The 124640-nt window shown below is 44.0% G+C and overlaps 3 protein-coding genes and 1 non-coding gene across 10 annotated transcripts in view; 1 reads left to right on the forward strand and 3 right to left on the reverse strand.

Annotated features, from left to right (window-relative positions):
* Positions 1-11322, forward strand: part of CD40LG (CD40 ligand) — a 16092-nt gene extending 4770 nt beyond the window's left edge. For both annotated transcript variants that reach the window (XM_067549698.1, XM_067549697.1), the window contains exons 3-5: positions 1551-1596; positions 3595-3660; positions 9040-11322. In XM_067549698.1, the coding sequence (XP_067405799.1) occupies positions 1551-1596; positions 3595-3660; positions 9040-9416 (489 nt within the window). In that variant the 3' untranslated portion in view covers positions 9417-11322. The remainder of the gene's footprint in view (positions 1-1550; positions 1597-3594; positions 3661-9039) is intronic.
* A 16135-nt stretch (positions 11323-27457) lies between these two features.
* Positions 27458-100945, reverse strand: ARHGEF6 (Rac/Cdc42 guanine nucleotide exchange factor 6). 4 transcript variants are annotated; one of them, XM_067548069.1, is made up of 22 exons: positions 91299-100945; positions 90054-90137; positions 71452-71536; positions 64894-65021; positions 64273-64474; positions 60651-60721; positions 59286-59380; positions 57348-57443; positions 56223-56345; positions 55365-55503; positions 52607-52666; positions 49888-50034; positions 48459-48545; positions 45992-46070; positions 44810-44943; positions 43586-43711; positions 39881-39901; positions 38883-38976; positions 37482-37571; positions 35968-36067; positions 34888-34942; positions 27458-34099 (listed from the first exon to the last, which is right to left on the reverse strand). In XM_067548069.1, the coding sequence occupies exons 1-22, from the start codon at positions 91461-91463 to the stop codon at positions 33959-33961; spliced, it is 2322 nt and encodes a 773-aa protein (XP_067404170.1). In that variant the 5' UTR covers positions 91464-100945; the 3' UTR covers positions 27458-33958. The 4 variants fall into 4 exon arrangements, with proteins under 4 accessions (XP_067404170.1, XP_067404169.1, XP_067404167.1 ...); XM_067548068.1 differs by having other exon boundaries at positions 43586-43723; XM_067548066.1 differs by lacking the exons at positions 90054-90137; positions 91299-100945 and having other exon boundaries at positions 43586-43741; positions 71452-71528.
* Positions 100946-102591: 1646 nt separating this feature from the next.
* On the reverse strand, positions 102592-116068 carry RBMX (RNA binding motif protein X-linked). 3 transcript variants are annotated; one of them, XM_067548072.1, is made up of 9 exons: positions 116039-116068; positions 114532-114657; positions 114239-114345; positions 107102-107273; positions 105801-105920; positions 104132-104246; positions 103892-104017; positions 103714-103802; positions 102592-103204 (listed from the first exon to the last, which is right to left on the reverse strand). In XM_067548072.1, exons 2-9 carry the CDS (start codon positions 114638-114640, stop codon positions 102897-102899), a joined length of 1146 nt encoding a protein of 381 aa, XP_067404173.1. In that variant the 5' UTR covers positions 114641-114657; positions 116039-116068; the 3' UTR covers positions 102592-102896. The 3 variants fall into 3 exon arrangements, with proteins under 3 accessions (XP_067404173.1, XP_067404171.1, XP_067404172.1); XM_067548070.1 differs by having other exon boundaries at positions 103714-103817; XM_067548071.1 differs by lacking the exon at positions 116039-116068 and adding an exon at positions 115377-115559 and having other exon boundaries at positions 103714-103817.
* LOC137154260 (small nucleolar RNA SNORD61) lies at positions 114417-114490 on the reverse strand. The gene has a single exon (XR_010920180.1). It is a non-coding gene; the product is annotated as a small nucleolar RNA SNORD61 (small nucleolar RNA).
* Positions 116069-124640: the final 8572 nt, after the last annotated feature.

Raw genomic sequence — 124640 nt, forward strand, 5'->3', positions numbered from 1 at the left:
TGAATTGGTGTCAGACTAAGGGAAGGTGCCCTCAATCTGTCTATCCCTTGGCATAATTAATTAGCAGTGTTTATTCTGTTCAGTAGATAGAGTAAATTGGCATTGCCTAACTGTGTAAAGTGGATTCTGGTAGCATACACAGTAGGGGCCTAAACTAAAGCCCAATAAAGTCAAATGGCAGTCCTTATGAAGGTTTTGAATCAGCTCTTGTTGATAAAGCAAATCATGCCTGAAACTGACCGGCCTCATCAGTTCCTAATACCCTACCATGTGTTAAGAACTGGAGGAGACCAGCCTTACACTTTTTTAATTGCCCTGCAAAAGCATTCTTCTAAGTGTTTTCAAATACACTTTTTCTGTCACAGCATTTTAATGATATAAAATCTAAAATCAAAGACCCTTTAAACTGTGAGGTACAAATGGAAAGTCAAAACTCTGCTGCACATGACCTCAGCAGAGCTGTTTATGTGGTGATACGTATCCCAGAACTGAGAACCAACAGAGCTCAGGGCCAAATTGTAACCTCACTGACACCTTTTGAATCCAGTGCTGGAGAATAGGTTTTAAATATTTGCTGTACCAAAGCAATGAAAAATATTGCTTACCATAAAAATGAATTCCAATGGGCAGTACTGCAGGGAAGAAAAGATCTCACAATATGGGTGATGAAAATGGGAACTTATTGGCACTTTTTTCTGCTTTCTCAAATATTTACTTTCTCTTTCTACATCAGAAACACTGATAAGGTAGTTGAGGCGCTAAAGAGAACAGAGGATTACACACAGTGAAGAGGAGCTGTCAATTTCTTTTATTTAAACCTTGCCAAACAGTAATAATTGATGTCATTTGTAGTGTATCTGTGTTGGAGCCAGGGGCATTGTATTATACCCCCATGTGCTATGCTTTGTTTATGTACTAGCATTGATTCTGCTAATGCAAGGTCAGGGTGGTTTGCCAGAAGAACAAAACTTGGGGAATCTATTCTCCAATCTTTTTTGACTTGTGGAATTTTTACCATATAATGAGGCTGGTAGGTAGGGGATGTCTTAGTGTTCTAAACATCTGATTTGAAATGCCAGCAGTCCTTCTGTCTCTTAAATCAGGCAACAGGAATAACAGGCAGTTTAATATGGGTTAACCTTTAGGGTCAATCTGTTTTTCTCTGTATGGGGATTTAAAATCTTAAGGTATAGGTTGGCTGCCCATTATTGTGCAGTGTGCTGTACACCCATTGGTACACCCTCTATCTCCCCAAGTTGGCTACATGTCAGTGAAGTAATGTGTTACCTTTTGTAGTCCCCTGCAATGCTTTGGGATGACAAATTTAATGTAAATCTAAAATATTCTGGGTCAAATTCTCCTCTCAGTTATGTTGGTGCAATGCTCTTTACTATGAATATCATTATATGGTCACAGATAACTCCAAGAGTACTATGATGATACCTTTGGTTATCACACATACATTGTCGGATGAGATGTGCTGTGTTTGGAACACTAATTAAATGTGTTTTTAAATCCATGAATAACCTTTTTTAATGTTCTGGTTTTAGGATGTAAATGTCAACACGGATGGTGCAAGGCCTGAAAAGCAAAAAGGTATATTTCTTGACATTCTGGAAAAACTTTTACTAAATAAAATAAAATGGAAACTAATTCTGTCAAGAGACAATTTTCTTTGCATCACTGAAAACACCATAGATAACATAGGAAATATGGTGATGTTGACTTGCCCTGTGTTTGGAGCCTGATCTTGCTCCCAGTGAAGTCAATGGCAACTGTCCCATGCAGCAGGTTTTGTTCCTTATGATGTGTCAGAAGGTCTAAAGTCAATGCCTTAATATCTGTGGCAATCCTTTAGCTTAACTGTGTCATTTTGGAACAAGATTAGAGGCTTACTTTGCTCAGCATCTGGGTCTTTCAGTGCTTTTATATCATGATAGCATGAGGCAGTAGAACATCTGTACAAATGTGAGAAGGACACGATGTCAGGAGAATGAAAGTGCTTGTCAGGAAAGCTACCAAAAAGTGCTCAATTGCTAAATCTACTGGCATATAAGCCAGTAACGAAGCACTGTTCTGCCAGTGCCCTAATGTTGTAAATCCTTTAATGTGCACAGGCAGAAAATATTTTACCTGCTGTTTACTATGTATTGTATGCTCCATCATTGCTCTAAGGCCAAGTGTTTGTACCAATTAACGAGAACCTGCTGCTAATTAAAGCCAGTGAGTTAAAGCCAACTCTCTTGAAGTCAATGGGACTCCACACTTGCAACTAAAGGGAGGATTAAAACACAACATATTCAGAAGGAATGTGAAAGTGGCATGCATGTAAATATTTATTGGTGGTGTGCATTTTACAGTCCTGCCTGAAGGATTTCTGTTGGTGCATCTGTCAGATCTTGGCTGGGCTCCTGTAAAGGAATGTCTTCACTGCAGAGTTAGCCCAGGCAATTAGCACCTGGGTCTGAGCATCCATCCAAGTTAGCCTAGCTTATGTGTGAGCAGCCGCACTGCAAAGCCAAGCCTGTATTACTGTAACCTCACCGGTGCTACTCTCAGCCACGCGTGTCACTCAGACTTCTGGGGGCACATCCCATAGTTCATGGGGCTGCAGTAAATTGAGCCACTCTATAATTATTTCCCAGTAAATGGTGGGAGAATTTGTCTGTCTTTCTGGACACACGGGTAGAATTATGGGAAGGCCTTGGAGGATTATCGGCATTCAGTGATTTAGCCTGCGTCCCCTCAGCAAAGTGGGCACATTACCAGCCTGAGTGAAATTGGACACAGACTCTAAGCACCATCCCCCAGCCATGTTAGCTAACCTGGGATGAAAGCCCCACCAAACTTGGGAGAGAGGGTTTCTGTGTGTGGATGGGAGGGGAATTAGAGGCAACATCCGAATCAGAGTCTGGGCTAATTCGGCAGTGAAGACATATCCTAATACAATCTGCTTGAGGTGGACTGACAAAGGCTTATTGAAGTGGTTAGTCACTGCAGACACAGCATTCCACTGCCTGGGCGGAGCTGGTTTCTGTGAGCACATCACACCTTTGCACTGTGCAGCCCACCAGTGACCTAGTGGCAATTCAACATGCCAGCCAGCCAGCCCTCCAGGGCCTGGGACTTGGTTATTTAACACATCATCTGTCGCCTCATTGGAGCCTTACCTTTGAGGTTTGCTTGAGATGTCTCTCCTGTCAGTGCCTGGAACACACCCTTCCAAGGTCAGCAGCAGGCCACCCTCAGCTGAAAGTCCCCAACTTGTTCCAATTTGCATTCGTGCACAGGGGAACGTGTATATGTTTTCTTCGGTCAGACTTTTGACTGAACATGAATTTAGGCCCTGGTCCTGCAGGTCTCAGCAGGGGCACTAGGGTCTGCTTCCATGGGGCTCATGCAGGATTGGGACCTTTGAGTCTTTTGGACAGGCAGGTTTTCAGTGAGCGATGGGGCTTTTTAAATCGGTTCTGGCTCTTGGGTACTTTAATATTATTACACAGCACTAGGTGCATCCAGTGCAGTCACTGTACTGCCTAAGATAATGAATAAGGATAAATACATGAATAAATCACTATTCTTGTTTGATTGTAGATGACAGGCAGCAACCAATTTCAGCTCACCTGATGGGGTTCAAGAACAGCACCAAGTCAGTATCAGGTAAGGAACCCAGCTTTGCCAGACCCTACTCACAATTAGGGGGTGGGGAAGGAGAGGAGAGTGGGATTTATAAGTGGTGAAATAATCATAATAATTGTTATGATAATCGGGAGGGCGTCTCTAGTGGAGTTCCTGAGGGGTCAGTCCAGAGTCCGGTACTATTCAGTATTTTCATTAATGACTTGGATAATGGAGTGGAGGGAAAGCTTATAAAATTGCCGATGACAGCAAGCCTGGCAGTGTTGCAAGCCTTTGGAGGTCAGGATTAGAATTCAAAATAATCTTGACAAATTGGAAAACTGGTCTGAAACCAACAAGATGAAACTCAATAAAGACAAGTACAAAGTACTACACTACAAAGTACTGGAAGGCCAAATCAAGTGCACAACTACACAACAGGGAATAACTGGCTTGTCGTACCCAAATCCTGAAGTTATAGTGGGTCACAAATTGAATATGAGTCGATGCAGTTGCAAAAAAGGCTAATATTCTGGGTACATTAACAGGAGTGTTATGTGTAAAATGTGGGAAGTAATTGTCCCGCTCTTTTCATCCGGAATACTGTGTCCAATTTTGGATGCCATGCATGAGGAAAGATATGGATTAAGTGCAGAGAGTCCAGAGGAAAGCAACAAAAATGATAAAAGGTTTAGCTAACCTAACCTATGAGGAAAGGTTAAAAAACTGGGCATGTTTAGTCTTGAGAAAAGAAGACTGAGTGGAGACCTGATAACCGTTTTCAAATATGTTAAGGGGTGTTATAAAGAGGACTGTGATCGATTGTTTTCCATGTACACTGATGGTAGGTTAATAAGCAATGGACTTAATTTGCAGCAAGGGAGATTTAGGTTAGATATTAGGAGAAACTTTCTAACTATAAGGCCAGTTAAGTTCTGGCATAGGCTTCCAAGTGATGTTGTGAAATCCCTGTCATTGGAGGTTTTTAAGAACAGGTTGGACAAACACCTGTCAGGGATGGTCTAGGTTTACATGGTATGCCTCAGTGCAGAGTGCTGGACTAGAAGACTTCTTGAGGTTCCCTTCCAGCCCTCCATTTCTATGATTCTATGAAAATATTTAGTTCTTCTATAGTGCTTTTTTTCATAGAGCTCAAAGCACTTTATAAGGACTTTATAAACACTTTATAAAGGAGAAGAGTAGCATTATGCCCATTTTTCATATGGGGAAACTGAGGCACAGAGCTGTGCCGTGACTTGCCCAAGGTCACTTAGCAGGCCAATGGCAGAGCCAGGAATAGCATTCAGATGTCCTGAGACCCTGTCCTCTGCTCTAACTACTGGGCCACACATTTTCCTGTGTGGGATTTTATGCTTCAGGGAATCAAACTCAATGGTAACTATGTAGAGTATTATTCTTGAGTATGATGATATTGTATGTAGACTAATTCCTGCTTGCCTTACTCATGCGCGTCCGCCCACTGTACTCCAATGTGACAATGCACTTGAGTAAGGTGGGCTGGATTCGGCCCTATGTGAAATGTAATTGAAAGACTACGGTGAGTTAGAAGGCAATAATTCCAGCATAGGAGTTTGGTGACACCATGAACTAAAACCTCACAATGAACATTTTTTCTTTTGCTTCATTTCTGGTGGCTTTCTGTTTTTTTAATATCATGTTTCCTAGAAATAAATAATGGATGGTCTTGAAAGCATTTTTTTGATGAAAAGGAAATAATGTCATTGTTTTCAAATGAGACCAGCCTCCTGCTGAAACCTAGCTTAAAATACATTTGATCTGGTAGGCATGTCACTCACGGGACTCCCGTGGCAGTGAAGGCATGGTCAACACTTTGAAGGACTGCAGAATTGAGTGCCTTTAGCAGAAGGTGTGTGTAGTGTATCTGTGCGTAGTCTTTGTGTGCGTGCTTTTCCTATGTCTGGTGGTCATTTTTACAAGAAAAGCTGCTAAGTGAAGAGTAGCAGCAGACCAGGGGATTGTCATTCTCAGCTGTGAGTGGAGAGGGTTAGGACTGGTTTAAGTGAAGAATAATGTTTATCATATGAAGAATCCGAAATAGTCCATGTTAAACTGTCAGAGCAAAATAATAAGGCCTCATCCTGTAAACTCTTAGTCATGAGTGTAGTCCTTACTCACGCAAAGCGTCTCACTCTTCTCAAGGCTGTATGTACACTTTGCCTTAAAATTTCCCATCACAGGTATAGCAACAGTGAGAGCACTCATTAGATAGAGCGCTGATGGTCATTGGCTTTAAAGGGTCTGTCTACGCTGCAATTTAAAGTCCACAGCTGGCCAGTGCCAGCTGACTCAAGCTAAGGGATTCGGGCTAAGGGGCTGTTTAATTGCAGTGCAGAGGTTCGGGCTCAGGCTCGGGCCCTGGGAGATAGGAGGGTCCCAGAATTTGTGCTGCAGCCCCAGCCTGAACATCTATTTTGCAATGAAACAGCCCCTTAGCCCGAGCCCCACGAGCCCGAGATAAGTTTTTTAGTGTAGCCCTGGCCAACGAGACAGCCTACAAGATCAAAAGTGTATGAGTAAGAGTTTACAAGACTCATAATCTGCTAAAAATCTCTAAACCTAAGCACATTTCGATTTACTCTGGAGTAGCTACCAGTAAACAGCAATTGCTCTTTCCATCTCTGACGCTACAACTCATGCAGACTTTATTCCATCTTATAGCTCAACCCATAGCCTTGAGGAAAACTTAGTATCAGATAAAAATCACAGAAGCAAGAAGTTACTACATTAAAAACTCCCAGTAATCCTATTGCAATTATAATGCAAATTAACAAACACCCAGAAATGACCTGATCTGGCTGGAACTCCGTGCTTAGACATTGGGGAAAAAGAAAACAAGACAGTGAAATGCACATGTGTAGACCTCATGCATTCCTTCACTAACAGCACTTCCTATTAAATGACAAGATACCCATTCTGGTCTCATTGCAGTGAATGGTATTTTGGTTTCTGCAGGGTTGGGTTCTTTGTGAGGTAATTAGAAACACTGATACTGGATATTTTCTCATATTAATAGCCGAGGCTGGAATTCAGTCTTTTCTCTTTAGTGGATTATAGTAGGTCTCTCAACGCATAGCTTGCTCTGGAGCAGTCATGGGGTCTAATCCTTCAATGGGATTATTTGTGTGCCCTAGGTCAAGATCAGCCTGTGGGTGTTTAAATTCTGCTCTGTACTGTAGTGCCATCAGGTCTAGCAAACATCTAGAAACCGTAGTTATTTATTTTGTACTTCCTCGCCTGATTCTCACTCTCCTCTCCAAGATTTATTTTTAATGCAAGGTTGAAAATGAATAGTTCTCAATAGACTTCAACAGGCCTTGATTCTGCGTTAGAGAAGTCAATGGGAACTTTGTAATTGACTTCAGTGGGCACAGAATCAGGCCCTCAGAGAAAAAAGCCCTTTATGGGTATGTCTACTCAGCAACTAGACACCCGTGCCAGCTGGCTCAGACTTGTGGGGCTCAAGCTGTGGGGCTGTTTCATTCTGTGTAGACTTCCAGGCTTGAGCTGGATCCTGAGATCTAGGAACTTCCCACCACTCAGGGATCCAGAACCAGGGCACCAGCATGAACCCAGACAGCAGTGAAACAGCCCCACAGCCCAAGCCCTGCGAGCCTGTTGGCTGGCATGGGCCAGCCACAGGTGTCTAGTTGCTGTGTAGACATACTCAAAGGGTTCAGGCTGGAGCTCAGGTTCTGAAGCCTAGGGAGAAGGGTGGGCAAGCTGCAACATCTACAGAGCTGTTTTAAGTGCCATAGTGCAAGCCCTCGTCTGTACACTGGGGCCGTGAGACTCACTGCTGCAGTCTGTGTATGTGTACTGTAATTGCTTGCCTTATTTCATGTTCACGGTCTTTTTAGTTGTTTGAGATCAAAACAAAGTATCTCAAACTGGTTTAATTCCTTTGCTGTGCCTCATAAAATGGGCCAAATGTATTTGTGAGAATGTCTTTAAAAGCAGAAATCATTTAGACATGTGCCAAGTAGATACAGGTGGGTAACAAGCTGATCCCAGTTACGCTACTATAAATGAGTGGTGTTACTCTTTAAGACACATACACATAGACATACATCTGTGCACGCACACACTAACATACACACATACTCTCTCCCTCTAAAACACATACACACATACATGCTCATAAGAAAAATATCACTGCAGGGATCGCTAAAAGAAATCCCTTGAATCTATGACTGTACAAGTCAACTAAGAAAAGTCCCCTCCCTCTTTTACTCAGCTCGGGCATTTTATATACACCGAAAGTGTCCTTGACATCTCCACTCACCCCCACTAGCTGTGGCAGCTGGCACACACACAACAGCCCAGTCTGGCGCGCAGCACAGATAGTGCTGCTGATGCTGTTGGAGATTTGTGTTTTGCCACAAGCACGTTTATGGTTTGCAAGTTTCCAGGCTCTGAGGCCACCCATTAATGTCGAATGAAACCAGCAGCAAGTTTATTTTTATACTTTCTCACCTGAGTCTCACCCTCTTCAGTAGCTGGAAGAGGGCAAAGGAAGGAGGAATCTAAGAACAGATCAGAAACTAACGTCAGCAACAGGGTATTAAACACACAACATAAAAACCATCATTCATTTCAGAGGGACTCTTCCTGGTTAGGAGCTAGCTCCTATCAAAGGCAATGCCTGAGCACCTGAAGGCTGCATTGATTTCAATGGAGTTATGCCAATTTACACCAGCTGAAAATCTCATTGTGTTTATTATTTGTAGCAAAACGTATTATAACCATGACTATTTCTCTGCTGCATTAAGAAGGCAAAATGCTAAGCCACACACCAAGTCGATTAAAGAGGACAGTTTAGGTTAAGAACCAAAAACCCCAACTTCCTTCCTGTGTATAAATAACACAGCAGGGCCAATCGGTGGCCATGCTAGTGCTGGCATCCCATCACAGTGCAGAGAGGAGGGAGACACTATCCACCTAGAGCTCCCAGTCCAGCTCTAATAATTCCCATTAAGGTCTGTCAACTTGTACATGATGTCAATTGGCACAACTACTTGCCATGAAGAACAAAAAACCCCTTTCTCCCAGAGCAGGAGGGAGCACAGAAAGAGAGAGCCTGTGCTGTGGGCAGCGCTTACAGAAGAGGAGTGTCTGGGCAGGGGTAGGATGGCAGTCATTTCTTCCTTGCACCCTAGATGGAGACTAGAAAGCTGTGCTGGGGAGCAGGTATCTTGCTACATGCCATAGATACACTTAATGAGAGACAGTCCTTACCACAATGAGCTGACAGTGTACACAGACAAGGGAGACTCAAGGTGGGACCCATCCCATTCACATGAAACTTTCAAATGGTATTTTGTTTCTCCTAATGTGATTTCTGACTCATTCAACTCAATAGTGATGTTTTTCCCTCCACAGTTTTACAGTGGCAGAAAACAGGGTATGCCCCTACGAGCAAGCTGATATCCTACGAAGGAGGGAAACTGAAGGTGGAAAAAGAAGGGCTGTACTACATCTACTCCCAGGTCAGCTTCTGCACCAAACCAGTTCCTGGGGCGCCATTTACGGTGTTTGTTTATTTGAACCTACCATCGGAATCTGATCGGCTCTTGTTAAAGGGACAGGATACACACAGCTCAAGCTCATCCCGTGTTTACTGTGCCCTCCAATCCACTCACCTGGGAGGCGTGTTTGAACTCCGGCAAGGTGATGTGGTGTTTGTTAATGTGACAGATTCAACTCAAGTGAACTATGATCATGGAAACACATACTTTGGTATGTTTAAACTCTATTGAGGAGTGACCTGCCGTGAAGAACGGAGCTGCAGAAGGCCCAACCCCAACTTTGTTGAACAAAGTGACTTCTCCTGGTTTCCAATATTTATGTTCCTCTGAATCTTTAGTTTTCTTGTACCTAGTTCTGTATATTTTTGTTATTTATTAACAAGGGCGGAATGAGTCCTTAGAACAGAAATGGAACTTTGTTCACACCTTTTCATTGTGGAATGTCTGCACACATCTGTATCATATGTACGTAAGCCTTCCAGGCCATGTGTGCTATTACTTGTCTGACAGGATGGATACGCTTAGTTAGTGGAACATAATGAGTGTTTCTTTCCAAACAACATTACATATCTCTCAGGGGGCTCCAGTCAGTCAGATAGATGATATGTACCTCTTTTTCAATCTGCTTATAAAATAACAATGGAAATACTTAAAAGGTTTAGAAATATCTTTTCTAGGAAAAAAGCAATCAGCAAATTGCTGTTCTTAAGTGGTAACTGCCAATGATACATGTTTGCCATTTAAATTGTATATTTCACCTGAAGTATCCCTTCTTGTCATCTCTGAATATGGACAATACACAATCTTCAGAGCCTTATACCTTTTATAATCATGTGATATTTGCTGAGGCTTCTTCATACTGGGTGAAATTCACTCTGGAGCAGAGGGGCCTGCACAAGGCCCATGTGCCACTTACGTCCTCAGAACAGGGCTTCAGTGAGACATACATGGTCCTTTGCCCGGGGTGAATTTCATCCACAGGCCTAGCTTGTCCTGTATAGATCTGTGCATGGAGGGGACACTCTGCTCATGGAACAACCCACACACATGTGGAAGGGGCCTCAGCCACCCCCCCCTCCCATCACTTATCCCTCTCTCCAGCCCCTCTGGACAACCCTCCTCCATGGGCCCTTGTTCCACACTAAGGGAAGGAATGGGAAGGCAGAGGGCTGGACGAGGCAGGATCCTTTGTCCAGTCCTATGATACACCTCCAAGCTGTATTATCTATTGCATAGAGCCTCCCCTGGGCATCTTGGGGCTACCACAACCAGGGAAGATCCTGGGAGAGTGGCTCCATTGGAGTCACTGGTGCCAAAGCTGGTGCAGAAGAACTGGACCTCTGTGGGAGAGGGTGAGCTGGGCCATAATAAATTAAGACATTTACATAGCATCTTCCACCCAAAGATCCCAATTGCCAAGAGATTTTTCAGGGGGCCTGAGCTTGGAACTCTTACTCACTCCAGCAGTGCTCACTCATGGAAGTAACCCCGTTGAAGTCAATAGGATTGCTTATGTAAGGGTTGCACTCTACAGGACTGGGACATAGGAGTTTTTGCCTGAATGAAGCTTGCCAAGAGTGGCCCATATAGCATACCATGGTCACTTGCCCCATCGTCAATATGCAGCCACTTCTGGGATGGAAAGCAGTAGACTTTAAAAACAAAACACACTGATACCAGTGATTGGGAATTTGAGGCCTGATATTGCACCTACTCATGTCAATGGGAGGCGTGCTCGGAATCTGCCAGTCTAATTTTACATGTAGTATTGTTGGCATAACTTTATTAGAGAATGAAGTCAGTGAAATGTTCTTGTTCGCTGCATTGTGTACAAATTATTTATTTAATTAATGCTGTATTATATTCATGGACACAGGAAAGGAACCACTCACAGCTGCATTGAAAAATAGAAAGCATGAAAGGAATAAACAGGATTGTTATATTTGTGCAGTAATGTTGGTTCCCCGGTATTGAATGTTGAGTTCTGAAGTGCTAAACAGGAAATGCTGTGTTGCTTACACATCACAGTGCTGAGCTAGTTTGCAGTCTCGCTACAACAATTGGTGTAGAATTCTGCACACTGTAGTGTTACAAATAACATACCCTTTATAAATTAATAAAATTTCATTTTTATACAGTTTTTGACATGGTTGCATTTTTAAAAAAATATAATGTCAGAGTTTGCCACTCTGATTTGGGATCTAGTATAGAGTTCTATACCGTTGCCCATCACTGTAGTATCTGAGCGTTTATACTACAGGATACTACATAGGTTTTCCTAACTGAAGTCACGACACTCAATATTATATTTACCCTTGCACTCTGACAGGGATTTTGACTTTTCCTCTGTCGCCATACACAATATGCCAGTGCTTGTTTTACCCATGTATGTCCTGTGTATCTGTCTGAGGTTCCCACTCCCTCCCTCTCTCTTTTTTTTTTTTTTTGCATAACTTCCTCCTCCTGCAAAAATTACTCTTCATCAAACTGAAGTGGAAAAGTGAAATTGTCTCAGCCAATCACAGTGCAGTTACATACATAGCTACAGTTCCCTCCCCCCGTTTTAAGTAATTCTCTTCACATCGATTGATTCAGGGAGCCTTATTTGCATACTGATTCTGTTTGTACAGCAACTACTTAATATGCAAATATATGTACCCTTGTTGGCTGCCAGCCAACATTAGTCAGTCGGAGTGCAAGGATCTGTATAACCATTGTATAGTTATTTCTCACAGATTGTCCTGTGAATGCAACTCTGTGCACTCCCATTTCTGCAGTGCAGCAGTGCTGAGTCCTGTGATGGGGGTCGGGGCTGCATCATGTAATATATAGCGGTGTCTCTTGCATTCAACAACCAATATTAAAATAAGTAATGACATGATCCCAACTGGAGGATATTTAGCACAATGGAAACTTATGGACTTTTGAAAATCATTTTACATTGTCATAGAAATCAAACCCACTTATAGGATCTGGTGGGACTGGACAGCAGACACCTCAGGGCAGAAAATCAGCTACAGCTGGGAAGAAGAGAACTTATCAAGGCTTCTGTTCCTGAAGCAGGGGCTTTCACCAGGTCTCTGTAGCAGTCAGCATTGTTGACCATGAGATATTGCCATCTCATCTGGAGAGAGGTGGCAGGAGTCCGGGGGAATGCACAATGATCAAGGCACTCCAGGGCCTGTGCCCAGGACATCTAAAAGATGTCTAAAGATCCAGGATGAAGATAGTGGTCAACAATTCTGCTCAGGCATGACAGAAGTCTCTGAAATAAGGGTAAGGCTCTTCTTTGTGGGACACAGAGCTTTGCTGGGGGCTGGTTGGAGACTGTGGATCAAACCCTCCTCCCCCCATGTTCTGTGTTCAAGCATAAAAAGAGAGAGCATCATTCAGGCTTTAATCCTTCCTCTACATATAGTGCATTCTCTCCACAAGCACTTACTGAAAGTAGAATTTTCTACATTCCTAGACATAACCCTATAAATCATCATACTCATCATACCATAACACCCCCATTGGGAAGCTAGTTATTGTAACACAGAGGAACTAAGAAACATTACAACTATCTTTTGCTCCAAGTGCAAGGTGCATTTTTTGACCCTGCCTCCTCTAACATAAACACACAGTAATGTGTATTAAAAAAACCCAACCAAACAAAAACGCGACCAAACCAAAATAGTTCACTGCACACACAATCCTCCCCTGGTGAGAGGATGAGAGAAAAAAAAACTGACACGACAGATGTTAGTTACTTTGCTTAATGCACTACGAAGGTGCTCAGATACCATGGTGATGAGCGTGGTGGAAGAAGCTATATAGAGTAGAATACAATAGACACAAGAATTGAACCAGCAGAATTCCCCTTTTTTTTTTGGTGGTGGCACACACGCATCCAAACTTATGTCTATCTACCATCAAAATCTCCTTCTGGTTTTTCAGTGTAGTTATTCCCCTTTCCAGAGAGGCGCAAATCCCTAATGGTGAAGCTCTATTGACGCAGTGGGAACATGGACACACAGACACCAATACTATATTGCCAATTTCCAGAAATAAAAAATCATGAGTTGGACATTCCCTCCCCCCCCCAAATCATGAGGTTTTGTTTTTGTCATTTTTTTGTTTTAAAGACTATACTGTGCTTTTTTGATCTGCCTTTTGATGTTTGCTCTCCCCCTGCCCATCCCCACAGTATGTGTGGGTGACAATGGGTGTTGTCCTCTCTCCCAAATGGATTGGGTAAGGTGATTCAGGCTCCTGCGGCAGAAGTTCTCAACCCCACATCTGCCTGTTTCCTGCCCAGCCATTAATTTTGCCCCCAACCAGCCCTCACCCCATCTGTTCAGCCCCCCACCCCTCATCAGTTCACTCCCCCTCAGCCCCCAATCTCTCAGTTCAGCCCCCCAGTCCTCCTACCCCCATCAGTTCAGCCGCTCAGTGCCCAGCACCTCAGTTCAGTCCTCCTGCCTTCCCCCCCGGTAATTCCCCTCAGTCCTCCTCAGTTCAGCCCCACCCTCAGTTCAGCCATCTTAGGCCTCCCCTTAGTTCAGCCATTTTAGGTCCCCCTCAGTTCATTAGTTCTGTCCCCCCCGCTACAAATTCAGCCTCCCAGCCTCACCTCTGCTCCTCCTGGGGCTCTTCACACCCCTCCCCCAGGCCTGGGGGGGGCTGCAGTGGGGTCCCCTTCCACTTCCAGGCTGTGGGGAGCAGCTCCGGGGCCCCTGTGCCCCTTCCCAGGTGATGCTGCAGGAGGCGGGGGGGAGCGGCAAAGGAACCATCCTGTCCCCATTGCCCACAAGAGGGGGCGGGGCCACCTTGAGTGGCTGGGCTCTTGGCTTCCCTCTCCCCCTCCCGGGAGAGGCTGAGGAAAAAGAGAGAGAGAGAGAGAGAGCGCGCCGGTGAGCTCCGCCTGCAGCTGCTCTGATTGGTCATTCTGCCCCAGGAGGCGGGCAAGCATCCAATCAGAGGGCTCAGATTCGCCAGCGGGCCCGAGGGGCTCCCGCCCAGGCACGAGGCGGGCGCCCGTTGAGGCCCGGGCCGGCGGCCCTCCCGCTGCCATCCCACACTGCACCCCGCCCTTCCGCACCCCAGCCAGGGAGGGTTGGAGGAGGACGGGGTGTGGAAGGAGCGGGAGTACACTGGGATACCTCCCCGCAGTGTACCAGGGCTGCAGGGATGGAGCTGTCCTCGTAGGAGTGGAACTGGAGACGGGGGGTCTGGCAGCAGGAGGGATTTAGTGCAAAGTGACCCCAGGGCGTGAGGGAGCTCTGGAGGGTAATCTGGGCCAGGCTGCTGCCTATCACAGGCCTCTCAGCATTTAACGCGGGCCCCTGTGTACGCTCAGCAAAGATCTGTCCTATAAGTTGGCCTACGTGCCACATCCCTTACTGCTAATGAGACACAGCCTCAGCGATTTGCGTGCAGGATCTCCGGAGTGCAGCAGTTGTCAGCCCTCAACCAGGCCTCTGCCCGCAGCCTGATGTCTCTGGGGGACCCTGGATGGTGCAGCAGACAGGAATCCAGCCCGGACCTGGAGGCGGTGGATGCAGTTCAAGCTGTGCCTGGATGCAGCGGAAGGTAGAAAGCAGAGAAGTAAAGATATCGTTTTATCTCACTGGGGAGCAGGGCAGAAAAGTATGTGCCAGTCGGGAGCTCACCATGCTTCAGCCTCTGAGGTTGAAGTACATGACAAAACGAGTCCTGGGTAATCCCAAGTGCCACATCCCTGGGACTGTTATACTCTTCTGAAGTCGCTGGGACATGCCATTCCCTGGCCTGAAGCTTTGTTCCTATGCAATATGCTGCCACATTTCACGCCCCCACCCCATCTTATAAATAGGCCTTGAACAAGGAGCAGAGTTTTGACAGGCTGCATGTCACAAAATGCATATTGGGTCACCCCAAGTGACACGTCTCTGCAACCGTTATTTCATTATGAAGAAATGCAGATATGCCACTTTCAGGGGTGACCCCTTTGTTTCTAATCTGACAAATATATTATCCCAATTTTTATTTTGCATTTTCTTTGTCGTTCCTAAAAATCAACAAAAAACAATATTCAGCCAATTTGTTGTAAATCCAGCTGTAATGTTTTCACAGAAATGATATGATAGTTACAAATGAAGAGGTCTGTAGGAACTTTGGTGTGTTAGATGAATTAAAAACAGGAAAAATGGCTATATTTATCAAAAATGTGTGTAATTGTGTTACAGATATAGAAACATTTGTTATGATTAGCGGTTTGTCCTCTCTGCAGCTCTTCTCCATGTAACTTGAACATAGCATTAATATTTAAAATAATGTTTCAAATATTATTTGCATAAAGAGTAGAGTTTATTAAAGCAAAGGTGTTTTTATTATAGGTACTAAGTTGTTGGGATAACATACAAGACTCTGAATCATTTTGTATGTTTCCACAAACTTGGTCAAACTATGGTGGAATTTTGGAATTAAAAAGGAAAGGAAATGGAGACATTCTAGCCACTGAATTCGCCATATTCCATCAAAATGTACCAAGCCACAATTCTGCTGTACAATTGTCACAGCAACATTAAACACATTAGCTGATTCAATTAATTGTGGTATATAGAAGTAGGGCAGAATTCCTGTAAATAGTCTGTGAGCACTCCAATTGTGTCCACAGTTTTCCATGTTCTAGAAGCCATCAGAAACCACTCAGAGCAACAGTATGTATTAAGCTAGCCTTGTATGTTTGCATATAATTAATAAACATGATTATTTGGGAGCCAGCTGTGCCCAAGGAGTGCCTTCTTGTTTCATCAGTAGCCTTTATGCACCTTTTGAAAGAAGATGCTTATTTCAGCCTTGTTTTGGTTTTCCGATTTCTGAACAGTCCTGATCAGTGATGATATTCAGGTGGAGAACAAAGACTATTTCCATATTGAATAGCCTACAGTTCTCAGGAGGTTGAACAGAAGGCTCTTGAATAAAATTTGCTACTGGAGTAGCTCTTACAGCTCCATTTATCACAAGAATTACGAACAACTGTACAATGTCAATTTTGGCAAAATTACTGGGAGAAGCGCAGGTATTCAAGTACTGGATGAACTATTGCGCAATAAGTTGTTTTCAGTGTCCTAAACACATGAACCCCAATTGATGCCAGCAATACATCATAGAAGATTCTTTGCTCTTCTTTGCTTTTTCTGCTATCTTTCTGACTTGTGGTCCAGACTTTAATTGTGTGTCCAAAGGTCACTCCAATGTATACTAGGTTCCTCTCAAGGGCAATACCTTCTCCAACCAGTGTGTGATTTGGCCACCCTAAGTAAAATTATAGAAAAGACCATCCAATAGTATCAGCCACAAGGCAAACAAATTAATGTGCACACTGAGGGTTGTCAGATAAATCCTTCAAGAAAGTTGGTGGTGTTTTTTCATCCAGTGGCCTAATTGAGAGAGTACAAGAAAGAGCATTAGTTCATGATATATCAGTTCAAATGTATACAAATTATACATATATTATATTAAATTAAAGCTATTCTCACTTCACTGCAAGAAATGAACAGAGCAGAAAGAGAGGAAGTTGTGATGTTTGTTAACTCGCAGGTGATGATCCTTGGTTACTTTAAAAGAAACTAGAGTGCTATTTTCAAGGCAGTTCATAGGATTGGAAGTTCAGAGAGCAAGGCAATAAATTGACTTTTCAATGGATTCTATCAACATTGGTATATTTGGGAGTGAGGAAGCTGATGAGCTGGTCAAAACTGGAAGATTGGAAGCTTAGATTTGAATGACAACGGTTGAAGAGGAAAGGAGGCTGTGGAATCCCCATCACTGGAGGTTTTTAAAAAACAGGTTGGACAGACACCTGTCAGGGATGGTCTAAGTATACTTGGTCCTGCCTCAGCGCAAGGGGCTGGAGTTGATTATCTCTTGAGGTCCCTTCCAGTTCTACATATCTATGATTCTCTGACCTCTAAATCCTTTTCAGAGTCATTGTTTTCCAGGACATAGTCCCCCATTCAGTAGATAGAATCTGCATTCCTTGATCCTAGATATATTAAAATGCATTTTCTTTAACTCCAGATCACTCTATAGGACTGCTCTGTCCTCATCATTGTTTACTGCTCTTCCAATCTTCGTGTCATCCACAAATTCTATCAGCAGCTACTTCCTGATCATCGGTGAAATGCTGAATAGTGTTGGACCTAGTACTGATCACTGCAGGACCCCCACTAGAAAGCTCTGCCCCACATAAACTTGTGTATGCCCCCCACTGAGTATCAGCATCTCATCCCGCTCCCCCTCCTATATCTCCACCAGCCATTCTTAGGGAGCTTCTCTCACACCCTCAGACTGCACCGTGGCTGTAAACTCTGTCCATATTTATCAATCTGTTAAGAAGTTTGGAAACCGAAACCACCTGAGAGAGCCAGAACACTCAGAGAGAAGCAATAGGATCCATGAGAGTGAGCAGAAGGAGGAGACACTCAGAGGAATTTTTGCATGGTCCCACTTAGCTACGAGAAACTTTAAGGAGCAGAGAAGTTGTTAGTCATGGGGAAAAAAGACAATATTGATGCATGGCCTTGCAAAACATGGGGGAAAACCCCACAAGACTGATAACATCAATGAATGGGGAGAACATCAGCTGAGTGGTTTAAATCTGCCAGATATGACTGTTGTAGGTGGCATTAAGATCTTGGGGACAAGGACTGTTTAATTGTTATGTGTTTGTATAGCAACCAACACAATGTGGCTGCAATCCATGGCTGGGACCCCCAGGCAGTACAGTAATACAAATAATAAAATCACTGTAATATAAGGCCCTGGGAATTTTGAAGCCGGTGGGGAAGCAGAATGATTTCAGTGGGTGACTGGAGGAAGCAATAGTCAACCTGCTTAAAAATACCCCAAAACAAACCCTGCAGCACAGCTGTAAATGCATCATCTTCATCTTCATCTCCTATCATATATTTATTTGTGTAGGATCTGATCTAAAGGTCAGTGAAGCTAATGGGGATTTTTCCACTGACTTCTGTGGCCTCTTTATCAGGTCCTTTATGCCCCAAAGAATGGTAGGTGTTTTCCAGACATGAAATAAGACCAAATCCTGTCCCAGAGAACTTACAAGCCAACCAGACAATGTGATGACAAGAGAGAAAGGATACAAATGAACGACAGGTTAGACATGCGCTTAAGCCCTTTGCTGAATGGGAGCTCCCAGACTTTCCATTCAGCCCCCGGGTAAGGGGTGCTGCTCCCAGATGCCCGTTTCTGTTGTGCTGTGTCTGTAACTTAATGTTATAGTGACAAGAAGATTAAAGTTTGTCAAACAGCTGAGGGTTTGAAGTGTAAAGGCCTGGTTGTCCTCTTGCTTGCACTCTTCTGACACCAGTTCAAGACCACTGATATCAGCAGTCACTGCAGATTTACTTCAGTGTAAGTGATAGGAGAATCAGGCCTGCAATCTGGAACTTGTTTTTAACGTTAAAGAAACATAAGTCAGTACTGCTGCTGCGAGTTTGGATCTTTAAATTACAAAAAAGGCTCCATCTGTGAATTGCTTTCTGGCCAGTTAGTGACTAGTTACTGAAAGATTTTGATGGATTTCATTTGGCTTTTGTTTCTGTTATGTTTATTAGCTCACCAAAAGTAGCCTGTCAAACTCAAATCTGAGGTAATGTGAAGATGGTTAGGAGTGCATTTTTTAACCACCAGTCATGCAATTCAGATGCAATTCAGCCTTTTCTTGAGTGATCTTGTTCTTTGCTCATCCCCCTGCATTTGGTGCGCGTTTGCTGCACCCGTGGAAAATCGGAAGGCCGTCCAACCTTTGCTTTCCTCTCACCGTGGGACCTTTCTGTGATTTGTTGCACTGTGGATTTTACACTCTTAATTTTTTTTTAATGGGGGAGGGGCAGAATCAGCAAAATAGGGAAATTGGGATGACAGTCTCACACTGAGAGTAACGAATGTACAGAAAGCGAAGACAGTGGATAGCATTCTCCCTCAAGGAAGGGTGAGCGCCGTGCAGGTAGAAGACAGTCATGGATCCACAGCTTTGGACAGCATGCAGGGAGCCATGGGAAAGGAGCAAAACAGTAGCACTGGTTGGAAAATGTATTTTCCATTGATTTTTTTCATTTTTATTTTATTTTGTTGAAAAACTTGGTCTTTGGTTGGTGAAAATCAAAAATTTGTTTTGTTTTTGGCAAAACCCCCTAAATCTTTGATTAAAATAGGAGTTTTCTTGTGAAAATGACCACTTAATCGGAAAGCCGGTTTGGTTGAAAAAGAGTTTTGATGAAATTTTTTCCAGCCAGCTCCACTAACCAGGCAAATGCCCCTGAAGTTAATGCAGCCTATGACAGCAGCAACTGCAGGACGACAAGCTACATGGATTGCAAGAGATGCTTTGCTCCTCATACTCTCTGTGGCTTCTGCCACATTTGGGACAGCCACATGAATGTGGCTCCTGGGCCACTTTGCTCAGACTATGGCAGCTTTGTGCATAGGGAAGCGGGGCCCTAGCTGGGTCTCTACTCTCTTTGCACTGGATCTTTCTATCTCTTCTCATACACTCCTCCTCCAGGCCTTTCGATGGTGCCAGCCTTCTGCCTTGGCCTATGGACTCTTCTTCAGTGCCTAGCTCTTTCTCCTGGCTCTTTGTACCCTAGGGAACTGTGGCCGCTTGTATACGCATTATGCAACATCCATTCTCAGGAAAACACTGCAGCAACAGCACTAGGTATCCATCTGCCCCCTCCAGTAGCACATGTTCTGCTCAAATCTAGCCTCCTAATCCCCTTGCTAGTATTTCTGCAAGGTTATGTTTGCAGTGGGTTTGAGGGCACAGTTTCTTGATATTCATACTGTTTCCTGCCTGGGTTTGGTGCTTAACTCTTCCTTTTTCTTTTGAAGGGACAATCTGGCCCTGGGGAGAAGGAAATTCCAAGAAATTATCACTAACTCAGAGGCGATCAAGCCTAATTCCTATCCAATTCCTGTTCCCAGAAAGCCCTGCAACTAGACACAGGGGTCCTGAGTCTCCAAGGTTGTGCACCTTGTGCAGTCATTGACATGAGTGCAAAGTGGGTGTAAAACTTTACCAAATCAGAATCCAGGAAACATAGGACTGGAAGGTACCTTGATAGATTATTTAGTCCAGTCCCCTACACTGAGGCCAGGACTAAGTAAGTATTATCTAGACCATCCCTGACAGGTGTTTGTCTAACCTGTTCTTAAAAACCTCCAATGACAGAGATTCCAGGACCTCCCTGGGCAATTTGTTCCAGTGCTTAACTAACCCTGACAGGAAGTTTTTCCTAAGGTCTAATCTAAATCTCCCTTGCTGGAATTGAAGCCATTATTTCTTGTCCTGTCTTCTGTGGTTAAAGAGAACAATTGAACTTTTCTTATTTGAAGACTATTCTGTCCCCCCTCAGTCTTCTCTTCTCCAGACTAAACAAATGCCGTTTTTTCAATCTTTCCTCCTATGTCATACTTTCTAGACCTTTAAGCATTTTTGCTGCTCTCTTCTGGAGTTTCTCCATGTCTTCCCCAAAGTGTGGTGCCCAGAACTGGACCCAGTACTCCAGCTGAGGCCTTAACAGTGCTGAGTAGAGTAGAAAAAATGGGTAGTTTTACACACATTTTGCTCTGGTGCCAATGGCTGCACAATGTTCAAGGCAACAATGAACCAGGCCCAGTGAGTATGACCTGAGAGAGGGGAGGGGAATTCCCATCCTGCTGCAGTTTGGTTTTTTTGTGGTTATACCACCTCTTCCCCCGACATAGGAAGCAAGAGGATGTTAACATTTCACTCAGACTTGACAACCACATTAAGCCATTGTGATGTAATCAAATGGGAGATGGTCTCAAAAGACCAGGCATTTAGAAGGGTTAGATTCTCCTAGTAACATCATGAGAGTTGTGCACGTGCAGCTGAGGGGACAATTGGGCTCCAGGCATCTGGACTCATGATCCAAACTGCTTGGGGAAGAGTGGGAAGAGAAACAGACACTCATACTCTGTGATGATCTGGGACAAAATATTCAGCTCTGAATCAGGTAGTGCAGGGACTTGAACCTGGATGGAGGGAGAGGTGGACTCCCCCCCCCAGAAAGCTCAGGTTTCCAACTGAAAACAACCTTTTGACCCAGGTCCATTGTCACAAAGCCATTCAAAAGGGCTCATTTCTTCCCACGCAGAATGAAAACAACGGTCAATCTCAAAAGGTGCCAGGAAACACCAGTGTCACCCTGCACTCAACTCTGTTCACGCTGCGCAGTTCTGAACACAGTCCGGCCTAAGCACCGGCACCAAGTACCCCTTCTGATGCCTCAAACATTTGCCTCCCCCCACCTAAGCTGATGTGTTTCCCCTCTCCTTAAAAAAACTGGTTACTTACCTTCTGTAACTGTTGTTCTTTGAGACGCGTTACTCATGTCCATTCCAAGCAGGTGTGCGCCGCCGTGTGCACAGTCGTCGGATGGTTTTCCCCCCGGCAGTACCCGTGAGGTCGGTGCAGACACCCCCTGGCGTGGCGCTTCCATGGCGCTGTATATAGGGGCCTGCCGCCTCTCCAGTTCCTTCTTGCTGATTGACTCCGACAAGAGCGGCAGGCAGGTGGGTCTTGGAATGGACATGAGCAACACATCTCAAAGAACAACAGTTATGGAAGGTAAGTAACCGTTTTTTCTTCTTCGAGCGCTTACTCATGTTGATTCCAAGCAGGTGATTCCCAAGCAGACCAACGGAGGAGGGGTCGGAACTTACGAGGTTGCCGACCGGAGCACTTCTCTACCAAATGCTGCGTCATCCCTAGCATGCTGGGTAATGGCATAATGCAAAGTAAATGTGTGTATAGAAGACCAGGTTGCAGCCTGATAGATTTCCTATGTGGGAATATGAGCCAGAAATGCTGCTGATGAGGCCTGAGCCCTCATGGGATGCGCTGTTAGAGTTGGGGCTGGCACCCTGGCTAGCTCGTAACACGCCCTTATACAAGAGGTAATCCAGGACAAAATCCTCTGAAAGGATACTGGGAGTCCTCTCATCCTATCTGCTACAGTGATGAAGACCTGATTCGATTTACAAAAAAGTTTAGTTCGTTCTATATAGAATGCCAATGCCCATCTGACATCCAGGGAGTGGAGACTACATTCCCTGCTGCTTGCATGTGGCTTTGGAAAGAACACTGGCAAAAAAAACTCCAGACTAGCGTGAAATTGGGAGACCGCCATGGGCAGGAAAACTGGGTGTGGGCACAGCTGCACCTTATCCTTATGAAATACTGTACACGGGGGCTCTGAGGTCAATACCTTGAGTTCAGACACCCTCCTTGCCGAGGTAATATCGACAAGGATGGCTACCTTCCACAAGAGGTACAACAGAGAACACGAAGCTAAGGGCTCAAATGGGGGGCCCATCAATTTATTGAGCACCAGGTTAAGATCCCATGCGGGATTGGGTGACGTACTGGAGGGTAAAAGTCTCTCTAAGCCCTGGAGGAAACGGGACGTCATAGGGTTGGCAAATAGCGAACGGTCCCCTACTCCCAGATGGAAAATGGAGATAGCCACCAAGTATACCTTCACCGATGCAACCACCAAACCTAACTGCTTCAAGTTCAGTAGATAGTCCAGTATAAGTGGCAGCGGAGCCTGCATTGCAGGAATACCTTTTTGTACTGACCACAACGAGATCCTTTTCCATTTAGCTAAGTATGCCGCTCTGGTAGATGGCTTTTTACTACCAAGGACAACCTCCTGCACTTGCTCTGAACATGATGCCTCCCTCGGGTTCAACCATGCAGCTTCCACGCCATGAGCTGAAGTGACTCTAAACTGGAATGACACAGCTGACTGGTTCTGTGTGATCAGGTCCGGAAACAACGGCAGGGCGATCAGGGTGTATATGTACCAGTGTTGTCTGGGCCATGCTGGGGCTATCATGATAACCAAGGCCCTGTCTCTCCTGATTTTTAGGAGGACCTTGTGAACAAGAGGGAATGGTGGGAACGCATAGAACCGGTGGTGAATCCAGGGAAGGAGGAACGTATCTGCCATGGAACCCGGGCTGTGCCCCTGGTAGGAGCAAAACTGGTGACACTTCCTGTTGGACTGCATCACAAAGAGGTCTACTTGGGAAAACTCCCACCTCTGGAAAATGTGTCTGATGATATCCATGTGGAGAGACAGCTCATGGATGTTGAAGGAGCGGCTGAAATGGTCTGCTTATTCTGGGATCCGGGCAGGTAGGACGCTTCCAGGTGTATGGAGCGGGTGATGCGGAAGTCCCAGAGTTTGATGGCTTCCTGGTACAGGGGAGAGGAATGTGCTCCCCCGTCTGTTCATACAGAACATTGCCCTGATGTTGTCTGTCAACACTGACACCTCCTTCCCTGCCAGGTGAGATTGGAACACCTGGCAGGCCAACCTGACTGCTCGCAGTTCCGTCACATTTTTGTGGAGCAACAGCTCCTCTGGGGATCAAAGGCCCTGAGTCCTCAGTTCACCGAGGTGCGCTCCCCACCCCAAAGCCAAAAGTGTCCATAACCAGCACCAACAACGGCTGCGGCCTGGCAAATGGAACCCCTTCGCACACATGGCAGGGGTCGAGCCATCACTGAAGGGACTCTACAACCTGTGGTGGGAGAGAGACCACTCTGTCCAGAGTGTCCCTGTGGTGGTGGTAGACTGATGCCAGCCACAACTGGAGAGGTCTGAGTCTCAGCCTCGCATACTGGACCACTTACGTGCAGGAGGCCATATGGCCTAGATGCGTTAGGCAACTTCGAGCTGTCGTGGTAGGTAAGTCACTGAAAGACCCTGGCAGCAGAGCTCTGGCTTGTACTGAGTCCAGAACTGCCCCTATGAATTCTATTCTTTGCATGGGTTCTAGTGTTGATTTGCTTACATTCAGCTGCAGACCCAAATTGAGGAAAGTTGCCCATATTAGGACGACTTGGGCATCTACCTGCTCTCTGGAGTGGCCTTTGACTAGCCAATCATCCAGATATGGGTATACTTGGACACCATACTTCCTCAGGAACGCAGCGACCATGGCCATGCATTTTGTAAAAACTCTTGGGGCTGCCGATAGGCTGAACAGGAGGACAGCAAATTGGTAGTGATTGCGTCCTACCATGAACCTGAGAAACCTCCTGTGAGAGGGTATTATTGAGATATGGAAGTAAGCATCTTTTAGGTCAAGGGCAGCATACCAGTCCCCGGATCCAAAGAGGGAATGATCAAGGCTAAGGAGACCATGCAGAATATCAGCTTTCTTATGAACTTGCTGAGATTCCGCAGATCGAGGATAGGCTGGACCCCCCTTTCACCTTCAGGATTAGGAAATATCTGGAGTAGAACCTCTTTCATCTTAGCTCCTGAGGGACCTCTTCTACCGCTCCAGTGCGAAGCAGTTCTTGCACTTTTCCTGTAAGAAGCTGCTCGTGAGAGAGGTCCCTGAAGAAGGATGGGGAAGGAGAGTGGGATGGAGGGGCAGAACAAAACTGGAGGGAGTATCCCACCTCTACCGTGTGCAACACTCATCTGTACTTGTTATTCGGGCCCAAGCACCGTAAAAATGGGATAATCAGTTGCGGAAAGGAGGGACAGGATCCGGTAACTGTCCTGGAGTATTGCCCTTGAGCACACTCTCAAAAGTTTTATTTTGGCCCTAGCAGCTGTTTTCCTGGGCCTTTGCCAGGGTTGGTCGGTTGGGGCATTCTGTGCCTGTTATTCTTGTCCCTTCTCCTGGAGAAGTCCTGCTGAGGATACGGTGGATAAAACGTCTGGACGGACTGGGCTTGAAGTGCTTCCTCTGTGTGGAAGGCATATGCAGCCCCAAGAATTTAAAGGTCACCCTAGAGTCCTTGAGGCTGTGGAACTTCGAATCTGCTCTGAGAATAGCCCCCCTCCTTCAAAGCAGAGGTCTTCGATGGTGGACTGGACCTCAGGTGGGAGGCCTGACACATGCAGCCAGGAACTTCTTCTCATGACCAGTCCCAAAGCCATAGTTCTGCTGCATCTAATGCAGTCTGTAGTGATGTCCTGGCTACCGCTTTTCCCTCCTCCACCAGGGCTCCAAACTCAGCTTGGACTCGGCCAGAAGATGGTCTTTAAACTTCGCCATCGTGTCCCACGAGTTGAAGTTGTATCTACCGAGAATCGCCTGTTGGTTGGCGATTCTCAGCTGCAGGCCCCTAGTGGAGTAGACCATCCTCCCAAACAGGTCCAGTCTCTTAGGCTCCTTTGCTTTAGGTGTTGGGCCCTGCTGCCCCTGCCTTTCCTTTTCGTTCGCCGCAGACACAACAAGCGAACCAAGCTTAGGGTGAGTGAAAAGGTACTCCTACCCTTTAGATAGAGTAAAATATTTTCTCTCTATCCCTTTTGCTGTAGGTGGGATAGAGGCTGGGGTTTGCCAGAGTGTCTTTGTTGTGGACTGGACCATCTTAATCAGTGGCAGGGCTACCCTTGAGGGACCTTCTGGAGCCAAAATGTCCACCATCGGGTCTACGGACTCATGGACCTCCTCTGCCTGTAGACCCAAGTTTAGGGCCACTCTTCTCAATAGCTCCTGATGGGCCTTATTGTCCATAGGAAGAGTGGTGGTTGATGTCCCCACCACTGCTTCGTCAGGGGAGGAAGAAGACGAGGCCCTGGGTCCCACCTGAGCCTCAGGGATGTCCTGGCCCGGAACCTCTCTACAGGCGTTGGAGCCTGCCTCGGTGCTGGGATCTTCCTCTTCAGCACCATATGCCACACCAACTTCCCCCGACAGCATTGTTTCCCTGTGTCCACTGGTCCCGGGGCTGTGTGGCACGGTTCTGTGCTCCGGGGTGCCAGCTGCCTGGCTCTCCAAGGTGATTGAATAGGGACCCCTAGGCTGGGACCCTGGGGCTTGGTGGTATGCCCACGGGGTCCAGAAGCTTGTGTAACTCCCATCAACTGCCGCTGAATTTCCCGGTAAATGTGTACAAAGCTTATGAGTGGTAGACCCCCAATTACATGGATTGGTGATGCTGAAAAGTAACAGTAGATAAGAAAATTGCTTTAGACAAAGCTTGAAAGCATGTCATACTTTTGATGTATTTGTAACCATTTTCTGTTTCTATTCTCTCTCCGTGGTATCCTTAAATCTCTGTTCTTTATTAATAATAATGTCCATGCAGGATGTTGTTATGCTGCCAGAAGACCGGGTTGAGAACTGTAAACTGGCACATGAAGGAGCATGTCCTCATCCATGAGGGGCACAAATGAAGCGGAGACTCAACTCCTCTGCTTGTTGGGATTTCCCCCGGCATGGAGGAGTCCCCAGTGAGATAGAACTAGGTTAGCAGGCACTTCCACCCCATCCCCACAGCCCCAGCGCAGGGGGCATGACAGGTGGGAGGTGGGCCCATTGCCAGCGACATAGAACAGCCTGCTCAAACCTAGCCTGTGCCTGGGGTCAGGCAGAGACCTGGGGAGCTGCCAGCGCTCTGCCAGCCCACCCCCCTTCCCTGCGCTGCAGAGCTGGAGCAGAGAATCCAGCCTGCAATCACCATAGAACTCACCTCCTTCTTGTAGAGCAGACCCACCGGGGGCAGTATTTTGAATGCCTCCAAATTTCACCCAGGCGGGTTTTTTGGTAAAATCCACTCATGCCAGAGCCTGCAAACAGTCAGTTTAGGACCCAGAGTCTGCAAACTTCAGCCTTACATTGACTTCTGTATTGCCTTAGCAACTCTGTGGTATGGCCCAGATTGTCACAGGGGGGCTGCTGCAGTCCCCTGGCTCCAAGCATGCGCTGCCACGTCCAGGCCCAGTCCAGGTTTATTCTTTTATATGGAAGGCTAACAAACAGACGGACAGAACGCAATATTAAGACAATCCCTGGCCCCCAGGTTTCAGGGCCTCCCAGAGGTCTATGGCTTTCCAGATCCTGGAAGCATTCTTGCCGTCTCCAGTTTCGCTCCCCTTGGAGCCACAGCTACAGAGTTGCCCCCTTGCTCCAAGGACCCTGCACAGGAGTTAGCTTCGCTCTAGCATAGCCTTACTGACCAGGACTCAGCCTATCTCAGTCCTTCCTCCCCAGCTGCCTACCAGCAGCCCTTCCTAAGCCCAGATGAAGCCCAGCCCTCTTTAATTAGCTGGATTAGGCTCACCCGCTCCAGTGCAGAGGCGCTGGGCTCAGCCTGTCGACAGAGGCCGGCGATCCTGTAACACAGACACTGAAAGGCTAACCGACCAGGTGTTGCACTTTGCTGATTCCAGTCCCGGGAAAGATGGGAACTGGACAAAAAGAAATCAGTAGAAACAAATTTTTATCCTTCTTTATTTGTTGAAAATGTCAATTAAAAATAGTTCAAAATAAAAACACTAGAAAAATTGAACTCACATAAGTAGTAACAGTAAATAAACGTAACATGATCAAAGTTATAGTGGAAGGCAGCTGACACAGAGCATCCATCTTAAAACAGACTAACCGGAACCTATTTACAAATTGCTGTAAACAAAGTAACTATGGCAACACTGCTATCAGTTTGACATGGCTTCCTTTCCTTTATTTATTTATTTTTGGCTTGTTACGCTCAGTACATGCGTCTGTTCCAAAAACACACCAGCACATCCTCCAGCACATTAAAAGTCTTATAAACATGCATATGTACACAGCATGGATTCAAATCAACTCTAACTAGATGGATATAGTTATATCTTTTGCACAGGACTTTTGAGTACAGTTCATGAGCCAAATGTTGCTTGGGTGTTTGCATAAGTGCATGCCAGCAAAACAGCGGACACAGCTGGGCTGCTGCTGGAGCGTGGGGTAGATTACTGCCTCTCCAATCCCGGCTCCTCCAAAATCAGTGGAGAAGTTACTCTGAGAGGGGCAGCACGTGGATATTACTAGGGAAGTGGAAGAACCAGCTTCATGACACACGGCCACTGGCCACAGACCAAAATTTCACACTTCTGCCCTTCATAAGTGAATGCATGTTAAAGCTCAGTACCCATGCAATGGGGCTTGGACGGATTGCCAGGGCCAGTGGTCAGCTGTAGAACAGCCCAGCTTCACGTGCACTTGCTGCTGATGTGCAAGGAGTCAGAGAGCTTGTAGGTTCAGAGGCCAACTACCACCAAGAAGTGAGGACAGGGATGGTGAATGCTGGCCAGAGCAAACAAGGCCCAAGTTAAAAACCAAAAACAACAACAACAACAAAACCCCAACCAAACCAAGCTCACAATTAAATACAAACCCATTTTAAAATGCTCTGCAGTTTTTAGAGTCCAGCTTTTCAGCCTAATTGCTTCTCATCCCCAAATGCAATTTGTCCCACTCTGGTTGAACTTTAATTGCAATATGAAGGTTATAATTATTCCCTGTAATATTTCCTTCATGAAGAACTTAAACAGTAATGAGCTATGATATGTGTCTGCATCTCTTTGGGCCACCCTGCCCCCTGCTATTCATTCTTAATGGTTAGAATAGTCCAGACTTTCTGTTACAGTTAATGATGTACTGCTAACAAGGAAATAAAAGTAACTGTAATAAAAAAAGGGTAACCCAGAGCCAGATGGAAATGCAGTATGCAGTCAGTCTATATATACACACACTGTATGTGTTCTTTGATTTAGCTGGTATCTCTGCCAGCGATTTGTAAAAACTGTATAAATTCTTATACAGGAGGGAGCTTGACCATTCCAGCTCGTCAAAGCATAAATATAAATATTTTTCCTATTGCAACAGAATGATTTTTCCTATTATAAAGTCCCTTTGGGGTTGACCGGGTAATTAGTGGTCATTGTCTGTTTTCATAACCAAGGTGAAGGAAAAAACGGTTACTAATCTCCCATAACTGTTGTTCTTTGAGATTTGTTGCTCATGACCATTCCGATGTTGGTGTGTGCTTACCCTGAGAACCGCTGCCGGAAAGTTTTTTCCTCAGTGTTATAGGTCGGGTCAGTTCTGGTGCCCCTGGAGTTGCGCCCTCATAGCATTGGTATATAGGGCCCTGCCGCCCCCTCAATTCCTTCTTGCTGGCTAACTCCGACAGAGGGGCAAGCGGGGGGGGAGGGAAGGGGAGGCGGGGTTGGAACGGACATGAGCAACACATCTCAAAGAACAACAATTATGGAAGGTTAGTAACCGTTTCTCTTCTTTGAGTGCTTGCTCATGTCCATTCCACTGTAGGTGAATCACAAGCAGTTTCCCATGTGGATTGTTCAGAGTTCGTTGGCATGCTGACTGTAATACCGCTTGGCCGAAACCCACATCGTCCCTAGCTTGTTGGGTGATGGCATCGCGAAAGCGATTGACCATGTTGCCGCTCTACAGATGTCCTGAATTGGAACTTGCGCCACGAATGCCACCGATGATACTTGAGCTCTCGTAGAATGGGCTGTCAGCGGAGGAGCTGGGACCTTCGCTAGGTCATAGCACGTGTGCGGATACAGACAGTGATCCATGACGAAACTCTGTGGGCTGAGACTGGATGGCCTTTCATTCTGTCTGCAACGGCTATGAAAAGCAGAGTGGACTTCTGAAAGGGATTAGCCCTTTCTATGGAAAAGGCTAGTGCATGCCTAATATCATGCGAGAGGAACCTTTGGCAGGAAGGCCGGGTGTGGCCACAGCTGAACCTTGTCCTTGAAGAAGACGGTGTATGGTGGTTCTGAAGTAAGAGCTCGGATCTCTGACATCCTTCTGGCAGAAGTAATGGCGATGAGGATGGCCACCCTCCAGGACAGGTAGAACAGAGAGCACGTAACCAGCAGTTCAAACGGGAGTCCTGTTAGCTTTGCCAGCATCAAGGTGAGGTCCCAGGGAGGGAGAGGCTAGCGTACCTGGGGTACAGCTGCTCCAAGCCCTTGGACCTCAGACTGAGTTTGAGAAGACCGACTGGCTGTTCATCCAGGGATGGAAGGCTATCAGGACAAGATGCCTCCTGTCCCTTCCGACCTTCAGCTGGACCCTGTGTATAAGACAGGAAGGAATGCATAGAAGAGTTGGAACGTCCAGGGAAGGAGAAAGGTGTCTACGAGCGAGAGGTGGCCTAGGAAGGAGCAGAACTGAAGACACTTCCTGTTGTGCTTTATCGCAAACAGGTCTACCTTGGGAGTTCCCCACCTCTGGAAAATGGTGCTGACAATGTCTGAGCGAATGGACCACTCGTGATGGTTGCAAAAGGTCCACTAACTCGTTTTCTGATCCTGGGGATAGGAATCTTCGAGGTGGATCAAGTGGACTATGCAGAATTCCCACAGGCCAAGAGCTTCCTGGCATCGGAGAGAGTAGTGTGCTCTGCCCTGCCTGTTTATGTAAAACATTGCCGTTGTATTATCTGTAAGGACTGACACACAGTTGCCCTCCAAGTGGGGCTGGAACGCCTGGCAGGATAGCTGCACTACCTCACACTGATGTGTAACGAGAGGTCCTCCAGGGACCAGAGGCCCTGAGTTCTGAGGGTCCCCAAGTGAGCCCCCATCCCATCACTGATGCATCTGTAACAGGAAACATTGACGGCTGGGGCCTCGAAAAATGGGATTCCTGAACATCCTCTCCGCAGGTTCAGCCACCAAGGACGGGTGGCAATCACCGATAGGGGGAGCGAGACCACCGTGTCCAGATGGTGTCAGCCTGGAGAGTATACTGATACCAGCCAAGTCTGGAAAGGTCTGAGCCATAATCTCACGTGTTGCACCATATAGGTCCATGAGGACATATGCCCCAGGAGCTTTAAACAGTTTCTTGCTGTAATGATGGGGTGATTTTTCAGGCTCTCTCTGAGTGCCTCTAGAGCTCTGAACTGATTTTCCGGGAGAAAGGCTCTGGCCTGGCTCAAGCTGAGGACCGGCCTGATGAATTCTAGTCTTTGAACTGGGGGAAGTGTAGATATCTGCATATTTAGCAATAGCCCCAAGTCGTGGAAAGTTGACTGTATTAATCCCACATTTGCTTCCACCTGGACCTTTGATCAGCCAGTCATTGAGGTAAGGGTGGATCTGAACCCCTTGTCTCCTCAGAAAGGCTGTGACAACTGCCATGCACTTCGCGAAAACTCCAGGGTCCACTGAGAGGCTGAATGGCATCACAGTAAATTAGTAGTGCATGTGGTTCACAACGAATCATAGGAACCTTCTGCGTCCCCGAAAGAGTGCTATATGAAAATATGTGTCCTTCAAGTCAAGGGCAACGTACCAGTCCCCTGGATCCAGAGAAGGGATAATGGAGGCCAAGGAGAACTTCAGTTTCTTGATGAATCTGTTGAGGTTTCACAGGTCCAGGGTCAGTCTGAGATCACTGTTGGCCTTCAGGAGTAGAAACTAATAGGAGTAGAACCCCCGGCCCCTTCCCTCCAGTGGAACCTCTTCCACTGCTCCTGCCCTTAGCAGCAACTGCACTTCCTGGGCTAGAAGCTGTTGTCAGAAGGGTCACTGAAGAGGGACAGGGAGTGAGGGTGGGAAGGAGGGAAACAAGTGAATTGAAGGGCGTATCCCACTTCTGCCATGCTTAGCACTCAGCAAGCTGAGGTAATGCAGGCCCATGCCCAATAGAAGTGGGATAACCGGTTCACAAAACCAGGGGAAATCGGATCCACACATCATCTTGGTACATCGTCCCTGAGCATCAGAAGGCCTGCTTAGACCCCACTGATTGTCTCGGGGAGAGGACGGGGGCAGGCATGGGGCTGACGAGTACTGGGACAGAGGCCTCCTCTTATAGCCTCTACTCCTCCCCCTGCGGTAGCCTTGTCTCTGCTGGGGTGGGTAGAAGCGGATTGGGGCTTCCTGGTGGGAACCGGTGTATGCAACCCCAGAGATTTCAGGGTGGCTCTACAGACTTTCAGACTGTGTAGCTTAGAGTCTGTTTGCTTTGAGAAAAGCGACTTGCCTTCAAAGGGAAGGTCCTGCACTGTCTGCTGCATCTCATAGGGCAACTTCTTCGCAATAGGTTGGAGTGTCGCCGTAGGGGTCTGCCATAAGGCCTTGACGGGGTCTAAAATGGCATCGTTCAAAGGCAGAGCCACTTGCGATGGCCATGAAGCTGCTAAAATGTCCACCAGGGCATGAGAGGATTCAAAGATCTCCTCCTGGATACCCAGGTTCTGGGCTACCCTCCTGAGGAGCTCCTGGTGCACCCTATAGTCCTCTTGGCAAGGCGCTATACTTGTTCCTTGCCCTCTGCACCAGATGTTGTCTTCCTCAGCAACAGGGGTGAATGTCCGTGCTGGGAGTCCCGGCCGTAGACGCAGAGTCCTTCCTCAGCACCGGAGAAGCGGAACAGTGCTGCACCTCCCTTATAGATGCTGGGGCACTTCTTACTGAAGCCAAAGTGCTCGGGGCTGGATCAGTGTGACGTGGCTCCGAAGGAGGGGATGAAGTGCTGCCTCCATAAGGAGGAGCTTGAGTTGGTGTCCCTGCCCTTCTTAGTCCTGGGTCTGAAGCCTTTGTAAATCCTGCAGCGCTCCTGCGTGTGGGCCTCCCCCCGATGCTTGAGGCAGCTGGTATGTGGGTCACTAACCAGCATCGGCTTATGGCATGACGCACATGGTTTGAACCCCGGGGACCGAGGCATATCCCAGCGCTGAGGAAGGGCTAACCCTGCTAAGCTAGGTCCCCTACTAATGAAAACAAACTCTAAACAAAGAACTGTTTATAGATCATCAACACAGCTCACTGAGAGAAGTACTTGAGGGAAAACGCAAGGTGAGCAGCAGTTCCAGCGACCATCATGGGCGGTAACAAGAAACTGAGGGGGTAGCGGGGCCTCATATACCAGTGCTAGGAAGGAAGGCACGACTCCAGAGCCCACCTAACAGATACCACTGAGGGGAAAACTTTCCAGCAGTGGTTCTTGGGGCGAGCGCACACATACATTAGAATGGACATGAGCAAGCACTCAAAGAACTGCAAACGTTTTAAGTGGGGAAAATGATGCTAGCCAACAAGCCAAATGTGCTTCCATCAAAAGTGGAGCACGTATGGCAAGATAAAAGCACTGGGAAAATATAAAATGTATACACTACATGGACATTTAGAAAGTGAAAATGTAACAGGACATAAGAATGAGAGGTCATGCATTAGAAACAGGCCTGTGGGCAAAAGAGAAATTAACTGTTGTGTTAACCATTAGCTGCTAAGAGGCAGTTTCATCCAATGTGACTTCCTGATGTGCTAATGACAGAAGAAGATCCTACTGCTCCAAGAAGTTAAATTAAAAATGTCTTACAATGCTAATTGCACATTTTCATCTGTATAAAGGCCACGTGGGAACGACAGTATTGCAGGGCACTCGCTTGCTACAGACAACTAAGGGGAAAAATATTTGGAGGGGAATAACTTCCATTCTTGATGATCAGAAAACAAGTGCCAGTTGCTTTTTGGTTTTTACCCGACTCCAGATCAATAACATTTCCACTCAATAAATTAGGTACCGGGCACTTTAAAAAGAATAAAAATGAAAGCATAGAAAGTGCTTACATTGCCTCGATAGGAAACCCCTGCCAACCCCTCTTCTGAGTGGCAGTCATTTGCGGAGTTCTTATTTGCTCCCAGTAGCAGGTACAATGAGGTATTAGTTGCTGCAGATGAATTGTGAATCATAGGCCCCTTGCTGACCATTTTAGCTGTTGACTATTTCCTTGTTTGTGGTATGTGTTATATCCTTATGGAATGGAAACAAACTATTTTTCACTACCACTTTTTTTTGTAACAAAACCAATTAAAATAAAAGAAGGAGCATGAAGAGGCGAAGCATCCAGTTCTGCTTCCCAAGAATGCCTGAGGTCACACACAACTGCCAGCAGCTTTGTCCAGAATTCAAGCCATCAGCGAGGACTTGCGCCCAGTCTCATCCCTGGTACATTCATCGGTTTGCTTCAATAGCCTCCTGACCAACTTCTCTAAATCTTTTCTTGACTTCAGCTCTTCTTCCAAACACTGTTTCATCCTTTTACTCTCCTGTGGGGTGAAGGGAAAAACCACTCTATTTATTCTTACAAAATTTCAAAAGGCTTATAGGCCTCCGAACAGCAAAGCTTTTAAAGATGTGGTTAATATTAAGTGCATGCCTAGATGCTTTCTTGAATAGTAACAGACGTAAGCATGTGCTTAAGTATTTTGCTGGACCTTTAATCATCATAAGAAAGTGGTGGAGGAGAAAGCTCCCCCCTCCAGAAACCAAACAAGCCCCAAATGGGGCCATCTGAGTTTTGTGCTCATTTCCAAAGATTCACAGACCTGGTCACTTGTGATTTGGTATAAACTAAGGGCCAGATCCTGCTAGCAGAGCCACTCAGTCAGAGCTGTGCTGCTATACAGCTCCACATTGAAGTTACTGGGACTTCACATGGGTATAAGCACTCCCCTGAGGGAATCCCATTCCAGGATCAGGACCTCAGGGCCCTCTGGTAGTGGAGTGATGTCTGCAAGATGCAGAACTGGAGAGCAGGGGAGGGGAAGGAGGGATGTTTCCCTTCCCCACTCCAACAGGGAATAATTTTTACATCTATTTATCATGTTCCTATAAAAGGACCTCCGAGGTCCAGATCAAAGGACAGGACAGTTAAAAAGCCAATATATGTCTGCTCTGTATTCTCCACATACTGACACCAAATATAGAGCCCCATGAGTCCTGCAGCCACGTGGAGTCCTGTCAAACAGCTGCAGGATCAGACCCACAGTTTGTAAAACCTCTTGCTGACTTTAGTTCAACTTACTGACAGCACATGCAGAAATGCTTTAATTACCTGCTTTAATTCTTTGACCTCGTCTTTCAGTGCATAAACCGTGTCCACCAGACTTCTAGAAAATAAGCAGAAAATTGAGATAAAGAGCTGAAGTGCAGTAAATCAATAACAGAATGAGATTTTATTACACATGAAGACACTAAGTGTTAACTGGGAGATGTGCTGGATGTTTGTATTTTATCTTAGGCTGCTTATTCCAGCATGGCTATTAACATTTCTTGAGTTAAGTATGCGCCAGCACTTCAGTGCTGAGGGCCCGTCCATACAGCCTTGTTCTGGAGTCTCAGCAGAGGAGCATTTAAAGGACTCAGCCATCAAAATTTAGATCTCTTCTCAAAATTTAGAAAATATTGTTTTCTACTGTCCTTAAATGGCAACAAAGTTCAGTGGCTTTGGCGCTGTGTTTGTAATTAAAGGTGGCAGATGGTTTAGAAATTGAAAATGTCCAGGTCTTTTTCATAAAGTGGACTTGTTATCTGGAGGTTATATTGTCAAAATTCAATGTGAAAAGGATGCACGGCCTGGGTTTATAGACAGTTATCGGAACACGTGTTTATCTAGGCCTCAACAGCAAAATATACAAGGCATTTATATCGACTAGCGTGCATGGAATACACGTAGATGGGCACGAGAACGAATCTGCAAAAACTTGGCAGGAGCAGTAACGGTTTTACAAATAAAGAACCTGTCAAAAGGATTTGCCTGAGCTGTCAGAGTGAAAAATCCAGGTCCAGCCCCTGAGCTGGTGTAAACTGGCACAGCCTCCAATGGGGTGATGCTGATTTACTCCAGCTGGGGATCTGGCCTCCAAATTTTAAACAGAAAATTTGCTAAATACAATTGGAATCTGTCTTGTATTCCTTGCACACCTGGAACTCCCAGCGAACGTAAAGGGCCATAGTCTGTAAGTACGCATTGGGTAATTTCTGACCTCCTATGTCCTTCCAATGACACCCACACAGAGAAGACAAAACCTTGGTTTTTAAGATGTTACCCCAAATCCCCTGGAATTTAGCATAACGTTTGAAGCATAAACACACAAATAGGGAAGCCTCTAAGCAGCTGACTAGCCTCACGCACTTTTCCTCCGTGACAGTCTGACCATTGCTTCTTGTTTCCTCTATGATGATTTTCTCTTCCTCGGGAAGTAGGACCTGGGGTATGGAGTCTTTACGGGAGCCTATAGACAAGAGTTGCCAAACAAAAAGAAAAACTGAAACCTTCCCCAACAGCTGGCAGCATTTAGAAATAACATGCCTACTTGTGAACTCGCTCACCCTGGTCTATATTAGGAACACCTCCACTGAAGTCAGTGGGAAACCACTGGAGGCAGAATTGGGTCCCCCATTTAGAGTAAGTCCTTGAGTTGCCTGTTAGCATTCATTGTTTAATATTCACATGACACTAAGACCCGGAAGCTCTGGTCAGGATGGGTTCCCTGTTGTGTATGCATGGCCCCTGCCCTGGAAGGCTTCTTCAAATGCCATGATCAACATTCCTTCCTCAAACTAACTTGCTGTTTGAGCCTTGATAATGCACTCGTTTCTGCGCAAATGTTGTGAATACAGGAGTAAAACTTCCAACAGCATGTGCAAAGCCAGACATGCCACGCCCATTAATAATGGGAGCAGAAGTGACTTCGCTAGATCCCCATTCTCTCTGACACCAATCTATACACAGTGCCTGCATTGCAGTACACGAAATACTCACAGGGAGTCAGCACCCTTAAAAACTTGTGCTTTCTGAGTGATCCCCAGGATACTTGTGGCCGTTCTCAATCTAAGAAGGCACATGATGGACAATGGCCAAATTCAGCAAAGCACTTACTCACATGCTTAAACATAAGCACGTGCTTAAATCCTATTGACTTCAATGGGACTTTAGGAAGTGCTTATGTGCTTAGCTAAAGAAGGATGGACTTAAGTATGTGCTTAAGTGCTTTGCTGAACTGGGGCTAAAGCAGTAAATGGCAAATTGTTGGAGGCACTCATTGGATCTAAAACTATTTGATTACTTATAAATGAGAGTATTTGTTTAGGGCTAGGAACCATTCGAAGATACATGTTTCATGGTCCCCATTTAAAAATGTCTCCTCATCTGATAGTTCACTGGCTGAATTTGATCTCTCACCAGCACTGATAAATAGCTGTCGTTCCAGAGTTTCAGGAGATGTTAGATACTCAGATTCTCATGAAGCAGCTTGTTCTTAAACACGCAGCTGATCAAGAGATAATATTCAAGCTTCCTTTCAGAAGCTACCTATCAACCTGAGATTAGCATCAGTTTCTCTTACTCACAGCCACAGGCTCAAACTAGGTTTGTGTTTAATTCCTAACAAGTGCTGGGGAAGTAGCTGTGTACTACAACCCAGACCGTCTGCCATCTTACCTCCTACTTGCTCATCCCCTGTGACAGAAGAAAAACAATGGCAAATAAACCACTAGATTTATGAAATGTTCTTATCTTGATGATTCAACACCGCAGTTTCTTTGCACAAGCTTGACTGCTGTACGCTGCAACATGCTGTTTTTTTCCTAAGAGGTGATCATCATTTCAGATACATCGTGAATTATGTAATATGTTTATGCATCTACCTGAACTGAGAGTTTGCTGAAAACCTGCACCAGTGCAATAGGCCTCAATAACTTTCAGAATCTGGGCATCTTCTTCTAATGCAGCAGTACCTGCAAAACATTGCAAATATTGGCTAAAAGTGATACATTTTGGCTTCTTTTTTCTCTCTCAAAACCCGTGCAACAAACTCATTTACGAGATGAGATAGCAGTACTTGTATGACGAATGCAATTGTTTCTAGGAGTGGGGCAGAGGTGATACTCTCAATTCAAAGGAAAGTAGAGCTTTGTATTTCACCATGAAGGCCAATTAAGTGGAGTGGTTGGTGCCTACCTTTGGCTGAGGTCTGACTACAGGAAGGATGGGGATACTGGATAGCAAGTGCTGTGAAGAGTCAGGTTGTAAGTAGCTACCTATGGTACGAGGGACTTGCAAGAGGAATAAGTGCACTTGTTAAGAAGCTGCAGGCTTAAAACCCCACTGCCAGTATCCCAGAAAGAGGTATGGTGCGGAGGTTTCGGAATAGGACTAAGAATCAGGAAATCCTGATTTCTAATCCTGGCTTAGTCACTGTGTCAATCTGTGACCTTGGGTAAATCACTTATCTATTTTAGGGTTTTGTACTGCAACTCTTCACCACAGTATCTGATCCCCTTCCATATAAAAATCAAAAGTTGTATCCAAAGTGGACTTCATGGAGTCTCCAGCAGGTCTCCCTTAGTGGGGTAAAAAACTTTTTTGGGGGGGGAAAGAAGGCGGTTGGATTTTATCACCTTCTTTTTGGTAAGCAGGGGTTTAGCAGTACCAGGAGATGCCTGAGTCAGGAGTGTTGTTCTTACATTGGAAACGCTTTTTTGAAGAGGTAGGTTTTGCAGTGTTCCCTAAAGATGGGCAGGCTGGATGTGCCCAGATGCTGGACTGGCCTGATCTCCTCTGGGAGTTAGTTTCATAGCCAGATCCCCTTGGCAGAGAATGTTTTGTCCCCAGCTCTCACAGGCTTCCTCTTGGACTTTGGGATCAGCATGGTCCCAGAGGAGCACAGCTGTTGCGACGATTCATAGATTAAAATTCAATTTAACCCATTAACTGATTTGAAGTTTCTCTTCTCTGTCCATGTCTGTATGGTGAGGATATTCATTTACCCACCTACCTCCTCGTAATTTTGTGATGCTTATCGAGTGATATAAATGCTAAGCATTCCCATCACGCTGTCACAAAACTAAGATAGATGGCAGCTGTGCATGGCATATTGGGAAACCTAAAAGTATGATGAAGGCTTAAAAAAGTCTCAGAAACATAAAGTACCTTTAGTTATTAATGTGCAACATATAATGCATTGAACAAGTGGCTCTGTCTTCATTTAAAACCTCATGTAAATGACTTTGCAAACTGAACTCCCCTACAGAAAAGAAAACACTTACTTTTTCTAATAACAAACTCCTCATCAGATGCTTTTCTCTCAGTTTTCCTTTTAGGAAGAAACTTCTTCATTGTCTTTGGACTCTTGCTAGAATCCTATGGAGAAAAAGACTTTCTTTCTAAATAACAGCCGAAGGTAGCTAAAATAGCAGAGCAATTCAGACTGAATGTTGTTCATTGCATTATGCACCAAACTCCTTTGCGCGCAATTATAAAGTTAAGGAAACATCACAGCACTTAGGGCTATCCCTTAACTAGGTCTGGGTGCACAGCTCCCAATAAAAGCAATGGGAATTGTGCATGTGGTTCAGGGCACAACTAGGGAATAAAACACAATCAGCTGAAATATTATCTTTTGCTAAGTGACTCACATAAAATTCACAAGAAATATCAGTATGATCAACTTTTTGTGGTCAGTTATAAAATTCTCTATAGATTTGTATACACGTTAATTCCTAGACAACATTTTTATTCAGAATATAGAATATACCATAAATGATATATTGTTTGTTTATATACACACACACTATATATCTGTGTGTGTGTGTGTGTGTGTATAATTATAAACAGCTTCCCACACACACATGTATAAAATATACACATATACGCACAGAATTAGTGTCTGATAAGATTGTAAAGGTAAGAAACAGAAGTATTTATTTATTTTATTGAGCCACAATCATTCTATTATTATTATTTATTAAAATTATTTATTTTAAAAGCATTGGTATGTGACAGGTTATGTGCAATATAAATATTAAGAGTAAAAGATCTAGTAACTAAACAAATAATAGAGGTGTGATGTTTTTCATGCCATGCAGCATTAGTGTCATAGTCCTAAATATTTTTGGTGAGCTTGTTCAAAAGTGAATCATACTGAAATTACTAAAAGCAGACACAATTAGGAAAAAGCAAACAGAAGAGGAAAGATCTGCTTAATTAAGGTCACAGCACACGCATTTTATGTCACAATAAGGCAAAGAGATGTATCTACCCTTACCTTTAAGATATAAGACATCCTCTAAAATGAATATGTAAAGAAAGAGAAGATGAGTGAGTGGTTGATGATTTTACTGACCAAGTCCATTTAATCATTAACTCTAAAACAACATTTACATGTTAGTGTTGCAATTAATGTGCTACAAAGATTGTCACATCCTCAATATCAGCATGCAAAGAACCAAAAAGAGCATGGGTTCATGCAAAATTATGAATGTTGAAAAATAAATTAAATATGAAATACATGGCAAGCAGGCATTAATATACTCCTAATACAGCAAAAAAGGGATCATGCTTCATTGAGCAGTAGTAGGATGTCGGTAAATATTGCCTATTTGTAATAGTACATCTTAGCAATGCAATAAATCATGACAATTCCAACCTCAGTATGCAAGCTAAGGCGTTGATTCTGCAGCTGCTCTGCATGGACAACTCCCACCAAGACTTGTGGAGCACCTGTAAGGGCAGGCTCAGGGGTGTTGCTGCATGCTCAGATTTGTTTCAAGAACAGTAACCATTTCCTTCAATGGAATGGGGGTGAGGGAACATTTGGTGTCAGGGTGGCAAAGCCTGCTGGCATCCTGGGAACTGGGTCTTCTAAAATAGAGTGGGACCCTTTTCTAGTGGAATTATTTTTTGTCCTGATCAACACCCCCCTAAATAGGAGACTACTACAGGGCGAGGCACTGAAACACACCAGGATTTTCCTCTTGCTTCACTAGAAATAGAGTTTTCCCCTATAATCATCGTCAGCATGGCCCAAATCCTACCCTCTCTTCAGCAGGCACACAGGGCTCCCAACACGGAGGAACCACTGTGGATCTGCTGCAGAAAAGAACAGAAAAATGCCAGGAGTTTTTGCAGGAGGTATCCACACGTGCTGCATCCAATACAGTCCAGCCCCACGGGCGCCTGTGGTAGCCACTTGCTCTGAGGGCAGTGATTCCTCCCCCAAATGCACGCATGTGGTCCCTCTGACCCAACAGATGTTGCTTTTTGCACAGAAATGTGCTGCTGTAGAAAACACCTTACAAGTCATGCAAGGCCGGTCATTTTTCAAGCTAGGAAATGTATGTCAGTCTTCACATCCCATTACCCCGAATCTGTACATGAAAATTTACCAGTGAGCACCTGTTCTGTAATTTCAAATTATGACTAGAAACAGAACAGGAAAAATGACCCAGTTTGAATGGAAATGGCAACACGGATGCGTAAGCAGGGTTCTGGGGTTTCCTGAGTGCAGCTAGCTACGAGAAAGATTACACAAATCTGTGAAATTCCGACCTACGAACAAGAAGACAATTGAAATCTCAGTGGAGGTCTAAAAATCTCCAATCTTTCCATTAAACTCCACCCCACACAGACAATCATGACTTTCTTTCAAATGAAGCTCTAAACTCTCTTTACAGAAATGGATTTTTAAAATCACTTTACTATATCTCATAACAGAAAGCTGACCTGGTCTGATTTCTCACCCTACTCTCATATTTGATTTATTCAGTTCAATATTGTGGAAGTGTAAAATAATTAGCTCAAATGGCAGTTCTGCTTATTTTAGTTACTGAGCAGACAAGGCTTGAGAAAGGAGGGAAAAGACAAATGCAGGTTTGGATTGTTTAGATAACTGAGTTTATGTAATATTTGCATTGGGCCATCTAATGGTTGTGTCCATGAGGTTCAGCCTAAAGTTTACAAGGTCTCCTTCAAAGCCATTACTGTCTGCCAAGTCATTGCAAGAGGTGTGAATTCAGATTCATGTGCATTCTGTTGGAGCTCTTTGAGCCACTTAGTGTGTGAACAGAAACGTTATGCTTTTCAAAACAGAGCTGAATTCTGGCTCCTGGGGCGTGAGCATAGTTCCAGTTAGTCTGAATTTACACAGGTGTCACCCCAAGATCAAAGAGTTGCTTTATGTGTTTAAAATTTACTTTTTCCCTTTCTGCTCAGAGTGGTCCAGTCAATTAGCGTGCGTTCCAGACTAGAGTCATGTCGGGTCTGGTCCTACTGGGAATTGGGGTTTTGATTTACAATGTGCAAACAGCTCCGGAAAGGGTGGCTGTTTACTTTTTAAGTTACAAAACGGTGTGGGGGAGGGTCTACACGCAGACCCTAATGGACCAGGTCCACGTCACAAGACCCCTCTTCACAACTGGTGCTAATGGGCTCGCCGCCAGCAGTCTCAGTAGAGTGGGCCTGGGGTGAATGGCTCTTGTTCCTAGATTGGGCCTGTTGATAGGGCCGTGTGAGACACGTCAACGACACATGTTGTGCCTGATCTGTAGTCGTTAAATAAGTGGCTTTTAATTGTCAACCTGGCACCCTTCCATGAACACTAGCTTCGCTTCCACATTTGAAATTACGGTGTGTGTGGGTGAGGGCCGGGGGCTGCCACCAGAATGTTGCCCCTTACCACAGGCATTGCTGACATCCCCTTTGTATGTGGGATCACGACAGCCGGGCCCCCCTGCTCAGCAGGGAGTTCTCCACTGGACTTCAGACTTCACGCACCAGGGTTTGACTCCAAGTCACAAGGTCATTCTCTCAACACACAACTTCTTCTTCTTCTAGAGGAATCTTAACCTGTTTTCTAGGCATTGTCTCACTTGAGCTCTGTGTTGTAATTACCCAGTAATAACCTGATTCAAAGGGCTGCGCTGCCAATAATGACACTGGTACATTTTTGGCCTATTTAAAAAACATCCATTCATTACAGCAAAGCCGTGGTTCCTCTGCTGATGAAAATGTAGTGAGTGGGCCACAATTTGCCACGTGAGTATGAATCTGCTTAGTCAGCATTAGGGACTCCAAACATGCAAAGGATTAAGGTGTTTTAAAAACCAATTTCGTTTTCAAAATAAAATTTCTGAATTTTATTAATTAAAAAAATAATCTCAACTGCCCTAGTGATGTCTAAACTCTCCTCCTGCTGCCCGCAGACCCCCTGCCTACCAGGTTTTAGCTTTGAGTGAATACTGCAGCCTGAGACTGAATGGTTTGTAACAGAAGGGTGGCTGACACAAGCCGGAGACAGTAATGTTCCCACCTTTATCGTAACCAGGATGATTGGTGATTCAGCTGCTTAGTCATCTACTGCTAACTAGAACATTGCCCAAGTACAAACTTTTTTGAATTACTCAGTTTATTTTTAAGGGAGGGAAGGATGGTCTTGTGGTTAAAACAGGGGACTGCGAATCAGATCTGGATTCTATTATGAGCTCCAACACAGGCTTGCCATGTGTCACCTAAGCCCTGGAAACTGAGTTTCCCCCAGGGGATAACACTGACAGGGGATTCGTGATCTGGCACCAAAAACACAGGGTGGAGAAATATAATCAGAATTAAAGGTGGTTTTCCTTCCTGTAACTTTCTGTGTGAAACCCAATTCTGAAGTCCTCATGTACACAAAACTCTCAAATGGAAATTTTGCCTAAATAAAGACTGTGTGACTGAACTCAGCGGAAGCAGAGAAAATATTAAGTCTCCAATCCTGCAAATACATAAAGCAAGAAACTAGTTCCATGGACTTGGTGGGACTTACATACTTAAAGTTAAGCACGTGCAAAAGTGTGTTTGCAGGATCAGGGATTTATTTTGTGCGGTCCTTTAATTTAACACCTATCTTCCTACCATTGTGCAAAACAACTCTGCGCACAAACATGAAAGCTTTCTATGAAAGCCACAATACACTGCATGTGTCCAAGCTCACCTCTTTGTAACCTAGAGCTGCTGATGGTCTAAGTGGAGGAGCGGGTCGGAGGCAACTTAAGGTCCAGGGTTTAAGGATCTTGGGCGGTTCCAGTGGTCCGCGAAGCTGTCCAGTAGAACTAAAAGTCTGAGAAAATACCTGATGAGATGGTGAAAGCTGTTTGCCATCACATACAATATGTGAGAGAGAAAAAGGACCTTTCTCCATCTGAGCTATTGTAAGGGTATGGGTTAGCCACAAAGATAGCAGGGACATTAGAAAAATGACATGAATAGCTAGCTATAGTGTTAGGTGTGAACTCTACTGTCACAGGCATGATGAGGGCCTGGAACCCTGACCTCGATGTGAAAAATCCTATAGCTGAAATCAACAAGATGAAATTCAATAAAGGTAAGTGCAAAGTACTTCACTTCGGAAGGAAAAATTAAATGCACAGCTACAAAATGGGATATAACCGTCTAGGTGGTAGTACTGCCGAAAAGGATCTGGGGGGTATAGTGGGTCACAAACTGAATATGAGTGGTCAATGTGATGCAGCTGCAAAAAAAGGTAATATGATCCTGGGGTGTATTAACAGGAGTGTTGTATGTAAGACACAGGAGGTAATTGTCTTACTCTGCTCAGCACTAGCGAGACCCTGCTGGAGTACTGTGTCCATTCTAGGCACCACAATTTAGGAAGGTTGTGGACAAACTGGAAAGAGCTCAGAGGAGAGCAACAAAAATGATGAAAGGTTTAGAAAACCATTTAGTCTTGAGAAAAAAAAAGACTGAGGGGGGACCTGATAACAGACTGCCAATATGTTAAGGGCTGTTATAAAGAGGAAGGTGATCAACTGTTCTCCATCTCCACTGAAGATAGGACAAGAAGTGATGGGCTTAATCTGCAGCAAGGGAGATTTAGGTTAGATACTAGGAAAAACTTTCCAACTGTAAGGCTAGTTCAGTCCGGAATAGGCTTCCAAGGGAGGTCATGGAGTCCCCATCCCTGGAAGCTTTAAAAACAAGTTGGACAAACACCTGCCAGGGATGATCTAGGTTTATTTAGTCCTGCCACAGCTCAGGGGGCTGGATTTGATGACTTCTTGAGGACCCTTCCAGCCCAGCATTTCTATGATTCTGTGAAATTGGCCATCTGCTTTGTCACACTAGGTAAGAAGAAAGCCTAGTCAATACGGAGATCCAACAGAATTCAGAAAGGACTGGAATGGTACAACAAACTTACCGAATGAGCGCTCCAGGACTGTGTTTTTGATATTGTGCTGCACGTCCCTTTGGTCAGCCTTTGCAAATGGTCGAGCCATTCGTGCAAATCCTGGCTGCTGTTACAGGACACTGTGATTCGTTCTATCATGTTCCCTGCATTACAGGATTAAATTACATTCTTTATAAAATGCCACCGGTCCATCAAAGAGAGAAACTCAGCCCAACCCAGTCTGATAACAAGCACCTCCTGAGTTTGCTGTGCGATATGGCTGCAAAAAAAGCACTGCATTCCAGAGGAGGAAGTTAACACCCTTCTATGTGGTCCTGTTCCAAAGCCCAGGTAAGTCAAGGGGAGCTTTTCTTCTAGCTTCAGTGGGCATTAGGGATCATGCACTCTGTGACTCTGGGATGACTGCATCTGGAATGGTGTGTTCAATTCTGGGCACCTCTCTGATGGAAAGTTACTGACAAACTGGAGGGAATTCAGAGACGACCAGCAGAAATGACCACTGTACTGGCGGGATAAACTTGTGAGGAATTATTAAAAGATAAGTGTAGCTTAACTAAGCAGTAATGAGGGCCATGATAACAGTCTATAAATATTTACAGGGTTCAAATACCAACGATGGAGCCAAAGTACTGAGCACGATACAAGGTTGGTCTAACTAGGAGTCATGGGATGAAATTCTGAAAGGGAAAATTTAGACTGAATATTAGGAAAAGCATCCTAGCAGTGAGATAGTAGAATGATAGTAGTGGGCTGTAGAATGATCTGTCAAGGGACCCCAAGGCATTTACAACTAGACTGGACGAGAAACTAGGAAATATAGTCAGGGAACAATGCTGCATTGGCCAGGGTCGGACTGGATGAGCCAAATCTTTTTCCAGTTCTAGTTCCTATGATTCTGACTCAATGCGCAGAAGTAGGGGCTTGTGAATAGATTGGTAGTCGAGTATGGAAATGGTTCCCAGTATTTTCAGAGGACTGTATCAATTTAAGCAGACCTTGGCTGTACCCCACACTCCCCTCTTTCCTCAGCATACAAGCCACCGGTAGCCCACAAGAACAAGGAGAACAGTCTATCATATCATAGCGGCAATCGTATAAAGCATTTCTACTTATGCATGGAGCAGCAGTTGGGAACTACTTATACATTTAATGCACCTTCCACTGGACAGGAAATGCAAAAGGTGTACTGACCTGTGATTTCAAAAGCATGCTCGTTACTTTCAGTTTCTTCTAATTTTGTCAGCATCATTCCTGTTAACGGCAGTTTTCCCTACAAAAAGAGTTGAGAATGATTCAGACTCTCCATCTATCCCCAACTGATTGTCTATCATTTTCGGCAAATCTGCCTTTCTCCGGAATCATCACCAGAAATCACCGAAGACCTCAGAAAACCAGAAAAGATTCCCCGTCAGTCTGTGGATGTAGATTTCCCTGTCCTTAGCAGGCCAAACAGCAAGATTAAGTCCATTAAAGCAGTGTTTCTCAACCTTTTAAGTAGCAAGTTTCCCCCTAACTTCTGAAAATTTTAATAAGTGCCCAACACTCAATTTTATATTTACAGACTAATGTGAGCCATGTGCTGGAAGAAGGGCTGAGTATATAAGGCCGTGATATGACAGACGTCAGATCTAGTGTGGGTAGTGTTACCACCTTTACACCAGGGGTGCACAGCTCAAGTAGGTACCTGGGCTAGAGGTGATGTTACCCAAAGCTAGGAGGCTTTGAGCGGGATACCACTCAAATATAATACAAATATATATAAAGCGCTGCACCAAATTTTTTGCCATGGATTTGAGAGGAGGAAGGGGTGAGAGAGAGACAGGGAAGGAGGGCGAGAGAGAGAGAGACAGGAAAAAAGGGTAACTGGTGAAATCTGGGGCTGTCATAGTTGTCTAAGTGAGCAGTGAAACTGACAAGTTTTCTGGGCACTGGGCTTTGAGCCAGGGAGGGGGGCTGCTACCTGGGCAAGTTGCAGGCAGCTGCTGCCTGGCTGCCAGCCCAGGAGGTGGGCAATTGCCACCAATCCGAGCTGGGGCAGAGGAGGCTTCCGCGCCAGCTGGGACCCAGGGATGTGGGCAGGCGGCTGCTGCCCATCTTCAAGCCGGGGATCTGGAGGCTGCCCACCCGGGGCATGGGTGGCTGCCACCCAGCTGTGAGCCCAGCTCGCGAGACTCAGGAGGCTGCCACCAGGCTCCCACCTGGGAGCTGGGACCCGGCGGGAAGCAGGAGGCTGCTGCCCACTTCCCGCAGAAACTAGCGGCTGCCACCTGCCTCCCACCTCGGAGCTGAGACCTGGCAGGAAGCAGACGGCTGCCACCCGCCTCCCCCAAGAGCCGGCGGCAGCCACTCACTTCCCAGCTGGGAGCTGGGACCGGGTGGGAAGCAGACTGCTGCCACCTGGCTTTCCCAGAAGTCGGCAGCTGCTGCCCACCTCCCCTTCACTCAGTTTTTCCCCGGTAGCCCCTGCCTGTGTCTCGCATACCCCATACCACATGTTGAGAAACTATGCATTAAAGCAGCGGTTCTCAACCGGTGGTACACGTAGAAGAAGGCCATACCGCGCCCCGAATCCGCCGCCGAAAGTTGTCCCCCACGCCCCCCCACTGCCGTGAAACCCCGCCGCCGCCGCAAGTCCCCCACCCCGAAAAGGGGAAAACGGCGGCAGAGTTTCGGCGGAGAGCATTGTTCCCCCCATGTAACCTTGCCACCGCCGCTGCAAGTCCCCCCCTCCCCCACCACCACAAGTCCCCCCTCTTTTTTCCCGAGTGGTACTCGGGTCAGGTACAGTCAGGTCAAGTGGTACTTGACCTGACTGTACCTGACCCGAGTGGTACTCGGGAAAAAAAGGTTGAGAACCACTGCATTAAAGGAACACCTGTGCTAACTTAATTACACTAAATTATAGTACCTAGCTCTTACATAGTGCTTTACAAAGGAGGTCATTATCATTAACTTCCGTAAGCCTTTCTTAGGAAAAGCCGCCACGTTGCAGTAAGCTGTCAGTCTAAAACCAAAGCCAAAGAATACCCATTGTGAATCCTTACTATCATCATGATTACTCTCTTGTCAATGAGTGCTTGAGTGTGAGAAATCAGCATGAGAAGGTTCCTTTCTTGGGAATTATTTCATGTCTCCAGGAAGTTGTGGGGAATAAAGCCAAAACAGAATGACTTCCACCACTCAGTAGCGTAGTCAGCCCCAAGAAAGGCGATGCCTGGAGCATCAAATTATGTAAAATGGAAATGATCAGCCTATGGCAAAACACGGGTTATAATGAAAGTTTTTAACCAGGCATTATGGAGTGGGAGGGGAAGGTGGGAAGGGTACAGGCCACTGACACCCAGTTTGAAATTTCTATTTGGGCGCAGAATTCTAAAGCCATGTCAGCATTTATTGTACAGACACCATAGTAATTGCTCAGAACTATCTGAGTACAAGAAAGTGAGATTTTTTAATTCAAGGGCACTCGCGTGTGGAAACTGTTTAACGACTCCCCATGTAAGCATGTATGATAAGATAGAGTTCTACGTTTCCTGGCTGTGGGGTATTAACACCACAACAGAGAGGTTTCAGAAAGCAGAGGAATTTAATCTGATTACAGACATTTCATTTCCTTCTTTACGCCCAAATACTTGCAACTTAAAACCAAAAATGCTACCTGATAGATGAACCCAGTCATCCGAGGACTTGCAGACAACATTAGCAGAACATTGGAAAACAACATGAAATACCTCTCTTCTTTCTCCTAAAGTGAAAAATACATCCATTTTACAATGCATCACATACGTTTTCCTCAGAGGCATTTGTATAACGGGTCCAATCCAGTTTCAACTGAAATCAGTGGCAATGTTCCCAATGACCACAAGGGGACCAGAACTGAGCCCATTAATTTAAAATGTACGTATTTTCTTTATATAACATCCCTTCAGAACCTACATTCATATATGCATCCTTCCAAGCATTAATTTGGCTGGCAGTGAGAAGTACCAGTGCTCTAACAGGTACATACTCCGTCAAAACCAATAAGAGCTACTGCAGTAAGAAATGATTCATGTATAATACATACCACACACACATATGTATGTACTAAAATATATAATACGTATATGAATACATAGAGAGAGAGAGAGCATTAGAGATTATCAATTCTCACTTGTTTATTTAAAACTTAAGGGCGAAAACCTGCCATGATTCTACCTGTGGAACTTCTGGTAATGGCACCAGTTGTGCATCTGGACAGATGACAGAACATGGCCCAAAGATATTAATACACATGAGTAAACTGTCTTTTTCAAATAATCAAAACATTTTTTGCAATGGTTTGTAATAATAAGATCATATCTATTGTAGCACCTTGCATCCCAAATTATATAGAAGAGCTACAAACAAACCCTCACTTTGCAGACGTTGCAATGAGTAAGTAGTCCCATCAGAGTTAATGGGTCTACTCACATAAGAAACACTCAACTAGGTGGTATTTACAGGATCAGGCCTACTGCCTAACTCCTCTCGAATTCACGTCAAGAACAGCCAGGGCAGAATTTGGTCCTGTATTTACAGAGATCACTTTGGGAGCTACCTCCAAAACGCAGCCAGCTCTGGAAAGGAACTTGCCACTTGTTTAACAGTGCATAGCAATACCACATAATTCTGTAGAAGAAACTGAAGGACGTAAATAGAGCTGGGAGAAAGAAAATTTCTGTAGCTGGAGTTTTATGGGATATTTTTTCTCAGGTTAACTTAAGAAAAAAAATTCCTTACTGCTTGCTTAACAACACTAAAACGTCTTTTTGTTTAACAGATAGATGCCAGTCAGATAGGGCATGGTCCTACACGATGCTGAGCACTCAGGATCTGATCCAGGGATGCATTTAAGCACAGGCTTAACTTTAAGTAGATGAGTAGCCCCACTGACTCCTGTGCTTCAAGTTAAGCAGATGCTTCAGTGCTTTGTTGGACTGGGGCCAGAGCACTTAGCATCTTTCACAAACACGACCAGGACAAAGAGAATTTTTGAATTTGAGCATTCTTTTACCATTTTAGCACTGAGAGCGAGAGAAGGACTTTTGCCATGTGAAACACCTTACCTCACTTGCCCCACATTGTACCATGACCTGTGACATATAGATTACACTGCCCATGGCTTTTATATCCTCTCCTTCCCAGCCTGGAATGGACTCTGAAAGGATCTGCAATTCAAGTTGTTTCCTCTTCCTCAGCTCCTGGCACTGGGACTATAAAGCCGATATCACAGACAGAAAAAAAAAAAAGTTTTGTTAAAATGAGAACAGGAAAACTTCAGAATCAAACCTGCTCTGTCCCACCAAGGAGAGATTTTCTGGCAACACTCTGATCAGTCTGATGGCTAACAACAAATGCAGTAATTAATGTAACCACCTCCCAGGAAGAATGTCTCTCTAGAGGCCAGATTTTTAAAGGTATTTAGGATTTTCAAAGGTACCTAGGCATCTAAAATGCATTGATTTCAATGGGTGTTAGGTGCGTAGGTGCTTTTGAAAATCCCACTAGGTGGCTAAATACCTTTAAAAATCTGGCCCTAACATACGACATCATACATTATTTATTACTTATTTAGGATCATGTTAATAATCTCTGAACCTAGCTAAACATTCTGGCTTATTGAAAAGAAAATGAAAGAGCTGCTCATAAAAATTTACATTTAAAAAAACCCTAACTGAATGTCATTATAAATGTATGCTTCTTAATTGTACCTAGGTTCAGGAGTACGGATTATACATACATGATCTTGCTCTCTAAGGGCAAAGGGCCTGGTCCGAAGCACCCTGCAGTCAATGGAAAAACTCTTGTTGACTTCAATAGGCTTTGGATCAGGCCCCCACTCCTGAAGTCTTTCTAGAGTACGTACTCAGGCGAAATTCCCATTGAAGTCCATAGAGGTGCTGATTGAGAAGGACAGCAGGATATTGCCCTAAAGCACCTACATCTCTCAGTGGGGTCGTGCAAGCATTTCATTATGGAACCTGATACAGGATGAAGCTCTTCTGACTTGGGAGGTAAAATCCTGCAGGGCCAAGCCTGGGCTCAATTTTTACTCAGACCTCATGCTGGCCAAGCTCTCATTTCTTATTCCATTTCCAATTCAGGATTTGATCCAGTTTTGCACGAACCCTTCAAGGCCTGCGACCCTTTCGCTGTGACTGAAGGAGGAGGCCCCCTTGGCTGTGCCCTTCAGACACTCCTCTTTAGAACCAGAGTTTAGTGGTTTCCTTTTGGTTTGCAAAACTTGGTGCCAAAAGTCATGCGGTGCAAATCACACGGTCTTCTGTGTCCCTGAGTGGCTGCACCTGAAGTTCAGGGGATGCAAACCCACATAAAACCTACATAAGTTTTCTGCAATCCCTATAAACTGAAACAACTGCATATCACGCTGCTGCTACTACAGGAATATGAACAGCATTTTCATTAGCTTTGTGCAGACAACACACTGTGCTTGCAAGCATACCCTTGACTGATCCCTGACTCCAGGGGAGTTATGCACGCACATCTGAAGGCAGAATTTAGCTCTTTGACATCTAACTTCAATTCCATGATGAATAACCTCAGACATACAGTAATTACACTACACTGATAAATCACAGCCCAATCCTGAGATGTGCTGAGCATCGGCAAATCCCATTGAAGCCCATGAGATTTGCAGATGCTCAGCACCTTGCAGAATTAAATGCTTGTCTTAACTTACGCATTGCAGGCAGTTTAACAATAGGACCTAATACATTAATAGCTCAAATACAAATCTGCTTAAATTACTAGCATCTCTAAAGATTAAAGCCATCTTGAAGTTAATATAACTGAATTACTCCATTATCTACTAGAATGATTGCAAATTGTTGAGCTTCTAAGTAACGTACACGACACCCTTTTCCTGTTTTCTATGAAATTTCTCCTCCCTCCTTTCACTGCACTGTTAAGTATTGAAAACTTGCATCTCCTCTACTAAGGAAGGAAGGAAGGAAGCTGGACCACACACAACGGGAGTGGTTATAGTGGAAGGTATTCAGCAACTGAAGAGAGGCAGAACATAACTTTCTTGATAACTGAGCGTTAAACTTTCCCCAGTAAAACAGTCAACCGCGTGGAAGGTTTTCTTTCTCCTTTCATTTGCAAAAAGGTTCTAAAGTGATTTGGAATACGGAATTGAAATCTATTCACTCTTGTATTGCTACTGATTGCTTTACTGTTGTTTGTACAATATAAAAGAACCAAAGAGACGGCAGGCTTATAACTTCTCTGCTTATTGCCATTTTCACTTGGTGTTATAAATATTTATAATATACAAGCACCTGATTCCCAAGTCCAGGGAGACAAGTGGAAAGAATCCCAATGAAATCAATGGGCTTTGGATCAGGCCCAGAATGCATCTCTTTATTAGAACTGGCAGTTGAGTCATACACTTTTGTTAATCCTTCACAGTGCATTTTAATGAGTAAGGAATTGTGCAATTACTTAGAGCAAAAATGACAAAGGTGTAAAGGTGAAAGAAATTAAAGGAAACTCCCCACCCACACGTGGCTTCCTCATGTGGCAGTCACTTAAAATGAGTTACTTTATCTAGTTAGCTTACTTGGCTACAGAGATCATAATACCACGGTTGGAATATGCTACCAGATGGGCAAAGTCAGGTAAAATTTCAGATAAGGTGTCTCCATAACCTATGTTTTCCATTCTAGAATATCTTTTCACAAGGAGACAAATGTCAGGCTTGAGTCACTCTGTGTGAAACACAGCACAGAGAAGGAGCCCTCTATTTTGAGAAGTGCCACCTACCACAAGGGACTTGAAAGATGTGACTGCTTTCAAAACCTCTTCATGATCCGGATGTGCCTCCTAGTGAAAGAAGAAATCTTTGAGTTAGTTATGAATAGCAACAGCATTTGGAAATGCAGATTTCCGCCATTACTGCCATGGTTTAAAAGACACAGAAATTCTATATGGCCATATGGAGCTGGGTTGCAACAATTCAGCACAGGGAGGAGATAGCACAGCCCAGCGGGACTGAGCATCTGAGTAGGGTGCAAGACCTCCCCACCTCCAAGGTCTATTCTTTGCTCTTCTAGGGTCTTCATCATCCTAATGTGATTTAAAGCAACTAAGTGCTGCAAACCTGTTGAACCAGGGATAAGTGATCTTGCCTCGGACAGATACCATTTCATTTCAATCCAACTTTGATTTTTAAGAAAACTCTAGCCCGTTGCCAGATTGCATAGGGCAAAGTTCTGCTCTCTTGTGCACAAATCAGATCTTGGCTCTCGTATGAAAGATGTCCCCATTCGCGCCCTCCCCCCACTCCAACGTATGGAATTCCCATTAACATCCATGAGAGCGCTGCACTTGCATGGAGGGCAGAAGGCTAGAGGCGACAGCTCTTGGGCAGGACATTGCCCTCAGCTTCCGCCTCCCTCACTGTCTGTATGCATGTGGCCATTCTAATATTGAACCAGCACACGCAACCCCAGCCGCTTCATAACCAAAATCCAGAGCCAAGTCACTGGAGACAGTAGCTGGGCCAGTCATGGGCAGCTGGGCCACGGACGGTGCTTAATTTGTAATGAAAGAGGTGCCGGGGCTCAAGCAATTTTTTTCCTTTCATAGCTGATGTGGCAAGCTCAGAGATGCCGGAGCTCAGCTCCGGCTAGCCCAGCACAAATTAAGCACTGGCCGAGGATAAGGGAGAAGGAATTCCCCATCTACAGGCTGTGGAGTTGCTCCAACAGCTGGAATAGGCTGCACAGGATCTTATGCCCCTGCCGCCCAACCGCGGCACATGGAAACCCACTCACCACGCTGGCAATCTAAAGCCAACAAAAAGAGGTGACCCATGTCTGATCAACCACCCAGCTCTCCTCTCACCTTGGTTCGGGTGTTGGCCACAACAGCTGTGGGGATGCAGCCAGAGAAGCATGGGCAGTGGTGCGTGAGAGAGGCAGGGAGTTTCTCTTTTCCCCATTCTCTCTCTAGCCTGGGCACCCTAGGAACCTTAGCTGTTGCTGACAGGCCCAGCTGGGATGGTGCTGGAAGGAGCATAGCTGCAAAGTGCAGACAAGCCCAAGCCCTGCTCAGATCAGTTACAGAAAATACGGCTGAGCTTTCCCGGGAGCAGACACAGCTGACCTAGTGCAGAAACAGGGTCAGCAACTGGAGGGGCTGTCTGTATTAGGGCTTCCAACGTTACTAACACAGGGGCTCAGCGGAACCCGTGTTACCAATGGCAGGACATTTTTAGGACATTTCCCTGGTGTGAACAATTCTCGAGTTGCCCTTTCAGGGCGGAACTGTTTTGGATAAAAGTCTGGATAAGATAAAATGTGCCCTCTGGGACTGAATCCTAGTCCTGTGCCTTACCCAGGAGACCTGATCTCCCCTCTGCTGCTGCCAGCATTGGATAGATTGTGCTTATTTCCAAATAAGCCAGCAACATAGTCGCTGTTAGGTCCCAGCCATGGGGGCTTGTGGGGAACTTGTAGCAGCTTCACAAAAATAGAAATAAATATCTTCATTAGCAGGTCAGGTTGTGCCTCTGCAATTTTCCCAGGGGAGCTTCCCCTTGCCCGTACTGGCCCCATTTCCATCCTTCCTCTGCCCCACCTGGGTGGTATCACTTTCCTCCTCATTGCCCTGACCCCCCTGTGCGCTCCCACAGCCTGCAGGGCTCTCTGTTCATGCATACACCTGTGCTGGGAGAAGCAGCAGAGCAGCCTTCGGTTGCTACACTGGGAGCAGCGGCCTCTGGTGGCCACAGGCAAGACGTGCAACCAAAAGATCTCTTTTGGTCCAGCTCTCCCAGGACACAAGATGGGGACCCAGGGCAGAGGCCAGAATCTGTCTGGCTCAAAAGGAGACTTGCTGGCCAGTCTGCTGCCCTTGCCTCTTCCCCTCCTATCCAGGCACTTTCATAGCCCTCACTGCCACTGTGTCCAAGAGCACCCTGCTCTCCCATTTCTACCATTTGCTGCCGCAGAGTCCAGCAGCAGGCCGGGCTCGGGGTCACGGTGCTCCACAGGAAAGGTGCTGGGGCATGGGGGAACTGAGACCGTGTCCCGGCGAGGGCTGTGAGGACAGGGAGCTGACGTGCTAAGTCTCTACATGGGCTGCAGCACAGTGGCTCTGACCCAGTTTGGCCCTGTCCTCACTGCTCAGCTGACCCATGTTTGAACCACGATTAAGCATTAGGGTTAGACTCCAGGATAAAGCCCGAGAGTAAGAGTGGCCCAGTGGTTCGGGTGCTAGTCTCGGACGTGGAAGACCCAGGTTTAGTTCCTTGCTCTGCCACCAATTTCCTGTGTGACCTTGGGCCAGCCTCTAATTCCCCTGTGCCTCAGTTCCCCACAGGAATGGCTCAGTCCTACCTGCCAAGGGTGTGTGAGGAGAAATACAGTAAAGATTGTGGAGTGCTCAGATGTTACCGTAGTTGGGCCACCCTCAGTATCTAGACAGCAGGGCTCCGGCACAAGCAATTCTGAGTGCTGTTTTTCCAGCAGCAGAAAACCCCACCCATGGTCTACAGGGCAGATGCTGTTTCATGTACCTCCATGTGCCGCTCCAGCTCCTGGAGAAGGGTAACGTACTTATCCAGTCTCATGAAGGGTTTGCTGAGGCTTGTTGTTAAGATCAAAATACCTGGGTTGGCCGCGCCCTGGTTCTCCATAAACTTCTCCAGTTCATCGCTATAAAGAGAGACAACAAGGAAAGTCCACCAGCCTCTGCGGACCACGGTTTACTAACTCCTTGGCCGCCCCAGTAACTGTGGCCCAGTTTGGAGCCACGCTTTGTCGCAAAGGAAATCCAGCTTCTTCTACATTTGCCAGCTGCTGCAAATAGAGGCACAGGCTGTGCCAGAGAGGCACAGGCTGGGGTGCTGGCAGATCAAGGCCACTGCTCCCCAAGGGGAGCTCCAGGGGGGGGCATCATGCCGCTGGAGACCCCTGGTGCTCAGCAGGCGCATGCATGCTGTACACCCACCATGGGCAGGTGCTGCCAGCTCCCCACACCACTGCACTAACCCGGGGTACTCCGCACGGGTAGGAAACCAAGTTCCTCTAGTGTGACTCGAGCGCCCGGAGCTAGGAGGGAAGAGTACCTGCACTCCCTCCTACCGCAGCTGGCCCTTGCAGGGGTGCCATGGGAGAGGCTCCTGACCCACATCCCCCCACATACCTGCGCCAGGGCCCAGACACAACCAGGCCCAATGCACAGGTCTGGATAATTCATCTGTAATGGCAAGTAAGGACTGTTGTTATAAGTTGCTGTAGCGTAGCCGTGCCAACTACCGCCAGGGCTCTGCCTAACCCCGCTAGGCCTCTCTCCTGTGGTGTGAGGCCCTGGCTGGACTTTGGTCCTGTTAAAAACTGGGCGATTGGCTCTTTTGACACGAGCGGCTCCTGACCTGTGCTGGGTTAGCACGTTAACAGCGGACGGGTGGTTAGCGCAATACGTCAGGTACAGAGACTGGAACTGTGGCATCAGGTTCATAAAACAGGCTCCCGCTCTCTGCTGGTTCTCGGGAAGCCTGCAAAGACAAGCAGTGACAGCTTCAGAGCAGGTCACTGAAACATGAGTTAACGAGCAGACGTGACAGAGCACCAGCGGAATGGTATTTCGGAACCGGCTGGGGTAGGAATTCAGCTCTGTAGAGTATCTAGCTCACCCTAAGAGAGAACGCACTCAGGCCGTCAGTGACAGCTCGAGCTGCGAATTCTAGCCAGAGCGACCTCGGCTGTTCAAACACTCCAGAGCTGAGGACACACCTGGAAGTGCCTCTCAGGCCTCTGCTGTGGCTGCTTCATGAAGTGTGAGTGTCCTCGCAGACATCTCTTGCCGGCTGCTTTGCAATGTGTACCACGCAGCCTGGGACAAAGCAGCCTGCGTCTTGCAGGGCTCCTTCACTCAGAAGCTCTGTGCAGTGCTTGAATAGGAGATGAGAGAGAAAGGATGCCCAGAGCCTGAAATTATTCTACTATTTTGCCCAGCTTCTCTCTCTCTCCCATCACCCACGCCCCCACCCTTGTTACTCAGCTTTCTTCTTCTCTTTGCAGCCACCCCCAGTAAGAAGGGATGAGACAGAATTACCCATTTCTCCCAGTTCTAGCCCAGGCTCTGCCCTGGTCACATTGACAGCTGGGGATGGGGCATGCACTTGGGACGGAAGGAAAAGATTTAGGTTGACACTGTTCATAAAGGCTTATGAGAGTTAGATACCCAACTCCCCCTGCCTTCCAATGGGACTGGGCATCTGTCTCTTAAAAGAACCCTTGGAAAATCCGGCTTAACTTTCTGTTTCTAAGCAGGGCAGGGCAGAAGACACCTCAGTGGTACACACGTCACTATTTCTATTACCTTCTCTTATCCTCTAAGCACTGATGACAGCCTTCTGTAGCACCTCTTATTTTCTTCTTTATTAAAACAAATGTACAGACAGTAGCTAGGAGCAAGGTTAATAAATAGGCCTTTGTACTATTTTTAACCACAAGTTAATAACTTATCACCCTCAACTGCAATGGCAGATGCTTACTTTGCACATTCTTCCAAGGCTTGATTCAGTGTTTGCTGAAATGAATATATTTCCTCAACATTTCCCAGTAAGGATGCAATATCCACCACACTTAACCTGAAAGAATTAAAATACTGAATGGTACTTGATAGGTACTTTGCCAAAACAAAACTCGTATTAAAAAAACACCTCAAAACATCTGCAAATAACCTTTTCAAAATAGGGGAGATTTAAAGTATTTGTTCCAACGGAAACATGAATTAATGTAATGAAATACAAAACCAAAATTCATGATACACAAATAATACCTTAGAGACGATGTTTGCTATCCAGGACTAACTGAATTTTATTTTAATCACTTAATCTTCTCACATTGTTTAATTTTCCTGATTCACATAGACAGGATTTCTTCAGGGGACAGAGAAGAAGGATGTGGACACAGAGCTACAGGCAAAATTGTATTCATAGGCAGGCCAATCCTGACTCATGTTGCAGGTCCCCTTGCAAGATCGGTGCCTTAGATTGTAACCTCTTTCAGGGACTGACTGTGTACAGCGCCTAGCACACCTGTGACTCAATCTCAGCTGAGGCCTTTAGGAGCTACTGCATACAAATTATAATGGCACTCTCAGCGCCCTTCACTTCCTGCTAGTCTTCCGGTCCTCATCTCAGCACCCTCGGTCATTTCAGTCTTACTCCCCTTTGTGCCAGTTACAGCAACACGAGAAAGGCTCATCGCCTAGGGTTGTGCTCCTGGATCCCATGATAAGATCTCTGCTAGGAAGGCCACCATGCATCCTGTGGGGCAGAAAGGCTGGGGTCTTCAGATTTTTCCACTGCTGAATTTATCTCACACAAATATTTCTAAAGCTTTGAGGGACTCTGGACACTATGTGACTTAAAAAACAGAAACCTTGTTCCCCCTAGAAAATACGAAGGGCTTGAGATTCTGCCCTCAGATCTCTCCAAACTGGGAAAAGGCTACGTGTTTGACCATGCAACACCAGAATCCAGAGATACAGCTACTCCACGTTTACAACTGAACAATGTCTGAAGAGAAAGAGGCTGGCTCCATTAGATGGAATTATCCAACTAGGCATGTTGTGTCTACTTATGCTACTACCTAAGACTGATGACTATAAAGCCAGTGCAGTAAGCATAAGAAAAAGGCTACTGAAACTGGAATAATTTATACACATTGAGCCTACTGATGTGTAGGCAACACAGAGAGATCTATATGCCATTGTCTGGACAAATAAAAGACAAATGTTTGATAAAATCCTAAATTTGTGATTGGGTGTGTATGGAATCCGAAATTCACCATCAGCTTTTCTCATGATACTAATAGAAAACATTTTGAACTATGTCTTGTTTCTGCACCTAGACCCTTATAACGACCCTCCATTGTCCATACATCGCTTTGGCCATCAATGACTGCAGGATGATGTGTAGAGAACAAGAAAACACTTCAAGCAGATCATTGTACAGAGGGTGCGTCAACGCTTACTAGTTAGCAAGTTCAGAATAAACAAGAGCCAGGCTAACCACAGTTAATGCAACTCCTAGATCATAGCCTGGTCTAAATAATGTCCACTGAAGAAATGACTAGGAGGTCCCATTTGAAGATGAGAAGCCAAAATAAGGCACTTTGCAAGGGAATGCACATGAAAGAACAATTCTATGCATGAGTCTGTAGATGGATTAAAATAGAGACCATGTCTATCAAAAGTGCATATTTAATAATCCATCACACAACCAGATGTCTACACAAAAATACAGGAAAAGGAAGGGTCAAAAGTCTTCACAAGCTTTGTTTTTCTGACCACAGAGACATTTTGAGGTTTTGCACGAGTACTTTTTAAAGAGCAGAAATGGTCCCTAAACATTCAGAAGTAAAAAGGTAATGAACTTTGGAAGACTTTGAAGTACTCTGTTATCACAGACTGACTTGGGTCTTACTTGTCATAGGACTGGAGGGGTCTCAAGTAAGTTCCAAGAAGCGACTGTAGTTCCTTAGCATAGTCACGTTCTGTTTCCAGAATATTTTGCAGTACCTAGAGTGAGAGAATAAAGAGCAGATCTTAGCACTAATGACAAGGTGCATGACTATTACATCAGCTTCCAACAACAGAGCAACATGGAAGCATATTTTAAGTCCACCTCTGACTTATTATTGCCTGAAGAGCGTGCGAGACAGAAACTTCAAAACAGACATGAGGTTTCAAATTATGGATTTGATCTTACAAGGTGCAGGGTGTCCCAGGAAAGCAGGAAAATAAGTCTTAGAAGCTGGCCCTTCTCAGCTTCTCTTTTGTGCTGCTGGAATACGCACACAAATGCATGTGCAGATTAGATATTTGCTCCCACAAAAGGGAATTTCCATGCATAAGTCACTATCTGGGTATGCCAGTACAGATTGGGGAAGCATGCAGGCACAGTAACTACACGCAAATCATATGCAACTGGACTAGTGCTAGACTAAAACAGTTTAACTGCAAGAGTAGACAGGACCAAGTCTGGTTCAACACTGTTTCAGCCCAGAGCTCAATCTGGCTCAGTCATCACGTTACGAAAGAGCGGTGAATTTGGTTCACTCCTGCCTACCTTGACAGTTAATCTCTTTTCAGCATTGGTGCAGCTGGACCCACTGCAGTCAGCCTGTCTCAGACAACTGTAGCTTTCTTACTGGAGATCAAGCTTTTAGAGACAGATGAGATTGTTCCTAGTCCAAGTTTTCAGCACCCTGGGCATGTACTGCTCCAGCTACAGTTTGTACAAAATATATTTTGCCATCCTGACAAATGCATTTAACCTCTGCCATCCAGTCTGTATGTCCAAATGCAGACATTTTAACCCTCTCTTATGCCATAGGGCAATATTTATTTTAGCTCTCAGTTTAATTTGCCTTGCTCCATCACAAACCTGATGACCTTCTCACTTATATTAAGGTACATAATTTACACCAGAATAATGAAACGGAACAAAAGCATATGATTGTTTTTTTTAAATACCAATCTCGCAACTTATTACAACTTCCATCTTTGCTCTTCTATCTTGGATCTCTACTTTGAGTCTCTCACACACATACTGTAGCATCTTATATTTGTGGTTTATCTTCTTAACAGCCAAGTAGACATCTTGAACCAGTGCAGTCTCAACGGTTAAATGTAAACACAGACTGCCAGATTCTCAACTGGTATAAGTTAAATTAGCTCCAATGACTTCAGTGAAGCTATGACAATTTATACCAGCTGAGGATCTGCTCCAGAGGATTACTATAATACTGTGCTTATTAAAACATATGATCAGTCCTTTAAAACTTACCACAGTATAATAATTCTTTGTAAGTTGAGGGCTGTCATGTCCTTTTAATGCTTTGGGAGAGAGTGGTTTATCTGAACAAAAAAACAAACAAACCAAAACACTGTAAATTATAAAGCAGAACTGACATCATTCTATCAGAAAAAGCCAGGTCTGTATCTCGTCCACCAGACTGCAAAAAGTCCCATATCCACAGAAAAAAACAGAAGCCCAATTGAAGGATTTTTTAAATAAAGCCTGAAGCAATGTGAATGTATGCATGAAACTGACAGCTGTGTAAGTCTGGACAGACCTGCAACACAGCCATTCGATAACATTTACAAGTTCTTCTGAAATAACTTTCAACCATGCAACAGCTGGGACTGTTTGCAGCAGGGGTTTTGCTTTGGCAATCTGCAGACTTCAGATTTCATACACTCCCAACGCTGGGGACTTCTGGGTTCCAGGGCTTTGCTGTGGGCCCATCTCTAATGCACGATTTATTTTAAACATGCCTTAATAAGAAGTTGCAAGTTGAGGTCCAACCCTGCAAAGGCAAAATCCTCACTGAAATGAAGGGGAGTTTTGAGTGAATAAAAACCAGCCCAAAGCTGAAACCTACAGCACCTTTCTCTTACATCCATCTGCTAAGCTGACTCTCAGAAGCCCCTTTTATCCAACTGGTCTGTTGCCTCCCCCTGCACCTCCCCAGTCACGTTGCATTGCTCTTTCCCCTAGACATAGCTAACCACGTCAACAACACCCAGTGACAAGTCGCTGTGGGTTCACAAGGGAGAGAACAATACCTCTGCCTTAAGCTGCTCTTAATTTTAAAGGCCTAAGAAATCATACGATGACTGTGAAATCCCTGGTAATTGCCGGGAGGCGTTTCCATTTCAGGCTTTGTTTCCTCTGTCTAGAAGAAGGGGTTTGATGGATGCCCTGCTCCTCCTGCTGTACAGGTAATCAGCCCATCCACAGGCTGCGGACAGACTGAATCCTGCATTTCTTCAACATCCTGAGCTCCCCTTGATGTTGGTGGGAGGGAGCTCTGATTTGCCAGGCAGAACAGACAGTGGTGTTTTGTCCTGTGTGTGCTCTTTCTGCAACCTCCAAAGCACAGTCACGGCCACACAAGATAATAGGGGAAAAGCTGAAGTTGATAAATTTAGCACACTTGAGACTGCAGCTTGTTGTATTTTCTATGTATTGCCCTTGCAGCATTTCCTGCCTCCTCCACACAGGGCCCCTGTGCATCAGTTAAATGACGCGTGTATATTATATATACATATCTTCTGTTATATATTCTATTGTTGTATATTATGTTGTATATTATGGCCCAAAAGATACACTGAGGACACAGTGTGAGTGCAAACAGCATCATGCCACTGCAACGCTGAAGAAAGGCAAAGCGACTCTATTCTGCAGATGCAATCCAGCTGCAACGGGAATTGAATCCATGAGAGTTAACGTCCATGTTCTAACATCAGCTGCTGTGTTATTTAGAGACTAATTATAAACCTGCAACCAATTTACCTACGGCCTCTATTAACTTGGCCCGGGGGGCTTTGGCTCAGGCCCTTTCTGCTTCAGGCTCTGAGGGTCTGGGGCGCAGGGCTGCATATATGCACTGGATCTTCCCTTAGGATACCAGAATCCATGTCTCGGCATAAGTGCCAGGTACAAAAGTCAGGCCATCTCAGAGCCCTCCTCCTCTGTGCAGACTGCAAAGCCATCAGGTAGCCTGCCACCAAGAGCAGCCCCTGCATGACACTGGAGTGTCTGAGCAGGGACAGCCCTGCAGGACGCTTGCAAAGTGGTGGGCACAGGGCCTGCCCACGCTGGGCCACTGTCAAACCCGTGCAGAGGGCCAGCACAAGGTCCAGATAGCCCTAAAATAGGGGGAAACCCCTGGAGGCAGCCCGTGTTTACCTCCTCTGACATTCTGGCCGTGAAGGGCCTGGTTTGGCCCCACGGAGGCTAACTGGAAGACTCTGGTTGACTTCATGAGAGTTGGAGCAGGCAGGTGTCTAAATGTGGCTGTGAGGGTCTAACTTTAAGCTTTGAAAACCTTTCCCTGCTATTTAAAAATGGGCTGAAACCTTAGATTCCAAGGCTGAGGACCTGCGGGGAGGAGACAGCTCCCTGAGACCACACCTCTGTCCGCCTGGAGGCGCTTGACAAAACACAGCCAATCCTTTCTGCATGCCCAGCTCGGGAAGGGCTCCTGGCATGGCCACACAAACCGGGGCGGAGGGATGGCTGATGGCAGGAGGCCAGGTGAGGCTGCGGGTTCAGCAGCTATGTGGATAGTCTAGTCCATCTCCAGCCCCAGACATAGGGGGGTGAGGGCTACAGCCCCAGAGCTTACTCCAGCCCTTGAGCCAGCACAGAGGCTGCTTATTAGTGCTACTCCTGCGCTGCACCCTCCTCCTTTGCCCAATAAATCCCTAGCACCCAGCGGAGCTACTTGAGCTGGGTGCTAGAGGGAGGATTGGAGGCTGGCAGCTTTACAGACCAAAAGCCTGTCATGCTCCTGTTGGGCTCACTGGGAGATCAGACATTAGCTCCGGCGAGGCCTCTTCCTGATCCTTTCTGAAACTTGCACGTGACTGACATTTGTGGGGTTCCCCCGCCACCACCCACCTCTTTCCCGGATAGACTCATTCTTTGGTTTCGCCAGCAGGGCGCTGTGGATCCATCTACACTGCCAAGGAAAACCTGCAGCAGCGCGTCTCGGAGCCTGGCTCAACTGACGTGGGCTCGTGAGGCTCCTGCTGCAGAGCTAAAAATAGCAGCGTAGCCGTTCCTGCTCAGCAGGAACCTCACGCTGTGAGACCCGGCAAGGAGGATGGATCTCAGAGCCCAGGCGGGAATGTCTACACTGCTATTTTTAGCCCCGTAGCGCAAGCCCAACTCAGCTGACCCCAGGCTCTGAGACTCGCTGCCGCGGGTTTGTTTGTTTTGGGTTTTTTTTTGGCAGTATAGCTGTTCCCTACGGCTCTGCTGTAAAGCCTTGGTACAGCTGTTATGTTTTCCTTATACAAAGGGGAACAGTGGAAGGTCTCATCTTATGGCCAGGTTTACCCTGCAGCTTGGAACTTGGCATGTATCTACGTGTATCACTACTCGCATCAGTAGTGAAACGGACACACAGATACACTGAGGCAGCGTGGGCTAGTGGACCAGGCACTGGAATGGGAATAAGGAGCCTTATTTCCAGCTGTGTCACTGACAAAGTAATGGCTGCATCAAAAGGAAAATACGCATCAGACACAAATAAGGGTCTTCTACAGAAAGTGAGCTCTGTGCTTAGACGCTGGAGAGAAGAGCTGGCCCTCACTTAAAACTGAAGGCAAATGCCATGGAGTCAACACAGCATCATGCTCCCCCCTCTTCTAAGGCCATGGCAGCTGCTCTGCTCCAGCTCTGTGCTCTTGGGGCTCTGCAGTTTCAGAAGGGAGTGCTGGATTGTGAGGGACGGAAGCTGCAGAGCGAGTCTCCTTCCATCCCTGTTCCTGCCCCTATTTCTGGTACAGCACTGAGCTCGCTGACAGTGCTTAACAAATAACTGCAATTCCTGAAAGGCGTCGGGGACAAACTGCCTGATTGCTGTGATGCAGCGAACCGCTGAAGATCTGCTTACCAGTGGATTTGATTTCTCGGACGTAGTTACTGGGGAACCAGCCTGTTTTCCCATTCAGTGTACCTTCCCACCAGCCTCCTTCTTCAACTCTGGTGACGTAAATAATGTCTCCTTTGTTCACGGAGAGCTCATCTTCATTGGTCTGCTTAAAATTGAACTTGGCCTTTACCACCAACTGATAACTACCATTTTCAGTCATCTCCTAAGGGAGCAAACGTTGAAGAGTATTAGAAACCAATTCAAGAGATAAGCAGGATGATACCAAGGTCATGAGGATACCATTGTTTGCATTTTTATAACAGCAATACTATCCTACCCTTAAATATAGCCTTCCATCAGAGGATCTTAAAGTCTCTTACAAGCAATAATTAACCTTCACAATAGCATGAGAGGCAGGAAATTATTAGTATGCTCATTTTATAGACAAGTATGTTGAAGCTCAGAGAAGTCATTTGATTTCCTCAAGATCATACAGCAAACCAGTTGTAGGACTGGGAATAGAACTTAAACTCTGGTTCCCTGTCCTCTGCTCTAGTCACTAGAATGTGCTCCGCTCCCTCTTTCTCTGATAGATTAATGGTTGTAGCCATTATGTTCTGTTAGCTTTTAAATCAAAAGTACCACAGGTTTTGACTGCCTCCTTAACACTCTTGATGGTTTAGATGCTGTTCCGTGTGAATTAGTCTGGGAGCCGCCAGCAGCCAAGCTATGAGATGACAAGCGTGAACATGACCTTTCTGATGGCTGATCTGTTGAAGGAAAAACATAAACTGAAATGTAATCTCTGTTTTACAAAGTTATCTCTATTTCCTCACAATTAAGAGAACAAAAAAAAAAAATGCACAGAACTAGAAAGTCCCCAAACATTTAGGGACTCAGAGCAGAGCGCTGAATACTGCAGTGCTTATTTTGATTACATCTAATGGACCATTAATGGCATTAATCATGTAAATAAATAGTTTAAAATGTGCTAAATTTTAGCATGCTAGGAGAGCATGAGCTGTCACCCTCTAATGGCTAGCAGAAACCAACAGAAAGAATAAATCCCTACAGACAGCTAATGGAGATTCTCCTCTGTTCCAACAGTCAGAGCCTGGGGATTTGGAATTATGTTTTTGGTCTCTATTCGTAATGCCCCCTGCATGAGACGTGAGCTATAAGTATGTGGTTGGTACTTATGGTTAGATTTCATGACCAATAGCTTTACTTGTTTCTATACTAGCCACTTAAAATATTTGTCAGGTGGTAAAACCCTGTTGGTCACTACAGGTCTGCGCTACATTTGAACCAGTGGCGTAAGTACAAAAGACTGCGTATAGCACTATCAGTCCCATGAACTATCTAGTCCCCTGCACAAGAGAATTTTCACTTGTATGCTTTGGAGAAGAACAACTGTGCTTTAAGAAATTATCACACTCATTAGCCCACTGCTACTGTAACATGTTTCCATGTTATTGGGGAAATAATCAAATCATGTGAGTTTCATATGCTATCGTTTGCAAATGAAGCCAAGGCAGATGTTGTAATTTCAAGAAGCTGAAAAGTAGAAGGGATTTATAGGTTCTCTTATTCCTTTTAAATCTACATGTGTTGCTCTACTGCAGTAGGGGAAGATAAACTCCCAATATCAAGCACATTCAGGAAGGGTGGTTGCCAAATACATTGGTGAAATTAGAAACTAATTTCAGTCCTGCCCTGCAAAGCACGGGTTGTCCTTCATTCTCATTCTCATTGTGATTCCACAAGGAACTTCGGCTGGAGATAAAGGAGCTCATCACCTTGTAGGACTGGAAGAAGGCAGGCTCAGCCAGGCTTTCCCCTCTCCCCAGAGATTTTCTGTAATAAAATCTTACTATTCTTTCTAGACCCGATCCAATAACCACTGAAAACAGTGGGACTTTTCAATGGGCACTGGCGCAAGCCCGTAGTTATTTAGACCAGTGTTACTCAACCTTTTAAGTAGCAAGTACCCCCTAATTTCTGAAAATTTTAATAAGTGCCCAACACTCAATTTTCCATGGGATTTTTTATTTACAGACTAATGTGAGCCATATGCTGGAAGAAGGGCTGAGTATATAAGGCTGTGATATGACAGATGTCAGATCTAGTGGGGGTAGGGTTACCACCTTTACACCACGGGTAAGTAAGTACACCACAGCTCAAGTATATACCTGGGCTAGAGGTGATGTTGGCCAAAGCTAGGAGGCTTTAAGCGGGATGCCAATGCTGGGGAATGTAAAGTGCCGTGCCAAATTTTTTGCCATGGATTTGAGAGGAGGAAGGAGTGAGAGAGAGACAGGAAAAGAGGGTAACTGGTGAAATCTGGGGCTGTCATAGTTGTCTAAGTGAGCAGTGAAACTGACAAGTTTTCTGGGCACTGGGCTTTGAGCCAAGGAGGGGGGCTGCCACCTGGGCAAGTTGTAGGCAGCTGCTGCCTGGCTTCCAGCCCAGGAGATGGGTGACTGTCACCCAATCCGAGCTGGGGCAGAGGAGACTTTCATGCAGGCTGGGACACAGAGATGTGGGCAGGCGGCTGCTGCCCGTCTTCAAGCCGGGGCGCTGGAGGCTGCCCCTCGGCTCAGAGCCAGGGCGCAGGTGGCTGTCACCCAGCTTTGAGCCCAGCTCGTCAGACACAGGAGGCTGCCACCGGGCTCCTACCTGGGAGCTGGGACCCGGCGGGAAGCGGGGGGCTGCTGTCCGCCTCCCAGCTCAGAGCTGGGACCTGGCAGGAAGCGGGCAGCTGCCGCGCACCTTCCCCAAAAGCCAGCGGCTGCCGCCTGCCTCCCAGCTGGGAGCTGTGACAAGATGGGACGGACGCGCCTGCCTTCCCAAGAAGCCAGAGGCTGCCACACGTCTCCCAGCTGGGAGCTGGGACCGGGTGGGAAGTGGACTGCTGCCACCTGGCTTTCCCAAAAGTCAGCAGCTGCCGCCCACCTGCCTTTCACTCTTTTTCCCTGAGTACCCCCTGCCTGTGTCTCGCGTACCCCCAGGGGTATGCATACCACAGGTTGAGAAACCATGATTTAGACCAAGGTCTCTGGGGCAGGGACAATCATTTTGTTCCGTGTTTGTACAGCACCTAGCACAATAGGGTCCTGGTCCGTGACTAGGGCTCCTAGACACAATCACAATACAAATAATAAAATAAATATGAATGTTTGTGGCAACGATAAGCACAATGATTTATGGTCTACATTATCTGTGGCAATGGCCATGACTCATTCTACCATTCCTTATTGACTGAATTATTTTTCTCACCCACACATATTAGGATGATTGCCCGATGCACACAACGTGAAATTTAATTCTCAGTTCCTGGAAGAGTGGTGTTGATAGCAATATCTAACAGGATGAAATACCCATTTAGCAAAGACAAGGGTTTTCCCTAAAACGCACTGACATTAGATCCGAGATGTTTCAGCTGTTTTCAGTGTTCTGAGAGGGGGCAAAGTGGCAGGACTGGCATTAGGCCAATTTTAGATGTTTTTCCCCAGGATTTGTTTTGAAAAGACAGAGTACATAAACCACAAGCCTCTATTTCCCAACCTATCCAAGCCAGGAACAACAGAATCAAGGAAATTACTTGGTTACTGTAGATTTTAAAGTTTTACCTCCTTGTATTCCTAGTTCTGTACTTATGTAAATATCTAGGGACAAATGAAAAACTGACACTGACAGCTTGGCAGTAACACCCATCACTTATGTTGCAGTATATTGATGTCCTATTTTATGCCTGCTCCAAAATGGAATGCTGCTGAGTGTAGCTTGCCATATGTTCTAGCTGAGTCTTCCGTTCAGAGTTCTATGATATTATTTTAGGCAGCCTGATAGATCACATTATTATAGCCTGGTTTTTTCCCCCTAAAATGAAGGCCTAACATTTGATACGCAATGCAGAGAGCTCCTGCATTCGGCCTTATACACTATTATGGAAAATCAGAGTTACCTTGCATGACTGCATTCATGAAGTCACCACACATGTGGGCTTCACAAATATACACTGGTCTGGGTGTGTAAACTCATTGAGGCCCTTTGCATGGGGAAGGTGAGTGGGTGGGGAATTATGTAGGCAGAGCAGCCACTAAGGGGAACTTCTGTTATCCACAGGACAGCCAGGCAAGCTTCCCTGTACTGTCCCATTAACATGACTCAGCCCCAAGCTGGAGGGACTGCAGGGTGGGGAGGCGTTTCCTCCCAGTGCTTCACCCAGTCCTGGCTTTTCTGGCAATATCGCACGCCTGGGAGCCAATCTGTGCCATCTGTGGCGGTGGTTTCTGGGACAAGGGCTTCTGTTTCTGGGGAACTGGGCCAAGCTACCAAATGATTTAACATTTTAGAAATATAGCTTTTTATCTCTCTCCTTTTCCCAAAGGTTTTTTCCCTCTGAGCGATTAATTATATCACAGATATCAAGCTATGCTAACGTTAAATAGAAAAAAAAATGTGTTCAAACTGATGATTATCCATGAAACTTTTGGTAAAGTAACAACTGCGATTATTACACAGTAGAGTGATGCTCCAACTTTTATCATGGTAATATGAACTAAGTCTTCTGTGACCATGTTCGTGCAGGGTCATGGAGCAACAAGCTTTGGAAGTGGGTGAAGCTGAGCTTTGGCACTGCAGCTGCCCAGAGGTGTAGGGAAAGTGAGACAGCTTAGCCCCAGCAATCAGTGCTCATGAAAGCAAAAGCACTAAAATTCACACGACAGAACAGATTTTCACTGTTATGCTCCTACCTCTTTCCCAACAGTTGGTGCCCTCCACCCCAGAGGTGGGTGCATTTCAGATGTCTATATGTAAATATTTATAAGACAGATAATATCCTTTGGAATGAAAGATGCTATATCAATGTAAAACTATTGTTGTTATTTAGCACCTAAACATTATAAGGATTGGTGTTCTATAAATATCTGAGACATATACAGCAGACAGACAGAGATTATAATGGTCTTCAACAATCTCCCAAATGTATTAGGCAGAAACCTTCTTTCCTAAAATATCTAGTTTTTTAGAAATTAGTCCTCTTGTAATTTAATTTTTTCATAATAATAAATAATAATAATAGCTAATGCAACAATCCAGCATATAGCATATAGGCACTCGCTCCATAATTACATCACTAGTTATAAAGTTTGCTGACACTACAGAATTATTTCAATTACATTGTTTGGTAACATTTCTGCTACCATATCAGACTTTCTTCCTTTCCAATTCTGAGCTGTAGGACATATGCTGAGGCCATATGGGAACTATTTTGCTTGATGTATATTGTGTATATCCAAAGACACGAAAGAATTAATGGATACAAGAGATGCTCTCGACTAGCTGAAAACAAGATCTTTGTTTCTTAAATGTTTATCTGTTCCTGCAGTTCTTTCCTTAACTGAAATAAATCTTCACTTCTGATTTCATAATAATTTCACAGATATTTCAAACGTCTGTGAAAGGACAAAGTCAATATCACAGAGGATTCTGAGTTCAGGTGGGGAAAAGCACTAGAGCAGATGAAAACTGAACACAAAAGATCCTGTTTTCATGCAAATTTGCCTTGCACACCTTCCAAATGAATTGCATTTTGTACTAGCATCTCATTGGTCCACAAGGATCTTCTGACTTGAGTCCATGAGCTCTTCTCATTTAATGGGCCTACTAAGGGCCTTTTAAGAAGATGCGCTGAGGATGAATTGTTCGTTCCTGAGCTTTTCAGAGAGCTGACTAACCAGCAGAAGCAGTGCAACAGCTGGAGACCTGCAGGAAGATACTCTAAGAACTTGTATTTTCCTGTCCATGAGGAGCAGCATTCAGGAAAGGGAGTTCTTTTAAAGGAGCACTGGCAGGTCAACTAAAGTCCAAATTTTAGGTTTTGTATAAATGTGGTTTTATAAAACCTCAGCTCAGCAAAAATGTTTCTATAATGTTTTAATTCCAAAGAGAAGATTTTTTCCTTGTGTGTTAACATTCCTTTGTAGCATTGCACTAGTGCAAGAGGAGCCGACAGCACCACTAAGTAGGAAAGAGAGGTATATTGTCCCTGCCCGCCTTGAGAGAAATGCAAAAGATGAACGAAGGGCCTTAAGGTGAAAATTAAATTGGATTTTAAAATTCTTTCTGCGTGAATAATCTAGTGTGCAATTTGCAACATAATAAGGAAACATGAGAGGCTTTAAAGTATGTAATTTTTAACCAACCAGAACCCTCTTGGCCCTGATCCTGTCCTGGGAGCTGTATGGGCACAGAAGTCTGCCTGTGCAGATCCAGTTGCAGGACTGGAGCCATAACTACCTTCCCGCCTCCGACCTCTTTTCAGATCTCTGAAATGCAGATCCTTCTCCAAACCCACCCATTAAGGCATCCTTCTCCTCTCACCCCCACACTCTCCAGAATACACTGTGTCAGGGATGAAATTCTTTCCTATGGTCAGTACAGGATGCAGGGAATTCTGCCTAAGAAGATAAAGTAAGACTGGTTCCACACTCCTGGTATTTAGCTGTTTGCTTTCGAACCATCTCATTTTATATCTGATTTGACAGAAAATAAGAATGAAGAACATTTTCGAGAACAGCTAAGTACTAAGAAGGGACGAACCAGATTTGCTTTGCCTCAGTGACCTGTTCCTGCACTGCCCAGAGCGAATAGTACTGTCAGTGGCACAATGCACATCGTGGGCATCTGATTCCTGACCAGAGACACACACTTCAGAGACCTAAAGAAGGGAAAGCAAAGGTCATGGATACATTTGACTGAGCATCTGGCAATTCTGTGTGTTTAGACATTCAGTAAATGCCCAGTACGGATGGTCTATTTCTTTTGTTCAAACTTTAAAATGTACCATTTAAAATTCAATGTTTGCATTTTTCGGGCTTAGAGTCTCATTTATATTAAGGCCCCTTTGCGTTGACCCACTTGAAGATTCATTTATACAGTCAGAACCGTGTAAAGGACCACAGTGTAAACAAGATTCTAGCCCCTCAAATGCATATCTCAGCTGGCACATTTCAGTCCCACGTCACTAGAAATGCACATAGCTGATCCCATTGTATTACATCAACTACATGCTTCCAGGTGGGCAGTCCTATTTGCCAAATCTTGGAAAATAATTAAAAATCATGAGTTACCAAAAATAGCAGACCACACCTAGAGGTAGTATTTAAAAAAAGATGATAAACATTTCCGTACCTTCAGTAGCTTTGTTGACAGCTGCTAAGGTACTCAGCACCTTGGAGAAATTTCCTCCTGCATACAGATCATGTGCATCAAAGAGCTGTAAAAGAGAAACTTCGTCAGTTTAATATGAAACATTTTATAATCCCAGTCTTACTGGCCCACTTTGGTAAGCAAACAACGATTATTAAATAGTCAAACAAATCCTATGAGTCTCTGCAGCATTTCAAATATATGAAACTGTTTTGGAGTTGATTTGTTCAGCTTCCTTTTAGCTTAGTGAATCCCTGGGGTAAACCTGGCAACAGATGCTGAAAAAAGGTGCATGCACCCATTCAGAGCAGAATGTTATGGACATGAAAGGAGGAACTGCGTGATGTTTGCAAATCCTGCTCCCCTTGCAAATCACTGAGGGGAGGCATGAATTCACTGCCATTTGAGATATCTAAGCTAATGTGCTTGAGAGCGCACATCCTTTAAAAGCAAAGGGGCCAAACACAGGATGTTCTGCACTGACAACATGGCATGCACTACACATTTACAGTTATCCCAGGCAGCAGGCACTCACTATCCAGTGTATAAGAAATTCCATTTGAAAGGATTCATTGCTCCAGTTAGCAGGTGGTAAAAATATATATCAATAGGAAGGGTTTTATTTTCATGCCAGTGATCTATTAGGTTCAGTAGAACTCCTGGACCTGGCCTTGTAGAAACTGTGATCGCCATGGAGATAAAATTCTGCGTTGTAGATGGCATTCACTGTTACGCATCAATCCAGTATAATAGATTAGATGCTTTTGGGGGGTTTTCAAAGCACTAGCCACTCTCTGATACGGGAGAAATTCACCTTAGTGCAGAGGGTCTGTGAAAATCCTTCCAAACCACTTGAGTGGGGTTGAAGTGGTACAGGAAGCTTTGTGTGGGGACAACATCTGCTCATTCAGAAGTATACTTTGTACTGTAACGTTACAGTTCTGCAAAGCCAACGAGCATGGAAGACCTTAGCACTTTCCGGTCAGACACTTTCCTCTGACAGATTCGCCCACTGCACTAAAAAGTACTTAGTGAAAGACAAGCACAAGATCATTCATTACCTTAAAGGTATCACAGCAACAGGCGTTACTCTTTGACGGGGCCCTTTTTCATTTCCTACATTTCCTCAAGTATATTTACCAAATTCCTTATAAATCCTGAACTAAAAAGTGCCTTTGCCCACCCCTGAACCCTAGGCTTCTATATTCTCTCTCTCTATGCATATATGCCACACACATCGCAGAACATCTGAGCAGTAGACATTAAACAGCAGGTAAGGAAGACAATAACTAGCAGTTCTTGGTTTTACAAATCTATATAACCACTTGATCCTTGCAGCCAGGTGTTCTAGGAGAACATTATCTACAAAAAGAGGTTTTAAAACTATCCCTGATACTAAGGCAGAGAGCTATGGCATAAACTCTAATAAGCAGAAGCCTCCCTATTTAGAGTTGTATGAAAGAGTGTATTAAACTTAGTAGCTCCCTTTTCAAACTACACTACTCAAAACTACCCTGACTTATCCCTTTGATTACATCTATAACTCTGTAAGACTGAAGGAAGTTTCCATGTACGTTGGGGATACTCTAAGCAGATCTTCTATGACAGCGGTTCTCAACCTTTATAGACTACTGTACCCCTTTCAGGAGTCTGATTTGCCTTCTGTTCCCCCAAGGTTTATCTCATTTAAAAACTACTTGCTTACAAAATCAGCCATAAAAATACAAAAGTGTCACAGCACACTGTTACTGAGAAATTGCTTCCTTTCTCATTTTTGCCATATGATTATAAAATATATCAACTGGAATATAAATACTGTACTTGCATTTCAGTGTATAGTACATAGAGCAGTATAAACAAGTCGTATGACGTTTTAGTTTGTACTGACTTTGCTAGTGCTTGTTATGTAGCCTGTTACAAATATCTAGATGAGTTGATGTACCCCCTGGAAGACCTCTGCGTACCCCTGGTTGAAAACCACTGTTCTAATGCATGTGCTGAATCTATTCTTGGATTTGTTTCTGTAAGACTCCCACAGGAGTGGGCCATACACTATCCACTGGTGTCTGAAGTAGTTTTTCTGCCTTCCAAGAGTAGTACTGTAGTTACTACTTGAACAAAGGTTTCAGCTTTAAATAGCAACGTTAGTTCCTCTCTCAGACGGGAGGTGGTTAAAAAGAGCCCAGGAGTACAGTGACCCTACTGGCAGTGACTAATGTGTGCAAAGTCACATTAGCGTGGCTTCATTCTGCCAAGCAGAAGATGAAAGTAAACACGAGGATTGCCTTCGATCTGAGCTTATGTTTTCTCTGTTGCGTCATTTTCTCCATCATGTCCTTTTCCTTCCACTTCAGCAGTCAAAGAAAACAAGCCCACACTTGCATGAGTGGCATCCTTTTTTCTTTTTTTAAAGGGATGAATGAGAAAAATATTTCAAGAAAGCAGTGATCTCTCCATACCCAGAGTGAATGTGTGCGCTCATCTTCATTAGACATTTGTACCTCGGGTCAACTGGCCCTCAGTTAACTTGAGACACAACAGTCTAATGTAGACATATCCTCTGTGTGTGTGCACATGTGCAAAAGGGTTGGTGATGGAAGGAAAGCAGGAAACTTTTAGGGTTTACATACATGGAGGAAATTGACCAGAATAGTTCCCTGAAATAACAATGTGCACTAGGTAGTTATTCCAGAATAACTATTGCACTTTAAATTCACTCCTTACCTTATTCCAAAATAACTTTCCCGTGTACACAAACCCTTAATTGTAAAGTATAAACTCTACTCCCTCTGTTTCTCCTGTCCCTAATTTTGTTCTCTGAATTAAAGATGAGCTTCAAATCCAAAAGGAGAAGTGTGTATGTGGCACTTTCCACCGCTTCTTAATGACAGTAAAAGACAAGAGGACAGTAATCAGCGTAGCTCCACTGAAGGCAACGGACCTGTGCCAATTTACCCAAACTGGGTCATGGTGTTTTTCCTACATTACAAATAACTGATCCTGGCTTCCTCCAATGAAAATATACGGCTATACTGGTGACATTGCATTAAGATAAAATGAACTGCAGCTCTCCCAATCCTCACCTGAAAGGGGGAGAGCGGAAGTGGATAAAGGTGGGAGCTTGGAGGAAGGAGATTAGAAGGGCATCAATCCTTTCCTGGGAGCCTACTAAGGATCAGAGTGCTAAAGGAAGACAAAGCAATTGCGGAACAGCTAAATGAATTCTTCACTTCTGTCTTCACTGCAGAGGATGTGAGGGAGTTTCCCCTACTGAGCCATTCCCCTTTGGTGATAAATCTGAGGAACTGTCCCAGATTTGGGCCTAAGTAGAGGAGGCTGTGGAACAAACTGATAAATTAAGCAGTAATAAGTCACCAGGACCAGAAGGTATTCACCCAAGAGTTCTGAAGGACCTCAAACATGAAATTGCAGAACTACTAACTGTGGTATGTAACCTATCACTTGAATCAGCCTCTCTACCAGATGATTGGTGGATAGCTAATGAAATGCTGATATTTTAAAGAAGGCTTCAGAGGCGATCCTGGCAATTACAGGCCAATAAGCCTAACTTCAGTACCAGGCAAACTGATTGAAACTAGTAAAGAACATAATTATCAGATATATAGATGAACACAATATGTTGGGAGAAGAGACAACATGGCTTTTGTAAAGGGAAATCATGCCTCACCAATCCATTAGAATTCTTTGAGGAGGTCAACAAACATGTGGACAGTGGTGATTCAGTGCATATAGTGCACTTGAACTTTGAGAAAGTCATCAAAGGCTCTTAAGCAAAGTAAGCAGTCATGGGATAAGAGGGAAGGTCATCTCATGTATCAGTAACTGGTTAAAAGACAAGAAACAAAGGGTAGGAATAAATGGTCAGTTTTCAGAATGGACAGAGGCAAATAACGGGTCCCTCAAGGATCTGTACTGAGACCAATGTTGTTCGGCATATTCATAAATGATCTGGGAAAAGAGATAAACAGTGAGGTGGCAAAGCTTGCAGATGATACAAAGTTACTCAAGATAGTTAAGTCCAAAGCAGACCATGAAGAGTTACAAAGGGATCTCTCAAAACTGGGTAACTGGGTAAGAAACTGGCAGGTGAAATTCAATGTTTATAAATGCAAAGTAATGCACATTGGAAAACATAATTCCAGTTATACAATCAAAATGATGGCTGTAAATTAAATTACATTGTAAATTACATGTAAATTAAATTGGATCTAAATTAGCTATTACCACTCAAGAAAGAGATCTTGGAGTCATTGTGGAGAGTTCTCTGAAAACATCCACTCAATGTGCAGCAGCAGTCAAAAAACCTAACAGAATGTTAGGAATCATTAGGAAAGGGATAGGTAATAAGATAGTAAATATAATGCCAATATATAAAGCTATGGTACGCCAACACCTTGAATACTGCATGCAGTTCTAGTCGTCCCATCTCAAAAAAAGGTATATTAGAATTGGCAAGGGTACAGAGAAGGGCAACAAAAATGATTAAAGATATGGAACAGCTTCCATATGAGGAGAGATTAAAAAGACTGGGACTGTTGAGCTCAGAAAAAAGATGACTAAGGGGGGATATGATAGAGTCTACAAAATCATGAATGTTGTAGAGAAAGTGAATAAGGAAGTGTTACTTACCCCTTCACATAACATAAGAACCAGGAGTCACCCAATGAAATTAAGAGGCAGCAGATTTAGAACAAATGTAAGGAAGTACAGTTTCACATGTGGAACTCGATGCCACGAGATGTTGTGAAGGCCAATATATAAGTGGGTTCAAAAAAGAATTAAATAAGTTCATGGAGATAGGTCCATCAATGGCAATTAGCCAAGCTGGGCAGGGATACAACCCCCTGCTCTGGATGTCCAAGCTTCAGACTGCCAGAAAGCTGGGAATGGACAACAGGGGATGGATCACTTGATAAATTGCCTTGTTCTCTTCATTCCCTCTGAAGCACCTGGCACTGGCCGTTGTCGGAAGACAGAATACTGGGCTAGATGGACCATTGGTTTGACCCACTATGGACGTTCTTATGTTCTTAAGGTCTGCAGAAGGGAGAGATGTTCCACCCATATTATATGAGCTGTGGGTGCTCAGCACTTCTGAAAATCAGGCCCTAATATATTTAGCAAGTCACTAGCAGAGCTCAGAACAAACCCAAGGGATGCGTGTGAAAGTTCTGGAACATCAGGTTTTATTGCAAACCCAGCATGTGAATGAGGGTCACCCAGAGTTAAGAACCTTTTAACAAACCTGAGGTGAATTATGGTTTTGGATGAAAGAAGGCAGATTTGCACAGCTCTGACATGAAACCAGCAAAAGGCAGGCCATCCGCACAAACTCAAAACACGAAGTGAAACTGACAGCAAGGATATAGACCCACCTCACCAAAAGTGAACGAAGGCCTGTGCACTGAGCCAGCTGTAGTCCCAACCAGCCACCTGCTGCTCTAACTGCTAGGCAATCAGTCTTTTTGGCAATTAGGAGCCCAATCCTGATCCCATTGAAGTCAATGAGAGTTTTGTCATGGATTTCAATTAGAGCAGCGACAGGCCCAAACTCTCCTATCTCTGGGAAAACTAGCAAAACTGAGATATGCCGGAACAATAGGGAATGATTTATCAGCGCTGTCCAGTTCTCATTTGCCGCTAGTGACGAGGATTTCCTCCAGGAAGATTCTGCACTGCACAAAATAGCATGTCCTACAGTCTCGGCAGCAGGGCCTTGGTCACACCTCCACCTTTCCTAACACCCTGGATGCTGGCCCGTCCTTGCTGTATGCTGTACCGCTTTGCTGCATGGCACCTTCTCGACATAAAGAGCAAACCAGTTTTCCAGCTCCACCGCCATCAATGCCCGTTGTGCCCACCCAGAGAAATTTGGGACCCGAGCACATCTTGTTTGCTGGGGCTCTACTCCCTCCCATTTCACCCATCACAGAAGGGGTCTGGGGAAGGGGAGGATCCAGCTCTTAGGGCCCCGGGTACAATTGTTTCTGCTTCCCACCCTCGGTAGCCCTGGTTGCACCCTCTCCCCAAACACCCACAGCACCGAAAATTAAAACATTTCCAGACCAGCTGCAGTCAGGGCGGGCCCGAGCTCTGCCCGCAGGAAGTGGACCGGCGGAAGAGGGGCGCAGAGATCCAGAACAGGCCACAGGCTCCCGGAGTTGTGAGTTACTTTGCACCTGGCCCCGCTTTCTAGCGCCCGGCGCCGAGCAGGGGACCGGAGCCGGCTGCAGCTGAATGCCCAGCCGGCGTCTGAGCAGCAACGTGCGGCCGGCGGTGCTCGGGGCTGCAGGGAGGGGGCACGCCCAGCCCCCCAGCACTGAGCAGCGCGGGCCCGCCCCCCAGACGCCAGTTGCAGGCGGAGGAAGAGGGGGCAGCGGGCGCTCGGCGCTGGGCACTAGGGGAAGGGGGGGGACCGTGCAGGCAGCGCAGCGCACGGAGGGGCTGGGCAGGGGCAGCGGGCGCTCGGCGCAGGATAGGGGGCACCGCACCGGCGACTCACGGCAGGAGCGGGCGCAGCCGGCCCTCAGTCTCCGCGCGGCGCAGGGCGGCCCGGCGGCCACCCCCGGGCCATGGCAGCGGCCCCCAGCCCGGTCTGTGCGCGGCGCAGGCGGCGCTGCCGGGTGCGGAAGGCGGTGGCGGCGGCGGCTAGCTCTGACCCGGAGCCGGATCGCGGGCGGCGCTAGGAAGGGGAAGTGACAGGGACCGGACCGGAGCGCCTCCCCCCAGCGCGCACGCTGCGCCCCAGCCCAGAGCCCCCTTGTCCTCAGTTTCCCCTTCTGCCAAAGCGAAAAGAGCGGCCTGGCGGCTGCAGCCGCAGCTCCCCCATCCCGTTCCCCCTCTCCTTCCACCACCGCCTCCAGCAGGTCGCCACCCCCCGACGAACGGGAGCACGCAGGGAGGCCGCGCAGGCTGCTTTTCTGAGGGCGGAGCAGCCCGTGGCATGGAGACCAGGGGTTGTCTGCACCTACCTTGTTTTATTGACACTTTAGCCAACAGCCCCGGAACCCAGGCGGTCCCCAAAATCAGCCAGGAAATCCCTTTTGGGAATCTCCACCCAGAGCCCGCGCCTGGTTCCCAGGGGGCACAGCTCAGCCCCAAGCGTTGATCCTAGGCAGAGCAGAAAACCAGCTCGTCTGCTGCTTGCCACCGCTCCCGCAGATAGCAAAGCAGGGAGCTAAGAGGGCAACGTTTCTCTACAGCCAGCCCCCAGTATTCCTGGGGTAGGAGAAGGGACTTGTCAGACTAGTGTAGCAGCACTGTTCGGTGGCTCCCACCATCACAATACCTTGAGAAGAAAATGAGCAGTAATGACCAAGGGAACTGCCAGAACTACTGAGAAGTGACAGAAACCAATATGGATCTGGATAATCAGGTGGGATAAAGGCAGAAGAAAGCCAATATGAAGCCCAGTATCAAGAGAACAAAGGCAAACAAACAATGGACTGTTAAAATGAAACCTCAGCTTTTCTAAACTTTTTATAAACAGACACAAATGGCTATGCAGGGCCCTGTGGAAGAGTCACACTTTAATCAAGGAAGTGACATTTTAAAAAGTAAAATGTCCTTGGCCACAGACAGCAAACACAAAGCCTCATGGCTCTTGGTCACCATATGTTCAGTTACAACACTGCTTCAATGAAGTGTGAGATTCCCAGTACACTTTAGCGAAGCATTTGGCTGCCTTTGGAAAAGGAAACAGATGATGTAAGTATTGGGCTGAGATCTAATATAGAAACCAAAATGTTGGCCCCAATCCTGCTACACACTTCTGTGCATGTTTTACTTTAAACCTGTAAGGAGCCTCACTGCAGTCTATGAGATTAACTCATATGCTTAAAGTGAAACACATACAAAAGTGTTTGCAGGATCAGGGCCTTAGAGGTTGCAGCAGCCTATGTTTCCAAATGCAATGAAAAAAAGTGGTTTAAATTCTGCTCAGAACTGCAACATCAGAGTTCCATGCTCTACAAACTAGTTAAATGATTTAATCCAGATATCTGCTTAATTTTGCAGGTACTGGCTTGGTTTAGAAATCCAACCATTTGCAGGAGCTATTTTATCACACCAATAAGCATATTACCTTGCTAAATAAAATTCCCCTTCCTCTTAAAATAAACAAACATCCACAGGCAAATTCAGCCCTCACATATGTGTGCATGCTAGGAGTTACACAAACATATGAAGGTAAAATTTAATCATCTACTGGAAAGGAAGGATGGTCCAGTGGTTAGGGTGTGAACCTGGGATTCAGGAGATTCCAATTCAATTCCTTGTTCCATGACAGATGTCCTTCATGACTTTGGGCAAGTCACTCAGTCTCTCTGAGCCTCAGTTCCCATCCGTACAATGAGGATAAAAACACAGCCCTCCCACACAGGGGTGGTGAGGACAAATACCATATTTTCTGAGTTCTTCACAAGCTTTAGTGTAATAGGAGATCCAAAAAATAGATATTGCTGTTTATTCTTCAGCTGAATAAACTTATCCTCGATTTGCTTGTGATGTCACTATTACCACTATTGCTGTGGAAACTGATGTGAAGTGACCAACAAAATGTTATGACATGAGGCAGAAAGAAAGTGCAGAAGATGATGACCTTGAAAGGAACAGGACTTCAGGAGATGGGATTGCTTAAGGGAATGAGGATGGGAAAAGGGATGAGAGTTGCTTTTTATCACGTGGTCTAGCTTGGACTTTTAAAAGTGTCCTTAAGCATGTGGTGAGTGTGCAGGAGCTTTCTCCTTGCTTTGAATCCAATGGCATTATAAAAAATGCAAATATTGTCATAAGACTGGCGTACTGGGTCAGACCAATGGTCCATCTAGCCCAGTGTCCTGCCTTCCAACAGTGGCCAATGCCAGGTGCTTCAGAGGGAATGAACAGAACAGGTAATCATCAAGTGATCCATCCCGTCGCTCATTCCCAGCTTCTGGCAAACAGAGGCTAGGGACACTTCAGAGCATGGTTTTGTATCCCTGCCCATCCTGGTTAATAGTCACTGATGGACCTATCCTCCATGAACTTATCTAGTTCTTTTTTGTTTTTTCCTTTCTACTGCAACTCAAATTGCACCCAGTTTTATCACAAATCTTTTGGTCCAACTGTAAGTTGTTTTTACACAGCCCTCATATATGAATCATGGTGGGTAAAGATAAAGTCAGTTATAACTGTAAGTCATGACCATCAAATTACCTGTGATCTGTGGAGGACAGTTGGTGGTCTAAGTCCGGTTCATGAAGGTCAGATGTTACTCCACAAGAGACCACCAGTGTAATTCATACCCAGCAGTCCCAAGAGAGAAAATAAGGAATGTGTCAATACATTTTTCCCTCCTTAGAAATGGTCTCTGCAGAACAAGCCTGGAATATGTTGAGGTGGGAGTTTACTGTGGGTTATGTAATACCAGATGACATACAAAACTTTCTTTCTTTCTAATTATCTTCCGTATTCCTGTCTTTCAGTCCAGTGGCTCAGGTTTTCCCAAAAAGTCTTACCTGACTCTTTTTCTCTCTTCTTCCTTCTCTCCATCTCTTCTCTGTATTTTCTATCCCAAGCTTGCTGTTTCCCTCATGCCTACTCAGTCTGAGCTTTCCTTGAGCAGAGTAACCTCTCCCTATACCTCACTCAGTTCGCCATCCAGATTTTACCTCTCAAGCAACGTCCTCTTGCTTGACCGAAACTTTTCTCTTGTGCTTCATCTCCATTCTCCAACTGTCACCCTGATACTTCACAGGCCATGGTTTCCCTGCCCTTCATCAGTGCTGGAGCTGGGCTGTACATCTTCATGGTTCAGACTTGCTCTTGCGCTCATAAACAGCTGCTGCAGGGTGTTTCCAAAGCTAGCTGTTTCTTTTCAAAGTGAATGTAATGCTTGTGAAAGGTGCTGGCCAGACAGCCCTGAGCGTGGAATCCTCTCTAGCTTTATGCATAGCAGAAATGAAACACAGGCACTGGTAGTGCAGACCACTCTGCCACTGTGTCTCAATCAAATCTGGAAGGAGCTCCTCTGTTAATGACCTCACTTTTACTGGTCATTCCATCCTTCGCTCCCTGCTGAATACAGCTGGCTGAAATTCTTTCAATTTAGATATAATTTTGAAATTGAAAAAAAGGGGGAAATGATGAATTTTTTTTTCTAAATTCCCATTTTTTGACTGACTATGGCGCTGGTTTCCATTTTTCAAATTTTGAAGTAAGAGAAGGTTACGCACCCTGTGCAGTAACTGAAATCCTTCGAGATGTGTCCCTGTGGGTGCTCCACTCTAGGTGTTTGATCTAGATGCGAGGATGTGCCAGGATCAGAGATTTTTGCAAGCAGTGCCCGCTTGGGTCACGCATGCGTGACTTGTCTCACGGCGCTGTTGGCACCTAGAGTCATGCGTGACCCGAACCCCCTCAGTTTCTTCTCCACCATGGAATTGTAATGATAAGCTCTGAAGTAGAGGGGGTGAGTAACTTTCTCTTCTTCATCGAGTGGTGTCCCTGTGGGTGCTGCACTCTAGGTGCCTATGGAGCAGTGCTGCTCAATTGCAGAGGGGTTACTTCAGAGTCGGCGTGTTCAATAGGTGACAGAATTGTTGTCTCCAAGGCAGCATCAGATCTAGCAGCTTGATCGATAGCATAATGTTTAGTAAAAGTGTGTAGAGAGGTCCAGGTGGCTGCTTTACATATATCTTGTATTGGAACATTTTTCAGGAAAGCCGTGGTTGTGGCCATTCCTCTGGTGGAATGAGTCCTAACTTTGTGGAGGTGTTAAGTTATGTAATTTATAACACAGTTGAATATAGCCCTTTATCCATTTAGACAGCCTTTGGCTGGATATGGGAGCTCCCTTGGATTCTTCAGTTATAGACACAAATAGTCTTGATGTCTTTCTAAAAGGTTTAGTCCTGTCTAAATAGAATGCTAATGCACACCTCACATCTCGTGTGTGAAGTAAGGCGCTCTGTGCATTGGTATGAGTTTTCGGGTGAAAGATAGGTAAATGGATTGGTTGATTAATGTGGAACGGCAAGCTGATTTTTGGTATGAACTTAGGGCGCAACGTGACTTTGTCCCTATGGAAATTTGGGCCACCACTCGTCTGGTGGATGTTATGACCACTAAGAAAGCCACTTTCATAGACAAACGGGTCAGAGAGCAAGTTGCCAGTGGTTCGAATGGTTGTCTGGTGATAGTACTAAGAGAGAGCAGAACTAAGTTCAGGTCCCATGGTATTGTGGGCGGTCGGATATCTGGGTATACGTTCTGCATACCGATGATAAACTGAGTACCGATTGGGTGTGTACATATTGTTTTGTCACCCATTTTCAGGTGGAAGGCAGCAATTGCCACAAGATGGACCTTAACAGAGCTGAGCGAAAGGCCTGTCTGCTTTAATTGGAGGATGTAGTCCAGAATGATAGGAATTGGTGTGGATACGGGTGGTATGTGTGTGACTTTGCACCATTCGGTAAATCTGTTCCACTTCTGCAGTTAAGTTTTATATGTTGTGGGTTTCCTGCTGTTTAAAAGTATGTCTTTAACTTGTTCTGAGCAGTCTAACTCTTCACTTTGGAACTGTGCAGGAACCAAGATGTGAGGTGAAGTTTGTCTATGTGTGGGTGAAGAGTTCAGCCGTTGTCCTGATGTAATAGATCTTTGCATAGTGAGAGCAGCTATGGTACCATATTTGTCTTGGCCATGCGGGTGCTATGAGAATTACTGTTGCTCTGTCTAGTTGTTATTTGTGTATGACCCTGAGAATCATAGGGATAGGGGGAAAAGCATATAACAGATGTCCGCTCCAATCGAGGAGAAAAGCATCCCCTGTAGACTTGATCCCCAGCCCTGCTCTGGAGCACAAGAGAGGGCATCTTCGATTCCTTCGAGTTGCGAATAGGTTGATGATTGGATGACCCCATCGCTGGAAGATGTATTGTACTACGTGGTTGTTCAATTCCCATTTGTATTTTAGTGTAGAGTGCCTGCTGAGAGCATCCGTGGTTGTATACTGACACCCCATTAGGTATAAGGCTGAGATACTGACCCCATGTTGGATGCACCATTTCCATAATTTCATCACCTCTCTGCACAACAATTGAGAGCGGTCTCCTCCTTGCCTGTTTATGTAGAACATACATGCTATGTTGTCTGTCATGATTTTATTGTTCTGTTCTTTATGATGGGGAGAAAATGTATCCATGCCCTGCGTACCGAGCGAAGTTCTAGCAGGTTTATATGCAGGCGTGCTTCCGACGGTGACCGTCTGCCCATGGCGGTATGATGTAATAGGTGCACTCCCATCCCATTAGGGATGCATCTGTAGTGATGAAAGCGGAAGAAGGGTCCTGAGAAAAAAAGATTCCAGTGGTCATGTTTTCTGGCTGTACCCACCATAGCAGTGATTGTTTGCGTTGGGCATTGTCAGTACTTTGAAGAGGCTGTGTCTGTGTGGTTTGCATACTGTTGCGAGCCATGCTTGTAAGGCAGCGCATATGTAAGCGTGCATGCTGTACCGCTGACGTGGTGGTTGCCATATGTCCTAGGAGCTGCAGACATGTGTGAACTGTCAGTGTAGGACTGCCTTTTATGGATGACCGATTCATGATGGTGCTGAATCTTTTTTCCGGGAGCGATGCTCATGCAAATATTGAATCCAAGTGGGCACCTATGAACTCTAATTGTTGTACCAGAATCATTGTGGATTTTTGCTGATTTATCATTTGACCTCGTTTCTGGAATAGGGTTATTGTTTGTTGTGTAGCTTGTACTGATCTCTGATCTTGATTGTTTGCTCTTATCAAGCAGTCGTCCAGATATGGGAATGTTATTATTCCGTGTCTGTGGAGGTACCGTGGCCAACATTTTTTAAAAGACTCTTAAGGTGCTATGGAGAGACTGAAAGGTAGTACTTTGATACCTGAGGAATCATCTATGTGCTGGGATGTGTGGTGACGTGAAAATAGGCGTCTTGTAGGTCGAGGGCTGAAAACCAGTCCCCCACCCCCCTCCAGTGCTGGTATTACAGTTGACAGTGTGACCATCTTGAATCTTTGAGCTCTTACAAATTTGTTTAGTCTCTTGAGATCTAGTATGGGTCTCCATTCCCTGCTCTTCTTCTGAGTTAAAAAATACCGGGAGTAAAAACCCTTCCCTCTGTATTGTTATGGCACGAATTCTAGTGTGCCTAGGAGTACTAGATGGTCTACTTCCTGTTGCAGTATGTGCACGTGAGTTGGGTCTCTGAAGAGGGACGGGAAAGGGGTTGTGTAGAAGGGGTGGAAATAAAGGGGATGGATATCCTGTTTGAATGATCTCTAGCACCCATTTGCATAACTGATGTTATGGACTCCCAGATGTTTAGGAAGGGGCGAAGATGATGTCCAGATATGTTCACAATTGTTGGTAGCACTGGGTGCGGAAGGGCATTCAGACCCTCGACCAATATTTCAAAATTGCTGCTTCATCGAAGATGATGGCTGAGATGTTGATCAGTTGGATTGATTCTGTCTCCTTCTCTGAGGTCTTTGTCTGTTTCTATCTTGCTGTCTTTGCTGTTATGGTTATTGGGGATATTTGCATTGATATGGTTGATATCTGTATTGTCTCCTTCTCATTGTAAGAGTGTATAACCCCAGAGTTTGCAGCATTGCTCATGAATCTTTCATTGTATGCATGACCTTGTCAGTCTTTTCACCGCATAATTTGGACTTGTCGAATGGAAGGTCTTTAATAGTAGACTGGAGGTCCTTTGGTAGAGCTGCTGAGTGAAGCCAGGAGGCCCATCTCATTACAATCACGGTGGCAGTGGTCCTGGCGGCTGTATCTGCTGCATCGAGGGCAGCCTGCAATGCTGTCCTGAATATGAGCTGTCCTTTATTGACAAGGGACTAGAATTGTTCCCGCCTGTCCTCTGAAATGACTTCAATAAAGTCTGCTAACCTGGAATATGTGTTGTGGTCATAATTAGACAGGAGTGCTGCGTAATTTGCAACTTGCAGTTGTAATGTGGCTGAAGAGTATACTTCATGGCTGAACAAGTCCACCCTTTTCCAATCCTTGTCCTGTGGAGTGGACTTGGGGTGACTTTGTTTGCCCCTTTGTTGGGCTGCCTCTACGACGAGGAAGTTCAGAGGGGGATTGTGGGCATAGGGACAAAGGATGTCAGCGCTGGGCCACATTCCTGGGGGGCTGGGAGTTGGGCCCAGGCTTTGGACACAAATTCTCCTCCGCAGGACCCCTGACTTGGGCTAAAAAGGCCATATACTACACAAGCAATAATCATGTGCAAACCACAGCACTTTCCTAGCCTTGAAGTTAGGGAGTGGGGGGAAGCAAACCACAGCAACTTTCTAGCCTTGATGTTAAAGATGGAGGGAGCATATCAGGGCAACTTTCTAGCAGTGACTGGAGCAGGGCAGACCTACCCGATAGGTACCATGATAAGAGGGGCATAATATGAGTGGGCTATGTTCTCCCGACCATTCTTCCCTTCACCACCTAGACAAAGAATGTGGTAAAAGGGTGTTCTCTCTTCTTTCCCAGACAGCATGTCTGTTAGGGAAGGCTTGGGAGCTCTCCCCCAGTTCTTCCCTTGTTGCTAGTTTGTTAAGGGACTTATGGTCATTTCTGCTGTTAAGATAAATGTATATGCTATGCAAGTTTCGTGGGAAATAACAAACAGGGGCAGGTATAATTATATGCCTCCCCTAGCAATTAATATTCATTTTATAACCATTTATATCACCAAATAGGGATTTTATGGGGCGTTGTAGAAAGGTGTGTGTTTACATATTATTTTAGATAAAAAGTTGTAAAGTAGTGAACTCAGGGCTCACTTTGTTGGACGCGTGTGACAAAGGGGAACTAGTGGACTAGAATCTGTAACCGAATAAACGCTCCTTATCACTCCACCCGGCTCAATCTCTCTCTCTCTTCAACTGACCCTGCAACAGGGATGAGCAAATAGAAACTCAGCACCGTTAGAGGGAACATAATATTTTGTGTCTGCTCTTTTGCAAGTCAGAGTGATGGTAGCTGGGGTTTGCCAGGTGTTATTGGCAGGCTCCATGAGCGCTTCATCCATTGGTAAGGCTATTTCGGATGGGTTGTCGTATGTAAAATTTTTAAAAGTTTGTGGTGGGTTTGAGAGACTTCTTCCAATGGAATCTCCTGTCTTGCGCCACTCTTTTGAACAGTTCTTGGAACTACCTGAAGTCATCTGCGCTCATGGGTGGCGGTGGTATTATGACTTCATCTGGAGATGACGAGTTATGTGGAGTTGTTGACTCTTCCTGTTCTGACACATCTTCCAGTTCTTCAGTGACTTCAGGGGGAGGTTTTCTAGGTAGATGCGTTGAGCATGATGGTGATGCGGTCATATCCCTGTAAGAGCTGGTTGGTCTGCTATATACTCTTACATATGACGACCATGCATCCCAGTTATGCCATGACATCGGGAATGGCATTGGCGGCCCAAGCCATGGGAGTATATACCATGGCTGCTGTCTACTGCTATGCCCCCTTCTAATTGGGGGGGGGGGGGGAAGCCTACGTGGTTAAGAGTGTTGAGGGGAAAAAAACCTTCCTCTTCATCCTCATCTCCACTGGGTGGTGGTGACATCAAAGGAGAAATATCTGTGCCAAATAGAGGCGAGTGAGGGGTGGATTCCGAATCCTCCGACTCAAGGTGGCGGGTTTTTGCTTTGTGTTTCCCACTCGGTTTTGTGTTCTGTGCTGTACTGTTGTCTGGTACTGATCGGGGCATCGGTGCTGGAAGTTCAGTCAGCTCTGATGTGGTTGATGCCGGCGCATGGCTGGGCGCTGCACTTTCTGCTGATGCCGTGGCAGTTGTTGGTGCCGTAGTTAGGACCGGTACCGTCTTTGAATGCGGCGCCGATTTTAAGGTTGGTGCCATGGTTGCTTATGCCGACACGTCTTTCGGCGGCACTGAGGAGGTCGGTATGTTTTTAGACCTCAACTCTGCACTGTTGCGCTGCTTATCTTTTGGAACCACTGCAGCTGCGGTACCAGGCGGTTTAGATATCACCGCTGGTTTTGCTGGTGCATTTTTCTTTTTCAGTGGGCTGTTTGATGGAGTTGAAGCCCTTTTCCAGGAATCTCTCCCTCTTGGTAATGGAGAGGATTCATGTCCCGGGCTGGAGGCAGGTCTTAGGGACTTCTCTGTGAGGATTATTTTGAGCCTGAGCTCTCTGTCTTTCCTGGCTCGTGCCAGTGGCTCATTCTTACAGTGGGGCATTTTTGAGAAATATGTCCCTCACCAAGGCAGTGGATACATTGGGAGTGTCCATCCAAGACAGGCATGGCATCCCTGCATGACGAGCATTGTTTGAAACCTGGTGAACCAGCATGATAACTACTAGCCTAAGCTAAAACTAACAAGGAAAAAAAATTATTTTTTTTTATAGGGGAAGGAGTAATACATGAAAAAACAGACTAAACTACTAAAGAAAAACCAACGCTAATCTCTTTTATCTAAGTATTAACGGGCTGTGAAGAGAGCAGTTGCGGGCTCCATCTCAGACCGTGGATGGTTGAGAAGGGCATGTGCACAAGCAACTCTATGTGCCAACAGTGTCGCGAGATGAGTCGCGCATGAGTGACCCGAGCCGCACATGCATGACCAGAGTTGGCACTGCTTGCGGAAATCTCTGATCCAGAAGTGAGGACGTGCCAAACACTTTGAGTGGAGCACCCACAGGGACACCATTCGATGAAGAAGTGCCGATTCTCCTATTGAGTAAAATTCAGTAGGCATACTTGAGTGAGTACGGCTTTGCAAGATCCAGCTCCTTTGTGCTGAAGTTATGGAAAAGTGAAGTTCCTGTTTTCAGAGACGTTGTTACAGTATGACTGTTTCTAATATTTCTGATAATAACTATGCAAAAACCAAGAAGTTATCATTTAAATAATGGCTTTTTCAGTGTGCTTCAATGAATACACAGAATAGCCACTAGTCCAATGGTCAGGGCTGGGATGTATGCAACACTCGTTTAAGTCCTTACTCTGCCTGATCTGGAGTAGGGACGAACTTAGGTCTTCCATACTGCAAGTGAGTGCCTTTAGATATTCTCATGTGGGTCTCTCATTCTCCTTCATTTTGACCAGAAATTCCATCATTGATCCGAGAAGTCTCCCAAATGAAAGTTTTGTCTAAACTGACATGTTTCCGCCAATCAGCATTCTCTGACAGACAAACGTTTTGTTGAAAATTCCCAACCAGCTTTACTTATTTCCCTTACAAATAGTATTTTCTCCTCAGACTCATCAACAGCACTCTAAGGAAGTTAATGACAAATTTTCAGATATGGCGACATCTTACTGTGGAAGCTTAACAGTGTGAAATAAGAGGCTTTTTTTTTAAAAAAAAACCAACTCAAGGGATGCCACCTACCCAGTCTGTAAGTGCACAAGAGTTGCTGAACTCCTATTTTTACGCTGCAGCATAGTCATTTAGGCCCTGATCCCACAACCTGTTGTGTGTGGGCACAGCCTTCCACTCACAATGGGGCTAAGTCCGGGCACAGGGATCAGCCTGCATTCATCAGGACCATATAAAAGGCCCATTCTGCAACCCCTACTCATGTTAAGCAGATGCTACTTATGTGAGTAATTCCTGTGACTGCAACTTTTTTTGTGTGAGTAAAGGCTAATCTGTTTTGCAGAATCAGTCCCAACGTTTGTAAAGCATTTTAAGACCCTGTTGTAATAACTCGGGTCTATCAGGCCTACCCCAATTGTGAGGTTAGATATTTGAAAGTAGGTGAACGTTTATAAAAGGTTCCAACCTTTTCTTCCCAACCAAGAACTATCTGACAGAATAAGACTAACAGATATCCTCTATGTGAAAAAGGGACTGATTAAGTCTGCTCTGTTAACCACTCGATTTGAATTCCAAAATGTCTTATTCTGATTCTTTTTCTCCTGTGTACCCTGATCAATACATGATGGCATGAATTTTCTAGTATGTTTGCCACAAGTAGGACTAAGTAGGCCAAGGTGTCTGTACTGAAAACCCCAACCATATTTAACTGTTTAGTGTGGTACGGAGACAGGGTCATGTTAATACCTTTGACTCTCTGGACCCATTTATTCTATCACAATTAACACAACAACTATTTGTTATGCAAGATCTTGGATAAACATAAAGTATTCTTAATATTTTACTGCAACATAAAGCTAATTAAAGCAAGTCTGAAGATTGCATGACCTTTTCCTTAGTATTGAAAAATCTTCAGCAGGATCACACTGCTCAACTTTCTCTAGAAAGAATGTCATTTTTAGTATATGTTCCTATTTCAACAGATAGCTTCATCTCAAAGGCTTGAAAGGTAGTCTGTTCAACTCTGAGACACTATTCCATTCGCAAAATCTCTCTGAATCCATGTGCTGAATATTAAGGAATCCAGACCCATGTATTTTACTGAAACAAGATATTATCGATAATGATCAATTTAATCTCCTGGTACCTGATTTCATTTAGGAACATTCACAAAATCAAACAGATTAGCAGAATAATAATTTTTTAAAATGTAATGGATGTAAGTGGAATAACTTACCTCCACTTTAAGTGCGGCACAGCCTTTTAAGAATTCCTGAATGTTACTGATGCAATCTGCTTCATTTTTGGGCTCCGGACAATACTAAAGAAACAAAACCCAGCCATGATTATTGTATTACCATGAGGAGAGTCTCTGTTCAACAGCCTTGCATGGATATTTGACACATGCATCTTATACTGAATTAAGGAAGCTTTTTGGGGAAAGGTATGGGGGTGGCAGGCAAGCTGTCAAACCAGGAAGAGCCACTGGAGGAAGTGATGCATAAATCTAAATGGTCGGCATATTGTTTTGAATGTCAGCATATGACACTGCCATAAGTGATAGTGAGAAGCTTGACTTTTATCAGCACGCTGCCCCAAACCACCACCACCACATACATAAATGGAGAGCTATATGCAACTAGCTCAAATTATTTTTTTTAAAAGGTTCCTGTTCTGAAGGATGGGAGGAACCTGTTTTTTCCATCATTTTACTAACTGCCTGTTCTCTGTGTTGCCATTTCCTATCTCTCATCAGGCTCCTTCCGCTTTTTTGTTTGCAGTTATTTACTGCTGATTTGAACTGACTGCCTACATACCCAGTAAAACTGTAACACGATGTACTGATTTCGTTTAGCAGCTTCAAGACATTACAAAGGTATTGGCCAGACCAAATACAAACTGGCACTGACAAAAGGTACATTTATTGCTATTTGAGTACCTTCTCTATCTTATTTCTTAATTAACAAAATATTAGTATTTTCCTTTATGGGACTGTCTTTAAAATTCAAGAATTATATTTACAAGTCATAGATACATTATCTAAAAACATAAGAGATTTGATCTCTAATTGAGTAAATATTTCTACTTTAAATACAACAGCGTTCATAAAAGTTATGCCAGGACTTATGCCATGCATGTATAATTCAGCCAATGCCAATTGTAAATGTAAGCAACACACATTTTTTTTGTTTCTTGTTGCTGAAAAAGTTTCTCTAAGAGATTATAAAATTTTTAAAAGCTACAAGCCAAATTTATATTTTACTTAGATCCAGCTAGCAATACAGTATCTTTGACACAAGACAAAATACTAGAGTCTTTCTGAAACACAGATGGCATTTCTTTCCTTTCTTCCCCCGCCATTAGAAACAGTGCCTGCTGGTAAAATATCATGCTCTGGTTTCTCAGAGTATGAGAGATACGCAGCACAGTGTGGCAAGATGCTCCTGCCATAGTGACTACCAAAATACACTTAAGAAGTTACCTTTTCCACATATCCCGGAAGAAGCCGATTAATCAATTTGCAAAGTACTACCCCATCTTTCAGAGACGTTTTCAGGAACTGCTCTGGATCACATATCATCTTTTTGGGGGAATTTAAAACTCCTAATGAAATAAGCCATGTCACGATTCGCTCCTCTGGATTCATCGTTAAGAGTTCTGCCTTCACTGCAGAAGCTTTGTGCAGCTACTAGCTCTAACCCACATCCGTGATTGCATCTTCCTGCCTCTTCTAGAGATTGCAGAGCTAAAGTTTGAAATAACTTTTAATTCTGCATTGAAACCCACTGAACTTGGGAGTTTTAAAAACCAGAAGCTAAGCTCATTCTAAATGAAGAAATAAGTTTCTGGCTGTATAAATGGTTTCAGGTCCTTTATTAGTGTGCTTAAATACGGTGAAAGTAAGTAGACATTTTGTGTTGAACTGTTGCTTGTAAATAAAAATGGATATTCTCTCTCTGTTTAGATATTTATACCATGCCCATCGGTATCTTATCTGAGTACTTTATCCTAATATAGGGGAGCAATCCGGCAAGATCCTAAGCATTGTAATTACCCATGTGCATGGTCCCACTGAAGTTAATAGCAATACATGGTGAGTACGGTTATGCATATGTTTGCAAGTGTGTGCAGAATCAGGACTGCAGTCAACAGTTAAGAATTTGAAAATTTAATTTAAAAAAATCATGAACACATTTTGAATTAATTTTATATCATTTTTTGTGTGAAAGTTTTTACAAATCATACATAAAGTGTTTATAGAACACATTGAACATTTCCATTTTCAAAATCTGAAATATTTTTAAAGTGAGCTTTCAGGTAGTTTAGCTACATGGTGAGATTTCTTCCCCCACACAAACACTTTGTTAAAATATCACTATTGAGAAGCTCTTATTTCAAGTACAGAAAAATTGTAAATGAACATTTTTAATTAAAAAATATTGATAAGAACATGAAAAGTTTCATAAAACAACATAGAAGAAAGCACATTTTCCACTGGAAACAAAAGTTTAAAAATTTTTCAACAGGTTCTACTTCGGACATACTATACTAACACACAGATATAGGAATTACTCCTTTGGAAAGTTAAAAAAAAAATCTGGCTGCAGCATGTATAAAGAACACATGAGACATAGATCTGGGACAAAAGAAAGCCCATTATTAAAGGCATTGAAGTAATTTAAAACAGCAGCTGTCCTTTCTTCTGTTCTCTTGATAGCTTGCACCAGAAGAGCCAGAAACTACACCCTAGCGAGTAACAAACTCATGCTTCCCAATGGCAGAGGGAATCTGGTTTAAAGACAAATCATGATAGGTCTTACTCAGGGTTACAAAGGGTCATCTGGATACTTGTAGCTACCTCCTTCAAAACATTAACTTCACAGCTCAACTGGGGAGAAACACGCAGCAGGAGTAACTCTATTTGAAAAGTTTTAATTACCCTAATCGGCAATTTGAGACCTACTGCTACAGGTACCATTTTCAGGGAAAGTGTGACCTTATTAGAACCACTAAGGTCCACATGCAATGTGCATGCAGTTACCCAAGCAATTGCAGGTACACAACTGCATGATCATTTTTACATGTGGACCTTGCACCTCCTTTCGGGTTTGGCTCGGACGATGTGGGGGGTGCATTATGAGACGGGAACACTAACAGTTAAGTGGATCCACACTGGCTCTGAAATGATGGCATAAAGAGCTAAGGGTGGATCATTTACTGGAAAATCCAGTAGCACTAAGAGCTCTACTATTGGACTTTTGCTCTTCCCCTTCCTTGTCATTTTTTCCCTACGTTACTTGGGTACTGTCCAAAACTAGATAGCACCACTCTCTAGTGGAAAAAAGGTTCATCTCTCACAATGGCAGGCAGAACTGTGCACGACTGATCACACCTTCAGCAGGGGACTGAGGCTGGCACCACCAGGGCTGTGCAGCAGTTGAGGGAAAGGTGGCTATGAAAGCCTCTCTTTGCTTCTTGCTATCCATTGGGAAAGAAGTTGCAACACTTCCACATCTGATTGGGCTGAGCACCTCTGTGAGGGAAGGGATAAAATGAATACTTTACTGAAATCTTAAATTGGAGAGGATGGGGCTGACTGGACGCCAGATTCTGCACAGGAAGCCAGAAATCTGACAAGGAGTGCTCTTTTTGCCATGGGGAAGGGTCTGCATGGACAGAAGTGAACCACTCATATCTAGAAGAGGATAGGAAACCAGCCACCAGCAGCCTCTCCTAGTAGCAAGGGTAGAATAGAACCTTGTGGCAGACATCACCTCTGCTGCAACTTGGATTTCTGTTACACTATGACAACATTGACTAACCGAAGCAAAACAGCAAAGCCCAGTAATCATCACTGGCTGTTGAACATTCAAAACGCACTCTTCCGGGTACCCAAGTGGCCAGGTTCCCACATTCCCTGTAGACATTTTCATAATATGAGAGTGGACAGATATTTCAGTTGCTACACATTTCCACCATACACTGGAAACTCATTGGGAGATTAGACTCCCCATCTTTTCAAGTCTGATCTGCTGGAATAAAACCCCATTCTAGTGCCTGTTACAGTCTTGTCAGTTCTAAATGTTATTCCATCTCCTGTTGTGATTTTATTTTTCAAAGCTCTTTTGATGACAACAGCCCCAGAACCAGTAGGCAGCAGCCCAGATTTTCAAAGGTGATTACCGTTTTTGGATGCCCAAAATAAGAATGAGGCGTAACTTTCAGGAGCTGGCTCCTCAGCACTTCTACAAATCAAGGCCACCTTAGGTGTTTCAAATTGGTCATGCTGTGATCAAGTCACTTCTGAAAATTTTGGCTTGTATTCCTGCACAGCTTACTGGTTTTCAAGTTAAAGGCACACCACTTTCCTGAGTCCAACTCCATTTTGGTTTTGGAACAAAAATTGGTTATCTAAACGCAGTTCTTCGTATTTGGTTGCTTATGAAAAATTGCCCACAATACCAATCTACCCCATTAACCCTCAGACTTTCAACAGGACCTTAGACAGTTGGCATATGTAATCCACATCAGAAGATGGTAGCTAAATCAAGGGGAGCTCTCCCACCCATAGTGCTGGGTCCACAAGGGGTTAGGTCAGTATAACTAAACATAGTTATATGGATATAGGTCTATAGTGTAGACCTGACCAAAGACATCAGAAGAACCTTCAGTTGTGACAGTTTGCCAGACATGGAGGCTTTTGACACCTAAAAGGTGTGGCAGTTTGGGATTAGCACATTTATGTTTTTCCTAAAGAGATGAGCAATGAATATGCATTGATTTTTATAATCAAGAGGTTGGAATTCACACTGACATGGACTTGAGCAGGTCACAGCTCTCAGCTGTTTCAAGCTGCCTGCAGGTTATAGCAGGCATCAATGCAACAGTTTACAAGTAGGTCACTTTTTCACGGTTAATTTTTCCAGCACTTACAGCTAGACAATTTTAAAAAGGCAAACCAGCTAGGAGTCTGACATTAACAGTCTATGACTCCCCCTGTGGGCTATTTTTAAAATGGCTTGAATTTAGTTACTAGTGAATAGCCCTAGTTAGCTAGCAAACCATAAGACAACACAGCAGTAAGGCACATAAAAATATATTTTAATTCTAATAATGGTCTAAGACTGGTGGAGGAAGGGATAGATGGAAACAAGCTTGGGCTATTGCTTTTAAAAAGATGGCAGTTTGGAGGTTTGGTATATTAAAAGCAGATGCAGTAGCAGCAGTCATGGAGCAGATGAACAAGCTCACGGCTGAACTGCAAAAACATAGTAAACTTTAATCACATGGCTATTACCTTATAAACACCTATTGCAAGGCCTTTAACACAAAATATAAAACTCAGGATTGTGTAAGTCTCATGGACAACTAACATCTAGATTTGAAACAGTACAAAATTATTTGCATCAATTTTTCATCTTTGGTATTGAGAAGACATCTTTTCTTCCTCCCAAGACTTATCTATATTTGGAGTTTAAGTAACCTGGTAATATCTCCTTGTCTACCAAGGCATCATTCTTCAATGAAAGTAACACCTGCCATGGTTTAGATAATCTGTCAATGCCTAGGAAAGATTTCAGTTTGACAACACATTTAAGACAAAGGGAAACATACCTTCTGTTTCTCCAAAGTTAATATTCCCAAACTAGATTTAACATTTGAGGAAAGGTAGTATATCCCCAGGCATCTAGACATTTAAAATATATACCTTAAATACATTTTTTTTCTAGAGGGAGAGGCAGGGCAATGCCATAGGTTTCTTTGTGGACCCCAAGAGTTTAATACCCAATTTGCATCCACAATTACCAGGATTGCCTAAATAACCACCATGAAGCAGAGACTGCTTATTTGCATGCAACTGTATTTTGTTTTGATTTGTTTTAATTAAAAAAACCCAAACCCCAGACTGAATGTTTATAAGCAGTTTTAAAGATAACCCATGAAGAGGACAAAAAGTGATACTTTTTCTTTCATTATACAGAAAGACAGCCTGAGAGACTAAGGCAAAGCTTTACAAACCTGCTCTCCTTAAACTCATGATACAGATTCTTTAGCAGAACCCTGTATACTGAAAGTACAGCTACTGAATATAAACAGGAATCCATTGGGCTGACTTTGGAGGTCAGATGACAAGGTGAACTGAGATGGGTAAAGTTCAGCTACGTGTATTAAGACCGTTTCCCAATTTCCACACTTTTAAGGCCAGCAGCAAGGCCATCCCAAGGGGGGTGTGGGCCCCTCTGGCCACCCCCAGCAGGAAGCTGGGACCCTGGTTGCAGCTGCCCAACTTCTGCCTGGTTTTTGCTCCGAGCCGGGAGGCAGGCAGCTGCAGCCTGCCACCCAGGGGTCTGGCGTGGGGCCCCCCCACAGCATAGAAGCCAGGGCAGTTGCCCCAATTTGCTCTACCCTAGGGATGGCTCTGGCCAGCAGTTCCCCTTATACCAGTGCGTATGTGTGCCACTGCTGAGGGTGCTAGAGCTGTGGCCCTACAGATACCACTGAGGGAAAAAAATCTCTGGCAATGGAATGGACATGAGCAAGCACGGTCAGAAGAGGCAGGTATAGAACTAACCTGAGGTATTAATTGGAAGGTAGTTATGGAATGTTCTAAAACAGGCATTTCAAGAGTTAACTCCAAACTTGTTTAACAATTGTGAAATGCCAAGACTAGCAACAGAATTTAGAAAAGTTACTAGTAATGTATATGGTACAAAGGTTCATTGTATTTATTTAACTGTAGTCGCTTCCCGTAAGAGATCAGCATCATTCCAAGCAAAAACTGGACTTTATTCAATATTAAAGGAATTGTACACCTTTAATTTACACATCAATTTAAAGGTCTATAACCCTAATACAGCATGTTGAGTCGGACCTAAAATTCTGCAGCTGCACTCTTACTAGAAATTGTGTAGACTCAAGCTAAGGCCACTTTCTTTGATATTAAAATCAATTTCATGCCACAGCCTAGTGTGCACCAGGGAATGTACATGGAGTTTATAGGTACAGGATAAACACTAGGTGGGAATTTTGCTTAAGCAATCCTGCCAGTGACCAGTTTTAGAGTTAGCCCCCTGGCCCCATTGTTATGAGTAACCTATAGCTTTTCTGTAGGATGTAGTTAAAAATGCAGTTTTGAGCTCAAAATGAGTGTAGTACTTTGCAGACTGAATGTTAGTATCTTAATTTCAAGCAATGCTTTGTCTGGACAGCTAGGTCATGGATAGGCGCAAATGTTCTCAATGACTATATTTGTAAATTGAAGCTGAGTTGCTTCACTTAACACCAGTTTGCATCTATCACGCGTTCAGTCAATTTAAAGCTTATAATCTATGAATACGCATTTTCTCCAATGAGAAAGGTAAGGTATTGCATATAGAATTACTGACGCTTAAAGTCTAGATTTCACTTTTACCATACATTGGCCAAAAAAGCAACATGCATAGTACATAAAGAGCATAAATGCAGTACAGACAATCTAGAGATGTATTTAAGGGAAGACAAGATTGTATACAAACTAATTTTATCTTAGAAGGATCACATCAGGAAATAATTATTTATGAAAGATGCTAGCTAGTAAGAGGGTACCAGTGATCCCAAGGATGGACTTGAACATCCCTACACCTCATTTTAGGTTAATTAATTACTTTTCTGACCCAAAAGGGAAAATCTATTTCTGTTCCCTTGCAATTTCCAAAAAAAATTCACTAGAGAGGACAAATGCAGTTCTGTTAAGCTGTGGACACAGCTCCCTCCAGAACTGCCACCATAACTCACAGATCAGACTATGCTTTCATACTGCATGGCACTCTCCCTTTCCTACTCCCCCAAAAAGATCTAAAGGTTGGAAAATTAAGCTGCCTATGCAGAATACCTTAAAACATGAAAATGTTTTTTTGTTTGCAAGTGAAACCCTCCTGCCCCCTTACTGTGAGTGGGTTAAAGCAGGTAGTTGCTTTGGCATAAGTGACTTGTCATTCTATGTTCAGCCTAGAGGGACAGTTTCTGCAAATCGTTCACTAACAGTAGCACAGGAATGTTTGTTCTGCTGCAGCATTAACACAAGCACAAGTTTTACTTCTTAGAGGTGGATAGTTATGGAAGTCAGACAATAGCCACTTAGTTCACGCTTTTCTTCTATAAAGGAGACACCTCCCCATAGATGTTACCATTTAGTAATCTTTCATGCAATAATGCTCCAACAAGAATAGCTCTAAAATGGTAATTAACACCTTATTCTTCACCACAGCTAACATTAACATCTGCACTGAATGCTGGCCAAGACCACTTTTAGGGATGGTAAAAGTTTGTGTAAGTTGCACTAGTCATCCTTATGTTTCTCAATACGCATCCATTGTTCCATCGCTTTCTTCCAGTCACTCTGCAAGCTGAAAAAAGCAAATGTGTTAGTACATTGTGTATTGTAAAACAGTAAGATAATTTAGCTTCTTCTGCCTAGGTGACAACTGAATTAACACATTTAGGTCTGGGCTAGACTTCAGTGTGAATGCTCTTCAGCATCCCTTTCACATTAGATGTGATGGCAAAAGCCACTAGGTTGCAAGACATGCACTGCTCTTGCACTAGTTCTCCCAGAAATGTGAAAATGTTGCGATGACCTACTGAATTAACTAACACCATCTAAGAAAAAGTTCAAATCCAGTTGAACTGGTGATTTAACTGGTCACAAAAACATTACAGCTACATGTTCATCTCCGGCTTCCACCCCCACATGAAATGCTCTGCATTTAGAGTCAGCAAGTGAGCCTGGCTCCCTGCAACATTCTGGGACAGTTACTAAGAACACCAGTGTGTTCTGAGGCTATAAGTTGATGAACTATATCAACTGGACCATCAAGATACTGTAAGAAAGCTGTTTCAAGCAGACACAAATGACTTGTTGCATTAGTGCCCCTTGCACTCGTTCTCTATCAGCACAGCCACCGATTTTGGAAGAAAGTGTTAGGAAAATGAAGTGTACGAGTGTAAATTGTGCATATTAAACCTACAGCAGGTTGCAGGAGGCCTGGTACAACACTTACATGTAACATCTTTTGAATTACAACTGACCCAATACACACAAAATGTTACACACACAAGACAAGATATTAATGGACTTAAGCAACCGCTAAGTTCTTCCAAAACATTAGGAGCTTGTTCATTTGCCAAGAGGAAGAGTAGAATTGCTCACTGCAGTAACTGAACTTTACCATGGCATGACAATTCTTGCAATACATCTAAACAATTACATCTATTAAATCAAATGATTATATGAAAAATGAGTAAGAGTGGGCTCCACCACCAAGATACCTTGGCAAAACCCTGACAGACAAGCAGTTCAAAGCTGCACCACTTACTTGGATTTTTGCTCTTGATTGGGGGGGATTTCTGTTATGATCAGACTCTGACTTTTTGTAAATTAAGCTTCACCTTCCCTAGCCCCTTGAAGGAATAAGCTTACCATTTCTTCAACCGACCAGTCCCCTCACTTATGCAAGTGGGAAAGAGGAAACAGCAAGAAAAGCTGTCATTGGCTTAAGACGACGACGTAAGTTTGAGGGGGATGTATAATTTATAGGGAATGATCAATATCTATCATTGCTGATGCTTATAAGTATTCCTAAATTGAAGCTCTTTAACAGTTTGTTTGCCCATAAGGTTTTGAATCAGCATTAGAGAAACATACTTAAATGTCAGTCTCACGCTGCTGATGCACCGCAAAGCAGAGCGATATTTGAGTACTTTTCCAGATTCTGCAAACGTACACTGATTTACTATGGATGGTTGTATTAACTGCCGTGAAGACTAGAAATTTAAGTTTTCCTGTTTGCCACTGGCAAGATTTTTTTGAGCCCTGGACTTCGCTAAAGTTAGTTGTATATTGTACCTTCCATGAGAATTTCAGAGCACTTGATAACATCTTAGCCACTTACCACTGCGAGATTAGTAACTTTTATAGGGAAGGAAACGAAGACAGAGATTAAGTGGTTTCAACAATGTCACAAAGATCACCTGCAACCAAACTAGTAATAAAATCAGGTCTCCCAGTTGGGCCTTAACCATCATCCCAGCTCCACTTAGTGGGGGTTTAGAGATGTTAACACTGATCCTAATGGCAAATAGACATGACGATCCTGCTAATTTTACTTTTCCAGTCTCATTGTTCATAGAGATTTTTTTTTGTTTGTTTAAAGCCGCATTTGAGCACGTAAACAAGAAGCCGGTTGCAAATTATTTTTTAGAGTATAGATTTTGCATGTAGTTTCTTTTAAGTGGGAATGTCCCATGTTTTCTTCATTTAGTATTATGTTATCCCACTTTGGCTTTGAAAGTTCACGCAAAGTTCTCTCACATCTTTGCTACTGCAACTGTTTGGTTGGAGACACTTCAGTAAAGTTGTGTTAAAGGAATAATTCATCGGTTTTCACGCCTTTTTGGAGAAGTATTTGTTTCAGTGAGCCTTTCATTCTCACACAGTTGTCCCAGCAAACTAGAAACAACTGCTCCTGTGCCTGCTGGGCCCCTGATTAAGGGGAATGTCCACTGACATGAAAGAGGCAGGCTTTGTTAGGCTAAACTAAGCAAATTACTCACAGAATGTGAATTATTTTGCTTCAATTGTTAGTAGTTTCACAGCTTAGTCTGAGAACCTCAGGAAAAGCAAACTCAATCAAAAGATCTTTAGATATTAATTTCTAAGTTCAGTCACATGATTTTGGGTCTAACCTCCATGAAAAAACAGGCACGGGTTAAAGATTAAGCTAAACTCCAAAAAGCAGCATGGACATTTTCTATTAAAACAAGCTTATTTTGGCTTACATTAGTTAGATCAGGAGTAAATTTAAACTATACCAAAATAATCATCCATACAGCAGAATACACTAGTTTAACTACTCTACTGAATTCTTAGCTGAACTGGTGCCTCTCATATAGACCAAATGCATATACAGAGGCCCTGTGTAAGTCCCTCCCCCCCATCCTTGCCACATCCCAACCTGTTAACTAAAACATTCTGTTCAAACATCCTAGAAGTTTTACTTTCAAGCATAAAACAGGCATAGTTTGTCCAAAAAATAAAAGTGACATGAGTTTGAGCATGGGAGAAAAAAAGTTTCTGTAAAGTTACAATGCTATAATTTACCTTTCATACTGTTACAGCTGCTGTCACTTATCAATGCAGACTTGTACTGTACTTCAGAATTGTACTTCAGACCATGCCTTCTGAAGGTAATCAACCTGCAACAATTAAAACAGATATGACAGAGCTAGAATGGATTTAAAAGTGGTTACCCAACCTATAACTGCCCCAATCCCAGAAAAGTCACAAGCTTGGGTTTGCAGATTAATGTGTTTCAAGTTCTACTACTTCTCTTTAAGTGGTGGAAGGTTCACTGGCTTGGAATGGCTTAGTGATAGGTTGCATGGCTTATGGATTCTCATTCCTTTCCAATGATGCACTGCCATGTTAAATCCATAAGTTGAACGGCAAATTTATTTTGAGGACTAGAGTAGTACAACGGTTTTTTTTTAGTTGGAGGTCTTCAAGTTTACTATATTCAAGAGCATCTTTTGAACTTCATGGCTTTACCTGGGCCATGACAACTCACCACAGGTTCTGCCACTTGTACTAGAATTTCCCCATTTAATGCAGTTTCACAAAACTAAAATAAAGTCAGGCATCCAACTAAACGTCAAGTTTGCAATGGCTTGCTTGAAAATGCCCAATATCCGAGCGGATAGATTTGGCAATCTAAGCCAATTCCTGATTTCATCAGGATTTTAATATTTGTTAAAAATATAGTATATGCAGCTTGTTTTTAAGCGTCTTCAATGAATCATACTGTCATACCCCCTCCCAACCCTATTTTGCAACATATTTTGTCTACAATGAGCTGCATTCTTAATCTCCTTAGTTTCAAAATTGATGCCATACATGCTTTATATCCAAGAAGAAATGTTGAATTTGGAGGACTTCTAATGCTTTCCAGCATTGCTTTTCCATAAGATATTGTTTTAAATACAGAAAGCACTTCCATTGCCATGACGTACAGCATGTCTTACTGTACTAAGAGGAAGGTAATTTGGTTCAATTTTGACAGACTGAAAAACTAGTTTGCTTTGCTTACCATCGTTGCTGTTTCACAGGCATTTGATGCTTTAAATCTGTTGTGGAATGCTGAAAGATTCACTTGTTTTTATGAAGTCATAAGCCTTTGAGAAGTTGGAGAGAAAGACTTCTTTGCTTATCTTATTTTCTCCATTTGCCTTTGGAATCAAAGATGTTCCTTTAAAAGTGAGACACTACACAGAGTTGCAAAAATTTGAAACAGTGAGAGTAAGCATCGTTTTGTAGCTTCTTTGATGGAATTGGTCAAACCTTTTATTTACAGTATTCTGTAGTTGATTTATTACATGTAAATGGTTTCTATTGGGGGAGAGTTCCTTGCAAACTCCCAGCAAAACAGTTGGAAGGCAAAGTATAGTCAGCATTATCCATTTGTGGTTCTGGTTTAGTGACTGAATGGAATCCTGATTTTTCTTTACACAAGGATCTGAAGAAATTTTGTACTGGGACTATTGTGTGATTTCAGAATCAAGAGGAAACTGAAATTTTTATGTGGCACATACCCACCACCCTCCAAACCATAAGTACCTAATTTGCTTAGAATGAGAGTTTGAATGTGTAGAACGATCCATCTCCATTTTAGATGGCTAGATGTTGTGTGGAAGATCTTAGAACTGCTTGTTCCATTCATGAGGAAAATCAGATGGAAGTATGGCATTTCAGGGAAACTTTTACTTCGAAAGTTACAACACTAGTACACAGCTCAACTTTTATACATTTAACATCTGCTTTTTGAAAGAAATGTTAACAATTTTGAAATGAAATTAAACATTGTTTTAACTTTTCCTCACAAAAGCATAAAAGTCATGGAGGGGAAACTTAACAGGCAACAATAAAAAAAAGGTAAAAACAACTTTTCCTTTTAGTAGTCCTCTGGTAGTAAAGATAGAACAACTTCCAACTTTTCACTTTGTTTGTGAGAAGTAATCTGTCTTGGTCCAAAAGTTTGATTGTTTTTCAATATCTGCTTCTGCCTCCACCCCTATCAGATCGACTTCCTCCACGGCCACCACCTCTGGGTGCTCCGCGGCTTGAACTGCTGTATGAATCACGGGGAGGAGGGTAACCCCTTTCCATGGAAGGGGGAAGACCTCTGTCTTGTCTTCCAACACGATCACGACCACTTGAGTAGACATCACTTCTGCTGCTTGAATAACTTTCTCGACTTCCATATCCATCTCGTGTACTGCCGTAATCATCATAGCGACTGCTTCCACCATAAGATGGCGGGGGCCCTCGTGCAGGTGGAGCACTACGTGAGTTACCTGCAGGGTCAATGGTCAGGCAATATGGCAACACTATAAGTTATATATAACAATTTAAATCTGAATTTACAGAATTGCTGCATTAAAGTTTACTGTTACTCTTTTGTATGAATTGAGGCGTTCTTAATATAATCGGCCATGTTGGGACATGTATAGTGGGGGATGTGTATCAGGCAGTGAATGAATTTAAAGACTGTTTGAAAGGACTGAAGACGGTGTTTATTTCAAGCAGGCTCTTTTTGGGGATATTCCAGAACAGCTTGTTATTTTAGAGAAGAAACTCAGCCATATTTTCCAGTGATAGTTGCAATTCTGAACTGTAGACTTTGCTTCGTTAGGTTACGGTAATCATTTGATCATCTTGTTAAATAAACTAATAATTGCATTCGCACTTTCACTGTGGGGAGAAAACAGTGTGCCATTCCCTCCTTAAATACAAGCAGCCTAGTAAATCAGGTTTAGGAAGTCTGTACAAACTCTGCTACAAGATCCTCAAAATGGGTCCTTACCATAACTCTCATACGAATCTCTGTAAGAGCCTCCACTCGGGTGATCTGAATAGTCTCTATCACGTCCACCACCATAGCCATCACGATCACTATAAGAAGAAAAACTGCTGAGACTTACTACAAATCAGCGTTGTGACGGAGTGCTACTGAAGTTAAAAAAAAATACAATGCTAGGTACCTGTATCCTCTAGAAGGGTATTCATCACGTGAGCTGGAATGACCATAATCACGGTATGCATAATCTCTTGGAGGCGGTGCATAATCTCTTGTATCCCTGGAACTTGGATAATCTCTACTTGAATAACTAGAACAAAGTGACAGTAGTTATTTATGAGGTATCAGATAAGCATAATTCTTTACAGGCAAAATTAGAAATCAGGACCCTGGTATTAAGTTTTAACTAATGCATTAACTTTACCTGTCTTTTGTACTATAACCATCATCTCTTGGCGACATGTAGACGTCTCTCCGTGATGGCATTGGCTCTCTGCGTGGAGGACCACCATAACTATCTCTTCCACGTGACACAGGAGCTTTAAAAAAGTACAACTCAGGTAAATAAACTGTTTAAAAATGAAGCAAGCATGACGGACAGCTGTTGCACAGGAAGTTCCTCAACGTGAAGTTATATTAACGGCATAGTTCAGAGTTATTTAGGAAATCATTTTGCTATAGTCTGCATTCAGTTCAACACTGTTTCATGGTTCTGCTAGTCAAACCAAGGAAAAGTATTAGAGAAATGTCTTTAAAAAGTCACAAGTCTGAAAGTTTTGCTGATCTGAAGAGAATAGCTATACAAGCACAAACATTATACTAATAAGCACTGGAGCTTGATTTAAAGTGACTGATGGCTTGTTTCAGGCATTGGTAAATCCAGCATAGCTATTGTAGACCAGTGGTTCTCAACCAGGCGCACTGGTAACCCAGGGGGTACGCAGGTCTTTCAGGGGGCACATCAACTCATCTAAATATTTGCCTAGTTTTACAACAGGCTACATAAAAAGCACCAGTGAAGTCAGTACCAACTAAAAATTCTTAGACAGAATGAGAAAGTAAACAATTTTTCAGTAATAGTGCACTGTGACACTTGTCTTTTTATGTCTGATTTTGTAAGCAAGTAGTTTTTAAGTGAGATGAAACGGTATGCAAGACAAATCAGAGTCCTGAAAGGGATACAGTAATCTGAAAAGGTTGAGAACCACTGTTGTAGACCAGTGTTTCTCAACCTTTTAAATAGCACATACCCCCCCTAACTTTTTAAAATTTTCAGAAGTACCCCAGCACTCAATTTTATATTTACAGACTAATGTGAGCCATATGCTGGAAGAAGGGCTGAGTATATAAGGCTATGATATGATAGATGTCAGGTCCCTGGTATGGGTAGGGTTACTACCTTTACACCAGGGGTGCGCAACTCAAGTATGTACCTGGGCTAGAGGTGATGTTGGCCAAAGCTAGGAGGCTTTAAGCGGGATGCCAATGCTGGGGAATGTAAAACGCTGCGCCAAATTTTTTGTCATGGATTTTGGAGGAAGGGGTGAGAGAGAGACAGGGAAGGAGGGTGAGAGGGAAAAAAAGGGTAACTGGTGAAATCTGGGGCTGTCATAGTTGTCTAAGTAAGCAGTGAAACTGACAAGTTTTCTGGGCACTGGGCTTTGAGCCAGGGAGGGGGGCTGCTACCTGGGCAAGTTGTAGGCAGCTGCCGCCTGGCTGCCAGCCCAATCCAAGCTGGGGCAGGAGGCTTTTGTGCCGGCTGGGACCCAGAAATGTGGGCAGGCAGCTACTGTCTGTCTTCAAGCCGGGGCGCTGGAGCCTGTCCCTTGGCTCGGAGCCGGTGCCCAGCTCGTGAGACACAGGAGGCTGCCACCAGGCTCCCACCTGGGAGCTGGGACCCGGCGGGGCGGGGCAGCGGCTGCTGTCCGCCTCCCCCAGAAGTTAGCAGCTGCTGCTGCCCACCTCCCCTTCACTCTATTTTTCCCTGAGTACCCCCTGCTTGTGTCTCACGTACCCCCAGTGGTACGCATACCACAGGTTGAGAAACTATGTTGTAGACAACCAAAAAAACAGCACGTTGAACAACAACTTACCTCTGCCTCCCATTCCACTACTGCTACGCACTGGTCCCGAAGGTGCAGATCTTTTAGGTGGAGGGCCACCACTTCGTGGAGGTGGACCCCTCTTCATTGGAAGTGGTCCCCTAGAAGAACCTAGAAAAGTAAAGAGTAAGTCAAGTGGTCATTTATGTGAAGAACTAGATGGGCCATTTTTTATGCTCCTGCAGTTTCAATGGCTAAAATTCAAGATGGTGAATCAAAGTGGCAAATCAATACCACCAAGCCAAAGCAGAAGTCTTTAGGAGGAACTCAGAGACAAGTAGAGAAGAACTGCAATATTCTGACCACATCCATGCTACCTGAGACTTCAAAATGGCCTTATTTATTTGGTATGGTGGTCACATTTAAGAAGCCCCAGTCACAAATAAAAGGTGCAGTGTCACAAAAGGAGGAAGAGTAATGTAAATCAGATCACATGGTCACAAAGCCTAGATTATGCATAAGTTAATACTGTTTCCAGATATTGTGGCCAGTTAGGGAACAAGCAGCAAATCTAAAGTAGATCTGATCACGTCCCAAACTCAAAATTGTGCAGGACCCACTATATAGACCCCACAGAACAGAAATCCTGAAGTACTTAGGGCGAAACTGCTTTCTGGCTGTTTTGCATTCAAGCTTCAGCTATACCCTAGATAAGGGGCTACTTTCTTCTCCTATTAAGAAAACAGCTTATTTTGGTATTATAAGCCAGCATCCAAATACTAATAAAAACTTGTGTGCTACTGTAATGTTTTCTAAATCAAAGGATAGCCAATCAAATATTGCGCAGAATCTCTCCTTAAAGCTAACTCTAGACTGTGCCATATTAATCAAGCAGCACTCAAAGTTTGCCAGATCCCTATTGTGCCACAGAATTAAGGTTCAACCTCAAAGGATCAATATCTGCAGTCAGCAGCTATTGCTTATTGAGCTTAGCCTTCTGGCTAATAAGACTTCAAGTTGTTCACTTTTTTCCCCAGCCACAATGACTTTCAAATCAGGATACCAGAAAGCTTCCTTCCTCACTTGCATGGCAGGAGTTTTGCTTTCCTTTTTAGCCTAAACTCAAGTAGAATGTTATATACAGAGGTGAATATTCACACATGCTAAAAGGTTCAAGCCTACTTGCCTAGCCAACAATTTGACTCAACTACAGTGCACGTTTTGACCTGTTTTTAATTTAAAACCAAGGAATACTTTAATCTGTAGCTTGATTTTCCAGAAGGATATTGTCCCCTTCCAAATCTGATGGTCTTGCATGTTGTCCCAGTGTAATCAGCTATGTAAATACATACCCAGGTGACTCCCTCTTGAAGGTGGTCCTCTTGTTCCACTTCCGCCTCTTCCACCTCTAAGGCCCCTGGGAGGACCTCTGCTTCTTGGAGGGGGTGGTGGCCCACGTCTACCACCACTCTCAAAGGATGGCTTGGTTGCTTGTTCCACTTTAATTGCTTTCCCATCTAATGACTAAAAAGAGAAACTGCTTTAGTCAATGCTCATAGTTATGCTTCTATTTCTTAAATATGCAACTGGGCTAGATGGATCATTGGTCTTGACCCAGTAAAGCTATTCTTAAGTTCAGCTTCACTGTTACTGGTCTTTTACATTATAAATTAAGTAGGGTGATTTTAGAACAGCTTTGAGTTTTCAGCATGTCAGTAAAAACAACTTGGCATGTACTCAACAGAAGTAAGTTCTACAGGAAGGTCCTTTGCTCCTGTGACACTTAGTGGAAAATCTGCAGCAGCTTCAGAAATTAGAAATAAGGGGTATTTTTTGTTGTTGTGTTTAAACTTATCAGCACCTACTACTCTCTCCAGTTTCAGTTTTCAATAGGCCATAGATTTTTGTACCAAACTATAGCCGTATAAGACATTCCAGGGATGAAGCTGAAAGCTTGTCAGCTGGAACTTCTGGCACATGTGAAGGCAGTTTAATACATTTACTTGATGTTTCTGCTAAGATAATCAGCTGTGAATTAAAGCTGACAAGAAAACTAAAGGCAGTTTCAGAATTAACACTGAATTGAACTGTGCAGTTGATGCCTCCACACCACTGCATGAGGCCGCCTACTCAAAAAGGTGACAGTATGCTGTTTTCAAGGTTCTCTGAAACCACTAGGTATTGATTGAGCCAATCTATCAAGACTGCAGGCTCTATGAAAGGTGTGTTATTTAGGTTTCCAAACATCTACTCTGTCAACAATTCAAAAAGGACAAAAATACCATTAGGATTATTGCAGATGCTAAATACAACACCTCATTAAAGACTTCAAGTTACAATTCAAATTGATTATTTTAGTTTTCCTTTTCTGCAGTTAGTGACTATGAAACCATTACTCACCAGTAAACATTTATTCTTAAAAGAGGTCTCTGGCAGCCTGTAGGAGGTGACACCCCTCCCACCCACAGCATCTGTTGTGCAGAGAGGCCTGTAGCCCAAGTTACTCAAGAACCCAACTCTGTTGGATAGGGTTTTTTTATTTTTTTATTTATTTTTTTTATAAAAGCAAGCTGGAGACAAATATTGATAAACTGGACTGTTTAAGTTAGAACTACTATGACAGGGTATCTTCAAGGTTCATGGAAAAGCCATGGATTATCATGAAGAGCTGAAATAGTGTAGAAACAGAAGGAAGTGTGATTGGTTAGTTTCAATGACATGAGGGTGCCATCAGTTCTTGGACAGTTTGTCTGAAGAGGTCACTATAAACAGAAAAATTGGAAGTAAACAAGCTTTATCATGACCATTGTCCACACCTTCTCCTGGCTCATGGTCGATTCCTGCCAACTTTGGGCCTTTGCTATGCTGATAACCAAGATACCTCTTGACCATCTGCTACTGTTTAAATTCTGAATACCTGGAATGCAAGCTTTAAGTGCCTGTTATCACCTATTCCCTAATGTGTAATTTTTCTTCTTCACGTTACTTCCCTATCTTTTCTGCTTTCTGTTCAAATGAGAGCCTGGCTCACTAAGCCGGGATAATACCACCTTCTGCAGCAGATGCAGTGAACCAGTAACCAAAAAGACCAGCTATAAATGCTTGGGACAGCCCGATGCTAGTAAATTTGCCAATGTTTGAGTAACTCATATGATATGTTTTACATTTATCAGCTTGTTTTACCAGCAGCTAGGATGCAAGTGAAGAAAATGAGCATCAGTGACACAAGCTGCATCAAGTTTATCTTTGCTTTTATTTTTTCCTACCTATGCATGAATGTCTTGTTCATTTGAAGTTAAATTCTGTTCCCTTTAGAATTAAACAATCTTTTTGGGATTAGACAGCTAATACAATTTTCAATGCCTTCTCAGAAAACTGATCAAACAGGAATTTACCTATAAAATAGACTACAGCTGAAAGACAGGAAATTTTTAAAATAAAAGCTTTAATTCTTAAGCCTTAAATTTAAAATGCTTTAACTATTTCTCATTCTCCTCCTGTGTCCATAAAAGGTTAAAGATTTAATCGTGGTTATTACAATGACAGCCAACAATAACTTGCTACAAAACCCAAAATCACCTTCAACTGTTTAGTGTTATATCAGCAGAATCCAAGACAACCTTATGAATATAACATATCCAATACTGTATCCATTGGTTGGATCCCGTTTTAAGCTTAGAACATGGACACAGTCTCTAGGTACTCCACAACAGTGGCTCTCAACCAGAGGTACACAGAGGTCTTCCAGGGGGTACGTCAACTCACCTAGATCAGTATCTCCCATCCTGGGGAGCCCCAGGGGAGTCACAGGATGTGTTTGGGGGATGGTCACAAGTGCAGGGCCAGCAGGGCAATTGCCTGGGGCCCTGCAAAGCTAACATGCCTCAGTCCTGGGTGGCAAGGCTCAGACTCCTGAAAGGGGTACAGTAGTCTGGAAATGCTGAGAACCAATGCTCCACATATTGATGTTTGGACCATGGTTATAAAAGCCATGAAGGTGCTGTGCCAATGAAGAACTACAGTTGCTGGTGTACTACCTGCACAGCAACTGGGAATGGACAATCAGTATAATCCTATAAAGATAGGCTGGGGAGATTCTAAGTAAGTGAGGACTAGAGAATTGCTCGACAGCAAGCTCTAAAGATTTCCAAGGAACAGTACTAAGGCAGGGCTTGTTTTGGAGCTAGGAGCCAGCCCAAAAATTAAGGAGGCAGACAATGTGGGCCCAGCAGCGGGGCACCCTGGCTTGAGTGTGGCAGCCGCTCTCCTCTCCTGGCCCCACCCCTCTTCCACAACATGGGCCTAGCAGCGGGGCACCCTGGCTGGAGCGTGGCAGGCACAGCGCTCTCCCCTCCCGGCCGACACATGGGTGCAGTGGCACTGGCCAGAGTGCGGCAGCCACTCCCCCGGAGAAACCTAGGCACCAGAACTAAATTTCTAGGCACCATGGCAACCTGGCGCCCAGGGTGTGCCAAGCCCTGTACTAAGGTGTGCCATTAATGCCTAAAACCTTCAGATAATACTATCCTAGCTGAAGCATAAATGCCAGTGCATTAGCTTGTGCACTGGCAGGCAGTTAGAGACTTAACAATTGATCAGTGTAAGACAACTGTCTCTGTAGTCTGACTTCACCTGCAAGTACACTTTCATTACTGGCACAAGTTCATGGTTTCCTAATACAGCAGCTAGAAATAAGCACTTCCTTGCTTGCCATCATAAAACATGGCTGTCATGCTGTCCTGACACTTGTACTATGTGTCCTTGATTGAACCACAGAAAGGATTTTCAAGTTCACCTGATGGCCTGCAACTAGACACTTATACAGAGCTTGGCTTTTCTCATGTTCTATTGACCATGAAAAATCCAATTTCTCAGCCCAAATGGAATGCATCTGCAATAGTTGGTACTATAAAGATCAAACAGTACAAACCCAGTGATTTGTGGTAATTTCACTCCACGCCACAAGGATGAGTATCACCAACCCTCAATAGAGAACAAAGCTAAGTATCTTGACTCCTAGGCCAGTTAGAAGTGAGAGAAGTTAAAAGGCAGAACAACTTGACCAATTCTAAGTGTTGTCCCCTGCTCACTCACTCTCTCTCCTGTGCTGTTGGCAAGGCTGGGACATGAGGAGAGAAAGAACCAAAGGCAATTAGATGAAATAGAACTAACAATTCCTCTGGCTAGGAGCAGGGTCTGTCAATCTATATTAGACCTGGTTTAACACCCCCCTCCCCCCCAAGAAGTCTGTCAGTGTTACTGTGCTTCAACAACCCTGCACCTCCTTAAACTGTTACTTGCTACATAGAAAGCTTCTGCTGCTTTCCCACTTTAGAAGACCATGAAACTGAAAAGGGAACAAGATCTAAAGATGGAAACAATGCTCTGGCTCATGGGAGCTTTGTCCTACAGAAAGCCTGGAGGAATGCATGTAGCTTTTCCGACCTAAGCTGTAGAGCAGTGGTTCTCAACCAGGGGTAGGCAGAGGTCTTCCAGGGGTACATCAACTAATCTAGGTATTCACCTAGTTTTCCAACAGGCTACATAAAAAGCATCATCGCAAACTAAAATTTCATACAGAATGACTTGTTTACACTGCTCTATATACTTTACAAACATTGAAATGTAAGTATAATATTTATATTCCAATTGATTTATTTTATTATATGATAAAAATGAGAAAATAAGCAATTTTTCAGGAACAGTGTGCAGTGACTCTTGTATTTTTATGTCTGATTTTGTAAGCATGTCATTTTTAAGTGAGGTGAAACTTGGGGGTACGCAAGACAAATCAGACTCCTGAAAGGGGTACAGTAGTCTGGAAAGGTTGAGTCACTGTTGTAGAGGAACAGTATTACAGAACACCACTGTAGGGGCACCTTTTACAAGACAAAGGGCATGTGTGTACAAATGACTAAAAAGATGAAGGATGCAGTGTTGTTTTTGCTAAGTTGGTCCCAGGATATTAGAGGCAGGAGGTTGGTAAGGTAATGTGTCTCTCACCAACAGAAGTTGGCCCAATACAAGACATTATCTTTCTAGAGAGACATGGTGGGTGAGGTAAAGGAGCACAAAATATATCACTTTACATCTATTTTCCTCTGGGATTGCCTATAATTGACCCTGAATGTTGCTGGTCTAAATTTAAGCTGATGCAGATATTTCAACTGTTCAATGTTCTAGAAACAAAGCAAGCTACTATTAAAAATCTACAGTAATAAATTTTTTTTCATTAAAAATTAAAAAAAAAAAAAAAAAAAAAAAAAAAAAAAAAGACTCCTCATGTAAAGGACCTTCAATCCATGCATCTGCAGATTACCCCAGGAAAAGGAACAGAGGCTGTTGGAAACTTATGACTACCCTTCAGAACATTATGGGTAATCAGAGGGTGCTCACACACAGAACCCAAAAGGCACCACTTTATAAAGGTTCTAGGAGTTCAGTGATGCAGGAGGTGCATTCTAAAATAGCATTCAGAAGTCTCCTCAAACAAATACAATTAAACATTAGTTACACAAGCCACAATTTTAGTTAATGCACTAGGCATTTGTTCTAAAAATTTAGAGTGTGGCCAATCTTATGCCATAATACATTAGACATAAAACAAAAACAAGTGGTAATTTGCTTTTATACACACATTTCCTAGGGACTAATGATCAAGTCCTCAGCCAGTAACTAATCTTCAGTACCTCAACAATTGCTGCATAAATTATTCAAAGCCACCCTGGTTTAAATTGTATTTAAACAGAATTTAAAATCGTGCATCACCATTTTCAGTATTAAAGTAACCTGCACATTTTGAGGCAAATCCTGGTATATAACAGCACCTTTAAGGAACTGTCTACAAGTCATGGTTGTGAACCATGGCAAGTGACATGGTTGTGAACTTTACCTCAAAAAGACTGCTCATCTCTGAAATGCTGGCACAAGTTGTTATACAACAGAGTTTGGCATGACAATCAAGAATATGTTTAAACTATTTGACAATAGGTCATGCTACAGCTAGCTTTTACTATTTGGATTTGATTCTGACTGTGAGACAACATAAGGAAGGATTAATAGAGCTTTGCGGAAAATAAGTGTTCTTAGTTAAAACTATCACAAGGATGTTCTGGTCCCAAGAGTCTACAGATACTTAAAGACCGACTGAAACAATGCAAAATATGCTTAATCACACTTTAAGATATGCAACACACACAATATGTATCAGACGGTTGAATATAATCCAAATGACGACTAAAGTCTTCTACTTAGCTATAGAAGACAAGTAATATCAATACACGCTTCTTCAACTGCCCCACCAAACTGTGAACTGATTTAGAGGGACTACCTCCAAGGAAAAAAGTAAATTCAGTCCTCATCCTACACAGTAGTTCAGAGCTTGAGAGATTACAAATAAGTAGGGCTTTGATGCTGGTTAACAGCAGACATTTCCCAGAGGGAAGGCAATTGCAATCAGTTTCTCAATACCACCCTAGGACAGAGAGAAGCCTAGGACCTACAGGCCAAAGGCTATGTATCCCCAATACCATTCTGGGTCTTTTCACTTATCGTGTAAAAAGTTTACAATGTACTGTTGTGTTATTTGCATATCAGTTGAAATGAAGTAATTCACTCCCCTTATATCATCAGAAGTTTCTGCTCCTAGTTAAACTGCAAGATTTGAAAAAGGAGTATACATGCAGTCGTTGTTACTTGTATTGCATGCAGTTAGCAAGCCACCTTGTTTATCATGCTTTAGCAACCAGTATGGCACCTAACTGACAAATTTAGGAGTTTGTGCTTAATAAGCACAGATATCCTTTATCCATCTCCTCTATAGCAGGAATGATAAATGCTAAAAGACTTTGGAATTTGAGATTAGAAAATTACTAAAAACAATTAAACTGTTTTCTTTTAACTTTGTATTTATCAAAATATGTGAAGATTTATCCTATGGAGACTTCCATCTTTCCACATTAAGAAATTATTTTCATATCAATTCAGCAAGAAAATCAGTACTCTACATATGGTTTATAATCAAATTTAGACTTTGATTAAAGAGCTAATGCTGTAGCTTTTAGCTTTACAAGTAGATAGAGTAAGGAATCTGTACAATAATGAAAGCTAAAGATGTATTAGTATTTTGTTCAGTTTCCACCTAAAAAGCATTCTGATTTTCAAAAATATGTAAGTTATCTTCCCTCTTAATTCTGACTAGCAGGAAGCTTTATTTTACCCCTTAACTGCCAAATCCTGGGAGAAGAGTAGCTTTAATTAATGCTAGTTATATAGGGGTAGCAAAGTTGATATTTAGAATTTGTAAGTTTAGAAGCAGAAAACACATTAGGTCATTTGTTACAGAACGACTTGTCTCTAGGGTCTTAACAATTCTACATTTTGTAAAAGCGCATTGCTATTATTATATTGCTATTTAATTATTAGCAAATTCAAATAATTATGATTGACACTGCACTGCAGTAGTGACCAACAGACATGGTTTATCATACCTTTCCATTCATATCTCTGGCAGCATCCTTCGCATCTGCTGGGCTCTCAAATGTGACAAAAGCAAACCCTCTGGACTTATTGGTTTCACGATCTTTCATCAAGAGAACTGAAAATATAAACCCAAATGTTATTTTACTTTTCATAAGTCTCACACCTTAACCTATCCCTTACAATAGCTTGCTCAGAACTTCTTAGAGGACAATGAAAGCAATATCATTTCAGCTGATCAATGCCATAAGATTCATCATAGCACAACTTTTAATTAGTATCCATTTAGAAATTCTATTTTTACCTTCCACGATGCGCCCATATTTGCCAAATACAGCCTCAAGAGCTTTCTCATTTGTCTCTGTATTCAGTCCGCCAATGAAGAGTTTCCCAGGACGATCTGCCTCAACCATTTTGCTTCTATTAGGACCTATTAAACAAATTCCATTAGTGAGACATGATGGCATTAGATCTGACATATTTCTTTTGTAAGAAGTTATGAACTCCAGGAAGTATTTCAACACATGCCCTCTCTCCCCCTCCTCACCAAATAAGTGTGACTTCTCCTAACCAAGTCAGTTACAAGCGTGAGTGGGAAAGAAACTTATTTGCATGTAAGAATGAGACAGCTGGACACAGAATAGGGTATCAATTTTAGGAGACAACACCCATAATTAGTATCCTAACATTATTTTGAACAGATGAACCTATATAATTTGAATCATCCAGATGACAAAGGCCCCATAAAACACAGCATCAAAACACAGAAACATTTTTTGCTGACTTTTATGGGCAGGAGGAGCAAGTTTTAAATCTTGCATTAACACAGCAAAATCCGTTAGCAGAGGGAGCAAAGCAAGCAAGACCCCCAGCAGCTGCGTTTAAAACGGTGCAAGACAATCTCGGGCTAATTCGTTCCAGGCCCGTTTCGTTTCGGCCGGCCAGCCAGCCCTGATTTCCAAACGGCTATAATAAGCTCGTTGGGAGACCACCCTAATGCGAGCAGCCTGGCCTGGCCCCCCCCCCCGCCCGAGGGCTGCGTGCAAACCGCGGCCGGCTGGAGCGCCTAGAGGCCTCAGCAGCTGGAAGCGCAAAAGGGGTGCGCGCCCCCCCTCCGCCAGTGGCGGGAAAACCGGAGCACTCCCATACCGAGGGCTCAGCAGCCACAATACAGCTCCCGGGCGATGCGGCGCGGGGTCGGGAGGAACGCTTCGCGCGGGGACAGCCGCAGAGGCGCGAGAGCCCCAGGCGGGGCGCGGGGACGCACGAGCGTTGAGCCCCTCCAACAGCCGCGCGCCGCTGCCACAAAATGGCGGCCGCGGGGGATAATCCCTCCAGCCGGCCGGAGCCCAGACGAGGCGGGTCGCCTCAGCCGCTGAGGCGGGAACTACCAGACCACGTGGGCCTGGCCCGGCATCAAGCCGCCCGCGCCGCAACAAAGAAATCCCCACTCCTCCCTCCCACACGCAACGCACACACCACGCGAGGCCCAACCGGCGGGAACCGAAAAGGGCCCTACACCTAAAATGGCGGCCGCCGCTCCTCACGCGGTTGGACACTCCCCTCGCCCCCCCCTCCCCCCACGCGCGCACCCCCGCAATCCACCGACCCAGCGGGCGCTGCAGCTAGAGCCCGGCCGCCCCACTCCGGAGCGGGGGTGGGGGTTTAGCTCCCCGACGGGACGTCGGGATCTGCCCCTCTCCACAACCCCCCTCTTTCATATCCCTGGCGCCTTCTTCCCTACCCCCGGGCTAAGCCAGGCGCTCTCCCTCACCATACCTGCCCGCCCGCCCCGGCCGGCCCTGACTCACCTCCCGTCCCGTCCTCGCAGACTGAGCTGCAACTGCGCAATGGGAGCGAACAAAGGCGCTGCAGGCCTTTATATAAGTGACGTCACCGCCCCGAAAGAGACGGCGAGAGACCCGGATGGAAACCGCCGCCGGCGGCCTGCGGGGAGGGGGCCTGGCAGCGGAAGGGTCAGACTCAGTCAGACGCCCACCCACCCACCGGCCGGCGCGGCGCGGCGGTGGTCGCTCGCTGCTTTAAGTTGTCGCTAAGGCAGGAAAGGAGCGTTCCGGTGCTGTGGAAGCTGCGGCAGCGCAGCTGGAGCCCCAGAGCTGTGTAGTGTAGCCACACTAGTGTAGATGGACCTGGGCGCGATTGTGGAGCCCTGGCCTACGCCCTGTGTTTCTACTGGCGCCCGTGGGCATGTAGAAATGCTACAGCTGCGCCGTGCTGTAGTGTAGACGCTTCGGCTGCGTCTAGACACCTTACAGGAGCCCAGCTGTGCTGCGGCCGCGCTGCTCTGCGCCTCTCGTGTAGACGCTCTTTCTAGCCTGGTGGGATGCAGCTCTGCGGTTGACCCAACAGTGTCCTGCTGCACCGAGTGCTGTCCGCACCGGCACTTCACTCGGTGGAAGGTATCTCAGTCCAGGGGTGGTGTTTTCACACCTCTGACCGAGAAAAGTTCTACTGACAGAAGTGCTAGTGTAGACATAGCCTTACTACTGCCACAGAAGAGGTTCGTCCCTTGCGGTGCTAAATCCACCTCTCTGAGAGGCGGTAGACAGGAATTATTTTGTCAGCCTGGGGCTGTTCGCACTAGGGCTTAGGTCAGCTTAAGGACGTCTCTTGGGTGTGAATTTTTCACACCCCGATGTAGCTTGGTCCAGCTAATTTTCTACTCAAGATCAGCCTGTAGTCTGTTAGGGTGTTAATGTTTTTACCAGTATAGTTATACTACTACAATCCCTCCTACTGTGGGTGCAGTTGTATCAATATAGAGGTGCTACACTGCCATAGCTTAGGGCAGGCCTACATTACATATTTCTGCCAGTATAACTATATCGGTCAGAGTTATATCGGTCAGAGTGGTCCCTGACCAACAAAGCCGGCCTGGAAGAAGTTCCTGTTGTTAGTGCAGCTATACTGACAAAGCTACACTTTTACTGATGTAGCTTGTTTTACTATACTGGTATAAAGCATAGCTTTTGCTGGTATAGCTGCATTCATATTAGAAGCACTCTGCAGGTCCAGTATACCAGTATTCCTAATCCGGAAAGGGGTTGCTAGTTTAGAAATGGTCTCATTCTCCTTCCCATGTGGAAATTAGCTATACTGGTATAGTTAAAACAGTATAACTTTTGTGTGTAGACAAGGCCTTAGTCTGTGCTAGTTGCTGAAGGTTTAGTGTCCTAAAAGCATAGACACTCCAGCATTTGCAGAGCTGTTTCTCAAACTGTAGGTACAACGTGAATAAAAATTTTAAGTGACATTTAAATGTTTCACTGAAACACAGTAGTTTGTCATGTTTCAATATTACCACAGCTCACCAAATCACACCTTGATTAAGCCTTTTATTTTCTGGTGGAGGATGCATAGTATGATCAGGTTAAATCTTAGAAGTTAAATATATGTTAACAAAAAAAGTTTTAAATCTAACGGGTGGCATGACTTCACTATGGAAGATAGTGCATTTTTAACTCATATTAAGTTAACTTGTATCACCTTGTATTACTTTCTTCCTGCAAACATTTACATATATGCTTAACTTCATTGCCATGAGTAGTCCCACTGAAATCAATAGGACTAGTCATGGCCAGTTAAGCACATGCAGAAGTGTTTGCAAGTATGGTGCCCTAGTGAAGAAAAGGAATTGTTAATTTTCATTTATGTTAGCTGGTCGAGATACTTAAGTAATGTAGTTCATAAACCTGCTAACATGGGCTCTCTTCTATATCTTGTCTTCTCTGGATTGTAATATAGGTTATTTTGATACAAGTTAAAAAATACAACTTTTTCCTAGTGAAGACAGTGGACATGAATCCCTTCCTCTCTTAATGCCCAGCTTTTGCTTTCTTGACTCTTGTGGTATCATAATTTCACTAAGGCTTGTTTATGTGAGCAAGTCCAAGTCTTTTAGGGTACATCTACATTGCAATAAAAAATCCACAGAACTGAGTCTGATCCCAGGTCAATTGAGTTGGGCTTACGGGATTTGGAGTGTGGGGCTAAAAAAAACAATGTAGACACTTGGACTCAGGCTGGAGCCTATGCTCTAAGACTCACTCCTTCCAGGGTCTAAGAGCCTACGTTGCAGCCTGAGCCTGAACATCTACACCACAGTTTTATAGCCCCATGAGCCCAAGTCAGCTGATTGAGGCCAGCAATGGCTGTACCACAAGTCTTTTATTGCAGTGCAGATGTGTCCTTAATGATGTGATACACTCCAACTGAAAAAAGTAAATGTGAAATTTACTTTATCCAAGAATACTTAAAATGCCACACATACTGGTGCCAAGTCCTATTCCAACACTGCTTGATTCTGTACATGACACCTGGTGCAACACATCATCATAAAAACAACTTAAAATGCCTTTTAAAATTCCTCTCTAGAAAACAAGTTACTTCAAACAAGACCAGGTGGGGAGGGGTCCAAAACCAAGGGAAGGAGTAAAGTTACATTTAGTAATAGTTATATTTAGCCCTTAGATCAGTTAATATTTGTAAAAGGTTTTCAAAATGTAAACTGTTGCAAGGTAAGTGTTAGCCCTATTTTACACACTGAACACACATCAAAATGTTGAGTGACTTGCAACAGTCAGTGTCAGAGCATCATGATTAAATCATCCAGTCCCACATTTGTCCTTCTAGCAAAGGCCATTCTCATTTTCAATCTCCATGTGTTACCTTTCATTTATGTTTTATATGTGTGTGTATATATATAAATATATATATATATATATATACATATCAGCATTCCTTTCATTTTCTAACTCCGTAACTAATTTCTAATATAAAAGCTCTTCTGTCAAGGGCATTTTGAAATTGTATATTTATAATGTTCTTAGGTCCCTATTGCACTACCATGCAATAATCAAGGAAATGTAACAAGTTACAGAAGAATCACTGCAAATTAGATTGTAGATCTTCAGATCAGGAACAATACGTTATCTGTACTGTAATATACCTAGCATGCATATTGTTGGGCGCTGTAAAGTGAGTGAGTAATGATAACAGCAGACTCAAACCATGTTTAATGTCAAGATTGCAGCTTCTTTCCAAACAAGTGTTTTCCAACTTGACTCTGGCCATAATGATCAGAAAACAGCAACCCAGAAGTCTCAAAACCGTTGCACTGAATTTCACCAATAATGCCACACTTGTAAAAAGGAAAAAAATCAAAACCATGACCACAGTATACCCAAAGTATAAAATGGTACTATCAGTTCCCGTTATTTGGAATTTAGAGAAAAAACCATGAACCACATATATAAAAAAGATAAATGGCTGTAAAGCTGCTTATTGAGAATGATCTCCACCACCAATGATAATCCTGAAAGAAACGATAAACCATTTCAGAAAAAAATCCAAGTACAAAACTAAAACCACTTTTATTATTCCAAAGGAATGCACTATTTACAAGTCTAGGAAAGATTAAATTAATTCTTGGCATATTTCTACACTAATACTCCTGTTTAAACTCCTTTTTATTAAAATTATGTTTTCCAATTGCTATTTCTGTCTGAAAATTAATTATGTCATGATGTTTAAACTTTGAATGTGAAATTTTGTTATCCATGATCAAGACTGTTTTAGGGGTTTTTTGGTAGAAACTGAGGATCTACAGCAAATGACTGTTCAGTCTATAAAGTCTCAGGAGAATGTGCTAGGCACAAAATTGTAATTTTTTTTGTTTTTTACATTTTAAAAAGTTTCAGAATTACACATTTTTACTAGAAAACTAAGCTTGTACATACATATGATAATTGGTTAACAAGTAACTATTAATCCATTGAAACAATTTCACAGATATGTAGCAGCTCTCATCCTCGAAGATGCCAAAGCACCTTGTAAGTTTACATATATATGATAGTAGTTTAATTGCACAGCACAACTATAGTATTCAAGAGTGGAAATTAACACAATGTGGCTGAGGACCAAATCTTCAAAAGACTGCAAAGACTGCCAAAATACACACGTGTCCCTTGATGAGTGTATACTCAAGAACAGATAGGTGTATACCTATGTTAGAAGGCATACGAAGTTAAGCAAATTTGGTACTGAAATTGCAATATAATTATACGTTACACTGGCCACAGCATAACTGAAACCTCAACTCATGATTTACAGGGAACAGTCACAAATGGGACTTCATTCTTTTATTGTTATTTTACATACATATAGTTGAAAATTTGTAAGTCAAATTTTTGTAAAAATGTTAGTGAACTCAGATCCAAGGCTGTCTTTAAACTACAAGAATTATTTTGTTGGAGATCGCTAGAAAATATTTAAATAGCTGTTTTCAGTGAGGACAAAATTACTAAAACCACACAGTGTAAAAAAGATCATTAGTGGTCAATCAATTTGAAAGCAACATCTCTCTCCCTTTATAGTCATGATTTTGTATCACCATGCCCGATGGTAGCAGCATAAAGTCTCCAAAGTTGAACCCTGACATGTTATGACCAACAGTTGCCTTAAAATCAAGCTGTTCATAACATTAAAAAGTATACCACTGCCAGACCAGCTGGAGTGTCCTATTTTGTGGCTCCTCTACCATTACAGTCCCATTCCAGGGTGTAAAATGAGAACTTTCATAACTACCTGCAATTCCAGTAACAAGGCAGAAATTGCTTTTTTTGAAAATTTAACTTGTATATATTACAGAACCTAGGCCAATAACAACCAGGCCAAGAGTACATACTATCAATATACAGAATCCTGATAATACATCCACATAGTCCACAATGTCCAGCAATTTGCAGAGGTGGCCCCGCACAGAGATCCTGTACACCTTGAAAACTTCACTCTGACATATCCCAGCTAGCAATGAGTTGTGCTGCCATGATATATGCTTCAAAATAGTATGTTCATTTACCTCTGCACATAGATGGAAATAGCACAGCAAGTCTGTAGCCTCAGAACACATAAGAAGAAGAATTATAAATACTAAGAGCAGGAAACCAAGCGTTGTATGTTTGATGGTACCTAACACAGAAAAGAAATCTGTGTCAAATTAGTGTTCACTTTTTTAATGTTATATACCCAAGAACTAAGCTAATCAGAAAACAGAACAGGCTGCACTGTTGACATACTAGGACAAATCTTCAGCATCTATCTGCTATCTCTCTGGCTTCATGAGTAAATACACAAGTGCATTGTTAAAGCCGGGGGAAGGGCACCTCAAAGCTATAGCATAGTTTGGTAAAACAATTAGACCCTGACTACATAGGCCAGGAATCATTAGTTTCCATCACTTTTCTGTCAAGGACTGTTCTCACTAGGAAGGTTGCATGATTGCAAATCTCAGGGCTTTATGAGCCCTTACGCTCCATTGGCTCTCTCTTGCATCTCTTGTGCTGGTCTCCAGCTTGACATCTGCCTCCTTCACATTGCTACAATTCATCTTCCAGCTGTCTTATTTCACCTTGCTACACCTTCCAACAGTTGCTTCTCCACTCCCAGACTTCTATCCCTAGATAACTCAATCTTACTCCAGTCCAAGGGTCACCTGAACACTTAACCATACAGAAATGAACCCTTTCCTCCAAAGTGCATAAACATCTATTTTATGAGATGAGGGAGGAAGCATTCAAGTGTAATAATACTAAGAAGGATGCATAGTAGATAAGTATTTTTCATACTACAATCAGATGCTAAGTTTAACATTTAGGTTATGTCTGCACTATGAAAAGCTACATTGGTCAAATACATATATGCAAGACTAAAGCTGTGTTTTAACTATGTTCTTGAATTTTGTTACAAACCTGTGAAATCCAAGGTCTTGGTCTGATTCAGAAACAGAGTTAAAAACAGTTTTGTCCTCCTGAACATGCAAGACCATCACAGAGCTTTAACAGTGTCAAGAATCTATCAAATTTTAATAGAGTCCTGCAATACATTAAGTCCCATTTATACCATGAAAAGCTAAAATATAAGGTCAACTAGGAGTCTGCTCTCACATTAGTGCTTACCTGTTCTGTTCATTCCCTCGGAAGCACCTGGCATTGGCCACTGTCAGAAGACAGTATACTGGGCTAGATGGACCATTGGTCTGACCGTGTATGGCCATACTTATGTTCTTATGTTAGGAACTTGACATTCTCAACTCTCCCATTATTTTCATTCATAAACTGTACCATCAACCACTGAGCTAAATTACATTTCTAAAGATTACAAATTAATGCATGACCCAACTTCAGAACAAACAGTGATTTTTAGACGTGGCACTTCAGTGGTGACCTAGCAAATTTCAATATGCAGGAGGGAGAGGTCTTGGTTTAGTTTTTGATGAAATCACTGATTTTGTTCTAGATGTGTTAGCAATTCAATGGACAGTAACACATAAACTCTGTAGACAAGGGGAATGTCCATAAGGCTGTGTGTTCTTAGAAAAGAGACCTCAAATGTCCAGAAAAATCCTTTGAAAATCAGATGCTACTCTTGTGCACGCTACAAAAAGATTAGAAGTTGGAAAACTGTTTTCATTTCAGAATGTACAGCCATATGCATCTTAGCCAAATTTTGGTCTTTTGATGTTGACAGCTAACTCCACATGAATAAATACTTGATGTCAGAACAGAAAAGTATTATACTGAGTGGCAGACAGGACATACTTATACATTGTACTCCTAAAACTACCTTCTCTTTGAATCCAAAATATGCACCAATGAAGGGTAATGGGACAGAAATTCCAAACCACATTGCCAGGACAGCAACCAGAGTGCCAAAGGGGATGGCAGCTGATGATCCCATCACCCACAGAATAAGATTCATATTGAAGAAATCAGCAAAGACAATTCTGGAAAAAAAAACCATATCAGAAGTGAATTAAATATTTTTAGGTGGCTCATAAAACGAAAGGGTTATGAATACTCAATTGTAGTCTATTTCATTCTCTATTCATGCATGATTGTTTCACCACTAATTCATACTAAGTGGTAATTATCATAAGGCCCTTTTAACAGCTAATTGTCTCTAATTTTTAGGGGTCTTTTAGCAGTAAGATCACTTATTTGGAAGACCTATAATTAGCTATAAACAAACTGAGGGAATGTGAAGAGCCACTATCACAAAAAATGTTACATGGTGTGTTTCAGCAAACACTCTCTCGACTGTTCTGTACTTTGCCAGCCCTTCTATTCCCATCACTATTCGTTCTCTGTTAATGCTTTTAAATAGTTCTTTTCTAAGAAACATATTCCTTCTACCAAATTCATTCAGTGCTGGCAAAACCCACTGTTCAAGTTACCACAAACCACATCAGAGTGAATATGGTAGGAGGGACACCACAGGTTAATCTTAGAAAAAGCTCATTGTGTAAAGCTAATCTCTCTTTAGCCAGAGGACACAATGACAAAAAGTAAACAAAAAAAGTGTGCTAGTTCAGCAACATCACATGTTTGTACTATTTTAAGAGATTCACAATTTCAGAAGGAGCTAAGTTACTGAAGCAAGAGTGCATTATTTCTTCAATTTAATCAGCAGGATACCTTCCATTTAAAAAAAAAATTCTAAAAAAAGAAAAACAATTCAAGGTTTTTTTAGCCCTAAAGGATGGCTTTCTAAGCCCAAAGTCCTCTTCTTGGGGGTCTTCTTGCACTTTTAGTGTAGTATTTTGTCACAAAGCAAACAACTTCCCCCATCCCATTTTATTCTCCTAGCCCCTCCCTTAAAAAATACCCCACAAAAACACCCCTCCCCCGCCAAACTTTAAAAGATTTCCAAACTTGCATTTTGGAAATTAACAAAATCAATGTCATATTCCCATATCCCTCTCCACCTGCTTTCTGAAAGCCCTAGGGAAACAAGGAGGCTGAAATCCAGTTTACATTATTTTGAGAAAGTGATTAAGATTTCAGACATGTCCTATCCTGTAGTAAAGCAATAAAATGTACTGTCAGGGTCCTCATCTGGGAGCTTGCATGGATTCCCATCACGCAGATACAGGAGAAGCATCACACTCAGGAAGGGTCATTGCCAAATGAACCACTCACTGGGACTCATTATGGAATTCTTGAAGCAGAATTTACAACTAGTCTCAGAGGAAGCTACACATTCTGCTGTATTGGACAAAGTCCTACAAAACGAAAGCAGTGGGCAAGCCATTGTACAAATGGCTCCCAGACACTTGTGTGTGGCATCCTGTAAGTGTGTAATCAAACCCAGTTAAAGCAAATCCTCCATAGTGTATTTTAGACCTTGTCAATGTCAGTAATCCCATCTCTGCTCCTCCCCTTCCAAAGTTAAAGGAAAAATACTCTAAAAACTCAGTCTACTGAGTATATAACTGCCTTGGGCTGTTTATGACAATATGCAGTTTCACTGAATAAGCATAGCACAATCAAGACATCTGTTCTTATTTTACCAATCCCAGTAATTTTGCTTCCTCTATGAAACTGAACGTATTCT

The sequence above is a fragment of the Emydura macquarii genome, unplaced genomic scaffold (assembly GCF_026122565.2).
Source record: "Emydura macquarii macquarii isolate MOO-44397 ecotype Brisbane River unplaced genomic scaffold, CSIRO-AGI_Emac_v2 contig_1253, whole genome shotgun sequence".
Taxonomy (NCBI): domain Eukaryota; kingdom Metazoa; phylum Chordata; order Testudines; family Chelidae; genus Emydura; species Emydura macquarii.

Excerpts from the sequence above, each read along its gene's own strand:
- ARHGEF6 (XM_067548068.1), bottom strand. The coding sequence starts at position 91,463 with ATGAATCCAGAGGAGCGAATCGTGACATGGCTTATTTCATTAGGAGTT. Across the intron at positions 59,381-60,650 it reads CAAAGAATTATTATACTGTG|GTACTGCAAAATATTCTGGA; the intron begins GTAAGTTTTAAA and ends CTCTCACTCTAG. Across the intron at positions 55,504-56,222 it reads AACGTGCTAACCCAGCACAG|CGATGAACTGGAGAAGTTTA; the intron begins GTCAGGAGCCGC and ends CTCTCTTTATAG.
- RBMX (XM_067548070.1), bottom strand. The coding sequence starts at position 114,640 with ATGGTTGAGGCAGATCGTCCTGGGAAACTCTTCATTGGCGGACTGAAT. Across the intron at positions 105,921-107,101 it reads TTCAAGAGGGAGTCACCTGG|GTTCTTCTAGGGGACCACTT; the intron begins GTATGTATTTAC and ends TTACTTTTCTAG. Across the intron at positions 104,018-104,131 it reads GGTTATAGTACAAAAGACAG|TTATTCAAGTAGAGATTATC; the intron begins GTAAAGTTAATG and ends ACTTTGTTCTAG.